The sequence below is a fragment of the Carcharhinus amblyrhynchos genome, chromosome 3 (genome assembly GCF_965287045.1).
Source record: "Carcharhinus amblyrhynchos chromosome 3, sCarAmb.v2.hapA, whole genome shotgun sequence".
NCBI lineage: Eukaryota > Metazoa > Chordata > Chondrichthyes > Carcharhiniformes > Carcharhinidae > Carcharhinus > Carcharhinus amblyrhynchos.
Genome location: NC_137326.1, coordinates 127,780,490 through 127,910,631, shown reverse-complemented (window position 1 = coordinate 127,910,631; position 130,142 = coordinate 127,780,490). Strand labels below are relative to the sequence as shown.

Genomic DNA, 130,142 nt, shown 5'->3' with positions numbered 1-130,142 from the left:
ATGGTAAAGGGTAAATAAATATATTGTTGCTAACTGATATAATAAAAATATAGGACAGATGCACTGCAGTTGAATACCTGCAGTTAATTTGTGTCTTGAGCTCTGTTAAGTGTTATGTTCCTGGATCTGAATTCCAAGGTACATTACGAAGCCAGACTAGACCCCCAACATTTTTTCTATTTTGGTATAGATGTGAGGTTAGGATACTTCACTCCAGGAGTAATAACCCTGACAATTTAGGGATCTTTTATCAAGACAAGCTTTATTCATAACACAGTTTAAATTTAAGTCTAACAAAATGCCACAACTTAACTTTTAACAGTGGATCAAAAGTTAAAAAAGAAAGCAAACTCTAATTTTTAAACTTATCACTATTTCGGTTCCAAATAAGCAATCGTCCTCCTAAAGTCAAATGTCACTTTAAGTACACTTAGCAAGTACGGGCATAATTACCATAAATTGGGTGAACACCCTTGACATTTTCAGAGAGGTTTTGATTTTCAGAGCAGCTTGCAGACTTCTGGCTTTAAACAACTCCAGCCGGAAACTGAAAAAAACTGCTTCCCTGCTTCAAACCTAGCCCCTCCTATTTACCACATTATCACATGACCCTGCATACCTAAACTCACCTTCCATTACTTTAATCAAAAAACTCCAGAGGACTTCTTCATCTATCAACAAAAATTGATTATCTCTCCCCAAATAAACACTCTGCTCTTCCAACAGCTGAGCTGTATTCCTTCCAATCATACCAATTGCCTATAGAAAAAACTGAACCTTAAAACATCTCTTGAAGCATAAAATATATCAATAGCACTGTATCAGCACATAGGAAACTCAAACTTTGCTATGAGGTCAGGAACTCCAATCCTCAATGAACCTCGAATCTCCTGAACATGCACTGGCTGGGAACTGGTTGCACATACATGGTTTGGATATTTCACACTTTTCACACTGAAGACTGGTCCTGCATGCCTGTTGATAGGAAATGAAAGGCATGCAACCCAGGTCAGGAGACCAGGTGTGGAGCATCATATTCAGTTAACTGTCCCAGGAAGAGGGACAAGGGAGGGGGAGAGGTCCCAAGAAGTGTCCCAGAAGCAGGAACAGGATGCTGGGACAGGTCCCAGTTGAATTAAAAAATGAGAAACAGCCTTCAATTAACAAAATAGCTGCAGGGAGCAGACTTTAAGTGATGTGGGCTCAGGAGAAGCTCTGATTGTTGAAAAGGGCTGAAAAGAAGCCATGAAATCTGAGAAGGTAGCTGAAGATTGGTGATCCTGTGGTGCAGACTGTTGGGGCAAAGGTACCTCTGTTGGAGCAGCAGTGTTCAGTTTGCTGCAACCGAAGAGCTGAAACATTCCTTGTAAAATGATGCTTGAGTGTACTCGGGAATCCAGGGGAATATCACCTTGGAAGTTGAGGTTGAAACCCTGTGCACTTGGTCATTGTTGAAGCTGTCCTGGGTTGCATCAACCTGTAAAGAAGATTCTGAGGCAGGATCTTTGAATGTAGAGCATGGAACCCAAAGTTTCGGTGTGAGTAGTTGGCTCACAATTTAATAGACATATGGGTGGGTTATTTAAAAATCCATGGAATTGGGTTTGGTCACATCTGTCATTTATTGTGTAGTGTGGTGTGTTTGACTACAGTTGACTTCTTTATTCACAGGTACCTTATACTTGCCCTGAATGTTTTAATATAAGATAAATATTGTAAGTTGTTTTATCTTTCTAACCTTGTAATAAAGTTGACTTTTGCTTTTTCAAAACCTGTTTGAAGCTTATACCTTTCTTCACTAAATGTTTTTGTCTACTTTTAAAAAAAACATTGGTCCTTAACCAGATCGCAGCAATGACTTGAGAGATAGGCCAAGGATTATCATAACTCTTAAAAACATCCTTCATCTGCAATAAGCAGCATTAATTAATTAAATTTAATTGTATTTACTTCAGTGACTTTCCTTTAAACAGTTCTGTTTTATTGCAGCTGCTTTATTTTTCTTCCAGAAATGGGTATTTCTGACCAAATTTTGTTTCCTGTCTCATAATGGACAGATCAACTACCATATCCGGTATGCCAAGGTAAGGATTAAATGTAGAATAGCCACAGAATTTCTGGTAGTTGGGAAAAAAAGACAGAATATTCTTAGGTATACCAATGAAAAGGCTGAGAAGTTAATAGCCCTATTACTGGACATTGTACAGACATTACTAAAGCTAATCAAGACAATTTTGCATTAACTAATCGCTGAAAATTTACTCAATATTATAAATTTTGTTTTTGAACTTGATTCCATATCTGTTGAGTAATGTGATGGGCAGGCCTGTGACTGAATGTTGGAAGTTATATAGGAGCGGCCCTGATAAATTGCCCTCTTATTTGCCCCTCTCTCACTATATGGGTGGCACAGTGCCAACTGCCTCTCAGAGCCAGAGACTCGGGTTCAATTCCAGTCTCAGGTCACAGTGTGGAGTTTGCACATTCTTCTCCTATGTCTACTTGGGTTTCCTCAAGATGCTTCACTTTCCTCCCACAGTCCAAAGATGTGCAGGTTGGGTTGATTTCAATGCTAAATTGGCCATTAGTGTCAGAAGGGTTAGCAGCGTAAATGTGTGAGATTACAGGGATAAGGTCTGGGTGGGATTGTTGTTCGTGTGGGCTCAATGGGCCAAATGGCTTCCTTCTGCACAGTAGGGATTCTATGTTATATCCCGATAGAAATTCTTGTGGGATGTAAAATAAAACACAAAGCAATATTGACTATATTGCAGAGAAGTGTTTGCTTTTTGAGTTCTTTATCCGATTTGTAAGAACATAAGAAGTAGGAGCAGGAGTAGGCCATCTAGCCCTTCGAGCCTGCCCCGCCATTCAATAAGATCATGGCTGATCTGAAGTGGCTCAGTTCCACTTTGCCGCTTTCTCCGCATAACCCTTAATTCCCTTGCCTACCAAAAACCTATCTACCCGTGACTTAAATATATTTAGCGAGGTAGCCTCCACCACTTCAACGGGCAGAGAATTCCAGAGATTCACCACCCTTCGAGTGAAGAAGTTCCTCCTCAACTCCGTTCTAAACTGCCCCCACCCCTTATCTTGGGGCTGTGCCCTCTAGTCCTGCTATCCTTTCTGAGCGGGAAGAATCTCTCTACCTCTACCCTATCCATCCCCTTCATTACCTTATACGTCTCTATAAGATCCCCCCTCATCCTTCTAAACTCCAATGAATACAGACCCAGTCTATTTAGTCTCTCTTCATAGTCCAACCCCCTCATCTCCGGTATCAGCCTAGTGAACCTCCTCTGCACTCCCTCCAAGGCCAAAATATCCTTGCGCAAGTGCGGCGACCAAAACTGCACACAGTACTCCAGCTGCGGCCTCACCAGTGCCCTGTACAGTTGCAGCAAGACCTCCCTGCTTTTATATTCTATCCCCCTCGCTATAAAGGCCACATCCCATTTGCCTTCTTGATCACCTGCTGCAGCTGCAGACTGGGTTTTTGCGACTCATGCACAAGGACCCCCAGGTCCCTCTGCACCGTAGCATGCTGCAGCTTTTCGCCCTTTAAATAGTAATCCCTCCTACTACTATTCCTGCCAAAGTGGATAACGTCACACTTGCTAACATTGTACTCCATCTGCCAGGTCCTTGCCCATTCGCTCAGCCTATCTAGATCCTTCTGCAGACTTTCCACACCCTCCGCACAATTTGCTTTTCCACTCATCTTTGTGTCATCAGCAAATTTCGACACCCTACACTCAGCCCCCTCCTCCAGATCATCTATATAAATGGTAAATAGCTGAGGCCCCAGCACCGATCCCTGCGGCACTCCGCTAGTCACCAACCACCAATCAGAATAGCGCCCATTGATACCAACTCTCTGCCTCCTATTAGACAGCCAATCCTCTATCCACGCTAACACCTTACCCCCAACTCCATGCCCCCTAACCTTCTGAAGCAACCTTTTGTGCGGCACCTTATCAACGCCTTCTGAAAAATCGAGAAACACCACATCCACCGGTTCCTCTCTGTTACCGTACTGCATTACAAAAAATATCTAAAAATACTTTGTAATTGTGTGTGTTTCATGTTCTGATTATTTTTTCCATTCAGATTGGTGGTGCATTGAAGCAAAATAAAATTATTTTCTTCTTTTCCTATGAGGTAGTAAGACATCATCAGTCATTGTCACAGTTCATATCCCACTGTGTTATTGTGCAGTGCATTTGTAAACTATGATAGCCCCCACAAAGTCCATGGGGAATCACTGACTGTCCTCTCTATGAGGCTCGTTGAATATGAGTTCCCCTGATGTCAAGCAAATGGCCTTCCCAGCTAAAACTCATTAACTGAGCCTTTTATAAGGTAGGCCTAGGACTGGGCCTGCTGAACTGCAGTCCCAGACAGGAACAACCGTGTGTTATACCATAGTGGTGGTTTTACTTTGTATTGTGTTCTTTTCCATTCGGGATTCCTTTACATATACCAAATTTTTCTCTTAAAATACTTGATTCAAATACGGAGAACTCAAGAAATAGTAAATCTATTTTAATATAAAATATTTTCATAATACTGTATTAAAATATCTTCATATATCTTTGATAGGAAAAACATAATGTGAATTTGTTGTTCTATTATGATGAGATGACTCAATGGTCCTCAGTGTATAAGAATAAGTCAAAGGTAGGCCTGCCAACAAATCATAGTTGAATAAGCATCGTACATTCGTCCAAATTAAGATGAAATAGTTAATAGAGTGTTTCAACAACTGATAGTCTTAATAGAGTCCCCAATTTTTCATGGAAACCACCTCACAATCAAATCACAATCCAAGCTACACCTGCTCCAACTCCACGGTCAGAATGTATGTTACCTGTCCCTGGCCATGATGTGTCCTGTTGGAGCTGCTTTTTATTGGTTGGGTGTAGTTGCTTCTGCTAACCTGATGTAGTTTTTCCAATTTGGTCAATGTGCCCACAATGATCTCTCAACTCCTCTATGGTATTTCTAGTGTTTCCATCACCATGAAGTTTCCACTTATATTAGAAAGCATTTCTCCAGGAATCAAAGATATGAAAGCATGAGTAGATTACTTTTAGCTTATCATTTTACAATCAAAGACACAAAGAAAGCTTAAGTGCATGTACATTGCCTTGAGAATGAGTATTATGGCTACATGCCCAACATTATTCACTTTATATCTTCTAATGAAATATATAATGCAGGTGTTAATGCATTGGACAACACTATCCTAAAATCTAATATTTGAACCATATGTGTGCACAGTTTTAAAAAATAATTATTTGCTAGTTATTTCCACAGAAGGGAGAGTTATTACATCATTGTAGAATACCATTGGTGCAACTACACACATTTCCTCACTTGCCTGTGTATCTTTCCTCCAGTCAAGACCATTGCTTGGAATTCTGTGGAGGTGTGTTTGCTGGGATATGTGAATAGTAATAGGTGTGTCTCCATTATGCACCTCAATGGCCCTTCTTCATGTCTGAGCCAGTACTGTTAGGGATACAATCAACCTTGATTAAGCAGGAGTTGTTAGGTAGCAATCAATAATTGACTTCCTCTCCCGAATTCGAGGTGCAGAGGCCAAATCTAACAACTGAACTACTGCTGCAGTAAAATCAGTGGACTCAATAGAGACTGATCCTAGAATTTACCTATCTCTGTGTCTCTGTTTCCATACAAGGTACCACATTTAATAATTAAACCATTGGAAGAGCCCTAATAGATATATTTACTATGTCTCTGTTGATGGAACTATTCAGTATCTTTGGAACTGATTTTGAATGCCTAAACATTTCTATACATTGTCAATTAATTCTGAAAATGTTTAATCAGGACTGCTGGAGTAAAGAAGCAGTGGCTGCCAGTGGAAATAATCACCTGTTGAATCTCACTCAAAGTTTTCTATTATCTGGTTGCCAGGTATGTACTCCATATTTGTATGTGTGTATTTGCACTCACTAAGTTGACAGTAAAGGAAAGCAACATTTTCATCTAATTTTTCTGGAAGATGCAAAAGGTCAAATATATATTTGGAAAGATAGAGAGGGAACAAAAGGGATGTGGAGCGGCTGTACTTATTATTGATAACAGTAGAAAGAAAGCAACACAGCCATCAGTAAAACAGAAATAATATCCGTGCGGATAGAAATGATACTCATTTACCAAAAAAAAGCTTAAAGTACTTGGCTAACAATTTTAGTTATGGAATTTACAACTTCCTTTATCTTTCCCAATGCACAGGTGGTGGAAACAAATGGAATAAATTACACAGATTGTCAAAACAAAATCAACATTCATTCAGCAAGGGAAAGATGGTTGTTCCTCGCAATCAGTAATTGTAGGGTATGGATAGTTTTCTATATTGTTTGCTCATCACAAACAAGGCCATATTTATACAAGTAGAGTACCTCAAATTGGCCTATCTGACTCTGGACATTTTTATAATCTTCTATGCATCAATTTGAAATGGGGCCCTCCCATCTTAGCCCCGACCCCAAGCTGCACTTGTGTCCCCCTAGCATTTTCCCTGGTGCTCCTCGTATGTTGAACCCCCTGTAATATAATGACCACTTGAGCACTCACCTCCTATATCTCCCTCAGAGGTCACGGTGCCATGTTCACACTTATATAGGACTATCGTAAATGGCGCTGACATGGTGTCATGCCAACGCCAGCTGAATTTCAACACAAGTCCAATATCCGGAGTGAATGTGCACTAATGATATGCGCCTATCCCTGGCGAGGTTAGCTCAAAGGAACATCAAAGGTTTTAATATCTGGAATCTTGAGCTTTCAGAGGGATATTTTAAGACAATGACGAGTAGGGTGGGTTGTAGGGGGGAGAAGAAGGAGAATCCTATTGAAAGCCACCTCCTGTATTTTGGAATGTGCTGAAAAGCTGTGAAAGCTTTTTGATTGAAGGAAATAACTCTGTTTTAGGACAGGAGAATATTTATTCTGAGAAACAGCTTGTTTAGGATCTCCCTTTGGAAAAAGCATATAAACGTGGATTAGTTCTGGGAAGTCATGGATTGTATTTCTGTTTAAAGTGAAAGCAATGTTTTGGTTTGGGTAACATTTTCTGGGTATGAATCTATAAGGGGTATTGCCAAAAAGACAGTTTTGTTGCGTACCTTTGATCATGTATTTAGGTTTTCTTGAATAAACATTTTGATTCTTCAAATTTTATAAGTTATCACTGGAATCCTGTGCTTTTATGTTCAGTAGCTTTTCCTCCTCATTTCCACAATACAAAAAAAATTATAATCAGACAGGATGGATTTCAATCTGAGATCTGGCATATTAACATCAGTGAGGCATAAAACATGTTTCTCATTGAACATGTATTCCATAACAAATATATTTGTACCAATTACATGACAGAGGTGTATCAGTGAGCATTAGCCTGAATACAGATAGCTTATTCAGTGTAATCTAGTGCACCAAATATTTTGTCAAATTCTGTAAGTCTCCTTTTTGAAAACCTCCCCAACTAAATATACTTCTAATTCAGCTAAAAAACTTTTCCTTCTTAAATTCCAAATCTGAGAACTGCCTTCAGAGGATAAAAAAACTAAGTTCCATTTTATAACCAACAAGTTTGTCTCCTGTGATGGTCCATCTCAACCTTTATTGTTGAAGAAACCTTATCAAATGGATTAGTTGTCACGGACACTTCCATCAGAATAATAACATAACTTATGGTACATTTACATTTCTAAATGTAAACTTCATTAGTGTTATGTTAAGGGAAATTTCATGTAATTTTGACAGGGCCCTCCAATACAGTGAGCATTGGTGTGATTGATGTTGCAAAACCTTTGATTGGATTTAATATTGTCGCATGTATTAGAATATAGTGAAAGGTATTGTTTCTTGCGCGCTATACAGACAAAGCATACTGCTTATTGAGAAGGAAAGGAGAGAGTACAGAATGTAGTGTTACTGTCATAGCTAGGGTTAGAAAGAGAAAGATCAACTTAATATGTGAGGTAGGTCCATTCAAAAACCTGATGGCAGCAGCAAAGAAGCTCTTCTTGAGTCAATTGGTACGTGTTCTTAGACTTTTGTATCTTTTTCACAACGGAAGAAGGTGGAAGAGACTATGTCTGGGGTGCATGGGGTCCTTTGTTATGCTGGCTGCTTCCGTGATAGCGAGAGGTATAGTCAGAGCCAATGAGTGGGAGGCTGGTTTGCATAGACTGGCCTTCATTCACAACCTTTTGGAGTTTCTTGTGGTCTTGGATAGGGCAGGAAGCATACCAAACTGTGATGAGTGTTTGTATATACAGAAAGGATGCTTTCTACGATGCATCTGTTAAAAACCTTTTATCTTCTCTTCATTGCAAGACAACGCAATCTCAACAATATGCCTGTAGAATACTTCACCACTTGACACACCTCGCTGCTATTCCTGCAGTGAGATTCAATTTACTGGCCTCTGATGAGTACACTGCCACTATTTTAGATGTAACCTTCCACTGTCTGCTTACACATTGCACAGCTGCTGATTATTGTAGGTTTTTTTCCTTCTCCACTGGCTTATCAGCCTGTTTGCGCCAAAATATTGTTTTCATGCTGCCTGATGTGCGCCATTTCAATCATGGGTCACATTCACATTATTTCACTGATCCTTCGGAAAGTTTCTAAGAAACCCAAAGGATCCACCAATCCCAGCTTGAGAACCACTGTTTTAACCAATTAAGGGGACAAAGGAATCAAGGTTTTTAATGTGAGCTGCATTGCAACATGGTGAACAAAAGAGGCATTATATTCTAAATAGTGGTTAAACTGTAAGTGTAAGGTCAAAATAGAACTTAAATACAAGTTCTGACATGGAGATTTACTTTCCCAGCAATGATTTTTCTATAAAGAGTGTGTTTCTCTGTACTGAACATATACATTTAATTACTATTTAGTGATCTTCAAAACCAATATTAATAGTGTGGATTTTTTTTTGTTAAGTGCCAGTTTGGTATAGCTAATAACACTTTTGCCTCTGAGTCAGCAGGTAACAGGTTCAAGCTGCATTCCAGGTTCAGCATATTATTTCTGCTAGCATTCTAATGTACCATTTAATTGGGTTATGGGGAATACTATTCTTTGTAGTAGACATAAAACTATGAACACCCCCCCTCTCCCCCCCAGCCCACTAGTTCAGGAGTATGTTAAAATTTCATGGTACTAATTCCAAATTCTCGCCAACATTCCTTTTGATCAACCCAGAAACATGCATTTTGGAGATGTAAAATTACACCTGAATCTGCCTTCATGATGGTGTCCTACACATTGAAATAAATAATGATATATGAAACAGTTTGAATGTTGTAAGGCTCTATTTAAGTCAATGTTTTTTTTTGCATTTGTGCCTGTCAGTAAATTGGTAGAATCCCTATAGCTTTCCCAAAGATACCTGAAAAGTTGCAGATATGTTATTATTTCTAAAATATTTATGTCAATGCTAAACAGGTATGTTTTCATGGCCATGAGTGGCCATGAACATTTGAGTACATTTGAGTGTTACGAATACTGTCCAAGTACAACCTTGAGCCAACCTGCTATTTTTGTTGTTTGATGTATTTGTATAACTCTCACTATTTTAATTAGGGTGGAGGAATAGCTTTGGAATACAAAATTACAATGTCTAATGGGAAAAATTTATGGAGAAGACATTTTTCTGCAAACCAAATTGGTAAGGATGTTCAGCCTTCCTTTCAGTTTTCTTAATGGAAATGATCAGGCTAAACTAAATTGTTACCTTTTCTTTTACAGGTATACTTGAAGTGCACATATTATCAGTGTGGTTATTCATAATTACACTTGGAGTTTGCATTTGTTTTGCTCGTAAGTATTATGTTGTTATAGGTTGAGGTACATTATGTAACTTTATGGTCAGAACATTTTAAACAAAGCATTTTAAGCCTTCATCTTAATTTAATATACAGGTCATTTGAAGAAACGACGTTTGCTGCATTCCAGTTATCAGATGTTAATGGTCTCTGTAGGAGCAGAAGGTGAGATAGGTACAGTATATCAGTAGACATTAATGAATCTAAATATGTGATTGTGGACAACACAATCAATATCATAACTGTTAATATATTTATTTACTGCTCCTACATTTACTGTAGACATTTAATCATTATTAAGAGGAGCCCAACATTTTTCTATCTTCACAATTTTAGTAAAAAATTTACATGACTAGAAGGTGATATGATATTAGTGCTAACAGACAATTCAACTAAATCTAATACTATCCTGTGACACCAACTCCTCCAAAGAGGAATTTTAGTGGAAGCTAAGTGTATATTTTAAGGGAAAAAATGTACAATTTGTTCTTCATATCTTTCCTATCTTTCCAGTTCTAGGCCATTTCTTTCTATGCATTCATTTTGGCATTTATGCACTGAATGGTGTTGGTTGTGAATCAGTGAACGTAATTGGTAAGCACATAGCATTGGTTCAAAAATGTGAATATTTCAAATAAAGATATGATAACAATTTTGTAATATTTACTGAATAGTTCTTTGTTCATTGGCAATGATATTCCATTACTATTAATCCACACAGTAGTCCAATTCTACCAAGATAGCTTGCCTTAAAATTGTATTGTGAAATATTCAGTTTACGGATACATGACACATTTGTATAAGATTCCTTTGTCTGCTAATTTGTAAGGTAATTCACTGTTTAAAATCGATTTGTTAAAATTACTACCACCTCAGTTAAGATAACTGGGGAGCATCATACAGATATACTAAGCCTTCCTTCACTAATCATGTACAGTGCAACTTCTATGCCTGCATTTTCTGCCAATTCTGTAGATTATGTGCTAGTTTCTAATGCACGCATTTTTGCTTTTTGCAATTTATTTCTTTTTTTAGGAAGGTTGTTGCTTGTGATTAGCTACTTACTACTTGTTCCAATGTTGCTTCTGATGAGCCATGGATTCACCATTACAAGGTGGAAATCATTCAGATATAATTTAGCAGAAAGGATGTGGCAAACTCCTATAAATGTTTTAGAGATACTAAGAATGTAGAACTGTCAAACTCCATGTGATGTGTCTACGTTATCAGCTTAAAGATTATCTCTTGACACAGGTGGGTAGTTTCATTTTATGCTAAGGCCTTCCATGCCATCATCCCCACACACGGATTCCAGTAGAGGTAGTATCATGATACACATTGGATTGAATAAACCACAAACATGGTGAAAAGAAAGATTAACCAAAAATGTGTAGCTCTTCAAAAGAAAAATAGATATCAGTGTGATATTATGCAGTTCGTTAGGAACTCAAGTTTGTTCTTTTTCAATCTAAGTGTGAACTTCCACCCACATTCTGGTGCAATGAACCATGGACACCTTTGGCATTTTGCTGCTCTTTCTCTCTCTTCCGGACCTGGGCAGGCCAACCTTGCTGTGATATTTTATTACGTTTTAGGAATGTCTGTAACACGATATTAAAATTCCTTTCTCTTGAACCCTCCCATCTCAAAGCCCAATACCATGACAAGTTGAATCTCCCGGGTCTTCTATCTAGGTAGGCATGCTGATTAGCTATTCTTGAGAGCCCAAATTTCTTTCTGAGACAGTTCAAAACACAAATGTTTACAACTTAACATTACCCACACTTTTCTGGGGTTGCGATACGCTCTGTCCACTGTAAACATGTAGGCTGCTGCCATTGTCGCCAAGTACAAAAGCCTTGCACCTTCTTCCCAGTAAAACAATTTAGGCCTTCATTTACTCACTAATGATTAAACAATCCAGGTTGCTGTAAGGCAGACTTCAGACCAGGCCATATGACTCCCTTAATGATTGCCCTAAGTTAAATACATAGACCCAAAGCTAAATAATCCTCTAAATTTCAACATTATAACATAGAGTAGACATAAAGAGTGTATCCACTCCACAAGGGCAAAACTAGCAGGTAGGTCGTGCCTTACTAACCTTATTGAGTTCTTTGAGAAAGTGACCAAAGAGGTGGATAGGGGTAAGGCAGTTGACGTGGTATATATGGATTTTAGTAAGGCGTTTGATAAGGTTCACCATGATGGGCTTCTGCAGAAAATGCAGATGTATGGGATTGGGGGTAATCTAGGTACTTGGATCAGGAATTGGCTGGCAGATAGGAGACAGAGGGTGGTGGTTGATGGTGAATATTCGTCATGGAGTTCGGTTACGAGCGGTGTGCCTCAGGGATCTGTTTTGGGGCCACTGCTGTTTGTAATTTTTATTAATGATCTGGATGAGGGTATAGTTGGGTGGATTAGTAAGTTTGCTGATGACACCAAAGTCGGTGGTGTGGTAGATTGTGAGGAAGGGTGTCATAGTTTGCAGGGTGACTTAGACAGGTTGCAGAGCTGGGCCGCGAGGTGGCGGATGGAGTTTAATGTGGAGAAGTGTGAGGTAATTCATTTCGGTAGGAGTAACAGATGTGTTCAGTATAGGGCTAACGGGAGGACTTTGAATAGTGTGGAGGAGCAGAGGGATCTAGGTGTATGTGTACATAGATCCCTGAAGGTTGGGAATCAAGTAGATAAGGTAGTTAAGAAGGCATACAGTGTCTTGGCGTTTATTGGTAGGGGGATTGAATTTAGGAGTCGCAGCGTCATGTTGCAACTGTACACAACTCTGGTGCGGCCGCACTTGGAGTACTGTGTGCAGTTCTGGTCCCCACATTACAGGAAGGACGTTGAGGCTTTGGAGAGGGTGCAGAGGAGGTTTACCAGGATGTTGCCTGGTATGGAGGGGAGGTCATATGAGGAGAGACTGAGGGATTTGGGGTTGTTTTCGCTGGAAAGAAGGAGGCTAAGAGGGGATCTTATTGAAACATATAAGATGATTAGAGGTTTAGATAGGGTGGATAGTGATAGCCTTTTTCCTCGGATGGAGAAATGCTAGCACGAGGGGGCATGGCTTTAAATTAAGGGGTGGTAGTTATAGGACGGATGTCAGGGGTAGGTTCTTTACCCAGAGGGTGGTGAGGGATTGGAATGCCCTGCCTGCTGCGGTTGTAAATGCGCCTAGTTTGGGGGCGTTTAAGAGATCTATGGATAGGTTTATGGACGAAAAGGGATTGGTTTAGATTAGTGGGTCAGTGTTTTTTTTTTAAAAGAACTGGTCGGCGCAACATCGTGGGCCGAAGGGCCTGTTCTGCGCTGTAATGTTCTATCAATATAAGATAGTCACCAAGAAATCAAATAAGGAGAGAATGGTGAGAAAGTGAAGGGAGTACATAGAACAGTACGGCACAGTACAGGCCTTTCAGCCCTCGATGTTGTGTCCGAACCCAAGATCAAGCTATCCCACTCCCTATCATTCTGGTGTGCTCCATGTGCCTATCCAGTGACTGCTTGAAAGTTTCTAAAGTGTCCCATTCCACTATCACAGCAGGCAGTGCATTCCGCACCCAACCACTCTCTGAGTAAAGGACCTACCTCGGACATCCCTCCTATATCTCCCACCATGAACCTTATAGTTAAGCCCCCTAGTAACAGCTTGAGACGAAGGATGGAATTTTCCTGTCCCACCGGCCACGGTAATCGTAATGGGCAGTGGGCGGACCATGAAGTCCTTTGACTTCAGATGGAATTTTCCGGTCTTGGAGCAAGCACGACTGGAAAATCCCACCCGAATAGCATTGATGCATTTAAGGGGAAACTAAGTAAGAACATAAAGAGAAGGGAAGAGTTTTATATCTATGTTGTTAGATACAACAGAATGGAAGGAGGCTCAAGTGGAGCATAAAAGTCAGCATGGATTGATTATGACAAATGCCATATTTCTGTGTTATATATGCTTTGTCAAACCACCCACTGAAATTGTTTAGCATGCTCTCTCACCTTTAAAAGCAAATTTATCCTTGTTGGGGTTGTTCTACGTCTCTTGATTCCATCATCTGTATTAAACACTCTGAAGGAACATTTATAGTGTCTGTGAAAGGTTAGATTATCTTGGCACATTGGGTCAACCACATCCCTAATCTCACAAAAATATTATACATTGCCCCTTTATTACATCTCCATTTCCTAAATGCCCTCTAATATGTAATGATCAATTAGACAACATTATAAGCAATTTTTCCTGTGGAGTTGTTCATCCTAAATAATAGATTAATGCTCTGAATTAATTTCCTTAGGCCCCTTATCCCTGCTGTAGACCACTACCCAATTAGTTCAGTTAAATCTAAACTGAGAACCCAATGTTGTAACTCACTATGTCATACAGTCTGTTAGAAAACTGGTTCTAGGAGTAGGCACTGCAGATAAATGTCAACAAAAGCAATAAAAGATTACCACAGTACTAAGAACTGCATAGAATCAAATACTGTGGACTTTGCTTAAAGCCAACTGTTTTTTCTGAGATTAGGACAAAAATTCATCATTCTAGTGCTGTCATTGTCTGTCTGTTGGTGGTCACCTTTGCGCTTATGTACTCCTGGTTCTTCATTAATGAGAAACATGTAAGTTGTTAAAGAATGTGAGTTTGAAATCTCCATAAATTTATTATGAATGTATTAAGCATCCTTATGTTTCATTTCCTTTGTCCATTCTTCTGGTGAAATTGTTAATCCAATTCTGTTAAAATATGCATTTTTAAAATATTCATTCTTGGGATGTGAGCATCGCTGCTTAGGCCAGAATTTATTGCCAATTCCTATTTGCATTTGAGAAGGTGATAGTGTGTCACTTTCTTGAACCATTACAATCATAGAACACCCATAGTGCTGCTAGGGAAGGAGTTCCAGGATTTTTGACCAGCAACAGTGAAGGGGCAGTGATATATTTTGGGGGGGCACTGTGGTTAGCACTGCTGCTTCACAGCACCAGAAACCCAGGTTCGCTTCCTGGCGTAGGTCATAGGACCATAAGACATAGCAGAATTCGGCCACTTGGCCGATCGAATCTGCTAAGCCATTCAATCGTGGCTGACTTTTTTTTCTCATCCCCATTCTCCTGCCTTTTCCCCATAACCCCTGATCCCCTTATTGATCAAGAACCTATCTTGAACCTAATTGAGTCTTAAAGACACTCAATGACCTGGCCTCCACAGTCTTCTGCTGCAAAGAGTCCTCTTTCTCTGAAGCTGTCTCCATAGGGCTGGAAATAAAATCAGCTCTGAGTTTCTAACTTATTGCAGTTCAAGAACAAAATGGAAATAAGTAAAACCTCAGCAGTAATGAATTAACAACTAAAGACAGATTTCTGTTTGAACATTTTTAATTGCAGCTTATAGACCCAGGGAAGGTCCAGACAGTGTTGGATTCCTCTGTTGGCTATGCTGTAACTTCCTTGCAGTTTCTGACGGCATTTTGGTTTTCACAGTCGACATATAACATCATGCAAAACCACCCCGAGAAACGGCCATTTTATCTTCTCTTCTTTCCCGCGTTTACCTTATGGTGAGTCTGCCCATTAGTTAATTGGTTTCTTTGTGAACAATAAAGGAGGATGGATTGCTATTTTTCACACAGAGACACGGCCTAGAACAGCCAGCATCATTGTATTCCAGAGGAGAGAAGTTTAAAATGAATGACTAAAGTAGATACGATGACAAGAGGAAAGACCAATTGGTTTGGATCCGGAATGCATGGCCTGAGAGCATGGCAGAGATGACTCAACTGAGGCCTTCAAAAGAGAAATGGATATTTATTAGAAAACTTTAAAAAATGCAGATCTAAGAGGAAAAGGCAGAGGAATGGTGCTCGGTTAGTTGCTCTTGCAGAGAGCTGGTATGAACATAATGGACTAAATGGCCTCTTTCTGGGTTTTACATGATATGATTCTGTGATAAATGCAAGTAGCTTCTGTCTTTGTCAAGGTGGACGAAAACCCTTGATTTTCATTATTAGTCCTGAACCTGTCTCTCTCTTTCGATCCTGTCTTTCCTCATGGCTTCTCCAGATTCATCTTGTCCATTAACCCTACCTACTCTTACCTTAATCCCATTCTCTCAACCAACACTGTCAAAAGCAGATAATGGTCATTAATCACATTGCTGTTTGGCGACTTTGCTGTTTACGAATTGGCTGCAGCACTTGCCTGGACTATGAGGTTATAGGGGAGCATGGTAGCACAATGGTTAGCATTGGGTTTGATTCCCGGCTTGAGTCACTGTCTGTGCGAAGTTTGCATGTTCTCCCCATGTCTGTGTGGGTTTCCTCCTGGTGCTCCGGTTTCCTCCCACAGTCTGAAAGATGTGCTGGTTAGGTGCATTAGCTGTGTTAAATTCTCCCTCAGTGTACCTGACCAGGTGCCAGAGTGTGGCAATTAGGGGATTTTCGTCATAACTTCATTGCAGTGATAATGTAAGCTACTTGTGACACTAATAAATAAATTTTAAACGAGCATTTTGATGGCTGGGTAATACTTTGGAGTCTCCTATGGTCAGGGAAGGCAATATATTAACAGAAGCTTTTTCTTTTCCTTTTCCCTCTCTTTCAAACTGCAATCACCCCTTCAAAAAGTCTAATAGTAATGACTCAGGAAGTCCGACTGGAAAGGAACATAGTTTATTAAAGGATGCAAAGTGAAACCCCTACTGTGGCGTACAGACATGAGTCCCTACCTTGGACTACAGTTCTGCAGGCCCAGTCTTGGGCCTGCCTTATAAAAAGTTCAGGTAATCACATGCAGCTTCGGCAGGCCACTACCTGTTACCAGGGGATCTCATTCTCAACGGGCTTCATGGGGAGATCAATCAGTCATTCCCCATGGACCTCGTGAGGGTTATCCCGCTAACCTTGATCCCCTCCTTCCTTGCAAACCTCTGGTCATCTCCCACCTCATTTTCTTTTATAATGCGTTGCCTCCCAGATTTGTGCCCAGATCTCTTATAACTCTACTGAATTCCTTCAGTCAGTTTTCCTCCTCTACCTTAGCAATTAACTTGTCTACAAATGGCAGTTTTTATCCTTGTGGCCTTGGCTGATTAATCCATGCTCCTCCAACACTTTTCTATTGTCCAGCTTTCTTCTTGCTTGCTTCCACCCTTATATATCCAGTTGTAGCTGGAACATGTCTTTCCCATTTCCACAGCTCTGGAATTCTCATCAATCTTTTCTGCTGCCCAGAATCCAGTTGAGGCTGAACCTATGTTTTATAAAGGTTCATCATAAACTTCCTTGCTTTGGTACATCATGCCTCTGTTTTTAAAGCCACTTATTCATTATAATTAATTAGACTTCCATGAACACATTATCTGATTTTCTTTTCCCATCCATAGGTTTTTTGCAGTGCCTATTAGCAGCCTTTTTGGACAATTTATAATCGTAAACTGGAAACGTGAACGTATCATGAACACAACCTTGCTATTTTTGAAATTCTATGTGTATGCTGTTATGTTGGTAGGTGAAAGAGTTTTAAGTATTTGTGATGCTAAGTGGAAATAAATTGATGTTGCTCTAATATGCATTTTCTTTCACTATTGGGTACTTCAATAGAAAGTCCCATCCATTAAAGTTTACTTTTTTTCAAAAAGTGCATTGGGAACAGCCAAAAAATCTTTGTTAGAACACTTGCCAGTAAAAGATTTTTAAATAAATATATAAACTCTTAATCTACTTGTGTCATGGATTCCATCCCATTGCTTTATCTCAGTGAGGAAGCAAGAGTATGGAACAATGCTGAAATCCAATATAAAGCAACTTCCACAGCCGAGCAAGCCATAAACAGAGGACAGAGTAACACAGATGCCCAGCTCAGTCAAGGTCTATTGACGAAGGGAAAGGGAGCACAGGTAGATGTGAGATTGTATTCGGCACTCACCTTATGAAGGAGTGGCGCTCTGAAAGCTCGTGCTACCAAATAAACCTGTTGGACTTTAACCTGGTGTTGTGAGAGTATTTACTGTGCCCACCCCAGTCCAATGCCGGCAACTCCACATCACTGTATTAGGAGCACCACTGTTGGAATATAATTTGCTACATCCTGAAACACATTTGACTTTTGTGCTATATAAATGATGATCAAAGGAAAGAGGCATTTTGTATACTTAATCCACAAAAATGAAATCATTCCAGCCGTTGCCAACTCGCCTTTTGTCTCCCCAAAGTCTGTCCATTATCTACAAGGTGCAGGTCAGGGGTGTGATGGAGTACTGTCCACTTCCCTGGATGAGTGTGGCTCCAAACACAGATGCATGGGAAATATTTGTTTGAGCCTGGGCTCCATTGAGCGTAGGCCTCAGTGTTTTGCAACTTGAGAACCCCTATTTCCCAGGCCCTACATGCAAATACCCTTTCAAGACACACACCGTCCTGACTTGGACCTATGTCACCATTCCTTCATTGTTACTATTATCAAAACCTTAGAACCCTTCCTACCAGCACTGTGGGTGTACATGCACCAAATCGACTGCAGTGGTTCAAAGAAGCAGTTCATCACCACCTTTTCAAGTGCAATTAAGGATGGCTTAAAATGCTGGCCTTGTCAGCAACCTCCATGTCCCATGAAAGAATAAGAAAGTAATTTTTTTGCGTTTGATAATTTTAACATAAACTCTTGTTTTTCAGTTTCTAACCAGACCATTCCAAACAAACGTAAGATTTCCCTATCACATTGACACCTCACGGATTGCACTTATGAGATATGCATCAGAATCCCAGGAAAACTTAGAAAAATTAGGACAGCATATATACAGAAACATCAGTGTGACAAGTTTCATTAATGACAATTCCCCAGCTCCCAATGCTAATGGATCCAATATAATGGGATTGCAAGAGGTAAGTTAAAAGCTATCCATGAAGTTTTAAAATAGCTTGTGTGAAATTTAGTGTTGGTTTTCTGATGGAGTCCAGCTTTGAGATGCTTTAGGCTATGACTCAGATGGAATGTGGTAGGGTAGTATTGAGCCAGCTCTCCAAAGCACACAATTGATTATAATTTACCACAAATTTACAATTAGTTCCTAATCTGATGTAGCAGTTGTACAAGTAAGGTTGTTGAAGAAAGTGGGCTGCTTCTATTTTATCACACAATGCATCTTAAATAACTGGCAGGTGTTTTAGTTGTTATGTATAACCAATCAAACTGGGTAACAAAACATTATCTCCTGGCTTTAGATTATGTTTTGGCTACTAAAGTCTCACATGTTCTCATCACAGTTTTAAAACTAAAAAAGATGATGCGCTCAATTAAGTCAACATTGAGGCAGAAAGAGAAGAACATATGTTTCAAATTCAGTGTCACTATACTAATTGTTGGAGAGAATGAATGAACTGAGTCTCCGAAACAATATAGAACTTCAACAAAAATGTTTTATTCAACATGCAAAAAGGAGCCCTACTGCAATTGTTCAGGGGGTATGGTGGAATGATTCACTGTAAATTAATAAAACGCCAGGCAATATAATCTGACAGGCTGTGAAAAGAGCAGCAGAACTCACTCAGGAGTATGTCAGGCACTCCAATGTACAGAAAAGCAAGGGGAGGATCCAGGTGAACCTAGCAATCCAGACCACCTCCAGGGTGGAACTCTCAGGGGTACATCATTGGTGGGACATAATTACAGTAAGAAGTCCCACAGCACCAGGTTAAAGAACAACAAAGAACAACCCAGCACGGGAAACAGGCCCTTTGACCCAACGAGCCCGCGCCGCCATTTCAACAAAGCATTTTCCTACACCTACCCTGCCCCATGTCTATGTGAATGTGAGAGTGAACTCCCACTCACCTAACGAAGGGGCAGCCAGCACTCCAAAAGCTAGTGGCTTTTGCTACCAAATAAACCTGTTGGACTTTAACTTGGTGTTGTGAGACTTCTTACTATGTTTACCTCAGTCCAATGCCAGCATCTCCACATCGGGCCATAGTTATTCCAGGGACAGTAGGCGATTAACAGGAGGGTGAGATATGACTAGAATAGGGATGACCATGGGTACTGGCATAATGCTGGAAGGGGTAACATCTATTTGCTGTCAGCAACAAAAAATGGTTAAGGTCCTGACCGTTCCTCGCTACACCCCAGTGGCACCCCTTCCAGTATGGGACAGGGAGAAGACAGCAACCGATAATTACAGCAGAGTGGTTTAGGACACTTCCTGTGATCTGGAGAATTGGCCACCCGAAGGATCTGGTACAATGCCCTCAACAGTAGCCAACAGGCAGGGAAGCATCAGAATAGGGCAAGCAAAGACATCCACAAGTTATAGTCCTAATTAGACAGATGAGGACCAATAGTAGGAACATAGAGCTCCTAGTATAAAACAAAAGAGCAGAGACACAAACCGGTGCCTTTTAGTGGCTACCTTGTGTTTGACCAAGGGTCCACAGGGGCAAATTGTAGTAGGGCTCCAAGGAAGCTTGGGCTGCAGCAAGACAGGAAAGGATGGAAAGGTTTAAATGGGCAGCCTGACTACTATCCAAATTCACTGCAGGTTACAAATAACTACCTCCGAGACAGCACTAGCCAGTCACACCCCACGTGATACCCCTCGGAGATTACAGCACCAATAAAGAATCAATATCACTCGTCAGGACCCCACAGTGTCTGGAGGGGATGTATAGGATCCATTGTGCCTCTAGTCATGTATCAGGGAAATGGTGGTAATTGACACACAGTCAAAATTTGCGAGAAAGTACCTGATTGCTTTGATATTACAAAAAGATAGGCAGGATATGTGCAAAAGAATGAAAAAAGCACACAGAACAATAGAGTAGCTCAATGTGTTAAAACCAGAACTTTTACAACTTTAAGGTAAACAAGATGATGACCTAATAGAAATCTCATATGTAACACATTGTAATGTGAAAAAGGGTAAGAATGTGCTTGGAAACAACCTGGAATTACAGCTTTGAGTGCTCTCCCTCATGCATGTTGAATGAAACCATCACTTCTCGGCCTTTTGGCTAAGATCAACTGTAGTATCGACATGCTGTACTTGGTTGAAGTCATTAGGTTACATTTCAGCTTCATTTGAAGCAATTTTTAAAGCGGCATCTCGGCCTTTTGGCCAAGATGCAAATGAGATCAAGCCTTGGAGGAGGAACTATGCCTACTCCAATCAGCTTGGATCATGTAGATCAAGCCCAAGACGGGAAGTGACAGCCCTGTCTTGCCAGCTTGAATCGGGAATGTCTCAACTTGTTGAGACCCTGAATTGGATTTGATTTGATTGAATTGGAATAAAACAAAAAAAAACATTTTTGTTGAAGCTGTATACGCTCTCCGAGACTCAGTTCGATCAATCCCACCAACACAAATGATTATGCCCAAGGCCTGTTGTGCAAGTTGTTGATTGAACCATCTCAGAGCAGACTTCTGTGGAGCTTCTCAGTAAAAATGATAACTGGAGGGAAGGAGCAGTAATCTCTTATGTATGATATATGATTATTCTAAATGGATTCTTAACTCCTAATTTTGGCTGCAAACATTTCCTTCAGCTTCCTAAATATTTTACAGGAACTTAATTGGCAGATTTGTCTAATTCCAATCCTCATTATTTTTGAAACATTACTTTCTATCTATTACAAAGTCATATTGTTGGGCACTGTGGAACTGCACATTGCTGTGCAGTTCGCCTGTTGTTGATGCTGACGCAAAGTCTGGACTTACTTGTAAAGCACATCAAAAAAGGCAAATAGTTCATGCTTTGCCTATTTCTAATGTCACAAAGTTCTGTCAATACTTCTGTTTATCTACGCAGCATCTGCACACACATCTTTGTGCACCAGTGAGTCAACTGAACATTAGGATTCTGAAACATTCTTTTCTTTCAATAGCATTGTCAATCCATAGCTCTGTAAATTACAGCTTATAGCTTTAAACTTTCCACTGCTAAAGGAAAAGTTTCAATTTGAAAATGATGCTATCTAAATGGAAACTTCCCCAAGTTCAAGATGTTGCTGTTAACACTTACTGATTCTTTTTAAACCAAGTTTTTAAGACAAAAGAAAACAGGAAAAAGAGTAAAGTACACGAACAAGGATGCAATAAGCAATGTTTTCTTTGGGTTGTACTTTCAATAATGGAAGTGAGCAGGATATTTCCACACAAATGCATCTTCTTAAAATGATTAACTACAATAAAGGGTCAAGATGCATAGTCCTGGACAACCACTAAGGTTGAAAAGTGTAATAGAAGTGATAGAATCAATTAAAAGGCAGTGATTAGGGCTACTCAGCAAGAACATAAAACATCTACAGACTGTAGAAATAAGAAAAAACACGGGGGGGGGGATGTAAGGAATTTCTCAGCTTTCATATTCTGATGAAAGGAGGATTTATTTTACTCATTCACGACATGTGGACCATGCTGCAACAGCATTTGTTACCCATCCCTAATTGCCCTTGAACTGAGAAACTTGCTAGATCATTTCAGAGGGCAGTTCAGAGTCAGCCATGGCTATGGTTCTGGAGTCACGTGTAGACCAGACCAGGTAGCATGGCAGATTCTCTTCCCTAAAAGGTTTTAGTGAACTAGATAGGTTTTTACGACACTCGGCAATAATCGCCGTTACTGAGACAAACTTTATATTCTAATTTTATTAATTGAATTCAATTAATTCCGCCAGCTGCAATGGATGATTTGAACCTCTGACCGTCTGGGTTACCAATTCAGTGACATCACCACTGTGCCACCAATTCCCCTTAAGTGGTACAGAAAGTCTTAATTGATGGTAAAAGAGGAAAGTTGGAAGAAGACTGTAGAGCTCAGTGGAGAAGTAATTATATTGTTGCATTGATAAAGATGAGGATAAGACCATTTTAACTTGACCTGGTGTATTCAAATGGAGATGCATTCTTTTCATGAAAGCAATATATTTTGTTTTTTGCCAGAGCTTTCTTTACAGCAGTTAGTTACTTCAGTATGGTGCCTGACATGCAGTTGTAGGCTGTGATGTGACTATCTAGTTCATGGTTCATGTGTTTTAGTAAATAATTTAAATATTTGAATAGCCAATGTTGTTCCTTTGTTTAAGAAGGGTAGCAAGAATACTCCAGGTAATTACAGGCCGGTAAACCTTACGTCAGTTGTAGGTAAATTATTGGAGAGGATTCTTCGAGACAGGAATTACTCCCACTTGGAAATAAGTGGACGTATTAGCGAGAGACAACATGGTTTTATGAAGGGGAGGTCATGCCTCACTAGCTTGATCAAATTTTTCGAGGAAGCGATGAAGATGATTGATGAGGGTAGGGCAGTGGATGTTGTCTACATGGACTTCAGTAAGGCCTTTGACAAGGTCACTCATGGCAGACTATGAAGTCGCGTGGGATCAGAGGTGAGCTGGCAAGGTGGATACAGAACAAAGAACAAAGAACATCCCAGCATGGGAAACAGGCCCTTCGGCCCAATGAGCCCGCGCCGCCGCATCTTCCCACACCTACCCCGCCCTGTGTGTATGTGAGTGGAACCCCTAATGTAGCCAGATTCAGGGGAGAATAGTGTCAATTTGGTACACCAATCAGCCTAAGAGCACATCTTTGGGGTGTGGGAGGAAACCGGAGTGCCCGGAGGAAACCCACGCAACCACAGGGAGAATGCGCAAACTCCCACAGACACAGGCCCAAATCCATGTATCTGCACAGCTAGCAGTGATAGTCACTGAGCTGTTGCGGTGCCCATCTGCTGGTCCAGGATTAAGCACACACAACGACACGCAGTACTAGGTCACTCCCGGAACCTCCAAGAGCAGCCCACGCATGACCCACCATATGCATGCCCCTCGTTTGACAACAAGGTGGACCGACCCTGTGGAATAAAAAGACAATACGTTAACATATAAAACTACATTTCCGGTGTCGTCCCGAGGCTCTGACCCTATTTAATACCCTCTACTATAACCCTCCATCCTTGCTTCGCTCATGTGTCTGTCTAAGTAAACCTTAAACAAGTCCAACGTGACTGCCTCCACCACCCTACTTGGTAGCGCGTTCCATAACCCCACAACCCTCTGCGTGAAAAACCTTCCTCTCGTATCCAAATTATACTTCTCCCCCCTCACCCTTAGATCGTGACCTCTCGTAATTGTCCCCAATCTAGGGAAAAGCCTCCCACTGTTTACTCTATCTATTCCCATCAGTATTTTATGTACCTCTATCATATCACCCCTTAATCTCCGTCTTCCTAAGGAGAAGAGCCCCAGTTTCTCCAACCTTTCCTCGTAACTCAGTCCTTCCATGCCAGGCAACATCCTGGTAAACCTCCTCTGCACCCTCTCCAGGGTCTCTACGTCCTTCCGGTAGTAAGGTGACCAGAACTGGACGCAGTACTCCAAATGCGGTCTAACCAACGTTCTGTACAACTGAAGCATTAGACGGCAGCTCTTATACTCTATACCCCTTCCTATAGAGGCTAGCATTCCATAAGCTTTCTTCACAACCTTCTCTACCTGTGTCGACACCTTCAGAGAGTTGTGCACCTGCACTCCCAGGTCCCTCTGTATCTCTATACTCTTAATCGATCTACCTTTTATCACATAACTCCTCCCTGCATTATTCCTTCCAAAATGCATCACCTCACATTTGTCAGGATTAAATTCCATCTGCCATCTATCTGCCCAATATACCAACCTATCTATATCCTGCTGTGTCACCTGACAGTCCTCCTCAGTATCTGCCAATCCTACCATCTTGGTGTCATCCGCAAACTGGCTCATTCATAGAAGACAGAGGGTAGTAGTGGAAGGATGTGTTCCTGAATGGAGGGCTGTGACAAGTGACTTTCCTCAGGGATCAGTACTGAGACCTTTGCAGTTCGTAATCTATATAAATGATTTGGAGGAAAAGGTAGCTGATGTGTAAGTTTGTGGATGACATAAAGGTGGGTAGATTTGTGGATAGCAATGAGGACTATCAGAGGATACAGCAGGATATAGATCAGTTGGAGTCTTGGGCGGAGACCTGGCAGATGGAGTTTAATCCGGACAAATGTGAGATAATGCATTTTGGAAGATCTAATAAAGATAGGAAATACAGTAAATGGCAGAAGCCTTAAGAGTATTGATAGGCAGAGGGATCTGCATGTATAGGTAGACAGGTCACTGAAAGTGGCAACGCAGGTGGAGAAGGTAGTCAAGAAGGCATATGGCATGCCTGCCTTCATCGGCCAAGGCACTGAGTTTAAAAATTGGCAAGTCATGTTGCAGCTTTATAGAACCTTAGTTAGGCCACTCTTGGAATATAGTGTTCAGTTCTTGTCACCACATTACCAGAAGGATGTGGAGGCTTTGGAGAAAGTATAGAATTGATTTATCAGGATGTTGCCTGGCATGGAGGGCATAAGATATGAGGAGAGTTGGAGAAAATTAGTTTGTTCTCACTGGAATGATGGAGGTTGAGGGGCGACTTGATAGAAGTCTACAAGATCATGAACAGAGTGGATAGTCAGGGTGGAAGAGCCAGTTACTAGGGGGCATATGTTTATGGTGCGAGGGGCAAGGTTTAAAAGAGATATACAAGGCAGGTTTTTTACACAGAAGATGTTGGGTGCCTGGAACTCGCTGCCAGAGGAGGTAGTGGAAGCGGATATGACAGTGAGTTCCAGGGAGTGTCTGGAGAAATACATGAATAGGATGAGACTAGAGGGATATGGTCCCCAGAAGGGTAGGGGGTTTTAGTTCAGTTGGGCAGCATGGTTGGTGCGAGCTTGGAGGGCCGAAGGGCCTGTTCCTGTGCTGTTATCTTCTTTGTTCTTTCAGTCTTAATGGTAGAAAATGGGAAAAATGCAATTAAAGCAAGCTTGGCATCTGTTGCACTCAAATATAAGATTAACAGCCATAAAGACAGAGAGATATAAAAGAGCAGGTTGGCTTACTTAACTGAAGAGCTGAAGTCCAGCCCTGTCGCTGCGGGCTTCCCCTTGGCAGATGCAGCAGGCCAGCAAAGGTCTTCTGACTTCAGCGGGACTGGAATATCCCCTGGCAGTTGGGTCTGGAAAGTTCTGGCCATGATCTCTGCAATGCTCGCAAAGAAAGATAGTGCAGAATGATGTTTTTGTTTTGGAAATTAGAGCTAAATTAATTCAAAAGCATTAATAAATCCTGAAATGTTGCAAAATCCATTTACATAATCAGATCAAAAAATAAATTGTTAGTGATGGATAATTCATCGAAAGGTCTGTTTGAGGACATCCCAGAGTTATGTTATTCTGGAGATTCTCTGGTTTCAATTTATCTGGGTGTTTGCTGAATTAACTACTTGCAGTTTGGGCCTCCTGTGGTTTTGAGTTTGTGTAGAGAAGATAGCCAAAGTAATGACAATTAACAGAACTGCATTAAAAACAGAGTTTTAAAAAAAACGTCATCACTGGCTGCATGGAATACAAGTGAAGCTTAATCTTAGTTTGAATTTTTTTGGAAGAGAAACTGGAGGTTTGCCTAGTTTAAAACTAGTGGAAGAATCTACAGTGGTTCTCCACAGAGTCTTGTGCCAAAGAAAGCAACAAGCAGCTCAAATTGTAAGTGCTGAAAAGTAAGCAGAACAAGAGATTGAGGCATCCACAGCCAAGGTGGTGAATGAAAGGTTCACTTCTAAGAATGGAGCTGAGGTGAAGTCTGCAGTGGACTATGACATTCTTATGGATAGTCCCCTCAAAAATAAATAACATCAATTGATGTGTCTTATAAGAGAGTTTTGGGGGGAAGTAAAAAGTAAATCTGAGTTATTAAACCATATTATTAACAGAACTTCTTTTGTTTAATTCTTGTACGTTTTGTTTTAAGAAAGGTGAAATCTTATTCTGTTGGTTAAAGCAAGATAGTTGGATTTCTCTTTAAATGTTAACAGTTCCTAACAGGGTCGTAAAAAATGATTGACCCTACTTGTTTTACTTGATAGGACATAGATTTGACGAGAGGACTCTTGGAAAGAACCAAAAGCCCGATTGATTCCAGATTTGGATTCATTAAGAAACAAGAGGTATAATACAATAAGTTTTACAACTAAAAAATTATGTTTAGAAATAAAATGATTATGCTTTAGAAATATTTCTACACAATGAATTCTTTGGACTATCTCCGATCTCCCTTACTATTGCTCAGCTTGGAATCTAGAGTTTGGTGGTTGTGATGTTTACCTGTTAAAATGAAGCAGTGTGTTTATCTGACTAGGGGGTAACTATTGAGTCTTTGTAGGTTGCCAGTTGCTTGTGTATTTTTTGTTCTTGTCCTTAGTTGAACGTCAAATTATCAAGGTCAGAAAAACAAGCAGGAAAAGATTGGCTTTCTTATTATAGCTTTTGGCATTTCTTTGGAGACTTGTAAGACTTGACATAGAGTAATTTTTTTTCGCTTGTGTTTCCTTTTAATTACTGTAGAATAATGTTGTGGATTATGCTAACTGATTTTTATAAACAGGCAAATTTATTATGTCTGTGGGTGTAAATCCTTGCTTTAATTCATGAAAAGCATTTTTAATTTAATATGAAAATGACTTTTGATTTAGAAGAGGTTGTTTAAATATTTTATAACCTGGAGAAAAACCACCAGTTTACTCACATGTTGCATCATTAGTTCCTGTGTATACATCAATCCCTGGAGGGCACATTACAAGCTAGGTAATTTATACTGCCATTATGGGGAAAAGTAATAGTATTTTATGCTCAAGATAGGTTGTAGATGATGGAAGTTTTCAAATAAATTCTAGGAGTGTGTAGCAGCAATTTACATGATGTATAATTTTTGTACACACAAGAGGTCAATCTTAAAAACCCACTGCTAGTGCGAAACATTATGTATAAAGCTAACCAATACATTGCATACAGGTTCCTTGTGATTTGTACATGGAATAATTTATAGGTGAGGTTAGTTTCAAGAAGCAGAGATTGTTGAGGGAGATTTATTGAGGTGTTCAGAATTCTAAAGAGCTATGATAGCGAAAATAGGAACAAACTGTTTCGTGGGCACGAAAGCCAAGTTGATAGTCAAGTTCCGCACACATGAGGACGGCCTCAACCGGGATCTTGGTTCATGTCACAATATGCGTAACCCCCACCATTTGGCCTGGGCTTGCAAAATCCTACAGACTGTCCTGACTTGAGACAATTCACACCTCTTTAACCTGTGATTATCCCTCTCTCCACTCACATTATCTATCTGTAAAGACTTGATTACCTATTAAGACTCGCATTCAAACCATTATCTTGGAATTGAGTTTTTGACTATATACACCCTGTTTGTGAACCCAACTCTCCATTTGCCTGATGAAGGATCAGTGCTCTGAAAGCTCATGATACCAAATAAACCTGTTGGACTTTAACCTGGTGTTGTGAGACTTCTTATGGACATGAAAGTTAGTAAGATTTCAGTTAAAATGATGGGTGAGATTTTCCGGTCCTGCCAGAAATCAACTGCCCTTTACACCCTGATTTCTCTTGATCCTATAAATATATTTTTTTAACTGGTTCATCAAATTTTCTGTCCTGCCCACAATGATTCCTGCCATGGGCAGGACTGGAATATTCCAACTGATGACTTCAAAATGCAGACAAAAAGGGTTGGTTGTTCACTGTATAAAATATGAATACATACTGTCTGATAAAGGCTTTAAATTGATACAGTTTTATTTTCATTTTTGTCAAGACAAACCTCTGGATTTAATGAAGAACTCCCAAGTTTGTGACCTGTGAAAGAGCCAGTTTCAAATGGATGCACCTCTGATTGACACTGGAAGTGAACATGTAAAGTCCACTATTAACAATATAATTCTTGGCATCCTAACTGTGCAGGCATCATCAATGAATACTTACTATGTATGATAGGTAATCTACTTTGAGTCTCATTTTTAAAACATGTTTGGTGACAGGAAATAAATATTGCAGTTACCTCAGTGAATTGTATCTTTTGTGTTGATAACTGAAAACCTCGATTTGTAAAATAAATACAAATGCAGGTCTTTCTGGATCTGGACAATGTTTGACACAAAGAAGTACCTCAATTCTTAGAGGTTTTGTGTTACGTACAAGCTAATCGATTTTATTCATATGTGTGATTTTGTTACATTGGCAAGTCTAGCATTTATTGTTCTTCCCTAAGTGCCCTTAAGAAGGGTGAATTACCCTAAATTGAGTCTGAATAGAAAATTTGGGAAAACCAAGAAGATCACTACACTGATTAAAAAAAGCAGACCTGTGCTTTTATATTGGTCTTCTGGTTCCCTCTCCAGTCATATATCTTTCTTGTCAAAAATGAAAAATGATGCATTTTTGTAGAACTAATGTAGGGGGGAGCTGTACAATAAATGGCAGAACCATCAGGAGTATAGACACACAGATCCTTAAAAGTGGAGGACAGGCGGAGAAGATGGTGAAGAAGGCATATGGCATGCTTGCCTTTATAGGACGGGGCATAGAGTACAAAAGTTGGCATATGATGTTGCAGCTATATAAAACGCTGGTTAGGCCACATTTGGAATACTGCCTCCAGTTCTGGTCGCCACACTACCAGAAGGACATGGAGGCTTTGGAGAGAGTACAGAAAAGGTTTACCAGGATGTTGTCTTAGCTATGAGGAGAGATTGGGTAAACTCCCTGGAAAGACAGAGGATGAGGGGTGACCTAATAGAGGTGTATAAAATTATGAAGGGCGTAGATAGGATGAACAGTGGGAAACTTTTTCCCAGGTCGGAGGTGACGAACACAACGGGTCACAGGTTCAAGGTGAGGGGGGCAAGGTTTAACATAGACGTCTGAGGGACGTATTTTACACAGAGGGTAGGGGGGGCCTGGAATGCACTGCCAAGCAAGGTGGTAGAGGCAGACACGCTGGGATCGTTTAAGACTTATCTGGATAACCACATGAAAAGACTGGGAATGGAGGGATACAAAGGATTGGTCTAGTTGGACGCATGAGCAGTGCAGGCTTGGAGGGCCGAAGGGTCTGTTTCCTGTGCTGTATTGTTCTTTGTTCTTTGTTGTCCTTTAAAATGTTAGAAATTGAAATAAAAGCAGAAAATGCCACAAATGTGTCACAAACCAACACCAGTCCAGTAAAGAGAAAAGGATTGGACATTTCAGATGTGTATCAATTATCAAAACTGAAGACTAAAAGATAGATGGAAGAGGGGAGCAAAGAGAACCCTTATATGCAATATTCACATAGAAGTTTGGGTGAATAGTGACTTTAAATAATATACGAACATAAGTAAGTACTGGTCTAGAGAATACTATGGAGAGGGGGATACAGTGGGGGATTCTCTGGCTTCCCCTGCAAAGTTTCCCATTGATTGCACCCCATGCTGTCAGGATTAGGGAGGCAGTGGCATAGCGGTATCTTTGCTGGACTAGTAACTCAGAGACCCAGGGTAATGCTTCTGGGACTGGGGTTCCAATCCCACTATTGGCAGATGGTGAAATTTGAACTCAATAAAAATCTAATGGTGACCATGAAACCATTATCAATTGCTGTAAAAACCCATTGATACTAATTAATCCTTTAAGGAAGAAAATCTGTCATCCTTACCTGGTCTGGCCTGTAACTTCGGACATGCATGGCATTGTGGCACAGTGGTTAGCACTGCTGCTTCATAGCACCGGGGACCCGGGTTCGACTCCCAGCTTGGGTCACTGTCTGTGTGGAGTTTGCACATTCTCCCCGTGTCTGCTTGGGTTTCCTCTAGGTGCTCCGGTTTCCTCCCACATTCTGAAAGGCGTGCTCGTTAGGTGCATTGAGCTGAACAGGCACCAGACTGTGGCGACCAGGGGAATTTCACAGTAACTTCATTGCAGTGTTAATGTAAACTCTTACTTGTGATTAGTAAATTATCTTTAAAAGCAATGTGTTTGACTCTTAAATACTCCCAGAGATGGGAAATAAATGCTGGCTTAATCAGAGATGCCCACACCCTTTGAATGAATTTTTTAAAATTCCAAATGTTTCCTTAGACAATTAATTTCAGATTTTCACTGTTCTCAGCATTAGGTCATTGAATCTAAAATCTCTATACAATTTTTTTTCCCTAAGTTTATATCCATGTTCACTCATCCTAGGACTTGTAGCTATTAAAAACACATTATCAGGGTTAAGTTATCTATTCTCTGAGGAATTCTGAATAATGCTTGCCATCAGCCTCCTTTTATCCAGAGTAAATGAGAGACCCTTTAGCCTTCCCTCAATAATCAGATGTATTAAGGAATAAAAGAAAGCAAATCTACAGACTCTTTCCTAACCTCAGAACAGAGTTGAGGAGGAGCTTCTTCACTCAAAGGGTGGTGAATCTCTGGAATTCTCTGCCCATTGAAGTGTGGAGGCTACCTTGCTAAATATATTTAAGTTACAGGTAGATAGGTTTCTGGTAGACAAGGGAATTAAGGGTTATGGGGAGAAAGCGGGAAAGTGGAACTGATCCACTTCAGATCAGCCATGATCTTATTGAATGGCGGGGCAGGCTCGAAGGGCTAGATGGCCTACTCCTGCTCCTATTTCTTATGTTCTTCTGCTTATGTTCTCAGGACATACCAAAGCACATTACAGCTTACAGTTTTATAAAATTGCACTTGCAAACCCAAAACAAAAGTCTGTTGTTGGATGTGATTCTGTGATTGGGCAGCATTTGCTGAATAACCCTGAGTGCGTGAATAGCTACACTAACAACCAATTTAAGATAATCAGTCAAGCTCATAATGTGGCTCATTTACTCTTGCTGGAAGCAACAAACATTCATAGGTAGGGACACATTCTCCATAAGCAAAAGAAAGATATTCGAGCCTTGTGCCTTTTATGACTTACCTGAGAGCTTGGGGAGGCTTTAGTTCCTGGTTGCTTTCTCTCGGGCAACACCTTAGCCAATCAGAGTTGACTTGGCAATCAATAAACACCCTTTCTCTTGTGGTTTAAATTGCTGTGAGCGTTTGAAATTTGGCATTCTTATGTTTGTCCCGATGAGTGCGAAACAAAGAGCTCCCATAACGTGTCTCTCTTTTCAGTAATATTCAGGTGCAAACATTTTGGAGAATTGTAGGGTTGGAGGCTGCAGAGAAAAGGAAGAGTGAAGCCATGGAAAGGAAGATGGGAATTTTAAAATTGAGTATCGCTATTGCCTAGAATCATTTAGTTTATGGTAGCTAACTTGTCTTCCTGGTATCGTTACCTTGTATTTATCCAGATTAAATGCATGTTGCCACTCATCAGCCCATGTTCCCCATCTATCCAGATCCTTACGTATTTATCTATTTTCTGGAAGCCTACCTGGGAAGATTTGTTTTGTTTTACATTGCATAGCAGTATGAAGGGACTAGAAGAGAAGATTTGATGGAATGAAAGGCTGATGCCGGAGTTGAGGGGGTTGAGCTATGAGGAGAGGCTGAATAAATTAGGCTTGTACTCGTTAGAGTTTAGAAGAATGAGGGGAGATCTCATTGAGACGTATAAGATGATGAATGGGATGGATAGGATAGAGGTGGAGAGACTCTTCCCGCTCAGAAAGGATAGTAGGACTAGGGGGCACAGCCTCAAGATAAAGGGGGGGCAGTTTAGAACGGAGTTGAGGAGGAACTTCTTCACTCAAAGGGTGGTGAATCTCTGGAATTCTCTGCCCGTTGAAGTGGTGGAGGCTGCCTCGCTAAATATTTTTAAGATGCGGGTTGATGGGTTTTTGATAAGAGAGGGGATTAAGGGTTATGGGGAGAGGGCGGGAATGTGGAACTGAGCCACGACAGATCGGCCATGATCTTATTGAATGGCGGGGCAGGCTCGAAGGGCTAGTTGGCCTATTCCTGCTCCTATTTCTTATGTTCTTATGTTCTTATGAACAGCCTTCCATTGTCTGCTGTTTTGTCTGTTTTAACCTACTTGCTGGAGTGCTTTTGGCCTTTGATGGAATGTATTCCATGCCGCTTAACTTTCAAATATGCAAGTTATGGCAACTTCCTGAATATGTTATTGAGGAGGTATAATTTTTACATTGAATATATGTAGATGTGTGTCTTAAGAAAGGTCAAATGGTTTGTGTTTCATTTAGGTTGTTTTTGATTTTTGCTGCCCGGTAGTCTGGATAGGCTGCTGACTAAACGTCATGGCCAGGATTCTTCCAATGGGCGAGAAAACGGGAGAATTCCCCACCAATTTTTGAGCGTACTTAGCTGAAAGAATCTCGACACTCTGTGTCAGAGAGAGCCTCAGGGAGATTCATGCTGGTAAGTTGGGGGTGGGGCCTAATCCTGCCCCAGAGGCCAGAATCAGGGCACTGGGCCGGCCACTGTCAATCGCTGGCTTCCCGATTGCTGGCCTCCTGAATCCTTTTGCAGATACCCCCTTCCCCACATCGATCACCAGCCTATCTGCGCACCCCTCCGCCCCCCGATCACTGGCCTACCCGACCCCCCTCCTGCCCAGGCCAGCCCCAATCACTAGCCCCCCCATGGCCAGCTCTGATCTCCTCCCACCTCCATGGCCAATCCTGACACTCCCCGAATGGCCAGTCCTGATACCGCTCCCTCCCTCCCTCTCCCACTGATCCCATTGCAGAATGTGTACTGGGTGCCACCTCCCCCCACCACCCCCCCCCCCCCCCCCCCCGCCATTACCGATTAACTCCCCAATAGACCCCATCCCCTCTGGCACCACTCTGGGCAGTGCCAGGGTACCCAGTGGGCAACACCAGGGTTTGAGACTGGCACTGCCAGGAACCCTGGTGTTACCCACCTGGTACCCTGGCACTGCCCAGAGCGGTGCCAGAAGGAGTAGTTGTAAATCCCATTGCTGGAAACTACTCCCGACGGCGGGTGAGACAATAGCGGGCCCCGAGACGTCCATCCCAAGCTTGCTAATCATATGGGAATAAGGATTTCCATACAGTAATCATAATTACATGGAAAAAATGTGCTTAGGACATTCCTGATTGGCCAGACGCCAGATGTGAGTTCCATTACAGGCCCCTGCTGATGTCTCCTGGCCCGCTCCACTACTCGAGCAGCACAGCGGGCTGGGAAAATCCCAGCCCATATCTCTTGGTTGCTTGTACATATAAATTTTTAGTCATGTTTTACAAATCCTGCAGTAGGAGAGATGGGTTCAAAAGTGTTAAAAGTTGAATGATTCTGAGGAAAAAACATAAAGTTGAAAAAATCTGTAGTGTTGTCTAGACACAGGAAATGAAGTTCAGTGTGTTAACAAGGACAGGAAGCTCTCTGATAAGAAATATTGCAAGGCTTTTGGGGGCAACGGTTTACTGAATAGTCTGTAAAGTGATCAGTTTAGAGGAAGTGCAACTGGAAGACTGATTTTGGGGAACTCATTTTGTTTGCTCTGCCGTTGAAGAGTGAGTGAGTTGAGAATGTGAATTTTGGGTGTTTCTGGGACGGATCTGAGTTAGGTGAAAAGTATTACGTGAAGGCTTAGGAACCCACCAGAAGAAAACCAGTCAGTTCCAAGCGAGAAGCCTTAGTGTCAGGCTAGTGGCAATGCTTCACTGATTAATGTTTCTGTAAAGATATTGCTGGAGTAAATGAATTATGTGAATTTGAAGTATCTTCTTCCATTTGTATTGAGATCTATCCAATTTTTCTTGTCTGGTGTAATAAAATTCATTTTTCTTGTTTAATAAATATGTTATTATTTGTGTTAAAACTTCATCAGCAGACTCTTGTGAATTTGTTCAGTAATTTTCCTCCACAGTTTCAAAAAGAATATGATAAATCAAGCCACGTTTCATTCTGGGATCTGACTTGTTGAGTATTAACAGCAGCTGGGATTGTAAGAAACAATAAATACAACCCAAAATTAATTAATTTTTAACATACATTAGTGCATCAAAAACTTCAGGCAGCACTATGCTGGAAAACCTCAAACTTGCCAGGAAACTAAAAAAGTCGATTGTAGTTTTGTTTTGAGGTTCAGTAAGAAGTCTCATAACACCAGGTTAAAGTCCCACCTGATGAAGGAGCTGCACTCCAAAAGCTCGTGATTCCAAATAAACCTGTTGAACTTTAACTTGAGATTTCTTACTGTGCCTACCCCCGTCCAATGCTGAGATTTCCACACCTTATTTTGAAGTAGTAATGGGACTCTTTCGCTATTGATAGTCTTCATTGAACTCGATTGTAATTGAGTTACCCTGGGTTGAGTGGAGTAACTCAAACCTCGATGACTTAATTGGGTCTCACTGTTAAGAATTCAATTACCTTATGGCATTTGTTGTCTCAACTTGTACATCTGAGGGACAAGTGCAGAGATGCATTGGAACATTTGCAAGCTCCAGTGCAAGACAAACACCACCCTCACTTGGATCCCTATTGCTGTTGGTTTACTGTTGCTGGGTCAAACTCCTGGAGCACTGTAGGTGTATCTACACCACATACCTTGCAGCAGTTCAAGAAAGAGTCTCACCCCAATGGGCAATTAGAATCATAGAATTCCTACAGTACAGAAGGAGGCCATTCGGCTTATCGGGGGTGTGGGAAAGGGGGACAGTGATGTGTGTGGGTAGTGGGGGGTGGGTGAATAATAGGGACAGTATGCGTGTGTGCACCATTGTTCCTGCTTTTTACTCCTAGGCCGCTTTCTCTGCTTTCTGCGGCTCAGGAGCGATCTAACATGGGTGCGCTTTTATAAATTTTTTTTCTAACTGCAGTTCAGAGCTCCGATCGTTTTGGCCGCACTAAGCCCCAACGACAGTGCAAATGGGACCCACGATTTTTTTTTCAGGCTGAGTGCTATGTGGGCGCATGAAAGCAGATTTCCAAGTCGGATCTGAATTACGCACAGATTCAGCACTTAGAATGAAAATGGTAAAATTAGGCCCATCAAATCTGCACCGACCACAATTCCACCCAGCCTCTATTCCTGTAACCCCACGTATTTACCCTGCTGATCCCCCTGCCACTTTACCATGGTCAATCAACCTAAACCGCGTACCTTTGGACTGTGGGAGGAAACCGGAGCACCTGGAGGAAAGCCATGCAGACACAGGGAGAATGTACAAACTCCACACAGGCAGTGACCCAAGCCGGGAATCGAATCCAAGTCCCTGGCACTGTGCGGCATCAGTGCTGACCACTATGCCACAGTGCCACCCATAAAAATGGGCAATAAATGCTGGCTTAGCCAGTGATGCCACCATCTTGAGAAAGAAAAAAAAAATGAACGGAATTAGAAAAATCCAGGGGCACCCTGCAGCATAGAAAAAAAGAGCCAGGAAATCAGGCAGATTAACAAAAATGGACAGATTTTAAAAATTAAGAAAGTGAAACGCTGCAGATGCTGGAAACCTGAAATAAAAATGTTAAGTGCTGCAGATGGTCAGCAGGCCTGGCAATGTCTGTGGATAGAAAAACAAGGGTTAATGTTTAAAAACAATGACAAATCAGTTCTGAATAGTGCTGTTTCTCTCTTTCATTTAGGAAGCAACATATGAATTAGGAACAGGAGTAGGCCACTCAGCCCTTCGAACCTGCTCCACCATTTATTAAGATTAAGGCTAATCTGACTGCTGGTGGGCGGGTGGGGGAGTTGGGAGGTCTTTTACACAGAGGGTGGTGGGGGCCTGGAACACACTGGCAAGTGAGGTGCTTGAGGCAGATACGTTAGCGACATTTACTATTTATCTGGACAGGCGTATGAACGGGCAGGGAATAGATGGATACAAGCAGTTGGTCTAGATAGGACAACATGATCAGCACAGGCTTGGAGGGCTGAAGGGCCTGTTCCTGTGCTGTACTGTTCTTTGCTCTTTGACTGTATTACCAACTCCACAGGGAGTCTGGCCATTCACACCAGCGGGATTTTCTGGTCCCGCTGCAGTGAACAGAGATTTGACTGAGCGCCAAATTCTCCATCGCTCACAACGGCAATTTGGGTGGAATTTCCAGCCCAAATTTCCGCCTATTCCTGAAAACACTGCCTTGCTTATCAAGAAGCTCTCTACCTCTGCTTTAAATATATTCAAAGACTCTGCTTTCATTATCTTTTGAGGAACAGAGTTCCAAAAACTCAAAACTCTGAGGCAAATTTCTCCTTATCTCTGTCCTAAATGGACCACCCCTTATTTTTAAGCATGGCCCCTAATACTAGATTCTCCCATAACAGGCACATGTTCACTACATCAAACCTGTAAAAACCCTTTAGGATCTTAAATGATTTAATCAAATCACCTCTTACTCTTTTAAACTCCATCGGATACAAGACAATCCGTCCAATCCAGGTATTAGTTTAGTGACCAAAAACAGAAAATGTTGGAAAATCTCAGCAGCTCTGATAGAACCTGTGGAGAGAGAATAGAGCCAAAGTTTTGAGACTAAATAATCCTTCGTCAGAACTGAAGACAGAAAATAGGACAAAATTTATACTATAAGGATAAGGGGAGGGTTGTACTTGATAATGACATCATAGAAAGACAAAGGAAATGTAAATGACAATGATTATGGTTGAGAATGGTGCTAATAGCAGCACATTAAGAGATTTTTATATGTAAATGGAAGAAGAGTGTCAAAGGACAATCTGAGGCATGTGGCAAAAGCCTGAATGATGTGAGGGAAGGGGGGAAAGTTGAAAAGCGAGATTTTTAAGAAGTGAGTAAATTAAATGATGGGCGCAATGGAAATTGAAAATAATGATAAGAATATGAAGGAATGAAGTTGATTAATAAAATTAGAAATATTCAAATAAATGGAAATGGACTGGAGTCAGAGGAAAGAGTTCATGCTCTGAAATTGTTGAACTCAATGTTAACTCCAGAAGGCTGTAAAGTGCCAACAGAGAAGATGAGGTGGATTTCCTCCAGTTTGCCCTGGGCTTCAGTGGAATATTGCAACAGGTTGCAAGGACGGGCATGTGGATAAGAGAGCAGGATGATGTGTTGAAATGACAAGCGACAGAAAGACCGGGGTCCTGCTTGCGGAACACTCTCTGAATTGCTTCCATTGCATATACATCCTTAGAAAAGGAGACCAATGCTGTACACTGTACTCTGGGTGTGGTTTGATCAATGGCCTCTATAACTGAGTAATAAGTCTCACAACACCAAGTTAAAGTCCAACTAGTTTATTTGGTAGCAAAAGCCACTAGCTTTCGGGGCGTTGCTCCTTTGTCACTGAAGCATAACCTCCCTACTTTTGTGTTCAATTCCCCTTGCAGTAAGTGATAACATTCTATTAACTTTTCTCCCACCAAGTTAATCTTTTTCTACACCCTGACTGTAACACTACATTCTGCACCCTCTTTCTTTCTTTATGAATGGTATGTTTTGCCTGTATAGCACACAAGAAACAATACTTTTTCCTGTATGTTAATACATGTGACAATAATAAATCAAATCAAAGGAGACTTGTGGGATATTTACAGCACTAGCATTAAAATAAATATTCAGCATGTTTCACAATATTTAGATGGCACAGTGGCACAGAGGTTAGCACTGCTGCCTCACAGCATCAGAGACCCGAGTTCGATTCCTGGTTTGGGTCACTCTTTGTGCAGAGTCTACATTCTCGCCATGTCTGCATGGGTTTTCTCTGAGTGCTCCAGTTTCCTCCCACAGTCCAAAAGTCATAGAATTATAGAACCCCTACAGAGCAGAAGGAAACCATTCAGCCCATCAAGTCTGCGCTGCCCACAATCCCATCTGGGCCCTATTCCCATAACCCCACATATTTATCCTGCTAATCCCCCTGACACTAGGGTCAATTTAGCATGGCTAATAAACCTAACCCGCACATCTCAAGAGTGTAGGAGGAAACAGGGGGAGAACGTGCAAACTCCACACAGTGGCCCAAGGCCAGAATTGAACCCAGGTCTCTAACTGCTCTGATGCAGCAGTGCTAACCACTGTGCCACCGTGTCATGCTGGTTAGGTGCATTGGCCAAGCTAAATTCTCCTTCAGTGTACCTGAACAGGCACCAGAGTGTGGCAACTCAGGAATTTTCACAGTAACTTCATTGTGGTGCTAATGTAAGCCTAATGTAAGCCTATTTGTGACAACAATAAATAAGCTTAAACAAATCAAAGAGCTGTGGGATTTAAGAGTTGTGGAGCAGCACAGTAGCACAGTGGTTAGCACTGCTACTTTACAGCACCAGGGACCCAGGGTTTGATTGGGTTACTGTCTGTGTGGAGTTTGCACATTCTTCCCGTGTCTGCGTGGGTTCCCTCCGGGTGCTCCGGTTTCCTCCCACATTCTGAAAGACGTGCTGGTTGGGTGAATTTGTTCAGCCGCCGAATCCATAAAGAGTGCGGCCCTGGCATTTCAGAGCGTACACCACACCCATGGCGGTGACCATCTCACGCTTGGCGTGCTCGGGGTGTAGGTGACGGCATCCCTGATCACATTCTCCAGGGGAAACCTTCAGCAACTCGCGGGTCTCCTCGTAGATCAAGCCCGAGATCCGCCTGACCCCGCCACGGCCAGCGAAGTGGGCGGACGGCTGGCTTGATGGTGTCCTGGATGCCCACGAAGCACTTTGTGGCGCCTCTTTTCTCCGCCTTTCCCCAGTCCTTTTGCCTCCGTTCCCTCTGCCAGACATGATTCTCCTTCAGGCTGTGAACAGGCACCGGAACTGTGTGGCGACTGAGGCAATTTCACAGTAACTTCATTGCAGTGTTAATGTAAGCCTTACTAGTGATGAATAAATAAGCGACTTTTATTTACAGCCTTAGAAAGAAACGTTCAGCAGGCTTCACAATATTTACAAGCAGACAGCAACATCCTGCCTTTATGAATTGGAGTGACAAGTGATACCTGATTGGCTGCTACACTGTATCCATTTGATTGTATCATTGACGCCCGTGCGTGGCGGCGGTCCCGCCTCCCCGCTGCTCTGATAGGCTGGAAGGGGCCGAGGGGCCGCTGTGAATGGCTGAGACCCGCTGTCAATCAGTGGAGGGCTTTGCCGGGGACTGGGAAATGTTCAGGAGGCGGTGTTGGGGAGCTGCCTGAATGTTGTCTCAGTCCCCAGGCCCTTGTTGTTGTTGTTTGTAAATTACTGACAGGAGGGAAGATTTGATTTTTGTCCTGAAGATTGCCCATTGTTTGCAGAGGTAGAATAAAGCTTTGTGTGTGTATGTGTGCGCGGAGCTGGGGGGGGTCTATATTAGAAAGTGTGTGTGTGTGTTTTTGTGAGAAGGATTGGCCTTTGGCTGAGCTCTGCATAAACACAGGAGCTGTGGCTAAATGTTGTGCTTTTAACCTGCCTTCACATCCATGCTGGTGTCTGCTTTCCTGTAAAGATCAGTAATCCAGGGGAAATGTCAGATATAGGGGGTGGGGAGGGAGAAGGGAGGGGGTGGAGGGTGAGAATGACTCACCAGCCTTGTTTTGGGGCCTGATCTGTCAGGAAGGGGGTCAACGGGAGATTCTGTTTCCCCCCCTCTCCCCATTTCTTGGACGCGATTGATCTGAAATGGCAAAAAAAGCCCAGCAAAGCTTTCAACCTTGCCGCGACATGCAGTCGCTTTTTAATCACGAGTGAAACAGGAGGTGGACCGACATTGCACTCCACTCTGTAATCTGCACCGAAACCAGAGTCAAATCCCTGGGGTCAAAAGATGCAAATCTTTCAGATGTATCATTGACAGAGGCCCTCATTGGCCCTCCTTTTTGTTTTAAAAAGGTGTATTCAAACAATCTCAACGTATTCCATCTAAAGCCACTTTCAGTTACAAATCTAGTGTGTTCATGCTGATTTCGAGAGTGGACTCTTTCACAGACTCCAGGGACTTTTCTCTGTAGCTATTTGACACACGTCATGTTGGAAGGGTCAATACCTGTAGGATGCTCCCTCCACTGCTATGTCAAAATTCTTGCCTGAATATAGGCTTTGCAGTCTGTGCAACCAATCTGCTTGCTAACTATGTTTGAACTCTTTTACCGAATATATTTTGTAAATATGTAGAGCGGTATGCTGGCACAGTGGTTAGCACTGCTGCCTCACAGAGCCTGGGTCCCGGGTTTGATTCAAGCCTTGGGTGACTGGAGTTTTCACATTCTCCCTGTTTCCTCCAGGTGCCCCAGTTTCCTCCAACACTCCAAAGATGTGCAGGTTAGGTTGACTGGCCATGTTAAATTGCCCATTAGTGTCAGGGGGATTAGCAGAATAAATGTGAGTTTGTGGGGATAGGGCCTGGGTGGGATTGTTGTCGGTGCAGACTTGATGGGCTGAATGGTCTCCTACTGTACTTAATGCACTTAAGAGATTCAATGATATAAAATGTTAGTTTTGAACTCTTATTTAATTTCAGAGGCATGGCGAAGCTAATTTTGTTAATTTTTTTTCTCTGGGGCATTGGAAAGTGAAAAAGGTGCTCGCTGCTGTACTCCCAGGAGAAGACATGAGGCCATCTACCACAGTAGGACACATATGTCCTAGTTTACTCATAACAACCATTTGGCTAAGCCAGTGTACGCCGAGGGGCTGGTGATGGTGTAAAATCACTAGGACAACAAGCTTAATCCTGACAGTATAAAAGAAATGTAACATGACCTAAGTGTGTGATCTTAAACAGCGTTGTAATTTGTGTATTGAAAATATCGGAATGCCTGTAGTGTTCTCCTTACTGTGTTGAAGCGGCTCAGAGTGCATTTTGATCTCTGCAGACAATGTGAATATCATTGCACTTTCCTGTTTAGTCGATTTGAAATGCTTTGCACTGTTCCTTTGATATTTTATGAATAAAATATATTCTTGCAAAACAAAACTTTTTGGCTAAGCTCAAGCCTGAGATCAAGTGTAATGCGTGTTTTTGCCAGCTTGGATTTAATCTGTCTGTAGTGGGGGACGTGAATTGGATTCAATTTGAGCTGTTTTTTTGGAGCAAGCACAGTGACGGATTACCCCGTCCACTTCCCACATTGGCTCTGTAACTCTGAGCAATAAAAATTATTTAACTGTAAAGCATCACTCTTAGATTACGGTTCGGTTAAAGAGAAAAGTTGAGAGTTTTACAGCACAGCAAGAGTTGGGGCTTGTTTCTGAATTAATACAGATGCTCTTATTAAAATGAAGAGTTTGTGATGTGCACAGCAACAAGCATTTGCTGTGTCTCATGGTGCATACGGTGAGACAGCTTGAAGTGCCGTCAGTTTAACTAGCTTGTCATTCTCCTAAACACAATAACAGTTGGTTTTCCTTTTGCTCCTGCAGCATGTTGTTTTGGCGGAATTGGTACAGTTCCCAATATCTGGGGGGACGATCTGCATCCCAGTTTTCCGATGGCAGTTTCCTTTTTGCTCCGGACCCGGAGGAGTCGCTATCCCAGATGATAAACCGCACGTTAACAGATGATGCTGCAGCACCAGATGAGGATCTGGATTCTGTTTTATTTGGAAACCTACGTGGGAATGTGGTTGGGATGCGTTATTACACTGGAGTGGTAAGTCTGCTCTCTCTCCCATTGCAGTGTTACGTTAACTTTGTGCATTCACGTTAAACTTTCAGTTTGTCTTGCATGAAGAATGCAATAATCAATTCAAGAGATTTGTGTAGAGATTCATGGAATCACTACAGTGGAGAAGGAGGCCATTTGGTCCATTAAGCCTGCATTGACAACAATCCCATCCAGGCCTTATCCCTGTAATCCCATGTATTTACCCTGCTCAACCCCTGACACAGTAAGAAATCTCTCAACGCCAGGTTAAAGTCCAACAGGTTTATTTGGAATCGCGAGCTTTCAGAGCTTTGCTCCTTCATCAGGTGATTGAGCAACCCCCTAATTGCCCTATCTGAGGGGCAATTTAATCTGGCCAATCCTTCTGGCCTTCTTTGGAGTGTGGGAAGAAACTGGAACACCTGGAGGAAACCCATGCAGGCATGGGGAGAATGTACAAATGCCACACAGATCATGACCTAGAATTGACCCTGGTCCTTTGTGCTGTGAGGCAGCAGTGCTAACCACTGTGCCAATGTGCTGCCCATGCTGGCACATTGGTTAAATGCCAAATATTAATAAAATTCCCATGCCATAATTAAATGTCCCAAGATGGATGATAAACTTTTTAAACCTTGAGAGACTGACCCACATAAAGCAATATCAGAGTAGATAACTAAAAGTTTGGTCAATGTGGAAGGCTTTAAGGACTTTCTCAAAGGATGGAAAAGTAGGAATGTGGTGGAGAGGGAGAAAATACGAGATTTGGAGCCCAGGCAAATGAAGGCACAGGTAGTAGTGGTGAAACAATTAACATTGGATTGCTTGAGAGGTCAGAATTAGATGAGTGCAGATGTCTCGGAGGTTGTGGGGCTGCAGGGGAAGGTTCAGACCATGGATGGATTTGAAAACAAGGAACACAGTTTTTTTTATTAAATGGTTGCTTGACTGGGAGCCAGTTTAGATCAGCGAGCACAGAGGTGATGGGTTAGGGACTTGGTGAAGATGCAGAAATGTGAGTGGCAGCTCATCTCAGGGCGATGTATGCCCACCAAGATTGCGAACAGTCTGTTTTAGTCTCCAAAATCTGGTAGGGAGAAGGATGGAATCATTGGCAACGGTGCATGTGGGGAGCGAAGACAATGGCTTCAATCTTCCCAACATTTAACTGAAGAATGTGAAAGTTTAGAATCTTTGTGGCACTGAGAGGCTGCCAGACAGACAAATTGAAAGTATTGTATGTTTGGAAAAATAAATGGGCTTGATAGTGCAATGTCAAGTCTGCAGTTTATTGCTTTAGAACCACTGCATGGATTCCATTGCAACTTTCCATTATCTTCTGGGCAAAGGTCTCCATTGTTGTTATAGTTTCCTTTTTATTAAGGGTTTCTCTGGTCTGTACATCAGTTGCATTTATTTGCCTTTGACCCCTGTCTGAATACGGTAATTGAAAAATATATATTCTCAGTCTTAACATGCTACCCATATTCCTTTAATTTCTACTACTGTTTGCATTGTGGGCCAGGAGTGGTGGGGAGGGGGGAGGAGGAGGGTGGGGGGTGGGTGGATGGATGTATTGAAATGCTTCCTGATTTCACTCCTAAATGGCTTATCTGTAAGCTTTACTGTGCTCCCTTGTCCCTCTCGGAATGGTTTCTTGGTATCTACTCTTATCGAATTGCTTTAGGCACCTCAATTAGCTTCCACACAACTTTCAAAACTCCTGGAAATGCACCCCCCCAATTTAACTTGTTGCTGGCACTGTTCTGGTTAATCTGTACAACACAGAAACATTTGAGCGTGATCCACCATTCATTTTGATCATGGCTGATTATCAAATTCAATATCCTGATCCCCCTTTTCTCCCATATCCCTTAATTCCTTTAATCCCAAGAGCTATATCTAATTTCTTTTTGAAATAAGGTAATGTTTTGGCCTCAACTACTTTCTTTGGTAGTAAATTCCACACGCACTCTGGGTGAAGAAATTTCTCCTCGCTTCTGTTCTAGGAAGTTTACCCTTATCCTCAAACTATTCTAGTTCAGGAGTCCCCCACCACTGGGAACATTCTTTCTAAACCTACTTTGTCTAACCCTCTTATAACCCTTTATAAGTTTCTATGAGAACCCCTCTCACTCTTCTAAATTCCAACGAATACAATCCTAACTGACTTGGTCTCTCCTCATATGACTGATCTGCCTTCCCAGGAATCAGCCTGGTAAACCTTCACTGTATTCCCTCTATAACAAGGACATCCTTATTCAGATAAAGACACCAAAACTGCGCACAATACTCCAGGTATGGTTTCACCAATGCCCTACACAAGTGCAGCAAAACATCCTTATCCCTATCACCTCCTGGGCCAGTGTATTGTTCCTGAGGTGAAGAACCCAAAATAGATTGCAGCACGGCAGATAGAATCCGAGAAAAAATCTCTGTACAGCTGAAGCACCATTCCCTTTGCACTTTTGAATTCTCACCATGTTCTGGTGAAGACCAACATTTCACTTTTTAATGACTTTTTGTATTTGAGTTTCACTGAGTGAGTCAATTAAAATAATTGATCAGGAGTTTGCTGTCTTTGGTACAAAGATCACCTTAGACCCTGGTGCATTTGATAACCCTTCATTCATCTAAATCGTATGAAATGGCCTACATTTTATAACCAGCCCCTCTTAAATGCGGTAACCCACGGTTACTTGTTAAAATAGGTTGATTGGAAAAATCTAGGTGTATAAATTCTATTTAAAAACATTTAAGGAAAATGTATCCTGTACGTTGTGTTTGGAACCTGGAATTAAATGAATGATTTAGCTGCACTGGGGAGTTGTGAGGTGCGGATTAGCCTAATAGCAGGGTGAAACAGGTACTGTGGAGAATAGCAGCCTAGGGAGCTAGGCCACAGCTATGCCCAGTTGCGAAGCAAGTTCTCTCAAAGTCACACTGTGGGGAAAAGAAAGCAGAAGAAGGCTGTTTCTTTTAGACCTCATAGTTTAAACTACTCTAAACTAGAAAAAAGATTTTCCAAAAGACAGTCCAGTTCCGTGTAGTATTTATTTAGACATAGGAGCAGAATTAGGACACTCAGTCCATTGAATCTGCCCACCATTCAGTCATGGCTGATTTTTTTTTTCTCATCCCCATTCTCTTGCCTTTTCCCCATAACCACTGATCTCCTTATTAAATCAAGAATCTATCTATCTCTGTCTTAAAGACTCTCGATGACCCGGCCTCCACAGCCTTCTGCGGCAAGGAGTTCCACAGATTCACCACTATCTGGCTGTAGAAATTCCTCCTCATCTCTGTTTTAAAGGAGTGTCCCTTTAGCCTGAGGTTGTGCCCTCTGGTTCTAAATTTTCCTACTATTGGAAACATCTTTTTCACATCTGCTGTATCCAGGCCTTCGCTAGATTTAGCTCATAGTCATTGAAACCTATGAGATGTTGTTTTGGGGAAGATGTATTCTCAGAGTTTAGGAAAGTAGATTTAGATTGGGGGGTAATGTAAGCAACCGTCTGGGTAACCATTATTGTAGTTAATTATAAATGTTATCCTTTATATTGTCTTTCTTGTTGTGTGTTTTAGAGTTTAATTTTTTTTATTATTTGAATAATTTACAGTAAGGCCACTTTCCTCACTGGGTTTCATCTCTTTTCACATTATCACAAAAATAAATAGTTAAGAACCGATGTTTCAAGTTTCCCTTCTGGGATTTGGAGTGCCTTCGCATTGAACATCAGAGGGGTTCAAGACAAAGTTTATTTATGTTTCACCATACTTTTTGGGCCTCACGGATCACATTATCAAACGTTCTCTCTTTTTGTTCATGTTCCTCTGGAATGTCAAGATATTGGCAGAACTACTTAGTCCTGCGTCAGTGAAAGTTGGCGGCACGGTGGCAAAATGGTTTGCACAGCTGCATCACAGCGCCAGGGCGGGCTCAATTGTGGCCTCGCGTGACTGTCTGTGTGGAGTTTGCACATTCTCCCCGTGTCTGCATGGGTTTCCTCCGGGTGCTCCAGTTTCCTCCCACAGTCCAGAGGTGTGCAGGTTCGGTCGATTGGTCATGCTAAATTGCCCCTTAGTGTCAGGGAAATTAGCTAGGGTAAATATATGGGGCTAGGGGGGTAGGGCTTGGGTGGGATTGTTGTTGATACAGGCTTGAAGGGCCGAAATGCCTTCTTTCTGCACTGCAGGGATTCTATGATCCGATGAATCCAGGAATGTAGTGTTAAGTGAAGTGGTGTGCTTTTAAGTTTTACTATCTACTTATTCTTTTTGCTGTTGTAGTCTTCCCATCATCTCCTTGAATTCATCAGTTAAAATGACAGTTTCCGTTCCCTCCTTTCTCCTCTTTCCAAATAAAGCGTTGTGTGTTTTTAGCCATTGGAGTGAAACTGCTGTGTGTGATGTGGCCAGTGAACATGTTCTAAAATTTCATTTCACCCCACTCCTATTCCCTTTTCCTATAACCCTGTAACAGAAAGAAAATTATCTCCAATTCTCTTTTGGGAATTATGAATGAATCTACGCCATCACCAGTCTCTGCTCAGCGACTCTGACTCTGTCGTGTGTTGTGAAGGCTGCCTTGGAGAACGCTTACCCGAAGATCAGAGGCCGAATGCCCCGTGACCCCTGAATGAACATCGCTCCCCAATCACCAGGCAAGACTGTTCCCTTCCTGTTGGTGAACACTCCAGCGGCCACGGGCATTCGGCTTCTGATCTTCGGGTAGGCGTTCTCCAAGGCAGCCTTCACAACACACGACAGCGCAGAGCCGCTGAGCAGAGACTGATGGCCAAGTTCTGCACACATGAGGATGGCCTCAACCGGGGTCTTGGGTTCATGTCGCACTATCTGTAACCCCCATGACTTACCTGGACTTATAAAATCTCACTTACTGTCCCGTCTGGAGACAATACACACCTCTTTAACCTAATGCTGTCTCCATTCACATTGTCTGCATTTTTAAGACTTGAATAGCAGGTTAGCTGTAAAGACTCGCATTCTAATCAGTAATCTGTAAACTGTGTGTGCTGTTGTATGCTCTGTCAGAGACCAGAACTCTCCACTCACCTGACGAAGGGGCAAACCCTGAAAGCTTGTGGATTTACCATCAAATAAACCTGTTGGACTTTAACCTGGTCTTGTGAGACTTATTATTGTGTTTACCCTAGTCCAACACCGGCATCTCCACATCATTAAAATTCATTTGTCATGGGTCTGTCCATTCACCAATCTGTCTGAGTCCCTCAGAAGTCTGTTACTATCTGTCTCATTGTTTAAACTCTTCAAAATATGAAATATCAGAAATTACGTCGATATTCGAAAACCTGATAACATCCTTGGTTCAAACATGGTCAAAAGAGCAGATCAAGGATGAAGGACCTGATCATGGATCTTTTGAAGTCTTTGAAAAATACTCATTTATCTGCTCAAACTTGAAAACTGGGACAAATGTCAGAGCGGCTTCAAAGAAAAGACAGGGGAAGATTGAAACAGTCAGGCCAGTATTTGAATATTCTTCAAAGCAGAAGAACATTTTCTCCACTGGATAATGTATTCTAATGCATCGGAACATTTTTCTCACATTCACGATGTTGGTCAATTTAATGGTTATTTATCTTTTCTAAGCAAAGCCTTAATGTTAATTATTGTATGAAAAAAGTTATTAATTTGAAACAGTTTTACATTGTGTTTAAGTGTTGATAATTGTCCAGCGCTTACAACAAGAGCTGCTCTTGAAAACTTGCTTGTTGGCTGGTGGAAATCTCATCTTGGGGGCATCGATGCATGCATGCGCAGAACATCGTCTTGTGAATTATTGTGCTGGAGTTGTAGTAACATAAAATTCCTGATGAATATAGAAATGCCATTTCAGTAACACTTTTTTTTAAAAAACTTGTGTTAGGTGAGCAATAATGAAATGGTTGCACTTCAACGAGAACCAAACAATCCCTATGACAGTAATGCAGTCCAAGTAAATAATGTGAACGGTATTCAGGTGGGACATATTAAGCGGGAGTTGGCAGCACCTCTGGCTTTCATCCTGGACAACAGACTCGCCAGGGTTGAAGGGTAAGTAAATCTGTTCAGTTCTGAGCTACAGGGCACTACGAGACTCTGTTCAGAGTGGACATTTTATAAATTCCACCAGTATGTTGGAAAAGGTGGGCTGTGTTTAACTTTGTATTAAGATGTGAAATTTGAATATAAATTCCATGGCTGTATCAAATCTGTGACAGAAAGCATTTTACCTTGTGTTGTCTGCTCGGAGATTCAGAGCTGTTAAGTGCAGACAGTTGCCAAGTTTGTATCATTGTGGTGCCCAGTACAGTGCACCATGGGCGATTAGACATTGGCATGCCTGGCACTTGACGTCATGGGCTGGATGTAAAAAAAAAAGTGCCCTTTTTTTACACGTTGTCAGTTTGACTCAATTGGCATCACCATTGTCTTTGAGTCAGAAGGATGTGGGTTTAGGACTTGAACATCTGGTCTAACCTGAGCCTCAGGTTCAGAACTGAGAAAGTACTGCATTGTGGGTTTCCTCTGGGTGCTCCTGTTTCCTCCCACAGTCCAAACATATGCAGGTTTGGTGGATTGGCCATGATAAATTGGCCCTTAGAGTTAGGGGTTAGCAGGGTAAATATGTGTGGTTCTGAGGATTGGGTAGGATTGTGGTCGCTCCAGGGGCTCGATGGGCTGAATACCTCCTTCTGCTCTGTAGAGATTCGATATGGGAAACACAGAGTCATAGAGGTTTACAGCATGGAAACAGGCCCTTCAGCCCAACTTGTCCCCTAAACTAAGCCCAACTGCCCGCATTTGGCCCATATCCCTCTATACCCATCATACCCGTGTAACTATCTAAATGCTTTCTAAAAGACAAAATTGTTCCCGCCTCTACTACTACCTCTGGCAGCTTGTTCCAGACACTCACCACCCTCTGTGCGGAAACAGTTGCCCCTCTGGACACTTTTGTACCTCTCCCCTCTCACCTTAATCCTATGCCCTCTAGTTTTAGACGTCCCTACCTTTGGAAAAAGGTATTGACTATCTAGCTTATCTATGCCCCTCATTATTTTATAGACCTCTATAGATCACCCCTCAGCCTCCTACGCTCCAGCGAGAAAAGTCCCAGTCTATCCAGCCTCTCCTTATAACTCAACCATCAAGGGTCCACCCTTTGTCAAAGCCCCAAAGGGTACGAAGTCCCAAAGGGGTTTGACAAAGGGTCATCTGGACTCAAAACATCAGTTCTTTTCTCTTCTTACAGATACTACCAGACCTGATGAAATTTTCCAGCATTTTCTCTTTTGGTTTGAGCTCTTTTCTTACTCCACACCGAGGGTTTGCCAGATTTTCCTGTGTAATGAAATCAGAAACATGATTTAAAGGTTGCAAATTCATTCCAATTAGCGCACCAGAGGAAATCATCTGACAGCACGTCTCTCTGCAGCAACAACAGTAAAGTAGACGCCTAACTCCAAGGTGCCACCTTTTGCACTTTGCTCAGTAACCATTTGCACTGGCTGAGTGGGCAAAGGTTCCAGTTCTGCGCTGTGTTATTCATAATGCCTCGGGCGTGTAATTATGGGCAGATTTTACTTTGGTGAAATAATGGTGGCTTGTAAGGTCAGGAAGTAAACCAGCATCAAGGTTGCACGGGGAAAATCAGACAAAATTGAATTGTAAATGCAGTGGTTGGGGTTATGGTGAGAATGATCTTCAGTGACAGTGTAAAACAAGTAATAACTTGTTGACAGTCTGTTTAACTGCCTGCCTGAATTCAGGCACACAGCGGGAATCTGGAGCCGAGTTTACAATCGGCTTAGCCTTTTAAGTTTATTTATTTATTAGTGTGACAAATAGGCTTATATTAACATTACAATGAAATTACAGTGAAAATCCCCTAGTCGCCACAGTCCAGCGTCTGTTTGGATACACTGAGGGAGAATTTAGCATGGCCAATACAGCTAAGCAGCATGTCTTTCGGACTGTGAGAGGAAACAGGAGCACCGGAGAAAACCCACGCAGACACGGGGAGAACGTGCAAACTCCACACAAACAGTGAATTGAACCTTGGTTCCTGGCACTGTGAGGTAGCAGTGCCTCACTGTGCCGCTCAGCAATTATGATCTTATTGAATGGTGGGGCAGGCTCAAGGGGTCAGATGGCCTATTGTTGCTCCTAAATCGTATGTTGTATGAAATGAACCTAAAAGAAAATTGGCTGGTGTGTGAAGTTTCGTAGAACCCCTGCAGTGCAGAAGGAGGCCATTTGGCCCATTGAGTCTGCACCCACTCTCCGAAAGAGCATCTTACCCTGGCTCAGACCCCCCCCACCCCGCCCCGGCCAACCCTATCCCTGTAACTCCACTCATTGACCATGGCCAGTCAACCTACCCTGCCCGCCTTTGGAGTGCCTGGAGGAAACCCATGCAGACATATCACTGTTATGCTTTTTGCCATTTTTCTCATCTCGTCTGGAGCGAACTTTGTCTGTTTAATTTGACCCTCCCTTGACCAACAGACAGAACCCTGAGGGCACGTGAAAGTGGAAGCAGAATTAACATGTATGTTAGGGTGGCACAGTGGTTATCACTGCTGCCTCACAGCGCCAGGGACCCGGGTTCAGTTCCTGGCTTGGGTCACTGCGTGTGTGGAGTTTGCACATTCTCCCCATGTTTGTGTGGGTTTCCTCCGGGTGCTCTGGTTTCCTCCCACATTTTGAAAGACGTGCTGGTGCGTTGACCTGAATAGGTGCCGGAGTGTGACGACGAGGGGAATTTCACAGTAACTTAATTGCAGTGTTAATGTAAGCTTTATTTGTGACTAATAAATAAACTTACTTACTTACTTAAAGCTGGTTCGTTAAGGGGAGGGTGAATACAGATTCTTTTCAAGTGTTCCATTTTGTCTAGTTTATACACTTTTGTTGTGACAGTTTTATAAATAACCGATCGTATATGCAATGACTATTGCTAATTAATGCTCTTAGTCAGCGCACACTTGAGCCTATATGCTGTGTTGCTAGTGTTAGGTGAGGGAATGATACCTGCCTGCTGTGGATGCTTCTTGTGCTGCTGATGGTCCTGTCATGTGCCTCGCCAGAGGTTTCTCCGACAGTGATGGAGCACAATGTGCCAGCGGTTTTTGTATTCCTCATTGACAAGAAAACGACCAGGTTGCTGTCAGCTACTGTAGTTATACTAAGCAGGAAAGGATCTGTACAACTTCAGTGCTAACGGGTTGGGGTGGTGGGCAGAGAGAGAGAAATGTCGGTGAATTATTACAGTCGCAGAAAACTCCCTGGCTTTCCTTTCCTAATAGGGTCGTTCCTTATGGAGCTAACAACGTGTTCACCATGCCTGTGCAGCTTTCCTTCTGGGGGAAAGAGGAAAACCGGGACACCGTTCTGGAAAGGCTGAGGAGGCATGGGTTTAAACTGGCACCTCCCACAAAAGGTATATCTTTATTGACTGATTTAGATAATGGTTGTACCGGTTTTTAAAGTAGCCGAGTTATTTTGGAACTCTACAAAACCTTCCACGTTCCTGTTACCTTAAGAATAGAGGGAATCAGAGGTTTACAGCGTGGAAACAGGCCCTTTGACCCAACTTGTCCATGCTGCCCGTTTTTTTTAAACCCCTAATTCCCCCTCATTTGGCCCATATCCCTTTATACCCATCTTACCCACGTAATTGTCTAAATGCTTTTTAAAAGATAAAATTGTACCCGCCTCTACTACTACCTCTGGCAGCTTGTTCCAGACATTCACCCCCCTCTGTGTAAAAAAAAAAAAATTGCTCCTCTGGACCCTTTTGTATCTCTCCCCTCTCACCTTAAACCTATGCCCTCTAGTTTTAGATTCCTCTACCTTTGGGGAAAGATGTTGATTATCTAGCTGATCTAAGCCTCACCTAAGCAGCACATCTTTGGAGTGTGGGAGGAAACCAGAGCACCCGGAGGAAACCCACGCAGATACGGGGAGAATGTGCACACTCCACACAGACAGTCACTAAGACTGTAATTGAACCTGGGTCTGTGGTACTGTGAGGCAGCAGTGCTAACCGCTGTGCCATCACCAGGGGCCTAACTTTATTATCTTATCCAAAAGACTGCACCTCTGACAATGTATTGCTGCCTCAGTACTTTACTGATGAACAAGGCTGGATTATTGGACTTGAGACCCAGGATTGGGCTTGATCTCACCAATCTTCTGACACTCCTGAACCCAGGCTGGGATACGATCTGCCTTACCATTGGTTAGGAAGATATCAGCTATGAGGCTCACACTTGCAAACTGCCTCTCTATCATAGAAAATTACAGCTCAAAAACAGGCCTTTTGGCCCTTCTTGTCTGTGCTGAACCATTTTTTGCCTCGTTCCACTGACCTGCATTTGGACCATATCCCTCCACACCCCTCTCATCCATGTGCCCGTCCAAGTTTTTCTTAAATGTTAAAAGTGACCCCGCATTTACCACTTTATCCGGCAGCTCATTCCACACTCCCACCACTCTCTGCGTGAAGAATCCCCCCCTAATATTCCCTTTAAACTTTTCTCCTTTCACCCTTAACCCATGCCCTCTGGTTTTTTTCTCCTCTAGCCTCAGTGGAAAAAGCCTGCTTGCATTCACTCTATCTATACCCATCAAAATCTTATACACCTCTATCAAATCTCCCCTCATTCTTCTACGCTCCAGGGAATAAAGTCCTAATCTATTCAATATCTCTCTGTAATCATTTCCACTTCAAATCCCTTCTGCCTACAAAACCTTCCACGTCCACCACCTTTTGGCTTTGATCATATCCCTTGGGTGTCCGAGACTAGTACGGCATTCAGTTATGAAGCACTATGTAAACTTATATATTGTCATGCAAATATAAATTGCCAATAAGTTGATGAAGCATGGATAACATTGTATTTGGTTGATATCAACTATCATTAGACAGTATAGCAGTTTGACTGGAAATTCTTTTCAGGTGGCGAGATTGCTGAAATGTGGTCTGGAATGGGATCTGCAAGACCTGGTCCCAGTTACAAAGCTCCTGTACACACTGCAGTGCAGATGACAGTTGAACAGGTAAGATGTTTTGTTCAATTGCAACTCCTCAGCTATCAGCAGGAATCTCCCACACCACTTTTCAAAAATCCCCTGACTCTATCTAATTGGCTTGAAAATACAACTTAAAATTGAAATTGTAAGTGTCAAATGCAAGTGGATCAATGCTGCCAAGTGGATCCGTCCAACTGTCGTGGTTCCTCGGGCACCGAGTACTACGACTGAATGGTAATTACCGTGCAACCTGCAGCTTTATAGAATTTTAGGCTGCACTTTGAATATAGTGCTCAATTCTGGGGCAGCACGGTGGCACAGTGGTCAGCATCGCTGCCTCACAGCGCCAGGGACCCGGGTTCGATTCCCGGCTTGGGTTGCAGTATGTGTGGAGTTTGCACGTTCTCCCTGTGTCTGCGTGCGTTACCTCCGGGTGCTCCCGTTTCTTCCCACAGTCCAAAAGACGTGCTGGTTAGGTGCATTGGCCATGCTAAATTCTCCCTCAGCGTACCCGAGCTGGAGTGTGGCGACTAGGGGATTTTCACAGTAACTTCGTTGCAGTATGAACGTAAGCCCGCTTGTGCCTAATATATAAACTTTGCTTTGCTTGCTTAAATTCTGGTCGCCACACCATCAGAATGAAGGCTTTGAGGAGGGTACAGAAAAGATTTACTAGGATGTTGCCTGGTTTGGAGGGCATTAGTTTTGAGGCGAGGTTGGAGAAACTTGGTTTGTTCTCACTTGACCAAAGGAGGTTGAGGGGTGACCTGATAGAAGTCTACAAGATTATGAGGGGCATGGACAGAGTGGATAGTCCGAAGCTTTTTCCCAGGTTAGAAGAGTCAATTACTAAGGGGCACAGTTTTAAGGTGCAAGGGGTAAGGTTTAAAGGAGATGTACGAGGCAGAGTTTTTTTACACAGAGGGTGGTGGGTACCTGGAACTCGTTGCTGGGGAAGGTAGTGGATACGGTAATGACTTCTAAGGGGTGTCTTGACAAATACATGCATAGGATGGGAATAGAGGGATATAGTCCCGGAAGGATAGGAGGTTTTAGTTCAGGCGGCAGCGTGGTTGGTGCAGGCTTGGAGGGCCGAAGGGCCTGTTTCTGTGCTATAATTTTCTTTGTTCTTTGTTCAAGTGACCCAAATTTTGGTCAAAGTGCTAGAATCATGACTTAGATGGGACTTATTGCACATTGTCCCTTCCGGAAAACTCTGCTCCAGGCTGTACTTCCCACCAACTGCCACGACAGAGTGGCTTCTTCCATCAAATCCCATTTGCTGTCCTTCTGTACTCCTGGTGACTTCTCTTTCTGAATACTTGTTCCACACCATCCTCATTTCTTAACGATCTTTGTTTGCATTTGCCTCTGAAACCCTGTTCAGAACCTCTCAGCTTGATGGTGAATGAGGGTAAGTTTGTGGTGTTTGTATCACAGGTCAACCCAAGTCTGACCCTGCCTTTCCTCAACATTACAGGAATTCTATCAGCAAGAGATGTTGAACAGCGATCTGCAGCAGGAGGCTTTCCTTTTAATGAACTCCTCCAATGTCCTGTCCCTTTGAGTTCACATAACTGAGGACAATGTAGTGATTGAACCAGGGACCTTTCTAATCTCTGGCTCAATGGCATTTGGCAGTGACTTATTCACCCCAAGAGCCTGGGGATAAAATGGAAAGATGTTAAATAAAGGATGAGCAAATTTGACCGTTAGATTTCACCTGTTCTCAGTTGGTAGTATGCTACATTCTGTCATTTCTGCTGTACTGGTATAAATGTCAAACTAGAAACTTCAGTCTGAATCTATTCCTGCTGATGCTTACTTGCTGCTCAGTCCAAATTTGCAATAACAGGTTTTGTTCTTTTAGCTGAAGAATGAATTTGACAAGATCTTCGAAGATCTGAAAGAACACGACAAGACTCGGGAAATGGAACCAGCTAAGGTCAGATTCGACCATTTTTTAAAAACAAATTTTGTTCATGGCACGTGGGCATCACTAGGTCAGCATTTATTGCCCATCTCTAATTGCCCTAGACAAAGTGATGGTGCGGTACTACCTTGAATCACTGCAAGTTCATAGTACGAATTTTACATTCCCTCCCAGTTGGTTGGAGGGGGGTTGTGGGGTAGTGCCCATCGACAAAACTTGGGTTACTAAGGTTCAATTTATCAAGGCCAATGCATCCAACCTGCACATCATTGGACTGTGGGAGGAAACTGGAGCACCTGGTGGAAACCCACGCAGACATGGGGAGGATGTGCAAACTCCACACAGATAGTCACCCAAGGTCGGAACTGAACACGGGTCCTTGGCGCTGTGAAGCAGTAGTGCTAATCACTGTGCCACATACTGTTTTCCAGTGCTTTCCTCCAGATATTTGGTCGTGTTCTCATCACCTCTGCCACTTTGGTCAATGTCACCTACAGACGTCATTGATCCTGACACTTGCTGCTTCAGCCACAACATCCAGGAGGAAGAAGGGGCTCCTTGCTGCTTCTTGGTGTCACCCAATTGTGGCTTTGAGATGCTCACTCTTCCCCCTGCCACTGTGCCTCTTACTATTATCTGGCACACCTTGCACATGAGCTTTCTATGTAAAATCACTTCTTTGCAGAAGGTGATCAATAAATGGGATGAACTCTTTGATAAAGTGGTGGAAGTGAAAACCTTGAACCCATTTAAGAAGCAGCTGTATGCTGATGGTGACACTATGAACTGTAATCACCAAATAGCCTTCCATATTTCATCCTTAATGACCTTGTGATTGAAAATGCGTGCTAGTTTACAGTGTAGTAGTTGACTGTAAACTTGCAGTGTGTTGCTCCAAGTGACAGACTGCCCTAGATCTGTGTTCTGAAAGCCCTTTTGTGTTCCTAGTAATGAGCTCCCGTTGTAAAGACACATCTGTGATACCAGAAATGATGCAAGGGGAATAATAGCAATGGGTGGTGTTGGGTAGTGGAAAGAAGGGGGTGAAGATTTTGGATAGTGGGCATGATATTTCCATGCCCAGTGAAGGAGATCAGTGATCAGTATTGTAAATAGGTACAAGCATTAAGCAAGTTTGACAGGCGTGACAGCAAAGTATTTGAGTGTTAAGATATATGCAGAATGAATGCATTGACAGACTTTAAATGTGTTAATATAGAAAGAAAGTAGAGCACAAATGACGATAGTTGAACTTGCATTTATATATTGCTCTATGTAGCGTGGGGGGCATGCTGTCGTGAGATTAGCACTGCTTTCTCACAGCGCCGGGGACCTGGGTTCAATTCCCGGCTTGGGTCACTATCTGCGCAGAGTCTGCATGCTCTCCCCGTGTCTGCGTGGGTTTCCTCCGAGTGAATCATAGAACCCTACAGTGCAGAAAGAGGCCTTTTGGCCCATCGAATCTGCACCAACCACAATCCCACCCAGACCCTACTCCCTTATCCCTCCATATTTTACCTGCTAATCCCTCTAACCTAAGCATCTTAGGACACTAGGGACAATTTTAGCATAGTCAATCAACCTAACCTGCACATCTTTGGGCTGTGGGAGGAAACCGGAGCACCCGGAGGAAACCCACGCAGACACAAGGAGAATGTGCAGACTCCACACAGACTGTGACCCAATCCAGGAATCGAACCCAGGTCGCTGGAGCTGTGAAGGAGCTGTGCTACTATGCTGCCCCTCTGGTTGCTCTGGTTTCCTCCCACAGTCCAAAAGACGTGCTGGTGAAGTGTATCAGCCATGCTAAATTCTCCCTCAGTGTACCCAAACAGGCACCAGAGTGTGGCAACTAGGGGATTTTCAGAGTAACTTCATTGCAGTGTTAATATAAGCCTTACTTGTGACACTAACAAATAAACTAAACTAGCAATGACTTTTGTTTTTACAATGTTGGTTGAAGGATAAATGTTGCCTAGAAACTCTCCCGCCCTCTTTAAAAAGATCCCACGGTATAGTTTGAAGTCAATCTCAAAGGGTAGCTGACTCTCAGCTTAAAGCCTTGTCTGTAAAACAGCACCAATGACAATGCAGCACTCTCTCAGCAGCGCTATGCAATGTTCATGTGGCTCATAGAGCGGGGCATAAATGCACAACCTTCTTATTCAGAGACAGGAGCCAAATCTGCCAAATCTTTGACTTTTGTGTCTGTGTTTTAAGATTGAAGCTGGAATTCTGTAAGTAGGCAGTTGCAGACACTGGGCAGTAGACAGTTGGCAGGTTTTTGAATTTTCTCGCCTAAATGTATCAACACTGTGTATATTAAAACAAGCTGATCCCGGCTGTGCCGTTGGCAATTTGCTCAGTTTTAACAGAAGAAAAATATACAGGATAAATTTCTGGAGAGTGTTCGAATTGTATATAAAATATTCTGGATTGCTGCTTTATTACCACCAGGCAATGTTTGCTTTTCAGCTTGGACATATTAGGACTGATTTTAACAGGCAGCATGGGGAGCACTGGCCAGGAATTTGAAGGCCCATTGGACCTGATGTTTTTTTAAATCCATCCATCGAAGTCTGCTGGAAACCAGACACCGACAGTCCTGTGAAAAGTAAAACTGGAAAGATGGCCAAACCGTGGCTGGCAGGAGAAATTAGAGAGAGATCCAAGGCAGAGGCATCCAAATTGTCCAGGGAAAAAAAAAACAGTCCTGCGGATTGGGAGCAGTTTAGAATTCAGCAAAGGAGAACCAAGGGATTGATTAAGAAAGGGAGGATAGAGTACAAGAGTAAGCTTGAGGGTAACATAAAAACTGACTGAAGTTTCTATAGGTAGGTGAAGAGAGAAAGATTGATGAAGACAAATGTAGGTCCCTTATTGTGCGAAATGAGGGAATTTATAATGGGGAAGAAAGAAATGGCTGACCAACTGAATATATACTTTGATTCTGTCTTCACAAAGGAGGACACAAGAAAGATGCCAGAAATATTGGGGAGCACAGGGTTTAGTGAGGGAGGAACTGGAGGAAATCAGTATTAGTAGAGAAATTTTATGTGTATTATTTATTTCAGTTTACTTATTATTAATGTTACAAGTAGGTTTACATTAACACTTCAGTGAAGTTACTGTGAAAGTCTGATGCGATTGAAGACTAAGCAATCTTCAGAGTCAGATAATGCTTATCTGAGGAAGGATGTTTTTGCTAGAGAAGGAGTGAAGAGAAGGTTTGCCAGACTGATTCCTGGGTTGATAAGACTGACATATGAGGCAAGAGTGAGTCAGTTAGAATTATATTCTCTGCAGTTTAGAAGAATGAGGGGAGATCTCATAAAAATCTATAAAATTCTAACAGGACCAGACAGGGTAGATGCAGGAAGGATGTTCACAATGGTGGGGGTGTCCAGAATCAGGGGTCACAATCTGAAGGTATAGGGTAGACTGTTTAGGACAGAGATGGGAAATTTCTTCACCCAGAGAGTGGTCAGAAGTAGTTGAGGCCAAGAAGTTTGACTTCAAGATGAAATTAGATATAGTTCTTGGGCTAAAGGGATTAAAGGACATGTGGGGGGAGAAAGTGGTAACAGGCTATTGAGTTGGATGATCAGCCATGATCATAATGAATGGCCAACTCCTGCTCCTATTTTCTATGTTTCTACGAATCCCCAGACAGTGAACAACTGTGGAATTCACCTTTGAATAGATCCAGCATCTCAAATGAACCAGGCTTCGTGTGATTAGCACTGCAAATACTTTAAGAGTTGTAGAAATGACTTCTCTCTCCTAATGTACTGGGTGACGTATCAGATTGAAATGAGTTGCTTTTGTGTTAACAGGCTGTCCGTACGCCCTTGCTGCCCCATCAGAAGCAGGCATTGGCCTGGATGGTATTGAGAGAGAACAATGCAGATCTGCCTCCATTCTGGGAGCAGAGGAACAACATGTACTATAACTTGCTGACAAACTTTGCAGAGAAGGAAAGACCTGAAAATGTCCACGGAGGAATCCTTGCTGATGACATGGGCTTGGTAATTATCTATCTTTGTAAATATAACTTGGGCCTTCACCTTTTTTAACCGAGGTTTAGTTATTATTCTGTACTCAAAACAAGCTTCTCCAGCTAGACAGAGCATGTGTAAAATGTGACAAGACGTAGGATCAGAAGTAGGCCATTTGGCCCATCAAGTCTGCTTTGTCATTCAATGAGACCACGAATGATCTGACAGGCTAATCCTCAGCTCCAATTTCCCGTCTTATCCCCATAACCATTGATTTCCTTACTCATTAAATATCTGTCTGTCTCAGAATTGAACATACTTAATGAACCAGCCTCTACAGCCCTCTGCAGAAAAGAATTCTATTGATTCACTAACTTCTAAGAGAAGAAATTTCTCCTCATCTGTCTTAAGGGGGTGGCCTCTTACTTGCTATTATGCCCTCTGGCCCTAGACTTTCCCATAAGGGGAAACAATCGTTCAGCATCTACCCTGTTAAGCCCCCTGAGAACTTGATATGTCTCCATAAGGTTGCCTCTTATTCTTGTAAACTCCAATGAGTACAAGCCCAACCTATTCAACCTCTCTTCATCAGAAAATCCCTCCACACCTGGGATCAACCTTGTGAGCCTTCTCTGGACTGCCTCCAGTGCAGGATATCTTTTCTCAGATGAGGGCACCAAAACTGTTCACAATCTCCCAGATGTTTCTTGGATAATTTTAGCAAGACCTCTGTATTTTTATATCCCATTCTCTTTGAAATAAAGGCCAACATTCCATTTGCCTTCCCTATCACCTGCTGAACTTACCTGCTAACTTTTTGTGACTTATGCATGAGGAACCTCAGATCCCTCTACGCTGCAGTTTTCTGCAGTCTTTCTCCATTTAAATAATATTCAGCTCCTTTATTTTTCCTACCAAAGTGCATAACTTCACATTTTCCTCTATTGTATTTCACCTGCCAAGTTTTTTCCTACTCGCCTCACCTTACCTGCCTATATTCCGCTGTAGATTCCTTGTGCCATCCTCATGTCAGATCCAGCTCAGAAACTCCAAGGTGTTTTAGGAAGCCTGCCTAGATTATAAGTTTTGCACTTTGAATTTGGCTAGGGTAAGCATGAAATGTTTCACTTTAGGTATGATTCAAGTGACCCACTAGGGAGCTTTTATCAAACAAAGTTTATTTAAGAATATGGTTAACACATAATAAGACAATGAGCAATAACTTTTACCAATCACAAACAAGGAAAAACAACCATTATATTGTATATACCTTAATAGTGAAATATACTGTTCCGACACAGACACCCCTACAAACATACACCCCCATTCTGGCTTAGCACAGAAAGTAAGTATGCTCGTGTGATGCTGGATCTTGCAGCTTTGCAACACTTGTTATGAATTAATCCTTTGGATGGAGAATTGAAAGTCTGACTTCCCCGTCTTGGAGCTCCCAGCACATCTCAAGGCTGAGATAGAGCCACTGCTGGCCTCTAGTTTGTAGCTAGCAAACCACCAACAGCAAAATTTTCACTATAGAAAGACTGCTTCTATTCTGTAGTTCTAACTAGCCAGTAGCCAGCAGAACTTCCTATACCAGGGAGAGATACAAAAGTACTGCATCCAGCCTACAGTCCAGACAGCCTCTTCCAAACTGAAAGTAATTCTTGGATTTTCCCTGTGGGGGAATAAAAAACTGTCCCACCTTACCTGTCAATCATTCTTCACCAACAATTCAAAAAGCGTCATAAAATTCCAGCACACTGCATTAGGCCCAGATTAAGAATAATCAAAAGGCCCAGTATATGGCTTTAACAACAATGAAATAACATAGGCTTTGACAGCTTGAGCCAATTACAACAAAAAAAAGCCTGCTTACAAACTGCAGAGAACATAATTAACAATACATTTCTTAAAGGCACAGTGGTGTCACACTCAAACCTTGCCTCCCCATCAATTTTTGCATCATCCACAATCTTGGCAATAGTACATTTACTAAGCAAGGTGAGGTGGCGTAGTGGCAGTGTCAGATATTGGGACCCAGGTTTAAATCCTGCCACTGTAGGTGATAAAACTTGAATTCAATAAATCTCTGGAATTAAAAATTTAATTGTGACCATGAAACCATTGCTGATAGTTGCAAAAACCCATCTGGTGCACTAATGTCCTTTAGGGAAGGAAATCTGCTGTCCATATTTGGACTGGCCTAAACGTGACTCCAGATCCACAGAAGTGCCTCTCAGATTTCTTCATGAGAGGAAGTACTATCTGACATCACTTCTTGCCCCACTTTTGAGGTTAAGTCTTAATTTGGATGTCCTACTTGGGCCAATAGTTTCTTTTTAAAAGGTATAGATAGTATAAATAATCATTGGAAATAACTCAATTAAATTACCTGTTAATCACCATTACTCAGGGGAATTTGAACCTGGTCTGTGCAATCTGTGAAAGCTTTTGGTCCAGGTTCATTATGGTGAACCTGCGGTGGAATCCCCCCCCAGGGCCAATTGATTTGTGTTTTCAGGACAGATGCTTCCTAACGTGCCGAGTGTTTTAGTTTTTGCATCTGGATTTAGAAGTAGTATTTTCACTATTGGCCACTTCTGAGGGCAATTAATCTCATTCGCAACCAACATCTGTTGACTGAAATACTAACTAAATTTGTCGGTTATTTTTAGCACCACCAAATCCTTCCAGCTTTCTGTTTGACAAGAATTGCCCAGTAATTTTTCAGTCTACTCGTGATCAGAGTTAAACAGGGATTTAATTGACTTCTTTGGAATAGCCTTCTTTGCAGAGTTTTCAGTTGTGGAATTCCATGTACGATGCCACAGAGATTGGCAAGAATGCTGAAAGGACAGAATAAAAGTTAATCTGAGCCCTATTTTATGTTAACAGCACACTGAAGCTAGGATTGCTAGATGAGGAAAGGTCCATCTAATTTGTCTTTTACTATCTCTGGAGTTGTCTGGTGCAATGATAATCGTAACATAGGAATTAGGAGCAGAGGTAGGTAAATTCAGCCCTCCAAGCCTACTCCGCCATTCAATCAAATCATGGCTGATCTCGTCCTGGTCTCAAATCCACTTCCCCACCCATTTCCCATGTTCCCTTATCCCTTTTTTAAATTGGAAATATTTCTAACTCTTCTTGAAGCCATTCAAATACTCAGACTCTACCGTCCAATGGGGCAGCGATTTCCACAAATCCACCACCCTCTGTGAGAAGTAACCCCTCCTCATCTCAGTTTTAAATCTACCGCCTCTCTGTCTATACCCATGACCTCTTGTTCTAGATTGCCCCATAAGAGGAAATGTTTGGTCTACGTTTACTCTAGCAATCCCTTTAAGAATTTTTTTGTTTCTTTTATAGAGCCCTACAGTGCAGAAAGAGGCCCTTTGGCCCATCGAGTCTGTACCGAATACAATCCCACCCAGGCCCTACCCTCATATCACTACATATTATAACCACTAATCCCTCTTACCTACACATCCCTGGACACTAAGGGGCAATTTCTTAGCATGGCCAATCAACCTAACCTGCATATCTTTGGACTATGGGAGGAAACTGGAGCACCCGGAGGAAACCAACGCAGACATGAGGAGAATGTGCAAACTCCTTATGTACTCCTTATGTAGAATCTTATGTACTGCAATCAGATACCCCGTCATCCTTCTAAACTCCAGCAAGTACAAGTCCGACCTGTTCAATCTCTCCTCATACATCAACCCTTTCATCCTGGAATCAACCTGACAGTGGAGTTATTCAGCTCTCATGAACTGAGGACCAAATGGTCTTGGCAAATAAGGCATTGTTCAAAATAGTGAGTGTTTAAAGTTTATTTATCAATGTCACAAGTAACACTGCAATGAAATTACTATGAAAATCCCCCTGGCCCCTGTTTGGGTACGCTGAGGGAGAATTTAACATGGCCAATGCACCTAACCCGCATGTCTTTCGGGCTGTGGGAGGAAACCGGAGAACCCGGAGGAAACCCACATTGACATGGGGAGAATGTGTAGATTCTGCACAGACAGTGACGCAAGCTGGGAATCAAATCTGGGTCCCTGGTGCTGGGAGGCAGCAGTGCTAACCACTGTGTCACCTTACAATCATGGAATCATACAGTGCAGAAGGAGAACATTTGATCCATTGACATTTGGAACCAACGGCAGTCCCACCCTGGCCCTATCCCCATAACCCCATGCATTTATCCTAGCTAGTCCCCCTGACACTGAGGGGCAATTTAGCATGGCCTAACCTGCACATCTTTGGACTGTGGGAGGAAACCAGAGCACCCGGAGGAAACCCACGCCGACACGAGGAAAATTGCAAACTCTACACAGACAGTGACCCAAGTCGGGAATTGAACCCGAGTCCCTGGCACTGGGAGGCAGCAGTGCTAACCACTGTGCCACCATACAGTCGAGTGGAAAAAAATAATGTGATTGGGCAAACAACCAGTATTCCTCTTAAGCCATTACTCAGCCACTCAACAACCCAAAATGTACTCCGCAGACAGCAAACAGGCTCTGCACAACCAGGTAAATACCTTGTCCAACACTGAGAGAAATGGAAAGCAGTGAAGGTGGATGGGTGGGGAGAGACATACAGAAATCCTGTCGGAAAGAAGAGCAGTGCTTCTTCAGGGTCAGTATCCCTGGGAGAGAAGTGGCAGTGTGTTAAACAGTGGATTAAAGCAATTACTGCAGATGCTGGAATCTGAAACCAAAAGAGAAAACGCTGGAAAATCTCAGCAGGTCTGTAAGGAGAGAAAATAGCTGAAGTTTCTTTGACAAAGGTTCGTATGGACTCGAAACGTCAGCTCTTTTCTCTCCTTGTAGATGCTGCCAGACCTGCTGAGATTTTCCAGCGTTTTCCCTTTCGGTTTCAGGTTCCAGCATCCGCAGTAATTTGCTTTTATCTGCACAACCAGATTCCTTTAATTATGCACGGCTTATAGGAACTGCACGATGCAACAAACAGGCCACATAGAACAAAGAGACCTGACAAAATAATGCAACCAATGCAAGCATCCTGTGAGACTTAACAGCGCATGAGCCATGGCATTGATTGAGTTCCAAAATGTAGCCTTCCTCCTGTGTAACCCTCTCACTGTTTCTCCCTCTTCCACCATGCTGGTGTGAGGCCAGTCTCCTGAAACACCTTTTGAATTGGGGGAAGGGAGACATTATTGACGTGATTGCCACTTATCGATTCACATGTTCCTCATTGGGAAAAAGGTCTAATGCCTCATTATGAATGTTTTGCATTTCTCTAGGGAAAGACACTGTCAACGATCGCAGTAATCCTTACGAATTTCCACCAGGGAAAGCCACTTCCCACTGGAAAATTTGCAGACGAAGTGGTGTTGGGAGAGGTATGAGTTCCAGCAGATGCTATATCATTTGAGTTTTTTTTTGTATTGATTGCTGTAATGAGCGGTAGTAAAAATGAGTGTTAATTTTTAGGTGAACCCTTCACTAAATTGTGGTTTGGGCTATTAACCACGGGTTGATTAAACAGTAAATAAAAGTTCATTTACTAGTCACTGGTAGGCTTACATTAACACTGCAATTAAGTTACTGTGAAAATCCCCCAGTCGTCACACTCTGGTGCCTGTTTGGGTGAGAGTTTAGCACCTAACCAGCACATCTTTTGGACTGTGGGAGGAAACCAGCGGAAACTCACGCAGACACGGGGAGAACATGCAGACTCTGCATGGAGAGTGACCCAAGGCCGGAATTGACCCCCTGGGTCCCTGGCACTGTGAGGCTGTAGCCCTAACCACTGTGCCACAGTGCCGCCCAATGCACAGTAGCAGTGGAGCTCTGACAATTTTGCAGTTGCTATCAGCACAACTGCCTCCAAATTGATTGAAAATAGCAACAGTGGAGCCTATTGTACTGACAGTATAAACAGTAACCAGTGGTATTTTACTGGTCTGCTGCCCATTTATTTTTCTTTGGCTTCAAGGAAACGACCCAGTTTTTCTTAAATGTTTAAAAATACTTCTCATAATATCATCAGGACAAAGCAAACTTACAGTTGTTAGCACTGCTGCCTCACAGCGCCAGCGATCCGGGTTCGATTCCTGGCTTGGGTCACTGTCTGTGTGTAGTCTGCACATTCTCCCTGTGTCTGCGTGGGTTTCCTCCGGGTACTCTGGTTTCCTCCCACACACCGAAAGATGTGCTGGTGAGGTGCATTGGCCATGCTGGAGTGTAGCAACTAGGGGATTTTCACAGTAACTTCGTTGCAGTGTTAATAGGGGGAAGTGATAGCCTAGTAATATTATCACTAGACTATTAATCCAGAAACTCAGCTAATGTTCTGGGGACCCGATTTTGAATCCCTTCATGGCACCTGGTGGAATTTGAATGCAATAAAAATCTGGAATTAAAAATTTAATAATGACCATGAAATTAAGAATCTACTGATGAGTATGAAACCATTGTCGATTGTTGGAAAAACCCATCTGGTTCATTAATGTCCTTTAGGGAAGGAAATCTGCTGTACTTACAGGTCTGGCCTACCTGTGACTCCAGCGCCACAGCAATATGGTTAACTCTCAACTGCTGTCTGAAATGGTCCAGCAAGACACTCAGTTCAAGGGCGGCTATGGATGGGCACTAAATGCTGGGTCAGCCAGCGACACCCATGTCCCACAAATGAATAAAAAAAAAGTAAGCCCACTTGTGACACTAATAAATAAATAATAATGATGTGTCTCTGTGAACTAACTGATACCAACCACATCCGCAAACCAAAGCCATCCCACAAGATTGACCAAACTATTCATTGTAGATGCACTAAACTGTAAATGCAGCAACTGGTTACGCAGTGAACTAAGCTGGACCTGTTTCCGTGGGGTGGAAGCTAGTTTTTCATGTCGTGACTGAAATAAGGAAATAAGTACCATAAAACAAAGTACTTAATTTGCACCACATTTTCTCTGTAAATAGGATTATCTTGAAATAATTTTGTTTTCAACAAAATGTTCTTTAAAACCAGTTCATGCATTTTTATTCAGTATGTTTTGGTAAATGTTTGTCCTTGTGAAAGTGAGGACTACTTGCACAGAAAATGACAGCAAGTATAAAGTTGCAGATCGGGTCAGATATCCCATTGACCTTAGCCTTTGTCTGTGAAGATCTCTCCCTGTTTGTATCAGTGAAGAGTGTGGCATGGATAATCCTTGTGATCTCTTAGGGTGAACTGGGATGAGTTACTTTTTAGTTAACCCTGAATGGGAGAGAGTACTTGCCTCAAGGATGTGGACTGGACTCATTCTGGCCCCCAAGCTCCAGTGACGGTGCCAGAGGCCAGGTCCAGCCCTGGTCTCCATCTCAAACAGCCAGGCAATCATAGAATCCCCACTGTGTAGAAGAGGCCATTCGGCCCGTCAGGTTTGCACTGACTCTCTGACAGAGTATTTTAACCAGTCCCCTCCCCCACTCCCCCACTGCAACCCTGCACATTTACCATGCCTAATCCATCTTTGGAAACTAAGGGGCAATTTCCAATGGCCAATTTTTGGACAGTGGGAGTAAACCAAAGGAAACCCACGCAGACACAGGGAGAACTCCACATAGTTACCTCAGCCGGGAATCGAACCCGGGTCGCTGGGGCTCTGAAGCAGCAGTGCTAACCCCTGTGCTGCTCTTTGTTGGAAAAAATCCACTGGGAGGTGAAGCTGAACTCATTTGCTTATTCTTTCACGGGATATTTTTTGCCCATCACTAATTCCTCTTGAAGTGTGTGACTTGCTCGGCCGTTGTGGAGAGCAGTTAAGAGACGATCACATTGCTGTGGATCTGGGGTCACGTGCGAGCCAGACCGTTAGGGCTGGGGTTAGATAAAGATGGCAGATTTCCTTCCCTAAAGAAGGTTGGTGAACCAGATGGGGTTTTTACGATAATCGAGGATAGTTGTCATGCTCACCATTACTGAGCCTAACTTTCAATTCCAGGTTTTATAAATTGAACCCAACCCACCCCTGCTGCTGTGGTCGCATGTGAACCCACGAGCCCAGAACATTAGCCTGAGCCTCTGGATTGTTAGCCCAGTGATGTTACTCCTGGACCATCAACCTGGAGGGAGAGAGCTGCGGTTATTGTAAGACAGATCTTGTAGTTGGCTGTCCCAGCCGGGTCATGTTGAAGGGTAGGCGATTTCTGATTCCAGCGTCACTGACCATTCCTCACCACCTCCTCTCGTCCCCCTCTGCCCCCACCCAGTTTTGCATCCTGACTTGGGAGTGGGAGTCAGTGCACTGGTTCCCCTTGTGACAGAGCCAAAGGTTTCAAACAGATCAGCTGTTCACCACAGTTGGTGGTTTTCAGTTATAGCGTGCAGCTCCTTCTGAGCTGAGAGAACATTCCTGCCAGGACCTGTTTAGCCCATCCCTCAGCAAACAGCCCTTAGCGCAGGTTCCCACAGGTCTGCTGGGGCTGAGTGTCATCAGCACTTCTAAGTACCTAAAATTGGAAGACCAGTGAACAGGAGAGAGTTGGCCTTCATGCACTCGCTTACTAATATTAGAATCGTATAGAGCCCTACAAGACAGAAAGAGGCCGTTCGGCCCACCGAGCCTGCACCAACGCAATCCCCGCAGGCCTCATCCCCATAACCCCACGCATTTACCCTAGTTATTCCCCCAGACGCTAAGGGTCAATTTAGCATGGCCAATCCACCTAACCTGCACATCTTTGGACTGTGGGAGGAAACCGGAGGTAACCCACACAGACACGGGGAGAATGTGCAAACTCCACACAGACAGTGATCCAAACCAGGAATCGAACTCATGTATCTGGCACTGTGAGGCAGCAGTGTTAACCACTGTGCCACCGTGCTGCCCAGTGTTGCCGGATCTAACTCTCATAGAATCCCTATGAGGAGGCCATTCAGTCCATTAATTCTGCACCGACTCTGACTGATAAACTGACAGAATATCTCTGCCCTATCTCCATAATCTCACACATTTAATTAATCAACTAATCCATCTAACCTGCACACCTTTGTATATTAACGGGCAATTTAGTATGGCCAATCAACCTAACCTAAAGTTTAAACTTTTAAAGTTTATTTATTGTTGTCACAAGTAGGCTTATGTTAATACTGTGATGAAGTTACTGTGAAAATCCCGCAGTTGCCACAGTCCGATACCTGTTTGGGTACACTGAGGGAGAATTTAGCATGACCAGTACACCTAACCAGCGTGTCTTCCAGATTGTGGGAGGAAACCGGAACACCAGGAGGAAACCCACACAGACACAGGGAGAACATGCAAACTCCACACAGACAGTCACCCAAGGCCGGAATCGAACCCGGGTCCCTGGAGCTGTGAGGCAGCAGTGCTAACCACTGTGCCACCATGCGACCTCTCAGCTGTGCTGTGACCTGGGCCTAACCCACCTGAGCGCTACTGCTATCCCTTCCTGCTCATAGGAGATGGATATTGGAAAGAGGCACACACGCAGGGGTGAAAGTGAGGCCGATTCTGGGAGGGGACAGGGAGAAATGCGCAGAGGGGGAAAACTGCGGACCCGGCACGGTTTAATGACATCCAAAATGTGCACCATGTGGGGAATTGGATAATGATGATGATGTTTCCATCACCAGTGCCGTTATCACTATCTTCTGTCAGCGCAGAGTAACGGAACACTATCCCCATACTCCGATGTAGTAAAAATGGGATTTAAGCGATTTGTACACAGCGCACTTGTTGTCTGCAATACACTGATGTGACCCTCTGTTCCGAATGTTTAGACACCCTGGCCAGAATTTCCCAGCTTCCCCGCGGTGGATTTACCCTTAGCAGAGGTGGCCTACTGTTGGCCGACGGCGGAATCTGACGGTCCCACCACAGCCAATGGCAATTTGCACGGTTTTCCCATCCTATTGCCGGGGAATCCGTGGCAGGGAACAACCTCGGCGCGATCGGAAGATCTCACCATCAGGAGGAACTGGAAAATCCTGTTATAATCCGTAGAGCTGTTCGGCTCCCTTGTCCTTCACCCAATGGGTGGTGAATATGTGGAATTCACTAGCACAGAAAGTAGTTGAGGCCAAAGCATTGTCTGCTTGTCCAGAAGGAATTAGATAAAACCCTTGGGGCTAAAGGGATATGAGGGGAAGAGGGGGATTTGGATATTGAATTTGATGACCACCCATGATAATGAATGGCGGAGCAGGGCCGAATGGCCTAATCCTGCTTCTACTTTAATTTGGGGTCATGTTCGGCACAACATTGTGGGCCAAACATACCGGTTCCTGTGCTGTACTGTTCTGTGTCCTGTTTTGTCATCTCTGACTTGGCCAATATTTTCACACAAGCAGATGTGTGAAGCATTCATGCCCGCGAATTATTAAAATGTTCACCCATTCACCTCCGCCTGTCTCAAACCGGTGCCCTGATCTAAACAGAAAGTGTTTTCCATTAGTTGCTCCAGTGGTTTAGCTGAGTCCTCTGTACAGCTGCAGTGGTCTCCATTGGAGAGGTTGGACCTGTTTCTGGGCCCCTCACAGAGCCTGAGGGCAGGAATCCATGTGATAATATTTCTGCCCAGTCGCTGCTTGCTCACCGAACAGAGGTGGCTGAGCTCAGCAACTCAGCCTCCCTGCAGGGGTTAGTTTCCTGTCTGGAATTAGGACCTCCATGTCATGGGAATTAAAGTTTTGTTGACATTTTTTTCTCAGATAATACTTTTTCTGTTCAGTAGTTGATTTATTATTTTCACTTATGAGTATACAGTGAAAAGTATTTTTTCTTGCGTGGTGTACAGACAAAGCATACTGTTATGAAGAAGGAAGGAAGAGAGTGCAGAATGTAGGGTGTAGAGTAAGATCAACTTAATGCAAGGTGGGCCCATTCAAAAGTCTGACAGCAGCAGGAAAGAAGCTGTTCTTGAGTCGGTTGGTTAGTGACCGCAGACTTTTGTATCTTTTTCCCAACGGAAGAGAGAATGTCCGGGGTGTGTGGGGTCCTTAATTATGCTGGTTGCTTTGACGAGGCAGCGGGAAGTGTAGACAGAGTCAATGGATGGGAGGCTGGTTTGCGTGATGGATTAGGCTACATTCTTGAGCTTTTGTAGTTCCTTGCAGTTTTAGGCAGAGTAGGAGCCATACCAAGCTGTGATACAACCAGAAAGAATGCTTTCTATGGTGTATCTGTCAGGATGCGTTGATCCTGGTATCAGTGTAATCATGCGTGTGTGAAGCAGGGTTTAAGTGTAAATTTGTACAACAACAACATTGTCAGCATAAACATTTGCAGTTTGCACTGATGCCGCACTTACACGCTATAAATAGATCCCAGTCTGAGGATGATCTGACATTGGACACAGTGGGCAGGATTTTCTGGCTGCGCTTGCCCCAAAACCGGAAAATCCTGCTGGAGTTCCATCCCCCCGCCTGCTCCGATCCCCATGACTGGAGGGACGATAAAATTCACCCCTATCGATGGGAGTCAGTTTGGGTTTTAATCACCCTACACAAGTTCAGCATTGCTGTGGGGCTGAAATGCTTAAAGCTTAAAGTTTATTTATTAGTCACAAGCAGACTGGCATTAACGCTGCAATGAAGTTACTGTGAAAATCCCCCACGTTCCGGCGCCTGTTCGGATACATTAGGGGCAATTTAACGTGGCCAATCTACCTAACCAGCTTAGGTTAGGGGGATTAGCAAGGTAAATGGGTGAGGTTACGGGGATAGGAGGGAGGTGGGCCTGGGTAAAATGCTTTTTTGGAAAGTGAGTGCAGACTTGATGGGCTGAATGGCCCCATTCTGCACAGTCAGGATTCTATGGTTCTAATACAAACCTGCTTTCTATCCTCTCGATGTAGGATGCAGTGGGGAAAGCCTCTGAACAGAGAACCAGCAAGGAGCATTCCGGAACTTTTAAAATACAAACAGGTAAATGCAGTGTCTTTATTGTTACAGTGAAGGTCAGTTTTCTTTATAACTTATCAAATAGTCATTTATTTTGGCACACGGGACATGTTTCCAACTCCCAGAAACTTTAGTTCTTGTTGTAACACTTATCTTGGCTATGCTTTTTTCTGCGAATATTTAGCGATGTGAGTTGATACGTCACAGTTCCGCCTTGTCAGGTGTCTCTGTAATTCTAGACTCTGCCTACCGGGTTCTTCCCTTGCAGAATGGCTTTTGGAAGTGTCTTCCACTGTTGTTTCAATCCAGTACTTTTCTAAACACAAAACAACTTTTAATTGCCATGGGTAATGGCTACTTTTCAAACATCATTTTCTCCTGAAGGTGCTGCTTCATGCTTGGGGGAGGGGGGGGATGTGATTTTAAGCGCACCAACAACTGCGTCTCATCCCTCACCTTCTGCAAGTGAACATTCTTAATGTGTGGTCATCAAAAATAAGGGCCTCAGTGGGCATTTTCTTCCCTTTGGGGAGACCGACAAGTGAGATTGGGGTGAGTGGGGGCTTCTTTATTTTGGTCCTTGTAGAGGCTTGGCACTCCTATTCTCCCCCTGACAGAGTGTGCCTCCCCCACCTGGCTCTAACTACTCCTGGTCACTGGGGCTTGCCATCCCAGTCCTTGTATCCTCCAACTCCCTTTCCTCTACACTGAAGGTGCCCCCATCTCTATGCGCTTGCAGACCTGGCAGTGGCCACTGCCAGCGGTGGCGCTGCTGAGCTGTCGGTGCTTGCGTCGGATAGGCAGCTCTTGGAGGAAGCCTCGTTGGCAGCCACCACCACCAGGAGCATGAGCATGTTCGTCTGAGCGGTTTGTGAACATGAGGGTTGGGATGGATATACTGCAGTTTACGTTCCCTCTCTTAATGTGTTGGAATTGTTCGTGTGCAAGCCCACGTCTGTTAAGCCAGTGTATTAAAACATGGCTGAATGGCATGACTGTGCTATCGCTGTGGTGTGGTACAGTTTGCCAATGCAGTCCCATTTTATCCAGGATTGTTAATTACACCTTTATCATCCCAGATAATATAGGCGCTGGCAACCGGCAAAAGGCCTCTGTGATCGATACTACAGGAAGTATTACTTCCTCAGGATCTAATGCTCTTGCTTCCTCATATCCCAAAAGGTAACGGGCTGCTTTCTTTGTGTTACTTACTTCTGCATTTTGAGTTACAATTCTTAATTTGCATAATTTTACTTTTTTTTAAAATATCTGCTTATCCATACTAGTGTTCAGCGTATGAGCTGTTCACTGCTGGCTGATGTACAATTCTCCATTTGAGCTTTTGATTGCTGAATGTGCTGTGGAAGTCCTCAAGAGACTTGTGTTTTCAGGGACACACGTCAGTATGCAGCACGGTCGCACCGCAGATAGCATTGCTGCCTCACAGTGCCAGGGACCTGGGTTCGATTCCCGGCTTGGGTCACTGTCTATGCGGCATCTGCACAATTTCCCCATGTCTGCGTGGCTTTCCTCTCGGTGCTCCGGTTTCCTCCCACAGTCTGAAAGATGTGCTGGTTAGGGTGCATTGGCCATGCTAAATTCTCCCTCAGAGTACCCGAACAGGCATTGGAGTCCAGCGACTAGGGGATTTTCACAGTAACTTCATTGCAGTGTTAATGTAAGCCTACTGTGACGCTAATAAATAAACTTAAACTTGAACTTTAATGTGCCATATGTGTTTGAAGAAGTGGCCCCATTAATTTTGAATAGTTTCAACAGCAAAGATCAAGGCTTGTGAAATTCAATCAGTGAACCTGAAGTAAGGAATACAAGTGTTTATAAACACTGGAGTTGCTTGGGCTTTCCTGATCACTGCCTCAAATCTGTTCATTGCCGACCACTCTACAATTAGTCACACTTTGCAAGTGGGACCTGTTTTATTTTCATGCTGGAAAACCACTGGCTCTCTTGGTCTAGCACTCTTGCTCCAATTAAGAACATAAGAAATAGGAGCAGGAATAGGCCTTCGAGCCTGCCCCGCCATTCAATAAGATCATGGCTGATCTGAAGTGGATCAGTTCCACTTTCCCGCTTTCTCCCCATAACCCTTAATTCCCTTGTTTATCAGAAGCCTATCTACCCGTGAATTCAGACGATTGTGTGTTCCCAATCCAGAGACTTGAGCACTCAATCTAGACTGATATTTCCAGTGTGGGACTGAGGGAGTGCTGCGCTGTCCGAGGTACCGTCTGCCAGATGAGATGTTGCACCGAGGCCTTGTATGCCTGCACAGGTGTGTGACAAAGATCCCACGGCACTATTTCGAAACAGTGCAGGGGAAATCTCCCGCTGTCCTGGCCAGTATTTATCGTGATGTGGAGATGCTGGCATTGGACTTGGGTGGGCACGTAAGCCTTACAAAACCGGGTTAAAGTCCAACAGGTTTACTTGTAATCCAGATAAACCTGTTGGACTTTGACCTGGTGTTGTGAGACTTCTTGCAGTATTTATCACAGAAATGTTACAGTGCAGAAGGAGGCTATTGAGTCCATTCTGTCAGCACCAGCTCTCTGACTGAGCGCTTCACCCAGTGCCATTCTCCTGTCTTCTCCCCATAGCCCTTGTTTCTTTTCAAATAATCATCCAGTTCCCTCTTGAATGCCTCGATCGAATGTGTCTCCACCACACTGAATGCATGGGCTGGATGGCCTACTCCTGTAACTGTGTTTATTCCAAACTCAAACCACTCATAGAATCATACAGTGCTGAAGGAGGCCATTAGACCGAGCCTGCACAATCCCACCCAGACCCTATCTCCATAACCCTATGTATTAACACTTAGGTAGTCCTGACACTAAGGGCCAACTTAACATTGCGAATCAACCTATACCGCACATCTTTGGAGAGTGGGAAGAAACCGGAGCACTCGGAGGAAACCCATGCAGGCATGGGGAGAACGTGTAAATTCCACAGTGACAAATTCCAGAGGCTGGAATTGAACACGGGTCCCTGGTGCTGCGAGGCAGTGGTGCTAACCACTGCGCCACCGTGCCACCCAACCGCTATGTGGAGAAGTATTTTTGTTCATTGCTGTTGCTTCTTTTACCTTAAACTTGTCTTTTCTGATACTTAATCCTTCCACCAATGGGAACAGTTTTCCCCCCTTACATACTCTGTCCAGACCACTCATGAGTTTGAACGTGTCTGTCAAACCCCCTCTCAACCCTCGTTTCACTCGATGTCTCAACTCAACAACAAATGCTCTCGTTACTTATTTTGTTGCTGTTTTTGGGCGCGTGCTGTGTCCAGAATGGCTGACACATTTCCACATCAGTTCCTCCCCTTTGAAAGCTCTGTATTGGCTGTGAAGAGATTTGGGATGTCCCGAAGTCGCTATATAAATGCAAACCTTCACTTTCCTTTTGACTGTGATAGTTTCTGAAATTTCCTTTCTCCTTTCTCTTTCTGCTTTTACTTTTTAATCTTGATGAACTGTCCCGCTGTTTTGTACAGGACAAAGACAGAGAGAGTCAAATACACGTACAGCAGTGACTCTGAAAAGGATGAGGAATGGGTGTCCGCAAAAAAGAAAGGCAAGTTCTATGGCAAGGACCCAATTTATCCACTGTGTTTATTGATGTGGATTTTCAGGGCCCAACCTAGACTGGTCATATAACCAACATGAATAAAACAGATTATCTGGCTGTTTGATTTTACTGTACTGCTTGTAGTTTGGCATTTCTTAGATTTCAGAAGCGCTTAAGGGTTGTGAATCTGTGGAATTCCTTGTCCAGTGAAGCAGTGGAGGCTGCCTCACTGAATGTTTTTAAGGCAAGGATAGATAGATAGATTTTTGAACAGTAAAGGAATTAAGGGTTATGGTGAGCAGGCAGGTAAGTGGAGCTGAGTCCACAAAATGATCAGCCATGATCTTATTGAATGGCGGAGCAGGCTCGAGGGGCCAGATGGCCTACTCCTGCTCCTAGTTCTTATACTTTTGGGAAAAAAAATGCTTAATTGACTATGAAGTAATTTGCAATATTCTGAGGTTGTGAAAAATACTGGGCAAACTTTTCCCATCCCTCCCACTACAGGAATCATAACAGGCAGGACATGGACCGTGCAAAGGTCCGTTGACCTCAGGCGGGATTTTCCGGCCTTGGGGCGAGCGAGGCTGGAAAATCCCACCCTCTAAGTGTGACTATCTTTCTTTCTTTGTAAGTTGTGACATGGTTATCGTTCTTTGTTGCAGTGAAAACGCAGACGAAAAGTGCGATGGGTAAAAAAACAGAATGGAAACCCACAAATAGCGGGAGAAAAGGTGAACTATTTAAAAAAAAAATCTGTCTTTAAGGAAGCTGGCAGGAGTTCTCCGGCCATTCACGCTGGTGGGATTCTCCAGTCCCGCTGCAATCAACAGAGATTGGGCTGAGCGCCAAATTCTCCATCTTCGCTTGCAGCAGCGACGAGGCGTGAATAGCTGGAAAATTTCAGCCGACATTTTTCATGTAGGTGCTTGTGTCAAATCATAGAAACCCTACAGTGCACCGACTCTCCGACAGAGTATCTCACCCAGGGACACCCCCCGTCCCCGCCTATCCCTGTAACCCCCACGCATTAACCCGCTAATCCCCCCTCCCCACCCCCCCCCCCCCCAACCTACAGATCCTGGGACACTAACGGGCAATTTAGTACAGCCAGTCCACCAACTTGCACGTCTTTGGACTGTGGGAGGGAACTGGAGCACCCGGAGGAAACGCACACAGACACAGGGAGAACGTGCAAACTCCATGCTGACAGTGACCCAAGGTTGGAATTGAACCCGGGTCTCCGGAGTTTGGAGGCAGCAGTGCTAACCACATCCATAATCTGAAAGGTCTCAATGTAAATCCTAAGGGGGGGTTGGGGGGTGGTTTTCTGTGGTTTGGGAAGTTGTGAGGAGTATAAATCTGTTTTTGCTCTGAGGTTGGGGGCAGTTCTGTCCTCACCCTGAGAAGGCTGTGGTGGGCCACATTCTTGAACTAATGCACTAATATATGAAGGGTTCTTTAGGCAAACCAGAAACTGAATGCTGGAAGTGCACAGAATCTCATTGATTTTTTATTTTCTCTCAATTCTATTAGTGTCATTTATAAATTTGCTTTCATGGCTGTTTTGGGTGCTTTTGACTTTGTTCGAATAGATGATTTCGTTGTGAATTCAAACCCTGTTTTGTTGGAAGAATATCTGTGACGGGGGGGGGGTGAAATAAACTTGATCACCTTGTAATAGGCGTTGTTCGCATTCTTTTAAAAAATGAAATTTTTCTCTGATAGGCACTGCAGACAGCAAATCGCAGCCTAAATATGGTCTAATGGAGGATATTGATTTCGCAGCTGCCCTCGGCGGGTCAAGTTCCACATTGAAGACGATGAAGAAAGGTAATGCTACATCTGCACGGGTAACTGGAGTTTTTTATTTTCCTCCTTTTGTTGGCGATTCCTTAGAACCATAGAACGCTACAGTGCAGAAAGAGGCCCTTCGGCCCATCAAGTCTGCACCGAACACAATCCCATCCAGGCCCTACCCCCATATCCCTACATATCCCCACTAATCCCTCTAACCTACGCATCCCTGGACACTAAGGGGCAATTTCTTAGCATGGCCAATCAACCTAACCCGCACATCTTTGGACTGTGGGAGGAAACCCATGCAGACACGAGGAGAATGTGCAAACTCCACACAGACAGACATCTTTCTCACTGTCCCCCAGCTGACAGGGCTGAATGCCCTGTGGACCCTCTCGCCCGAGGGCACTGAATATCGTTGAGCTACAGTCCCGGACTCTCAACCAAGTGCCCACTGTGCAGGCAGTGAGGGATAATGGTTTTCCAACTCTGTCCAATCACTATATAGAACAGTGACTGCTTTTGTAATGTTCCTCTGCAATAAGTTTATAAATAATAAACATACCAGTGAGTGGACACCTGCTTTCTCCCCTCCTTCCCTTTAAGTTCCAAATTCATTGCACTGTGCCCTTTCCATGTTCAAATAGGAATACTGCAGTGAGTATGTGAATACTTTGCCGGGTGTTAAAGATGGAAAGGTGGTAGGACTGGAGGGTCTCAATGACATTATTGTTACTAGAGAGGCGGTGCTCGACAGACTGGAGGGACTGATTGTGGACAAGTCCCCAGGACCGGATGGAATGCATCCGACGGTTCTGAAGGAAATGGCGGAGGTGATAGTGGATGCCTTGGTGGTTATTTTCCAAACGTCGCTGGATTCCGGGGAAGTGCCGGAAGATCGGAAAACGGCTAATGTTACGCCGTTGTTTAAGAAGGGTGCCAGGCAAAAGGCAGGGAATTATAGGCCGGTTAGTTTAACATCTGTTGTAGGTAAAATGTTAGAATCCGTCATCAAGGAGGAAATAGCGAGGCATCTTGAGGGGAATTGCTTGATAGTGCAGGCGCAGCACGGTTTCGTTAAGGGGAAGTTGTGTCTGACAAATTTACTGGAGTTCTATGAGGATGTGTCTAGGGCGGTGGATAGAGGAGAGCCGGTGGATGTGGTCTTTCTTGATTTTCAGAAGGCGTTCGACAAGGTACCTCACAAGAGGTTATTGCAGAAGGTCAGGGGACATGGAGTTGGGGGTAGGGTGTTAGTGTGGACAGAGGATTGGTTGTCAAATAGGAGGCAGAGAGTGGGGGTCAATGGGTGTTATTCGGATTGGCGGATGGTGACTAGTGGAGTGCCCCGGGGTCAGTGCTGGGGCCTCAGCTATTTACCATTTATATAGATGATCTGGAGGAGGGAACCGAGTGTGTGGTGTCGAAATTTGCTGATGACACCAAGATTGGTGGAACGGCAAATTGCGTGGAGGGTGTGGAGAGTCTACAGAAGGATCTAGATAGGCTGGGCGAATGGGCCAGGAACTGGCAAATGGAATTTAATGTTGGCAAGTGCGAGGTGGTCCACTTTGGTAGGAATAATGGTAGGAAGGATTATTACTTAACGTGGCGAAAAACTGCAGCAGGTGACGGTGCAGAGGGACCTCGGGGTCCTTGTGCATGAGTCGCAAAAACCCAGCCAGCAGGTGGTCAGGAAGGCGAATGGGATGCTGGCCTTCATAGCAAGGGGGATTGAATATAAAAGTAGGGAGGTCTTGCTGCGGCTGTATAGGGCATTGGTGAGGCCGCAGCTGGAGTACTGTGTGCAGTTTTGGGCGCCGTACTTACGCAAGGATATTTTGGCCTTGGAGGGAGTGCAGAGGAGGTTTACTAGGCTGATGCCGGAGTTGAAGGGGTTGAGCTATGAGGAGAGGCTGAATAAATTAGGCTTGTACTCGTTAGAGTTTAGAAGAATGAGGGGAGGTCTCATTGAGACATATAAGATGATGAATGGGATGGATAGGATAGAGGTGGAGAGACTCTTCCCGCTCAGAAAGGACAGTAGGACTAGGGGGCACAGCCTCAAGATAAAAGGGGGGAGCGGTTTAGAACGGAGTTGAGGAGGAACTTCTTCACTCAGAGGGTGGTGAATCTCTGGAATTCTCCGCCCGTTGAAGTGGTGGAGGCTACCTCGCTAAATATTTTTAAGACGCGGGTTGATGGGTTTTTGATAAGAGAGGGGATTAAGGGTTATGGGGAGAGGGCGGGAATGTGGAACTGAGCCACGACAGATCAGCCATGATCTTATTGAATGGCGGGGCAGGCTCGAAGGGCCAGATGGCCTACTCCTGCTCCTATTTCTTATGTTCTTATGAGTAACTCGCCTCCTGACTCTTCAAAGCCTCTCCACCATCTACAAGGCACAAGTCAGGTGTGTGATGGAATACTCCTCAATTGCCTGGTTGGGTGCAGCTCTAACAATACTCAAGAAGCTTGAAACCATCCAGGATAAAGCAGCCCACTTAATTGGCACCACATCTACAAACATTCAATCCCTCTACCACTGACGCTCAGTAGCAGCGGTGTGTACTATCTACAGGATGCACTGCAGCAATTACCAAAGATCCTTCCAAGCTCACAATCACTCCCATCTAGAAGGACAAAGGCAGCAGATACATGGGAATACCACCACCTGCAAATTACCTTCCAAGCCACTCACCATCCTGACTTGGAAATATATCGCTGTTCCGTCATTGGCACTGGGTCAAAGTCCTAGAAATCGCTCCCTAACGGCATTGTGGGTCAACCCACAGCATGTGGACTGTGGCATTTCAAGAAAGCAGCTCACCACCACCACCTTCTCAAGGGTAACAAGGGATGGGCACTAAATGCTGGCCAGCCAGCGACACCCATGTCCCACGAATGAATTTTTAAAAAAATCAGAACGTGCTTTTAATTTCTTGGAACACCTGGAATATTGTGTGCAGTTTTGGTCTCCTTAACTGTAGAAGGATGTTCTGGCTGGACAGGGAGTGCACAGAGAAGGTTCACCAGGCTGATTCCTGAGATGGGGGATTAAATAGCTCAGGATTGTATTCGCTGGAGTTTAGAAGAATGAGGGGGGTCTCATAGACACCTATAAAATTCAAACAGAACTAGGTGGACAGAAGAAGGCTGTTCCCGATGGTGAGGTGTTTAGAACGAGAGGATATTAGGTAAACATTTTAAGACTGTGATGAGGACAAATTTCTTTACCCAGGTATTAGTGAGCCAATGGAATTCTCTAACGCAGAAACACAGTTGAAGCCAAAATATTGTATGTTTTCAAGAAGGAATTGGGGGTGAAGGGATCAAAGGATATGGGGAGAAGGCGGAATAGACTATTGGGTTGGATGATCAGCCATGATCATAATGAATGTTGGAGCAGGCTCAAAGGGCCAAATGGTCCCCTCTTGCCTCTTGTTTCTATGTTTCTTCTTTCCCAGGCCTCCCAGATTGTAGAACTGCATAAGCACCCAAGTTTGCCCTTTTTACTACATTTTACAAGCTTGTCACCAGTTCTTGTGGTGCAGTTCCTGCCTCTAAGTCAAAGGTTGCAGTTTGAATCCCATCCCAGGATTTGATAACCAAGGAAGGTATGTTTATAACGCAGCTTGAGTATCAACCTGGAAATCCTTCCAACATACCAGTGGCCGGCGGTAAGAGCAGGAGAGATTCCTGGTCAATCGTGTAACAGATCATTGCAGCCTCTCCCATCAATATCTGTAGCTCTAGACTACAACTTGCTGTGAAAGTGCATGTTGCCACAGCAACTCGGATTCCCTGAGTAAGCTGTACCACCACCACAAGGTTGTTATCATCTCTTGTAAAGTGGAACCATACAGCGCAGGAAAAGGCCATTCAGCCCCACGTGCCTGTGCCAGCTATTCAGTTAGTCACAATGCATTCATACTTGTTGAAAGTTACTAATTGTATCTACGTCTGTGCACTGCAGGTGGGGTGTGCACCTCCACACTCCTGTTCTTTTGCTACCTAATTGGTTTCCTTGTTTTTGTTTGTCGATTTTTCAACCCAGTGGCATCTTGGTGCTAATGTTCTGGATAATGATAAGATTCTTTTCACAGAATAACAGAAGAAAAAAAAATAACAATTGCAATACCTTTAGTGCCTCTTAGATGGTGCTAGTGGAACATGTACTAATGCCATATTCCAGTATTTCACAAACGCTTGCAGAGTTCTCCTCCAGGGGGAGGCAGCGGCCTATCATCTGTTAATGCAGAAACTCAGCTAATGTTCCAGGGACCAGGGTTCGAATCCCACCACACCAGATGGTAGAATTTGAATTCAATAAAAAATATCTGGAATTGAGAATTTGCTGATGACCATGAAACCATTGTTAGAAAAACCCATCTGATTCACTAATGTCCTTCAGGGAAGGAAATCTTCCATCCTTATCTGGTCTGGCCAACGTGTGACTCCAAAGCCACAGCAATGTGGTTGACTTGCAGTTGCCCTCCGGCAAGTAGGGATGGGCAATAAATGCTGGCCTGCTCATGACCCACTAGTGAATTTTTTTTTACAGGAAGACATCTCCAAGTCCTTCAATTAAGGAGGATGAAACTGGATGTTGGGAGACAGGGTAGGATAGAATGGGACATTGAGGGTTGGGAGTTTGGGATCAATGGAATGAACGATGAGCGTTTTTTGGAAAGCGGAGACGGAGATGATAAAGTGGAAGGAACTGGGTGAGGGTGTAAGTGCTGTACTTTTACAATGAATACTTGCATCATCTGGGAATGGGAAGTGGTTGTTGCACAGAAATGTTGCTGGCTTTTTACTTATTTGGTTTAATTTACGTAGTGCCTTTATTAATGACATGTCCCAAGCTGCTTCCTAGCAGTTATTGGGCAAAGATTGACACTAAACTGCGTATGGAGGGGTTGGGAAATCTTGGTCAAAGAGGTAGGTTTTAAATATATTAAGAGCAGATAGGCTGGAGGAGAGAATTCCAGAGCTGTGGTGTAGGTCACTGAACTGGTAAACCACAAAACCTAGAGCAATGCTTTATGGTCCCAGGCGCAAATCCCACTGCAGTAGATGATAAATTGTTCGAGTTGGTTTTGCCCAGTTGGCTGGCTGGCTGGTTCATGATGCAGAGTGACACCAACAGCACAGGTTCAATTCCCATACCGGCTGAGATTACCTGTGAAGGCTCTGCCTTCGCAACCTTGCCGCTTGCCTGAGGTATGGTGACCCTCAGGGCCTGTGGTCAGGGTCTGCAACAATGCCAACTTTACCTTTGGGTTCCTTCTGTGGCCTAGTGGTGTAGGTCACTCAACTGGTAAGCCACAAACTTAGAGCAGTGCTCTGTGGTCCCACCACGGTAAGTGGTTAAAAAAATCGTCCTGTGGCAGGCTTGGGTGAGCTGAAAACTAATCCCCGCAAAGCGTCAATTATCTTGCAGTGTTAAGAACATAAGAACATAAGAAATAGGAGCAGGAGTAGGCCATCTGGCCCTTCGAGCCTGCCCCGCCATTCAATAAGATCATGGCTGATCTGTCGTGGCTCAGTTCCACTTTCCCGCCCTCTCCCCATAACCCTTAATCCCCTCTCTTATCAAAAACCCATCAACCCGCTTCTTAAAAATATTTAGCGAGGCAGCCTCCACCACTTCAACGGGCAGAGAATTCCAGAGATTCACCACCCTTTGAGTGAAGAAGTTCCTCCTCAACTCCGTTCTGAACCGCCCCCCCTTTATCTTGAGGCTGTGCCCCCTAGTCCTACTGTCTTTTTTGAGCGGGAAGAGTCTTTCCACCTCTATCCTATCCATCCCATTCATCATCTTATACGTCTCAATGAGATCTCCCCTCATTCTTCTAAACGTGTTTTTCCCTCGGTTAACTCAGAGGCTTAGACTATGGTGCTAAAAATGAAGAAGTCACAGGTTCGATCCCCGCACTAGCCGACAATGCTTGCACTTTTTTTCCAGACCCGCGCTGCTGGGTAGAAATGGCGATCAGTTACCCGATGGCAGTTGACTTGTGCCAAGGTCACCCCATAACGAAACCAGCCCAAGGCAGTGCCGTAGGGGAGGGCATCTAACCAAGCACATCCCCAAAATCGGTAACGGAATTTTCCTGTCCCGCCCACCCCGGTGGGACACGGACCACGCAAAGGTCCGTTGAACCTCAGGCGTGAATTTCCAGCCTTGGGGCGAGCGTGGCTGGAAAATCCCACCCCTAATCTGTGAAGTCTGCGGTCTTGCTTCCTGTCAAAGACGTGTAATGGAATTGTTGGAAGTCTCTAACGTAGAAACATAGATAGGAGCAGGAGGAGGCCATTTGGCCCTTCAAACCTGCTCCGCCATTCATCACGATCATGGCTGATCGTCCCAACTCAATAGCCTGATCCTGCTTTCTCCATAACCTTTGATCCCATTTGCTCCAATTTGATCCCATTTGCCCCTTAGAACAAACATGTGCCCAAATTCATCATAAAAAGAGTTGGCACAAATATTCCTGGAAAGATGAAGAGAGAATTCAGCAGTGTGCTGGCAGCAATGAGAAAGACAACTGCGGAGAATGATTAATCTGTACAAACCATTAATGTTATTTCAAAGATTAATGAGAAGCTCCAGAGCGTGCAATCGAGACACGAGGGTCAACAATTACACAGACCCAACAACTGAATTTATCTACATTATTAGACTTAAAATCTAGTTGGGTTGGTGTACGGAGTGGAGAAGGAGAGGGGATTCTCCCATCCCGCTGCGCTGCTTTTCTAGCGCAGAGGATCAGGAGACTCGAGCGATGGCAGATTTGTGCTACGCGTCCGGGCCCCTACATGTCTCCCAGCGCCTATTTCCAGCACCGTTAGCTCTGCGCCAGAAATTGGACATGTTTGTGGGTGGCTGCAGAGGGGGGAAGGTGTCGGTAGAGCAGGGTCGCGGGGCTGGTCAGCGATCGGGCTGGTCAGCAGTCAGGAAGCTGACGCACAGGCCGATCTCGGTGCTGACAGAACGACTCATGCGCAGTGGCCCACTCAGAGCTATGCTGCCGGCTTCTCCTGCAGGAATAGGCCCCGGCCGTAGATTTTTCGCATGATTTACGTTGAGGCACTCTGCAGTGCGCAGAGTGTGGGAGATTCTTTTTGAAACAACCGCTGACAAAACCAGCAAATTTACTCCTGTTTTTACGTGAGTTTGACACTTAGAATTTTTTTGGGAGAGTCCCATCTTGAAGTGGGTTTGTCAAAAGGCAAACTTAACTTGTTTCTCAATAAAATGAGCAATAGAAATTCAGCATTCAGGCAGCAGAGAGCGAGAGGGCTGACATTTCAGAACAATGGCTTTTCATCAGATGAGTTTGTATTTATTGCTAACTCTCCCTCTTATCTTCAGTCAGGCAAAACCTGTTTTCACGGCTGCATCTCTTTTCTCTGCTCCAACGGGAAGGTCATCGACTTCTAATCCGAGCCTTACTTACCATAGAATCGTAGAAAGCACAAAAGGAGGCCATTCGGCCCATCTTGTCCATGCCAGCCTGCGGACCTGGCATGGTGAATGGCAGAGTGGTTAGCACTGCTGCCAGGGACCCGGGTTCGATTCCCAATTTGGTTCAGTGTCTGTGTGGCGTTTGCACATTCTCCCCGTGTCTGCGTGGGTTTCCTTCGGATGCTCCGGTTTCCTCCCACAGTCCAAAGGTATGCACGTTAGGTGGATTGCCCATGCTAAATTGCCCCTTAGTGTCAGGGAGACTAGCTAGGGTAAACGCATGGGGTCATGGGGATAGGGTCTGGGTGGGATTGTGATCGGTGCAGACCTGATGGGCTGAATGGCCTCCTTCTGTTCTGTCGGATTCTTTGATCCTAGAATCTCAGGTGACCTTTCTAAACCCAACTTCCTGCACCCAACCCTTTCTCCACAGATGCTGCCTTACCTGCAAAATGTTTCTGGCATTTTCTGTTCATATTTCAGCACTCTGAGTATTTCGGTTTTTGTTTTGTTTCAGGTTGTACAAGTACACAGACCGGTGCTAATGCAGCATCTAACCCGAAGGCAAGATCCACCCTGATTGTGTGTCCTCTGTCAGTGCTCAGTAACTGGATTGTAAGTGCATTACGGTAGATTTGAGACTTCCCCCACCAAACTGAGCTGTATTCTTCATCAATATCCTCCTTTATCATAATGAGTCCTAAAGGTATGAGTCCAAAGCAGTTGAAATAACTTGAGATGTGACTCTGTCTTCCAGGATCAGTTTGAGCGGCACTTGTATCCTGATGTGAAATTGAATATGTATCTTTATTACGGATCAGAGAGAAATAAGGGAGCAGCTTTTCTTGCTCAACAGGATGTCGTGTTGACTACCTACAATACGTTAACAGTTGATTATGGGGTAGGTGGTGAATGTTAAATTGGTGTAATATTGAAATCCATTACTGTCTTTCGAGACATACACGCGCTCTCTCTCTCTCTTTGTATCTACCTCTCTCTCTCTCTCTCTCTCTGTATCTGTATCTCTTTCTCTCTGTATCTGTATCTCTCTCTCTCTGTATCTGTATCTCTCTCTCTCTGTATCTGTATCTCTCTCTCTCTGTATCTGTATCTCTCTCTCTCTGTGTCTGTATCTCTCTCTCTCTGTGTCTGTATCTCTCTCTCTCTGTATCTGTATCTCTCTCTCTGTATCTGTATCTCTCTCTCTCTGTATCTGTATCTCTCTCTCTCTGTATCTGTATCTCTCTCTCTCTGTATCTGTATCTCTCTCTCTCTGTATCTGTATCTCTCTCTCTCTCTGTCTGTATCTCTCTCTCTCTGTGTCTGTATCTCTCTCTCTCTGTGTCTGTATCTCTCTCTCTCTGTATCTGTATCTCTCTCTCTCTGTATCTGTATCTCTCTGTATCTGTATCTCTCTCTCTCTGTATCTGTATCTCTCTCTCTGTATCTGTATCTCTCTCTCTGTATCTGTATCTCTCTCTCTCTGTATCTGTATCTCTCTCTCTCTGTATCTGTATCTCTCTCTCTCTGTATCTGTATCTCTCTCTCTCTGTATCTGTATCTCTCTCTCTCTGTATCTGTATCTCTCTCTCTCTGTATCTGTATCTCTCTCTCTCTCTGTATCTGTATCTCTCTCTCTCTCTGTATCTGTATCTCTCTCTCTCTGTATCTGTATCTCTCTCTCTCTGTATCTGTATCTCTCTCTCTCTGTATCTGTATCTCTCTCTCTCTCTGTATCTGTATCTCTCTCTCTCTGTATCTGTATCTCTCTCTCTCTGTATCTGTATCTCTCTCTCTGTATCTGTATCTGTATCTCTCTCTCTTTGTATCTCTCTCTCTCTGTATCTGTATCTGTATCTCTCTCTCTCTCTCTCTGTATCTGTAACTCTCTCTCCCTCTCTGTATCTGTCTCTCTCTCTCTGTATCTATCTCTCTCTCTCTGCATCTGTATCTCTCGCTCTCTGCATCTGAATCTCTCGCTCTCTGCACCTGTATCGCTCTCTGCACCTCTCTCTCTTACTGTGTCGGTCTATCTGTATCTCTCTCTCTCTCTATCTGATTTTCTCTCTCTCTCTGTCTCTCCTCCCTCTCTCTGTCTCTCCTCCCTCCAAGTTTGTTGTCAAAATATTTAACTGACAGTCACATGCACTTTTGCAATTGAGTTTCTTTTACTTTTCTGAAGGGTTTTTAAAAGTTGTACTGAAGTCTGAAGTACAGCCCAGGAACAGGCCGTCTGGCCCTCCAACCCCATGCCGATCATGATGCCCTAACTAAACCAAAATAAAATCCTTTCTGCCCTTACTCATCTCGTATCCCTCTATTCTCTCCCTATTCATGCACCTATCCAGCTGCCTCTTAAGTGTTGCCAATATGCCTGCTTCCACCATTTCCTTTAAAAATGGCAATCCTCGGCTGTCCATGTTGCTGGTGGGGTGGACCATTGGAGGTGTCTCGCCAGCGAAACGTCTTGGGAGCCGATCTTTGAAGGGTTTTTGTTTTTCAAAGTCTCGGACAATACAGGCAGAGAAAACCGCTGTTGGTATTGGCAGCATCAGCGCTGCTTTGCCCGCCCACCTTCGGCCTTTGGTGATTTTCAGGTAAAGACCCCCCTCGGTCAAAGAGGAAAATGGATTCCAAGCCGAAGGAGGAATGTTTGGGCCTGTAATCACTCTCCAAGCAATGGGCTCAACTTGGAGAGGCAGGAGGATTGAGGGATGAAGCCCTGGAGGGTAGGAGCCAGGCAGCAGAATGCACGCGTACTAAGTGCAGAGTGAAAGGGTCAGATCACTGGAGGCTGGAGTCAGTGAATTTGGTTCAGAGATTGACGGAAGGCTGTGGAAAAGTGGCACAGAGGGATAAGGCAGTAGCCAAATTGGAAGAGCATGCAAGTTTTATTTTGAAGTTTGAGACATTGAAGCAAAGGGCTTGGACTCAATACCCGTCAGTTATGATGGAGTGAGTGTGATTGGGATTGTAGGATACGATGCAGGCAGTTTTGGATGTGGATAAGCCAGCAGAGCAATGGAATAGTCATGTGCAGGTGAAATTAAAGTAAAAGTTTATTTACTAGTGTCGCAAGTAAGCTTATATCAAAACTGCAACGAGGTTACTGTGAAAATCCCCTATTCGCCACACTCCGGCGCCTGTTCGGGTACACTGAGGGAGAATTCAGCATGGCTAATGCACCTAACCCAGAATTCTTGGACTTTGGGAGAAAACCGGAGCACCCCCAGAAGAAACCCACGCAGACACGGGGAGAATCCAGGTACCTGGGTTCGATGGCCAACTTGGGTCACTCCCTGTGTGGAGTTTGCACATTCTCCCCATGTCTACGGTTTCCTCCGGATGCTCCAGTTTCCTCCCACAGTCCAAAATTATAAACTGCACTAAGTCAGGAACATTAAAGCATTATTTTACATTAATACACAGCCCAGTCATCTAGCTTAGCATTTCCTAATGCTATAGTTTCCTCGTACAGTCCACAGATGTGTGGGTTACGTTGATTGGCCATGCTAAATTGCCCCTTAGTGTCCTGGGATGCATAGGTTAGGGGGATTAGCGGGGTAAATATATGGGTTATGGGGATGGGGCCTGGGTGGGATTGTTGTTGGTGCAGACTCGACGGGCCGAATGGCCGTCTTCTGCACTGAAGAGATTCTTCTTCTATGAACGTGCAAACTCCACACAGACAGTGACCCAAGCTGAGAATTGAACTTGGGTCCCTGGTGCTGTGAGGTAGCCGTGCTAACCACTTCGGCTCTGCATATGACAGGTTAGGTGGGTTAATTGTCATGCAAGATCTTGGAGGAGGAAATTGGCAGATTTATTGTATAGAAAATGTGGAGTTATAAACTTGGCTTAGGGTCAAAGGGGCCACTTGCTGACAGTACTTTGGCTGACAGCTTAAACCTGTAGTTAATGATGAGCAGGAACTACTGCTGTTTTCCCTGCTTGCCCTCCACAGTTAACGGCACACCGGTTAAACGCGACACCGATCTCCCATCTCCCAGTTATCGAAAGGAATTTCCTGATATAATGGCAGGAAGCTGCAGAATCCGCAGTGCTGTTTCTGTGGAAGTTAGCACGGTAAAAGCAATGGGAAGTGAGCTAACTTAACTGAAGGTCAGGAACATGTTGATGATTCCCACAAGGGTTATGATGAGGAATAGGGCTGGATGCAGTATATCTATTGAATTAATAATGCAGGAGATTTGTAATCGAAGCAGCTCCCATTATGTTGTGCCCCTCTGCAGTCAGGTGAATCGGAATTACATGTTTGACCTGCTATACAATACGTTGCTTAAAGCCTTAAAGCAGCATTGCATGAGATAGCTAAATAAATAATTTGTGCATTTTTTGTGTGTGTCCATATCATGAGTTACGTTGCAACATTGATCACACTTTGAAGATTTTTTAAAGTTTTTATTTATTAGTGTCACAAGTAGGCTTACCTTAATGCTGCAATGGAGTTACTGTGAAAATTTCCTAGTTGCCGCACTCTGGCGCCTGTTCGGATACAAAGAGCAAAAAACAGTACAGCACAGGAACAGACCCTTCAGCCCACCAAGCTGCACTGATTATGCTGTCGGATCTAGACCAACTGTCTGTGTCCCTCCATTCCCCAGCGGCACAGTGGTTAGCACTACTGCCTCACAGTGCCAGGGTCCCGGGTTCAATACCCTGTCCGGGTGACTCAAGCTAGGAATCGATCCCGGGTTCCTGGTGCTGTGAGGCAGTGTTGCTAACCACTGTGCTGGCTGTGGGACATTCTGAAGTAATGAACCACAATGTATAAATGCAAGTCTTTCCTTAAGAAGAGCGACAATCTATTCCAAGTGTGAAGGACTGGTCACTTGATAGATTAATGATTTAGATGAGGGAACTAAATGTAATATCTCCACATTTGCAGATGATACAAAGCTAAGTGGGAGGGTGAGCTGTGGGGAGGATTCAGGGATGTTTCTGTGTGATTTGGACAAGTTGAGTGAATGAGCAAATGCGTGTCAGATGCAATATAATGTGGATAATTGAGAGGTTATCCACTTCTGTAGCAAAAACAGAAAGGCAGGTTATAACCTGAGTGGCTATGGATTGAGAGAGGGGAATGTGCAGTGAGACCTGGGTGTCCTCGTACACCAGTCACTGAAAGTAAGCGTGCGGCTGCTGCAAGCGAAAAAGAAGGCAAATAGTACACTGGCCTTCGTAGCAAGAGAATTCAAATACAGGAGCAGGGATGTCTTGCTGCAGTTATAAAGAGACTTGGTGAGATCACATTTGGAACTTTGTGTGCCGTTTTGGTCTACTTATCTGAGGAAGGATGTTCTTGCTTTGGAGGGAGGGCAGTGAAGGGTTACCAGACTGATTTCTGCGATGGCAGAACTGACGTATGAGGAGAAATAGGATTATATTCAGTGGAGTTCAGAAAAATCAGGGGGAATCTCATAGAAACCGATTGAATTCTAACAGGACTAGAAAGGTACATGCAGGAAAGATGTTCCTGATGGTTCTGGATTCTCCCACCAATGGTTTATCTGAGGATAAACATTTAGGACTGAGATGAGAAATTTCTTCACCCAGAAAATGGTAAGCCGGTGGAATTCACTACCACAAAAAGCAGTTGAAGCCAAAGCACTGTGAGGGGAATCCCCAAAAAGAATATTAAATCTGCCATGGCAGTGAAAACAGGAGATTTTCTCACCAGTTTTTTGGGCAAGTCCAAATCCAGTATCTTGTCCACTTCAATGCAAGAAGAATTGGGGTAAACCATTCTGTAGGGGAAGGGGCGGGGCTTAAATTGCCAGCAAGCCTGCTATAGTGGCAGAGGGTGCCATTGTGCATGTGCAAAGCTCATGCGTAGTGGCAACCAACAGAAACCTGACAGGTTTGAGAGAGAGAGAGAGACCTATCTGAGCCATGCAGCCAAATTCGACCCAGCTCCTCCCCTCCTTTGTTATCACGGGAGCCTGCAGCCGATCGCAAGTCACCTCACGCCCAGAGGTATTACTTAACCCCCCCCGACTGATGGCCTGCAGAGTAGCAGCTGGCCTCTCCTCCCTCACTAATCATCTGCATTGTGTGCAGCAGCCTGCCCTCCCCAATAAGACACACCCCTTCAGGCCCTACCCCCTTGGCACTGTCCATTGGGCAATGCCAAGGTGCCAGGCTGGCAGTGCCAGAGTGCCAGGCTGGCAGTACCATGCTGGCACTACCCAAGGGCCACTCCTGTTGTCCCCAGCCTCCCCAAGGGGCCTAAATGGCCTCCGGTTCTACTAGTAAAAAAGGTATTCTAAACAGTTTGCTTTGTTTGTATAGCACACAAGAGATAATAGTTTTCACTGTACACTAATACATGTGACAATAATGAAGCAAATCAAATCAAAAAATTAAAGAATATGGGGGAGTGGGGGCAGGAATAGGTTACTGAGTTGAACGGTCAGCCATGATCAGAATGAGTAGGCAGTTTCAGGGCCGAATGGCCTAATCCTGCTCCTATTCTCTGTGTTTCTATAACAGTGGGTACATTAAAAAGCACCAACACAAAATATTACATCAGGTCACATGATGCTAGGGGATGCAACTTAAAATTAGTTAAAAGTAAGTTTGAAATGGATACTTGAGGGAGTGATGAATGTTTGCAATAGTGTGTCACAGAAGATGCAGCCAGCATAATTAAGGACCCGACACACCCCGGGCATTCTCTCTTCTACCTTCTTCTGTCAGGGAAAAAGATACAAAAGTCTGAGGTCACGTACTAACCAAGTCAAGAACAGCTTCTTCCCTGCTACTGTCAGACTTTTGAGTGGACCTACCTCGCATTAAGTTGATCTTTCCCTGCACCCTAGCTATGACTGTAACACTACATTTTGCACTCTCTCGTTTCTTTCTCTATGAACGGTATAGCGCGCAAGCAACAATACTTAATACATATGACAATAATAAATTAAATCAAACCCAAATGTTGTCTAATGCAGGAAGTTATGGTACAGTTTGCAAGTGGGAGGCACTGGACTGGATTATTGTCATTGGTCGTCTTACATTAATTGTTACTAATTTGCCCTGACAGAGTGGCAGTGCCAGCCCGCTGCATAAAGTGCACTGGCTCCGTGTGGTATTGGATGAGGGACACACCATCCGGAACCCGAATGCCCAGCAGACGAAAGCAGCGCTCTCACTAACTGCTGACCGAAGATGGGTGTTAACAGGTAGGTGTGTGTTGTGTTGACCAGCTGATTGGTGTGACATCCACCCGGAAGAAAGATACTGGGTCGGATGATGTGGGAGAGATGGTGGTGAGGCTGAGGCTACCTGTGCTCGCTATGAGTCAAGTGTAAATCCAGCAGCAAGTTTTGCCCACTGCACGTGTACAATGCAGAGGTGAAGTTGCCATCTGAGATGCCGTGTGGCACTGCTAACTTGGTAAAAGAAAGAGGTTGAACTGCATAATTCTCTCTACTTTCCTAGTATCCGAACCCTAAGCTTGCCCATTGCAGTGTTAGTAAAATTTTAACAGTGTGGTCAATCTCCATTACTGCTAAACAACCCCTCTGACGCTGAAAATGGACTCAGATCATCAGATGTAGGAGCAGAATTAGACCATTCGGCCCATTGAGTCCAGTCCGCCATTCAATCCTGGCCGATATGTTTCTTAATCCCATTCTTTTGCCCTTTTCCCCATCACCTTTGAACTCTTACCAATCAGGAACCTATCAATGACCTGACCTCCACAGCCTTCTGTAGCAAGGAATTCCACAGATTCACCAGCCTCTGGCTGAAGAAATTCCTCCTCATCTTAGTTCTAAAAGGCTGTCCCTTTGCTCTGAGGCTGTGCCATTGGATCTGAGTCTCTCCTATTAATAGGAACATCCTCTCCATGTCCACTGTATCCAGGCCTTCCAGTATTCTGTAAGTTTCAATAAGACCCCCCCCATCCTTCTAAATCCCATCGAGTACAGACCCAGAATCCTCAAACGCTCTGCATACATCAAGATTTTCATTGCCGGGATCGTTCTTGTGAACGTCCTCTCCAAGGCTAGCACGTCCTTCCTTAGATACGGGGCCCAAAATTGCTCACAATATTCCAAATGTGGCCTTATAAAGCCTCAGCAATACATCCCTGCTTTGACTAGTGTGGCATCTCATTCCTTCAGATTCTAGTTATTTTAAAATGTTGATTTCTGGTGCGTTTTATCTACCAATTGAATCTTTCTTGCCCACTCTTCTTAAACCTGATTTGGCATTGAGTTAACTATTCTGAGCTGGCATTTCCTGGTTCAGCTTCTGCATGCCTCGTTATCAGCCTGGTTGGTTATTGGCAACGTAGATTGCTTGCCCTGTTTATCCCGGTGCCTGAACTCCCATTGAGGGCTCTGTGCTTTTTGCATAGACGACTGAAAGGAAGTTTTGTTTTTATTCGTTTGTGGAACGTTGGCTGTGCTGGCTGACCAGCATTCATTGCTCATCCCCAGCTGCCCTTAAACTGAGTGGTTTGCTCGACCATTTTAAGATATCAATTAGGTGTCAACCACATTGCTGTGGCTCTGGAGTCACATGTAGGCCAGGCTGCGTGAGTATGGTAGATTTCCTCCCCTAAAGGACATTAGTGAACCAGATGGGTTTTTACAACAATGGTTTCATGGTTATCAGTAGATTCTTAATTGCAGATATTTTTTAATTGAATTCACTTTCCACCGTGGTGGGATTCGAACCCGGGTCCCCCAGAACATTAGCTGGTTTTCTGGATTAATAGTCTAGTGATAATACCACTAGCCATTGCCTGTCCACTCGTTCTAAAGCAAAGGTTCATTTTAAAAAGTCAGGGCAGATTGCTGGCTGCAGAATTGGACCAAAATTTCTACACTGAGGTGAAAGTTGTCAATACTTGAAGTATCCAACAGGTTCACTCATGTCCTTTAGGGAAGGAAGTTGACCATTCTTAACCAGCCTGGCCTACGCAATGTGGTTGATTCATAACTGGCCTAGGGCACCTAGGGATGGGCAATAAATGCTGGCCAGCTAGTGACACCCATGTCCCACAAATAAATAAAAAGCTTGGCTAGCATGTATATAGAAGTGCAGCGATCATGAGCTGAGGTTCCCAGCTGAGATACCTTACCCCCCCCCCCCCCCCACTAATGTGTATTGATATGAAGTATTTTTTATTATCACTGCAAGGTATGAAAGTCTGTGTGCATTGAATTTGCTTTGATAATAAGTATGCAGATTAATATGTTCTTGTGAATCTGTTAATATAAAAACCTGATTATGAAGCATCAGGAATACTCAAAAGTCATGCTATGGTGATCGCTACGGTATATAAATGAGGCCTGATTAATTTGACTCACACTGGGTACATAAGTTAATGACAATGTTTAATTAATAAAAAGGTTTCATTATTGAGGGTCTGATTTTTTGATTAATCAGCAGATCCCCAGAGTAGTTTGTAATTAAACAGTGCAGGTGATCTTCCTGAGCTGTTACTTACCCTAGATGTTACAGAGGGAAAGGCTTGGGTGTTCAGGGCAGCCTGGGAGCTATGGTTTTACTTAGAAAACTTGTTCTGTGCATAAGTGCTGAAGCCATGATTCACCAGCTGGGTCAAAATGTAGAAGCCCTTTGCGTCATCTCCAGAATGTCAGTCCCAGCAGTCTGGGATGCCATCTCTGTCAGTGTGGCTAGGCTGATATCTCTCAGTCACAAAGCTCCAAGTTTCAGTCCCAATCTGGGGTTTGAGCACAAATAATCAAGGCTGATGCTCTGGGGCAGATCGGACGGAGCGCTGCACTGCCAGAATGCTGCCTTTTGCATGAAATTTTAAACCAGGGCACTGTCAGCTTGCTCGGGTGGATGGAAAAGATCCCATGACAATATTTCAAAGAAAAGGCAAGTTACTTTATCAGTTTCACATGTGGGCTTACCTTAACACTGCAGTGAAGTTACTGTGAAAATCCCCTTGTCGCCACGCTCCAGCGCCTGTATGGGTACACTGAAGGAGAATTTAGTATGACCAGTGCACCGAGCCAGCACATCTTTGGACTGTGGGAGGAAACCGGAGCATCCGGAGGAAACCCACCCAGACACGGGGAAAATGTGCAAACTCCACACAGACAGTGACCCAAGCCGGGAATCGAACCCGGGTCCCTGGCACTGTGAGGCAGCAGCGCTAACCACTGTGCCACCGTGTATGGTGGTATGCTGGCCAATATTTATTCCTCAGTCAACATCACAAAAAACACAGATCATCGAGTCATTATTAAGTTGCTGTTTGTGGGAATTTGCTGAATGTAAATTGGCTGCTGTAGTCCCTAAATGGCAGCACTTCACAAGTACTTAATTGGCTATAAAGATTGAGACGTCCATTGGGCATAGAAAACATGATTGAAATGCAAATCTTTTCTTTCTCTGACAGTGCAGCTCTAAGTACTGTTGTGGTGGGGGATACGCACTGCCTCATCCCTGGAAGAAAAGTGTGTCTGGAACAATAGGCTTTTAGCAAAACGCCACAGTGCTGTGATATCAACCGGGGAGGTCAGACTTCTGCCCCTCAGTCAGAGGAAGTCCAGACAGATTAGTCAGAAGCTCTTGCAATCCAAACGGCGCCAGAATATTTATGCTTTCACGGGGGTGTGGGCTAAGCATTTGTTGCCCATCCCTAATTGCCTTTAAACTCACTGTCTTGCTCGGCAATTTCAGAAGGACAGTTCAGAGTCAAACAAGTTACTGTAGGTCGGGAGTCACATGAATGCCGGACAGGGCATAACGACAGATTTCCTTCCCTAAAGGACATTAACGGTAGCACAGTGGCACAGTGGTTAGCACTGCTATTTCACAGTGCCAGGGACCCAGGTTCGAATCCCGGCTTGGTCACTATCTATGCAGAGTCTATACATTGTCCACGTGGATTACCTCTGGGTGCTCCTCCCACAGTCCAAAAGATGTGCTGGTTAGGTGCATTGGCCGTACTAAATTCTCCCTCAGCTATACCCCAACAGGCACCAGAATGTGGCAACTAGGGGATTTTCACAGTAACTTCATTGCAGTGTTAATGTAAGCCTTACTTATGATACTAATAAACTTTGATTATAGTTTCATGGTTACAATTATTAGACTAGCTTTCAATTCCCCATTTAATTTATTGAGTTTAAATTTCACTAGTTGCCATGGTGGGATTTGAACCCATGTCCTCAGAGGGTTCGCCTGGGCCTCTGGATTCCAAGTCTAGTGACAGTGCCATTGCACCACCGTCCCAAACCTTTGAGTGCATCAGGATCCAGGTTATGGTTCTAAGCCGTGACTTTCATGTGTATGACTTTCAAAGTGACTTTCAGTGTGGGATTAGGGGAGATTTGGTGAGACGTGTAACTATTCATTTGATATGATTCTGCCATAGGCACTCCCATTCAAAACTCGTTAAAGGATCTTTGGTCCATTCTCTCGTTCCTGAAGCTGAAACCATTCACAGACAGACAGTGGTGGCACCGGACTATCCAACGCCCTGTGACCATGGGGGATCAGCATGGCCTCAAGTAGGTGTTTTTGAACTGAAATTGGGTGCGTGCGGATGGAGGAAGTTTCTGAGGGTGGGGTCGGAGTGAACAAAAAGAGGGGCTGGTGGGGGGTGTTGAAGAGGCAAAAAAAAGTTTGGAGGCTGAAAGATGGCTGAGAGCAAGTTTACATCGGGTTAGAGAAAATTGCAGAGAGTGGAGAGATACAAGAGTGTCCAGTGAGGGGAAACTTTTTTCACACAGAGGGTGGTGAGTGTCTGGAACAAGCTGCCAGAGGTAGTAGTAGAAGCGGGTACAATTTTGTCTTTTAAAAAGCATTTAGACAGTTAAATGGGTAAGATGGATATAGCAGGATATGGGCCAAATATAGGCAGTTGGGAGTAGCTTAGGTGTTTAAAACATGAACAAGTTGGACCAAAGGGCCTGTTCTCATGCTGTAAACCTCTACGACTCTGAGTTAGGGACCTTTAAAAACTAGGATAGCGCTATTGCAGTATAAATGGTGGATACAACTTTAATTGCAGATAGGCCTGATGGACAAGTGGATTAGTATTGAATAGGAAACATGTAGAAGGGTTTTGGACAAGAAGGAAGTTGGATAAAGAAGGGTTCTGGGAAGTAGATGAGACGAAAGATGTCACGGTGACACAGTGGTTAGCACTGCTGCCTCACAGCTCAGGGAACCCGGGTTCAATTCCAGACTCGGATCACTGTCTGTGTGGCGTTTGCACATTCTCCCCGTGTCTGCTTGGGTATCCTCTGGATGCTCTGGCATCCTTCTAAAGTCCAAAGATGTGCAGATTAGGTTGATTGGCCATGCTAAATTGAATTTAGTGTCAGGGGATTAGCAGGGTAATTATGACGGGGTTATGGGAGTAGAGTGGTCATTTCAGACTCGAATGGTCACCTCGTGCACTGTCGGGATTCTGTGATTCACTTGTTAAAACACGTGCTTTTGTTGAAATGTGTTGTTAACTCTATTTTTCTCTAAGTCCAACAATGCAACATATTACTTCTGAGTATCACTGGCTGATAATGTGCGATGAAGCTGTTTGAACTTCAGAATGTTTCTTCAGTGGTAAAGGATTTATCCAGCTCGTTTGTGGGCAGTCATTTTCTGTACCGCTATAGCCACTGCACTTGTATACACAACACACGCGATAGTGTTCAGTGTGGCGCTGAGGAGGTTACGTTACTCGCTAGAGCTCCCTAATACTTTCATTTGTGTTCTTTCTTCAGACGGCTGCAAGCGTTAATAAACAACATTACCTTGCGACGAACCAAAACCAGCAAGGTGAACGGTAAGCCTGTAATCGAGCTCCCGGAACGCACGGTCTTTGTTCAGCATATAACGCTTTCTGACGAAGAGAAGCAAATATACGAATCTGTGAAGAACGAGGGGCGAGCCATCATTGGCAGGTGGGTGAGACTCGGAAGGAATTTCCTGTTCAGCAAGTGTAAAGCTGCCTCATTGCCGCAGTTTATTCCATGCACATCCTTAATTTTTTTATGTAACGCTCATATTTGTGCGATGACATTCAGTAGTAACTATTTAGGAAGGTCATTACTTGTTACTGGTGGCACAGTGCTTAGCAACGCTGCCTCACAGCGTCTGGGACCAGGGTTCAATTCGAGCCTCGGGTCACTGTCTGTGAACCGGGTGCTCTGGTTTCCTCCCGCAGGCCAGATTAGCCATGCTAAATTGCTCCTTAGTATCACACAGTGTGTAGGTTAGATGGGTTAGCAGTGGTAAATATGTGGGGTAATGGGTATTGGGCCTGGATAAGATACTCTGCACTGCAGGGATTCTTCTGTTATTGAATACCTACCTCTAGTAGGTATCTTTTGATAACATTTTGTTCCCTTATTATTATGTGTGGAGTTGGCACATTCTCGCCGTGTCTGCATGGGTTTCCTCTGGGTGCTCCAGTGTCATAGAAATCATAGAAAGCCCAGCAGTGCAGAAAGAGGCCATTGGCCCATCGAGTCTGCACCGACCACAATCCCACCCAGGCCCTACCCCCATATCCCTTCATATTTACCTGGTAATCCCTCTAACCTACGCATCTTGAGACACTAAGGGGCAATTTTTAGCATGGCCAATCAACCTAACCCGCACATCTTTGGTCTGTGGGAGGAAACCCACACAGACACGAGGAGAATGTGCAGACTCCACACACACAGTGACCTGAGCTGGGAATCAAACCCAGGTCCTTGGAGCTGTGAAGCAGCGGTGCTAACTACTGTGCTCCCATGCTGCCCAAAACATGCAAACTCCGCATAGATCTGAGGCTGGAATTGAACCCAGGTCCCTGCGCTGTGAGACAGCAGTGCTAACCATTGTGCTACTGTGCTGCCTATAGTCCTTCCAAAGTCCGAAAGACGTGCTGGGTAGGTGCATTTGCCATGCTAAATTCTCCCTCAGTGTACCCGAACAGGGGCCAGAGTGTGGCGACTAGGGAATTTTCTTTGCAGTGTTACTTCATTGCACTAATAAATAAACTTCATAAATGAAAGGATGACACAGATGTGGAGAATAGTTTTCTTTCCCTGAGGGCTCTCGAACTCTCTTCCTGAAAAGAAAGTGGAAATGGGATCTTTGAATATTTTTAAAGCAGAGCTAGATAGATTCTTGATGAACAAAGTGGGGGGAGGGGGTCAAAGGTTAGCGGGGACAGGCAGGAATGTGGGGTTGAGGTTACAATCAGACCAGCCATGACTTTGTTGAATGGCGGAGCAAGCTCGAGGGGCCGAATGGCCTTCTGCTCCTAATTCTCCAAACTTCTTTCCCCCTCTGATTCTGTTCTGTTACTGTCACCTTTTTCTTACTTTCTCTCTCTCTCTCTCTTCCTCTTGTTATTGCTGTTAGGAAGGCCACGGTTTAGCAGCTGTGTATGTCCGCCTACCGGGAATGTTGCCTGACGATTAGTGAGGATGGAGCACTGGCTGAGCCTTTTGTTCGGGAGCTGGGATGGTATGCTGCTGGCGGGCACACCTGTTCGCAGCTTAACGCTAATCCTTGTTCCAACATTTTTCAGATATTTCAGCGAAGGATCCATTTTCACCCACTATGCTGACGTCCTCGCGATCCTGGTCTGGCTGAGGCAGCTGTGTTGCCATCCCCGCCTGTTTGCAAATTCTTCAGCGGTGATGGGTTCCTCAGGTAGGAGCGGCCTTCACGGATTTCCACACTGTTTTATAGCGAGAGTGCTTCAGCCACCTTTTACCAAATGGATGTCCAAAAGGATTGAAGGGCCAGAGGCAGCATGAAGACAAGATTGGCCAACTGTTCTTCAGACCCAAAGGAAGTATAGGGCGCACCTCCAAGTGTCTGTTTTAGGACGACAACTCTTTGATATACGTTAATGATCTGGATTTTGGACTTTAGGGCATCATTTTGAAGTTTTCAAATGAGATAGAACTCCATGAGTGCATGGTGGCACAGTGGTTAGCACTGCTGCCTCGCAGCGCCAGGGACCCGGGTTCGATTCCCAGCTGGGGTCACTGCCTGTGCAGAGTCTGCACGTTCTCCCTGTGTGGGTTTCCTCCCACAGTCCAGAGATGTGCAGGTCAGATTGATTGGCTATGCTGAAATGCCCTTTTAGTGTCAGAGGGATTAAGGAGGGTGAATACATTGGGGTTACAGGGATAGGAGCTGGATGGGAGTGCAGACTCGATGGGCCAAATGGTCTCCTTCTGCACTGTAGGGATGCTATGATTTAGTAGTGAAGAATGAGAAGAGTGGGGGACTTCAGAACGACGTAGACTGGTAAAATGGGCAGAGAGGTGGCAGATGAAGTTTAACACTGAGAAATGTAAAGCGATGTATTTTGGAAGGAAGAATGAGGAGAGGCAGTATAAATGGTCAAATTTTAAAAGAACGAGCTGGGACATTGAGACCTGGGGCTTTGGATACAGAAATCTTTTGAAGGTGGTTGAGAGACAGATCCGCCATGTTGATAAATGCAGGACTGCCTCAATGGGCTGAATGGTCTCCTCCTATTCCTAAGGTGATGTGTCAAACTGATGAGGCTTTAAAAACAAACACAGCTTTCTTGGCTTTGTAAATAGAGGTGTAGAATCCAAAAGCAACTCAGTTGTATTAAAGCTTTATAAACTAGTTAGGCCTGTGTTGAAGTACAGTAAAGTCCCATCTTTCGCAGCTTCGATTTTCACTTATCAGTGCTATGCGTTTTGCATGCTGCATCGCCCATCACATGAGTGATGTTCACTTATTTGCGTTTTCTTCATTTTGGGGGCGGCATGGGGGCACAGTGGTTAGCACTGCTGCCTCACAGCGCCTGTGACCCAGGTTCGATTCCCAGCTTGGGTCACTGTCTGTGTGGAGTTTGCACGTTCCTCCCATGTCTGCATGGGTTTCCTCCTGATGCTCCGGTTTCCTCCCACAGTCCAAAAGACGTGCCGGTTAGATGAATTGGCCGTGCTAAATTCTCTCTGTGTACCTGAACAGGCTCTGGAGTGTGGCAACTGAGGGATTTTCACAGTAACTTCATTGCAATGTTAATGTAAGCCTACTTGTGTTACTAATAAATAAACTTTAAAAAAACTTGAAAACTATAAACTTTTCACTGGGGAGACCACAGCCATAACAGAGCAGAGACTGGAATCGTTACAGCTGAAGCGCAGCCCAAAAAGAGGGGATTAGCCCAGAAATACAATCATAGAAGCCCTACAGCACAGTAGGAGGCCATTTGGCCCATCGAGCTGCAGCAACCACCATCCCTCCTAGATCCTATCCCTATAACCCCACAGATTTACCCTGTTAATCCCCCTGAAAATTGAGCATGGCCAATCAACCTAACCTGCACATCTTTGGAGTGTGGGTTGAAACTGGAGCACCCGGAGGAAATCCATGTGGTCACAGTCTGAATCTCTGCACGGATTCTTTGATGAGTATACTTTTGATCCCACTCTCGAGCTGTGCTCAGTTAATTCAACCAAGGATGTCAATTTTGTTGTTAATTAATTTTGCGGGAGATCTTTGAATGCCGCGGCAGATATACTCTGGCAAATTTAACACCGTTAAGAAGAGGGTAGTCAGGGCGTGGAATGCCCTGCCTGCAGCAGTTGTGGACTCGCCAACTTTAAGGGCGTTCAAATGGTCATTGGATAGGCATATGTATAACGTTGGAATAGTTTAGGTTAGAGGGTCATTGGATTGGTTCCACTGGTCAGTGCAACATCGAGGGCCGAAGGGCCTGTACTGCGCTGTAATGTTCTATGTTCTGTGAGATCTCTTGAATCATTGAGACATCGGGAAGGAAGTCTGATGCTGTGTTGTAATGGAGGATGCAGCAAATAATTGTTGGCGTCACTTACTCACAGAGTACACTTACCTTTGTGGGTTTATTCAGTGAGTAACTGCACTGTGCGGTAGAGGATGGTCTATGGATCTATATTACGAGAGCTGACCTCAACTCAGGCAATGATTATTTGGCACAAATGGCCTTAGAAATTAGCTTTCCTGCTCCGTGCCATTATCTAGTAACCCTGATCGATGTGCATGCAAGTAGTTAGAGTGAGAACGATTTGCTGTAGAGTAACTGCCCAAACTAATGCCGCCCTCCATGGCTGGAACCTATCTAATTAACTCTCATTCTTCAGTTGCAATTTGGCCGATTGCCAAGGTCCATGGCAACGTCCAAATTTTACCCTATTGGGTCCTATCCTGGGTGCCATGCTTTAGGAAGAACATCAAAGCCTTGGAGGGGGTTGGAGGAGGTCTACCAGAATGATAACTGGGATGAAGAACTTCAATTACAACTAGGTCTGTTCTCCTTGAAGAAAAGATGTTTAAGGGGAGATTTAATGGAGGCATTCAAGAATTGGTAACCGGGGTTCAAAGATTGAAAGAACCTGAGGTAAGATGAGGCGAAGTGGGTCAACCCAATGAGTTTATTTTGTCTGAAAGAATGGCGGAAGCAGGTTTTACTGGGACTTTCTAACGAGAATTTGCTGAAATGGAGGCATTTTCAGGGAAAAAAGCAGGAACGGTGCAACTATTGAGCAACTCTTTCTGGAGCTGGCAAAGGTATAATGGGCCAAAAGGCTTGTGTGTGTACCGTACTGTGAACATCAGGTACAAGGCTTCAGACAAAATTCATGGCGCGATTCTCCCAAAAGGAAGATGTTGAATTTGTGTAAAAACTGGAGTAAGTCCCACTGGTCTTTCCAACAGGACTTTCAAAATGAATCTTCCACATTCTGAGCACTGCAGAGTCCCTCAGTGTGAATGTCATTAAAAATTAGTGAGTGGGATGCATTCCTGCTGGAGAGGCCGGCAATGCGGGGCTGCTGCAAATGTGCCGATCTCTGCTGTGACAGATAGGCGCGTGCGCAGTGGTCCACTCAGCATTATGCTGCCGGCTTCCCGATGGCTGGCCAGCTTGCTCATTGGTCGGCCCTGTGACTCTGCAACTCCAGCCATAGGATCATCCCCCACCACGGGCAGCCCTGGTTCCCCCCCGCCATTCCCCGGCAAGTCGATCCCATTTCTCCCCACCCCCCTGCAGTGCCAAGGGGCGCCAGGCTTAATAGAACTTAATGACTAAAAGCTTCCAATCTTCCAAATGAATGATTTATCAAGCAGGGCTATTTTCTAAACTGATGGGACATTATAATGTCCAACAGTGCCAGGGCCAGCAGGCAGGTTAGTGATCCTTTTGTGCAGATGGTTAAAATTGGGAAGGTTAGTTAGTTCTGTTCATTACATGGATGTCAATACTGCCTCTCTCACTCTCTTTCCTCCACTTGTTTTCTCCCTCTCTCCAGTAGACAATTCCACCCCTGATGAACTGCGGGAGAAGTTGGTGAAAAAGATTAAACTGGTTTTGAGTTGTGGCTCTGATGAAGAATGCGCCATCTGCCTGGAATCGCTGACCTTTCCTGTGATTACACACTGTGCCCACGTTTACTGCAGACCGTGTATCTGTCAGGTTATTCAGAGTGAGCAGGTCAGTGGATGGCGGGAGTGCAGCTTAACACAAGCACTTGTTTAGCCCTTGAGTTTAAGGAGATTTCTGCCAAACCTTGGATTGAAATTGGGGTGTCAGGAATTTACTCGGGGGCTTCTGATTGTCCGCTAATTCTCAGTGAAACATCTGTTCACATGTGTATATGGGGCTTTCTGCAAGTCATTTGCCAAAGTTATGGCATAGGCTCTGTTTCCATACCGTTGATTGGTTATTTAAGGTTTATTTATGGGTGGTACAGTGGTTAGCACTGCTGCCTTATAGCACCAGGGACCCGGGTTCGATTCCCGGCTTGGGTCACTGTGCGGAGTCTGCACCTTCTCCCCGTGTCTGCATGGGTTTCCTCCTGGTGCTCCGGTTTCCTCCCACACAGTCCAAAGATCTGTGGGTTAGGCCATGTGAAATTGCCGCTTAGTATCCCAAGGTATGTAGGTTAGGATTAACCATGGTAAATACGTGGAGTTACGGGGATAAGGTGGAGGGGAGGGCCTGACAAGATGCTCTTTTGGAGAGTCAGTGTAGACTCGATGAGCCGGATGGCCTCTCCCGGCACTGTAGGAATTCTGTGGTTCTAACTACAGCAGGGTTGACCCAATAATTTTAGTCATGACATTGAAGAATGGCTTTTTGAGCATCAAAGCATGCTCTGATATCCTGTATATTCTGCTGTGCAGTACAAATGGTGAATTTTAGGGGACTTGTACATAAGAACGTACAAATTAGTAGCAGGAGTCACCATTTGGCTCCTTGAGCCTGCTCCGCCACTCAGTAAGATCTTGGCTGATCTGATCATAGCCCCAAGTCCACATTCCTGCCTACCCCCCAATAACTTTTAACTTTCTTGTTAGTCAAGAATCTGTCTACCTCTGTCTTAAGAATATCCAATGACTCTGTTTCCAGTGCTATCTGGGGAAGAGCGAGTTCCAAATACTTGTGATTTTCTGAGAGAGAGAATTTCTCCTCATCTCTGTCATCAATGGGAGTCCTCTTATTTTTAAACTTTCTTCCCTAACTCAAAGGGAAGGAGCCTTTTGGTGTCCACCCCGTCAAATCCCACAGGTTATTATATATTTCAATAAGATTGCCTGTCATTCTTTGAAATTCCAATGGGTATAAGTCCAAGCTGTCATAGAATAACCTACTCTTCACTTGTATCAGTCGATGAGCCTTCTTCTGAACTGCTATTTTAAAATTGATTTATGGGATGTGGGTGTCACTGGTTGGACCAGCATTTAATTGCCCATCTCTAACCAACCAACCCCAGTGCTGTGGATCTGGAGTCAATATAGGCCAGACTGAGTAAGGATGTCACATTTCCTTCCCTGGTCATCAGTAGACTTTTACTTCCAGATTTTTATTGAATTCAAATTTCACCATTTGCCATGACGGAGATTTAAAACCTGATCCCCAGATCTTGCCCAGGGTCCCTAGATTACTAATCCAGTGACAATACCACTATGCCACCACCTCCCCAACAGATTGATATCTGTTTTTAAATAAGGAGACCAAAATTATATCCAGTACACCAGGCGTGGTTTCACCAATGTCCTGAATAACTGCAGCAAAACATCTCAGATCGCTCATAAGAGTTCTGCAATCTCTCCCCATTTAAATAATAAGTTGCTTTTCTATCCTTCCACCCAAAGTGGACGCTTTCACATTTTCCCACAGTACGGCACAGTGTTTAGCACTTCTGTCTCACAGTGCAGGAACCCGGATTCAATTCCAGTCTTGGATGACCGAACGGAGTTTGCACGTTCCCCCCGTGTCTGCGTGGGTTTTCTGTGTGGTGCTCTTGTTTCCTCCCATAGCCTGAAAGATGTTCGGGTCAGGTGAATTGGCCATGCGAAATTGCCCCTTAGTGTCCCAAGATATGTAGGTTAAATGGATTAGTCATGGTAAATGTGTGGGGTTACAGGAATAGGGTGGAGAAGGGGACCTGGGTAAGTACTCTGTCAGACAGCCAGTGCAGACTCGAAGGGCAGAATGGCCGCTTCTGCACTGTAAGGATTCTGGGGTTTTTTTTATTCATTCATGGGACATAAGCGTTGCTGGCTGGCCAGCATTTATTGGCCATCGTTAGTTGCCCGAGGACAGTTGTTAGTCGATCACATTGCTGTGGCTCTGAAGTCACATGTAGGCTAGACCAGGTAAGGATGGCATATTTTCCTTCCCTAAAGATGGGTTTTGCCAACAATCGACAATGGTTTCATGGTCATTGGATTCTTAATTCCAGATTTTTTTTTAAATTAAATTCAAATTCCATCATCTGCCATGGTGGGATTCGAACCTGGGTCCCCAGAACATTAGCTGAGTTTCTATTTGTCCATCGCCTCCCCAAACTTTTACCGCCGGAATTTTATCATCCTGCCTGCGGTGGGAATCGGAGCAGGTGAAGTGTGGGCCATCGGATAGGTCAGTTGACTTTGGGTGAGATTTTATGGTTTTGGGACAAGCGAGGCCATAAAGTCCTGCTGAACATTTCTCAGTGGGCACAATGCCTTGTGAAACACTTTATCAGTCGTCAAGACAAGAGCGTCAGCCCCCTGAGCGAGTTGTGCGTGTCTGATCGTCGGAGCTGTCTCATTATGTCTGCCTCCTTTTCTTGTTCTACAGCCCACGGCCCGGTGTCCTCTGTGCAGGGCCGAGATCCGAGTGGAACAGCTGGTGGAGTGCCCCCCTGAAGAGACAGACGCCACGGCACCTGACAAATCTCAGCAGGTCTGGGTCTCCAGCTCAAAGGTCAGTCAGAGGGGCCTGTGCATTTTTTTAGAAACAGCCTTGTCCGTTGTGTGGGGGTGGGCAGAAGCAGCACTGCTATCAGGAAGGGGAGATATTGACAGATAGTATGGCTATCATCTGTGGAATGTCAGCCTGCATTCCTCGGAGAGCTGCAATATTTGTGGACTGTCTGCACGAGAGCTTATTTGTATTGTTATAAATTTGACAATAAAATAGGGATTAAATTGCTCACATTTAACTTCCAAATAACAAGACTGGAAGGGAGCTTTCTCTTTTGTGTCACTATTCTAAGCGGGGAGGGGATTGTATTTGAGTGAAGTTGATGTGACGTTCCAGGGCACTATTTGAATTTTATTTTAAAGTTTGAAAGCAGGGAATTCCTGGAACGTGATTGACCACCTGTCATTATAAGGCGGGATTTTCCAGCCCACACCACCGGTGAGATCTTCCCGTTGCACCGGGAGCGCCTCCTATGTAGCGGGGGTTTTTTAATTCATTCGTGGGACATGGGCGTCGCTGGCTGGCCAGCATTTATTGCCCATTCCCTGTTGCCTGAGGGCAGCTGACAGTCAACCAGATTGCTATGACTGACTGGAAACCCCACGGGCAGAGCGGGGTTGCACTGCCGGCAGGACTGGAGAATCCACCGATGTGAATGATGTGGGCAACGTGGTGGCACAGTGTTTAGCACTGCTGCCTCGCAGCGCCAGGAACCTGGGTTTGATTCCCGACTTGGGTCATGTCTGTATGGAGTTTGTACATTCGGCCTGTGTGTGTGTGCGTTTTCTCCGCATGCTCCGGTTTCTTCCTACAGTCCAAAAGACGTGCTGGTTGGGTGCATTGTCCATGTTAAATTGCCCCTCAGTGTACCTGAACAAGCGCCAGAGTGTGGCGACGAGGGGATTTTTGCAGTAACTTCATTGCAGTGTTAATGTAAGCCCACTAATAATAATCTTGGTGATGAAGAAGCAGGGCTCTGAAAGCTCATGATTCCAAATAAGCTTGTTGGACTTTAACCTGGTGTTGTGCGCCTTCTTTCTGTGTCCATTCCAGTCCAACGCCGGCATCTCCATAAAATAAATAAAAGCGTGGGATGCAGGGTTCAGCAGGCAAGGGCAGAGTTGGTTAATGTTACGGATGTGGCAATAGATGGTCTTGGTGATGACTTGGTTATGTGTCAGAAGATCATGCTAGCGTCAAATGCGATACCAAGATTCCAAACATTGGGGTTAAGCCTCGGACTATTAGAATAGAGAGTATGGAGTTTAATACCTTGGGAATACGGTATTTGGCTTATCCAAAACCAACAGGTCTAGTCTTCCTGGTGTTTATTTGGAGGAAATTTCTGCTCCTTCAGCACTGGATGTCAGACACGCAGTCTGAGGATTCAGCAACTGAGGAGGACTTGAGAAGAGTGATGGTGAGCTGGAACTGGGTTTCACCAGCGTACATGTGAAAACTGACGTTGTGATATTGGATCGTGTTGTTGAGGAGCAGCAGCGTAATCGCGTGGAAAATTGCAGCCAAGAGATGGGACAGTTAAAAGGAAGCATTACAATAATGGGCCATAATCTGCACTTTTCAGGAAGACATCTATTGGTGCTGACCTGTTGAACTTTGCTGTATGTATCCACAGGTAGATGCCCTGATGCATTCCTTGATTGAACTTCGGAAACAAGACCCCACCGTCAAGAGTTTAGTTGTTTCTCAGTTCACAGCCTTTCTTACTCTTATAGAAACTCCTCTCAGGTAGGTCCACGCCCAGCCGTGTTTACAGTTTACTTTCTGTCTTTCCCTTGGACCAGCAGCAGCCAGTATTGTTAAGAGTGTGAAGCTGAAAGATCGGGCTCCTGAAGAACAGACTACTTAGCTATTAATGAACAGTGGGTTGCAAGAGCTTCCAAAAGTGTGGTAAGAAATTGTGGAGAGGCAAACTAAAACCGATGGCGGGTTGGTTATGGGTGGGGAAGATCACTAGCCCACTGCAGCTCATTGTTAATACAGAAAACGCCCAAAGAGTAAACATCATGGTGCCCAGAATAAAAGGGAGGAGAGTTTATCCTATTTGGCCACAATACCTTCATGTTAATCACTTTTGTGAACAGCTTCCTGACCTCTGGGTTCACCAAACACACTGAAGAAGAATGGTAAGTTATCACTGTGCCTGTGCCTTCTAAGACATTATGTTTGCTGCCTTTGGTTCAACAGATTGTGGGTAGTATAGTTGAGCGCTCAGTCTGCCGTGGGTGGCACGGTGGCTAGCACTGTTGCCTCACAGTGCTAGGGAGCCAGGTCAATTCACAGCTTGGGGACTCTCTGCAAGACTCCCTCACTGTCTGTGCAGAGTCTGCACGTTCTCCCACTGTCTGTGTGGTGTTTCTCCGGGTGCTCTGGTTTCCTCCCACAGTCCTAAAGACGCGCTGGTTAGATACGCTGGCCGTGCTAAATTTTCCCTCAGTATACCTGAGGATTTTCACAGTAACTTCATTGCAGTGTTAATGTAAGCCTACTTGTGACACTAATAAATAAACTTTAAAAACTTTAACTTTAAATTTTCAAAAAACAAACATGAGGTTTTACTGCTGTTTTCAACAGTAAACCTCTAGATTACTCAGAGGGTGGTGGGTGAGTGGAATCGGCTGCCGTCGGTGGTGGTGGAGGCAAATTCATTATGGTCTTTTAAGAGACTTCTGGATGAGTACATGGGACTTAATAGGATTGAGGGTTATAGGTAAGCCTAGTGGGTAGAGGTAAGATCAGTGCAACTGGTGGGCCAAAGGGCCTGTTTGTGCTTTAGTTTTTCTATGATTCTCTATGATTCTATGATTAAATGTGTGTACACCTTCACAGCTGCTTTAGAATTAGAACATTGCTTCCTAAGGCACCGTTCCAAAAGCACATTACCGCCATGCCTGGCCAAACTAATCCTGAATGAGAGTGTTGGATGTTCTGACGTTTCTGTACCCAGAGCTAAGGGTTACATAGTGACACGGTAGTTAGCACTGCTGCCTCACAGCAATGAGCACCTAGGTTTGATTCCAGCCTCAGGTGATTATGTGGAGTTTGCACATTCTCCTCGTGTCTGCATGCGTTTCCTCTGGGTTCTCCGGTTTCCTCCCACTGTCCAGTGATGTGCAGGTTGGGTAGATAAATTGGCCGTGCTAATTGTCTCTTGGCGTCCAAAGGTGTATAGGTTAGAGGGATTACCCATGGCAGATGCACAGGGTTACGATTTGGGGTGGGCCTGGGTACAATGCTCTTTTGGAGTGACAGTGCAGACTCATTGGGTCAAATGGCCTCCTTTTGCACTATAGGGATTCCATGGTTCTAAGGTAACATTTGCAACCTGGCAAACTAGTATCAGACTTTTAAGAATCCTTGCAGTGGAATTAGTTCCACAACATAGAAACTAGAAGCACGAGTAGGCCCTGTGGGCCTGCCCAGCCATTCATTCTGATCACGGCTGATTATCAGATTCAATATCCTGATTCCCCCCATATCCCTTGATCCCTTTAGCCCCAAGAGCTATATCTAATTTCTTCTTGAAATCAGTCAACGTTTTGGCCCCAGTCTCAACATAATACAAGAATATCTGGATTATAACCACTCAGTAACTGAGGTGGACTTTACTGTGGGGAATCTGACCCGTTCATCCTATATGACAGTTTCAGCAAGAATCAGAACTGCAGAGGGGGAGAGTCATCTGTGGACAGTTTCTCCTTGGCTAGCGAATGTGATGTTAGTCCCCAAATCTTGCCCATATACAGTTCACGCCAAGTTTGTGATTATCACTTGGTTCGTGCTTCATTCTCAATGCCATGAGGAGAAGGTTTAATTGGGGAGCATTGCTTGTAACATATTAGAATCATAGAATCCTACAAATAAGGATGAGGCCATTCAGCCCATCGAGTCTGCACTGACCACGATCCCAACCAGGCCCTATCCCCATAACCCCATACATTTATCCTAATTAGTCCCCCTGAAACTAAGGGCCAATTTAACATGGCCAGTGCAGCTAACCCACACATCTCTGGACTGTGGGAGGAAACCGGAGCACCCATGCAAACACGGGGAGAATGTGTGAACTCCACACAGGCAGTGACCTGAGGCCGTGAATCGAACCCTGGTCCCTGGCACGGTGCCGCTATTGTTGGGCTATATGATAAAGCTAATAGCTGGGCCCATTGCAGTCAAACTCAGAAATGCTATCATCAAGGTGCCAGTGACAGTTGGGTATTGAGTAAGAACTCTCTTGTTGAGAGTTGGGTAAATTTTATATTGCTGTTACTAAGAGATGATCATATACAATCATAGAATCCCTACAGTGCAGAAGGGGGCCATTTGGCCCATCGAGTCTGCACTGACCACAATCCCACCTAGGTCCTAAGCCCACAACATTTACCCTAGCTAGCCCCCTGAAACTAAGGGTCAATTTAGCATGGCCAATCAACCAAACCCACACATTTTTTGGACTGTGGGAAGAAACCGGAGCACCCCAAGGAAACCCCCACAGACACGGGGAGAATGTGCAACTCCACACAGATAGTGACCTGAGATTGGAATCGAACCCAGCTCCCTGGCGCTGTGAGGCAGCAGCGCTAACCACTGTGCCACCCTGACATAGCACGAAGAGGACATAAATAGTTCTAATTTCTTTATTTTTTAAATCTAGTAGAATTGTTGAGTCATTTTATTTGCAAATGGAACTGTATTTAATTTGTTACTTGAGTCCTGTGTGACTTGAGCCCCGGCCTGAGGTAGTGCACACCTCAAAAACTGGGAATCCATAAATGAATTGGTGAATAAAGTCCTTTGTCTTCTTGATCCATGGCACAGTTGAAAAGAATTTGGTTTATGTGTGTGTTTTGTTCCCCTTCTGTAGACAAGAAGGCTTTGCGTTTACCCGCCTGGATGGCTCAATGCCCCAGAAGAGGCGGATCAATGCCATTGAGTCCTTCCAGAGCAGTGAGCCAGGCTCGCCCACCATCATGCTGCTCTCACTGAAAGCTGGTGGGGTTGGTTTGAATCTGACTGCAGCCTCTCGTGTGTTCCTCATGGACCCTGTGAGTAATGATGCAGCCACTTTTTGATATATTTAAAATCAAGAGTTTGTGTAGACGCCTTTGTGGTTTTGATGAGCTTGAACATAATGCGTATTTCGTTCTGCTTTTATAAGTAAATAAAATCAGTATTGTGTGATGTTCTGCATCCATCAGTCTCACCTTAAACCTGGAACTCAAATTTTTCAACCAGCTGGAGCCATATATAGTGCAATATATCACTAATGAAAAAATCTGATTGGCGGAAATAAGGGTTGACATCTTTTCTTAAGGTGGCTTTTGTTTTGTAACTCTCCCTACCTCTGAGCTTGGTTGGTGTGTAACTCCCCCTACCACTGTGCTTGGATGGTGGGTGGCGCCCTCTGCCTCTGAGCCAGAAGCTCTGTGTTCAAGATGCACTTCAAGACTTGATGGCCATGGGAGGTGCACTTGCAAAGCAACCAAACAGGTTGATGATCATCGTGTAAATCCTCCCAATATGCCTGGTGACGGGTGGCAAAGAACTAAAATGTTCCCTGAGCAACCAAACAGCAGAAGGCAACCGCAGAGCACTGCAGGATTTGCCAAGGATAATCACAGGCTGATGAATGGAAGTCCATGGTCGCCAGCTCCCTCTTAGTGCAGGGAACCTGAAGATAGAGGTGAAGCTCTGGATGAAGAAAACCCTTTGGCCCAATTACATCCGCTGCTTCCAGAATATCAACATTGCCATCTTTCCATCGCTGTATATAGCTGCCACCCCAAGTCAAAACTGATGGCTGTATTGTGGTTGAGATTTAGATTGCTGACTTGCGTTCTGAGATGGATATTTTCTTTTGGCCTGTCTGAACATTATCTCAAAGTCAGGTACTAGCTGTTCTTAATCCACTAAAATGACCAGAGGGAAAATGGAACCAATTGGTCCCTGATTTTGTAATAATGGCCCTGCCATGCAATGTTTCTGCACCTTGGTGCCAAAGGGGAAAATCAGTGCTTCTGACTGCAGGGAGAATTCCTTGTGGTCCTCAACAAGCTTAATGCCATCATATGGGTGGCACTGCTGCCTCATAGTACGAGGGACTCGGGTTCAATTCCAGCCTCAGGTCACTGTCTGAATGAAGTCTCCAAGTTCTCCCAGTGTCTGCGTGGGTTTCCTCCAGGTGCTCCAGTTTCCTCCCACAGTCCAAAGATGTGCGGGTTAGGTTGATTGGCCATGCTAAATTGTCCCTTAGCGTCAGGAGATTAGAAGGATAAATGCGTGGGGTTAAGGGCAGAGGGCCTGGGTAGGATTGTGGTCGGTGCAGGCTTGATGGGCCATATAGCCTCCTTCTGCATTGTAGGGATTCTATGATTCTAAGATGTTAGGTGGATTAACCATGGGAAATGTGGTAGAATACAAGGATAGGACTGGGGGTGAGCCTGGGTGGGATGCTCTTTGGAGAGTCGATACAGACTCGATGGACTGAATGGCCTCCTTCTGCACTGTTGAGGTTCTATGCTATCAGAAGACACAGAAGCATGTGGAAATGTGGACTTTTGTAATAGATGTAAAGCTTTTGTGTGTAATTAGTATTCTAGAGACTTCTCAAAAATGGTGTGATTACAGATCATAAGATTGCTGTGTCTAAAATGTGCAAAATAGTTACCTTTACCATAGTTCAATCCCAGACCAGAACTGAGTAACCTGACATGGGACAATGGAGCAACTTGGAAATAAAGATTTGTCCATATTAACCCAACAGCCTGGTCAAAAATTTCAATGGATTTGATTTTATTTCTAGTTTCTCTCGCATGCTGTTTCCATCCAAATAAGTCCTCTTGGCTGCCACAACACAGTGGCTGAGTGGTTAGCACTGCTGCTTCACAGCACCAAGGACTGGGGTTCGATTCCTGGCTTGGGTTACTGTCTGTGTGGAGTTTGCATGTTCTCTCCGTGTCTGCTTGGGTTTCCTCCGGGTGCTCCGGTTTCCTCCCACAGTCTGAAAGATGTGCTGGTTAGGCGGATTGTCCCGAACAGGCGTTTAGGGGAATTTCACAGTAACTTCATTGCAGCGTTAATATAATCCTTATTTGTGACAAATAAATAAATAATAAACTTTACCAGCTAGTCCCCTCCGCTGGCTGCTTGGGCAGTACATTCTGTACGCTCAGCAATACCCGTTGAGGTAATGGAGGCAAGAGACCGGGAAGACTGAGACTGGAGATACTCCAACGATTCACTTGCCTGTCAGTCTCAGCAACTTTCTTTTGGGCTTGCGATCAGACAGAGCGCTCCAGAACATGGGGTTAAAGAAAAGGTCTGCAAAGAAGATTCATTGAGGGGGGAAAAGAAAACACTGAGAACTTCAGGGAATGAAGAAAGAAGAAATTATTGTCAGCGAGGCAGCCAGTCACACCCGTGAAAGAAGAGGGGGAAGAAAGGACTATTCGGTCCAGTTGACCCTGTCTTGGGCAGAGTGCAAGTTACACACATGATCTCAGTCACGCAGTCTCCTCCAGAGTATTTTTGGAAGAAGATAAATCTGGCAAATTCCTTGCATAAGGTGATCAAGAAAACTCCGAGGTCGCAGTGACTTGTCACACATTCCTCTGGGTGAAGTTATTTCGACAAGTGGGCAAGAGCTTGTCTAGGCTCAATTGTAAATTCTTGCAGTGATCCTACATCCCATCCCAGCAACATATTCCAGAGGCCATTGCCTGTGAAAAGGAGTGTGTCTGCGCCAGTTCCAAAATCTACACTCATGACCCCAGCCCTCGATATCTCATCCACCCGGACTGAGCCCAATCTCTTCGTCCGTCCGCCCGGACTGAGCCCGACCTCTTCGTCCGTCCGCCCGGACTGAGCCCGACCTCTTCGTCCGTCCGCCCGGACTGAGCCCGACCTCTTCGTCCGTCCGCCCGGACTGAGCCCGATCTCTTCGTCCGTCCGCCCGGACTGAGCCCGATCTCTTCGTCCGTCCGCCCGGACTGAGCCCGATCTCTTCGTCCGTCCGCCCGGACTGAGCCCGATCTCTTCGTCCGTCCGCCCGGACTGAGCCCGACCTCTTCGTCCGTCCGCCCGGACTGAGCCCGATCTCTTCGTCCGTCCGCCCGGACTGAGCCCGACCTCTTCGTCCGTCCGCCCGGACTGAGCCCGACCTCTTCGTCCGTCCGCCCGGACTGAGCCCGACCTCTTCGTCCGTCCGCCCGGACTGAGCCCGACCTCTTCGTCCGTCCGCCCGGACTGAGCCCGACCTCTTCGTCCGTCCGCCCGGACTGAGCCCGACCTCTTCGTCCGTCCGCCCGGACTGAGCCCGACCTCTTCGTCCGTCCGCCCGGACTGAGCCCGACCTCTTCGTCCGTCCGCCCGGACTGAGCCCGACCTCTTCGTCCGTCCGCCCGGACTGAGCCCGACCTCTTCGTCCGTCCGCCCGGACTGAGCCCGACCTCTTCGTCCGTCCGCCCGGACTGAGCCCGACCTCTTCGTCCGTCCGCCCGGACTGAGCCCGACCTCTTCGTCCGTCCGCCCGGACTGAGCCCGACCTCTTCGTCCGTCCGCCCGGACTGAGCCCGACCTCTTCGTCCGTCCGCCCGGACTGAGCCCATTGACCTCGGGCGGGATTTTACGATTTTGGGCCAGATGAGGCTGTAATATTCCGCCCGTAATGTCTACGCTTCTTCCAAAGGAATTCCTAATGAGATACCTGTCTAATGGCCTTCATCTGAACCTTTTCTTCTCATTCTTGCATTGTACAGAGATCTGGCTGCACATTCTTTATGTCCTAACTTCCACACGTGTTGTTGCCATCGATAAAACGTGCATTTAAATTTTATTTATTGGTGTCACAAGTTGGCTTACATTAACACTGCAATGACGTTACTGTGAAAATCCTTGAGTCGGCACACTCCGGTGCATTGAGGAAGAAACTAGCGTGGCCTAAGCACCTAACCTGCACATTTTTCGGATCGTATGGGGGAAACCAGAGCACGTGGAGGAAACTCACACAGACACGGGAAGAATGTGCAAATCCCACCCAAACAGTGGCCCAAGCCGAGAATCGAACCCAGGTCCCTGGTGCTGTGAGGCGGCAGTGCCAACCACTGTGCCACCGTGGTGCCAAGATTCTCCAGATTTCATTCACCTAGATCATCATAAAAAGATGATGCTTAATGCTGTTCATCTTTATAGAACAGAGATTTGAGATATGCTAACCAATAATCAAAATCAACTAACTTTATTTTGAAAGGTCTGCATAACCAATGCAGGCCACATCTCTTTTACTCCTCCCCCAGTTAACAAAGTGATATTGGGGGTCGGTAATATAGGCGAGAGATTCTCTTCGGATAACCTGTGAATAAGATTTGCCGAGTAAAATAATCTGACTGAACACAACAACAACATTGTCACTAGTGCTTAGAGTAAATGGTGTGAGGGGAAAATATTTATGATATTTCCACCAGTCCAGTTTTGCACATTTGTACTCTGTAAATTGGATGGCAAAGGCCTCGCTTCTGAATCTCTTCATTACACTAATGTGCAAATAATTAAATCAAACTATTTTGTGGTAAAAGTTCTTGCATAACAATATGAATTTAATCCTGAAAAGTATGAGGTGTTACACTTTGGAAGGAGTAATTTGACAAGGAAATATTCAATGAATGGCACTTTGATTTGATTTGATTTATTGTTGTCACATGTATTAACATACAGTGAAAAGTATTGTTTCTTGCACACTGTACAGACAAAACATACCGTTCAAAGAGAAGGAGAGTGCAAAATGTAGTGTTACAATCATAGCTAGGGTGTAGAGAAAGATCAACTTAATCCAAGGTAGGTCCATTCAAAAGTCTGACAGCAGTAGGGAAGAAGCTGTTCTTGAGTCAGTTGTGACCGTAGGCTTTTGTATCTTATTCCCGATGGAAAAAGATGGAAAAGAGAATGTCCGAGGTCCGTGGGGTCCTTAATTATGCTGACTGCTTTGCCAAGGCAGCGGGAAGTGTAAACAGAGTCAGTGGATGGGAGGCTGGTTTGCGTGATGGATTGGGCTACGTTCATGACCTTTTGTAGTTCCTTGCAGTCTTGGGCAGAGCAGGAACCATACCAAGCTGTGATACAACCAGAAAGGATGCTTTCTATGATACATCTGTAAACGTTGATGAGCATGAAACTAGAAGTCCTGTGGAATAAAGGGACCTTGGCGTGTTTGCCCATTGATCTTTAAGGACAGCAGGGCATGTTGGTGGGATGCTGAAAAAAGCACATGGGATGTTTACCTTTATCAATTGAGGCACAGATTACAAAAGCAGGGAGGTCATGTTGGAGTGGTATAGAAATTTGGTTAGGCCATTGCTAGTGTGCAGTTCTGGTTGCCACGTTATAGAAAGAACATGATTGCACTAGAGTGGGTGCAGAGAAGATTCACCTGGATAGAACATTTATGTTATGAAGAGAGGTTGGATAGGCTTGGATTATTTTTGTTGGAGCAGAGAAAACTGAGGGGTGACCTAATCAAAGTGTACAAGATTATGAGAGACATGGACAGAGTGGATAAGGAGCAGCTGTTCCCTGTAGTTGAAGAGTCAGTCATGAGGGGACATAAGTTTAAAGTGAGGGGCAGGAGGTTTATGGGGTGATGTGAGGAAAAACTTTTTTACCCAGAGGGTGGTGACGGCCTGGAATGCGCTGCCTGGGAGGGTGGTGAAGGTAGGTTGCCTCACATCCTTTAAAAAGTGCCTGGGTGAGCCCTTGGCACATCATAACACTCAGGCCTATGGTCCAAGTACTGGCAGATGGGATGAAGTGGGAGTTCACGCGTTTCTTGTGTGTTGGCGTGGATTTGATGGGCCGAGGGATCTCTTCTGCGCTGTATGATTGTATGAATTGGCGCTGTTATCAGGGGTGGAGGGGACAGAGTCTGTGTTGCGTGGCTCTGGTTTGTCTCCAGTGGCTTGGGCCTGTGATGCAGACCTGTAGCTCGAGTATTTACTGATAAGTTCTGTAGCACGGGTTTATAATAATTCCTCTTTTGTGTTGCAGGCCTGGAACCCTGCTGCTGAGGACCAGTGTTTTGACAGATGTCACAGGCTGGGCCAGAACAGGGATGTTGTTATCACCAAGGTAAGTCATTAGCAGCCTTCAGAAAGCTGATAGGAAAAGATTCACCTATTTTATCCACATGGTGCCGAACTGCACTCGACCAAAACAGTCACTGAGACCTTCATTAGCTTCACACATGCTGCTATAGATCCTTAACTGATATCATCAATTTATGCGCCATCTGTAATGCGGCATTTGTAATATCCTGAAGCTGTGAAAGAAGTTATATATTAACTCAAACAAAAACACAAAATGGGAGCAGAACTCAGCAGCATCTCTGGAGAGAGAAAATAGAGCTAACTTTTCGAGTGCAAATGACTGCTTCAGACCTGGAATTTATAAAATTAATTCCAGCTCTTCTGTGCGTTCTGTCTGGCCTCTTTCAGTCTTTTTTCCCCAGCTATCTATTTTTGTGAGGAACAGCTGGTTGGATGGCTCAGCACCCCAAAGGAAAGAAGCTGCTCTTGAGTCAGTTCGTACGTGACCTCAGACTTTTGTATCTTTTTCCTGATGTTAGAAGGTGGAAGAGAGAATGTCCAGGGTGCATGGGGTCCTTGATTATACTGGCTGCTTTTCCAAGACAGTGGAAAGTGCAGATAGTGTCAGTGGAAGGGCAGCCGGTTTGTGTGATGGACTGGGCTATGTTCACAACCTTTTGTAGTTTCTTGTGGCCTTGGAGAGAGCAGGAGCCAAATCAAGGTTTCTGGTTGGGAAGCACACTGGGCGATATGGTGGCACAATGGTTAGCACTGCTGCCTGTCACCACCAGGGACCCAGGTTCGATTCCCGGCTTTTGTCACTGTCTGTGCGGAGTCTACATATTGTCCCCGTGTGTGGGTGGGTTTCCTCCGGGGGCTCCGGTTTCCACCCACAGTCCAAAAGACGTGCTGGTTAGGTGCATTGGCCAAGCTAAATTCTCCCTCAGTGTACCCGAACAGGCACTGGGGTGGTCCTGAATTGAAACATTTTTCTGGGGCTGAGTGGGCAAGAGAATGGAGAGTGCAGATTCTTCATTTGATTATCTTGTTTGACAATAAAATTAAAAAATATTCCTGAAGCTTGGGAGATTTAAATTCTGTTGAGACTAATGCTGCCCACTTTTGAGATTGACAGTAGCTCTGTCAGCGTCCAATAAACCTGTGTGTTTTTGTGCATCCGTTTGCAGTTCATTGTGAAGAACTCGGTGGAGGAAAACATGATCAAGATTCAGAATAAGAAACGAGAGCTTGCGGCTGGGGCCTTCGGAAGCAAAAGGCAGCGAGAGATAAAACAAAGCCGCATTGAAGAGATCAAGATCCTGATCGATGTGTAACGCTGCTTTTTGCTGTCGAATTGATTTGGTTTTGCTTTTACCCCCCTCCCCCTCTTCTTTTTTTTTTACCCTTCCCCAAATTCTGAGCTATTGAAATTTAAAACTTTTAGATTTATGCAAGTTCTCCATTGGGGTTGCAAAAGAAATGTAATTTGTAAGCGGAATACAGATTTGTAAGAGATGGTAATTTTAGTGCTAAATGTTGAATTCCGTGAATCGGAATCTCGGGAACGAGTCGCCTATGTATTATAGCATTGGGAATGCTGCAGTCAGAAGTCCCGTCCCTCGGATGAGATGTCGAAGTCTGCCTGTCTCCAGCAGTCAGGCGGACTTTAAAGATCCCTTGGAAATACTCAAAGAGAATTGGAGCATTCTGCCAGTATTCTGACTGATGTTTTCCCCCTCAACCAACATCAACAAAATCAGATTTGCTGGTTGTTCATCTCATTGTTATTTGTGGGGTGTTTCTTTGTGACTGCCGTGTTTGCCTCAATAGCATTTACTGTATTCCAGAATTCACTATGTGAAGGAGATTGAGATATTTTTCAGATGTGACCAGATCCTTTGTAAAGGCAAGTTTTTTTTTTAAATCACCCCTGTTCAGTTATATAACGTGATTCAGCTAAAGGACTTTTTAAATCTCAAACTTGATTATATTCATCCAGTTTCATTATTCTTCTTAAACGAGAAAGAAGTAAAAAGTCATTGTGTCTCTAGAAGTCATCGTGAAGAAGGTCAAGTCTTGTGTTCCTTCTGAGGACACCGTCCACAATGGTACCATCGCCGTGCTAAATGGTATAAATTAAGAACATATCCAACACATTGAAAGCAAGCATTGTATTCCACCACAATCTGTGTGACTACATGGTTCTGCATCGTCATTGTAAGAAGTCTCACAACACCAGATTAAAGTCTAACAGGTTTATTGGACTCACTTGATAGAGCAGAACTCCGAAAGCTCGTGATTCCAAATAAACCTGTTGGATTTTAACCTGGTTTTGTGAGACTTCTTACCATGCCCACCCCAGTCCAACACTGGCATCTCCACATCCTGGCTTCCATTGCCATTAAGTAATGTGACCAACCCTTTGGGCTCGCAAGGCTTAAGGTATTAAGAGTTAAGGTGCTGAGGTACTTGCAGCCATCCTTATTAAACGTGCCCATCAACTGCTCCTTCTTGGCTTTCTCCCGAAGGGCTCCACCATTACAGATGTCAGTCTTCAGCCAATTCCATTCCCTTCCCACCCTATCGAGATACAGTGCACTAGATGCAGCAAAGGCTCCAGGAACATGCCAATTGTCATGCTGAAGATCTGAGCTCCCAGATGCAGCAGTACAGAGACAGCAGTGACATTAACTTGAAAAGGTGGTACATTGCCAATATGGGCCCCATTCATAGGAAGCTGGACAACCCAGAAGTTCAAATAGACCAATCGTAGACAGGCCATAAACTAGCTATTCCGCAATGAGTGCCTCGCTTCCTGATTTCACCTCCTGCCGTCCCTATTAAAGTACCGTCAGCAGTATAATTGCATCCTCTCCATGTCCTGGGCTGGTGCTGCTGCAGTAACACTCCGACTCCAATCATCCAGCACAAAGCAATCCAATGATTGACACATATCAGTTTAAAAATACACTATTTTGATTTGATTTATTAATGTCACATATATTGGTGAAAAGTATTGTTTCCTGTGCCCTATACAGCCAATGCAGCAGAATACGTAGGGAAGAAGGAAAGCAGAAGCTGCAGAATGTAGTGTTACAATCGCTAGGGTTTAGAGAAAGATCAACTTAAGATAAGGCAGCTCCATGCAAAAGTCTGATGGCAGCAGGGAAGAAGCTATTCTTGAGTCGGTTGGTACGTGCTCAGACTTTTATATGTTTTCCCGATGGAAGAAGGTGGGAGAGGTGCTTAGGGATCTTTGATTTTGTTGGCTGCTTTTCCGAAGCAGTAGGGAAGTGTAGACAGAGTCCATGGATGTCTACAATGTTGACGACAGAGTCACTATAGATTTAAAGTGACTGCACGCTGCCAAGGACACACTCTCTAAAGGACATACCGAAGGAAATCACCACAGCCTGTGCTGTGGCATCTCTCAGATCTACACCCTTCACCCCTTGGAAGGACAAGAGCAGCAAATGCCATTCGTTTCCAAATTCTGCTCCAAGTGACACAAGCGTTCTTTTATTGCCGCTAAGTCTAAATCCTTCAACTCTGCTCAATACCATTCTGCAGATACTTCATCATATGGACCGCAGAGTTTCAGAAACCCAGCTTCTCCCCAGCTCTGAGGTAAGACTAAACTATAAACGTTGATCCTGTCAGCAATGCAGGTATCCCAAGAATGTAACAATTCACTTCTTAACATTTTCAATGAGTTTACTATGCAAATAGTACAAATAACAGAATGATGAAACAAGCAGGCACTGGATCAGTAACATTCCTGGCTAGAGCCTAGTTATTGGACTCAGTAATGGGAATGAAGACTGATGCTAAGTACATTACTGTGACATGAGTGTCTTCAACAATTTAACAATCACTAGGAGCCATATCAGAGGCTCTAAAGAAATGTATGAAGCTATAACATGCTGAAGGTTTGAACTGAGTGAAATGTTTACCGACACACTGAAATAACTCCTCAGAGGCTAGTGTTCCTTCATTTCTTTATTTACAATTTATCTCCACTCCTAAGAGTACTTCAGGTACAAAGTCAGAATCAGGAGTGTCAGTAGACCTAACACTCCCATATTTATGTACAGGTGAGACTCCCTGATTGGGCAGGCAATCATTACTTCAATCAGGGAGCTCATACTCCAAGAGGTTCACCTCATGGGCCTCATAGAGGCCATTAAACATACACACTGGTCAGTTATTGTTCAGGCTCCTTTCATCATGAAACAGTGCGCACACAGGCAAATCTGACTGACGTCTTACAGGAAAGTTTGGAAGATGCCTCCAAGGAAAAGCCTAATTGTGTTGAACCCAAATTGTTTTATGTTATAGTGTCACAAGTAGGTTTATATTAACATTGCAATAAAGTTACAGTGAAAATTCCCCAGTCGCCACACTCCATCGTCTGTTTGGGTAGACTGAGGGAGAATTTAGCATGGCCAATCCATCTAACCAGAATGTCTTTTAGACTGTGGGAGGAAACCGGAGTTCCTGGAGGAAACCCACGCAAGCACAGGGAGAACACTACACAGACATTGACCCAAGCTGGGAATTGAACATAAGTCCCCGGTGTTGTGAGGTAGCATTGCTTACCACTGTGCCACCGTAATCTGATCACGTTGGCTAGATTTGGGAATGATTTATTACATCCGCACTTGTGTGTTTGATCTGTGATTCTGTTCAGTTGTTCCAACTTTCTCCTTTCTTACACTGTCTGAGAGCAGCAAGAAGATCTCAGGTAGGATTTCTTGGCTGCACTCGCCTCAAGGCTGGAGGTCAATGGATCTTTGCTTGGTCCGCGTCCCGCCTGCTATGATTCCGGTGGTGGGGGGGATGGGAAACTTCTGCCCCTCGTGCTTCAGTTCACAAGAGTTTCCTTGCCTCACCCGTGGGAGACTAATCTCAATCTTAGTCTGTTTGAAAGCTAAATTTTTCACAAGCATCAAAAGTTGTGAGCAAAAGAAAATTGGCCCAACAATCCTGCCCCATGCAATCAGAGTGTCTGAATCATAATGATTAGACAGCCCACATTCACCATCTTAACTTAGGAGAAGAGCTTGGGTACGTCATCATGGGCTCAAGACCTACTCATGATGTTAGAACAGGGACTGCAGCAGTTCAAGAAGGCAGCTCACTACCACCTTCTGAAGGGCAACTCAGGATGGGCAAGAAATACTAACTGAGCCAGCAATGCCCATATCCCATAAATGAAAAGTAAAATACAGGACAGTCATAATGCCACACTGTCGGAGCTGTTGACTGTCATTGGAGATATCTGTTCTCCCTCTGGTTTGTTATTTCAGGCTTCTTATTTTGAAATGGCCACCAGATACCAGAATCTGGGGGGATATTCCCAAGTGGTTCTGATGGGTGAAATGTGCTGGTCCTTGTCCAGCTCGGATGATTACAACTAGAACCTTAGCCATTCACACACCAATAGATATTGGTTGGAAGTAAATTTCCTGATTGGCCATTGTTTTAAAAAAAAAACTCCTATTCATCTTGAATCTTCCTTTATCTTCAACCTGAGTCTTACTGAAAAGCTGCTGTCAGGACAAAGATTGATTGTCAGTTTTGATTGGATATCTGACTTCTACAAGGTTCAGAAACATAGTGAGTCTAATTGAAGCCCTGTGCCAACTACCCCGACATTATGGCTGGCAATGGTGGTACGAATAAAATACGCCAATGTTGGGAGTGGGCAGTGATCTCTGAGGTTACAGAGAAAGGGAGGAGTGAAGCTGTGGGGGCATTGGAACAAAGTTGAGGTAATGTCAGACCATGAACCAATATTAGGCACGGGGCTGAGGTGGGATGTGCCTCAGGGAGGGCAGCAAGGAGACTAGTTGAGTTTGGAAGTCAGAAAGGTGTGGGTGGAAGCTTCTACAGTTGATGGGCTGTGGCAGGAGAGGAGAGGTAGCATGTTCCAGAGGTGGATGTAGACAGTCTTGCCTGGCCTAAAGCCTTCCGCAGGTGTGCAGTTCATCTGCTGATAGACTTCTGCTACTAGACGAAATAGTAATTCTCTGTGGAGACGTAAGCAGTGCCCTCACATCACCTTCAGTCAGCGATCCTACACTACCAAGTGGGCGTGAGAGCCCCGGCTAGTATTTTTCTTTCCTCAGTCCAAAGGCATTGAGGCCAATGGTGGAATCCTGGCTGAATTTGGCTAACTCATTATGGACTGGTAATTGTGTCTGAGCCCTGCTGGCCAACATGGATCAGTCCTGGCTTCCTGGGGACAGGATGGCTTTGTTTACACCATAAGTACAGAGTGTACAGTACTCACTGCGATTACATTTCACATCTTCGCTCAGAACATTCAAGTAGAAACATTTTCTTCCAAACTACCATAATTAGAAAGTGTTTGTTTCTTTTCCTAACTTATGAGACGTATTTACATAGTGAGGATGAAGTTAGCTTTGACAGTAGATCTTATTAAATTCTTTTTAAAGTTACAATTCAGCAGATTTTGATAATCCCAACCATGGCACGGCATGTTGGCATGGCAGTTAGCACTGCTGCCTCACAGAGCCAGGGACCCCAGTTTGATTCCTGCTTGGGTCGCTGTGCAGAGTCTGCACTTTCTCCCTGTGTCTGAATGGGTTTCCTTCAAGTGTTTTGGGTTCCTCCCACAGTCCGAAAGACCTGCTAGGGTGGATTGGCCATGCTAAAGTTCTCCCTCAGTGTACCCAAACAGGCACCGGAATGTGGCAACTTGGGGATTTTCACAGTAACTTCATTGCAGTGCTAATTACAGAATCTGACAGGACAGAAGGAGGCCATCTGACCCATCAAGTCTGCACTGACCACAATCCCACCCAGACCCTATCCCCATAACCCCATTACTCCAGCTAATCCCCCTGACACTAAGGGACAATTTAGCATGGCCAATCCGTCTAACCTGCACATCTTTGGACTGTGGGAGAAAACCAGAGCACCCGGAAAAAAAAAACCCACGCAGACATGGCTAATGGGAAGGCTAATGTGATGCTGGCCTTCATAGCGAGGGGGATTGAATATAAAAGTAGGGAGGTCTTGCTGCAGCTGTATAGGGCATTGGTGAGGCCGCAGCTGGAGTACTGTGTGCAGTTTTGGTCGCCGCACTTACGCAAGGATATTTGGGCCTTGGAGGGAGTGCAGAGGAGGTTTACTAGGCTGATACTGGAGTTGAGGGGGTTGAGCTATGAGGAGAGGCGGAATAAACTAGGCTTGTACTCGTTAGAGTTTAGAAGAATGAGGGGAGATCTCATTGAGACGTATAAGATGATGAATGGGATGGATAGGATAGAAGTGGAGAGACTCTTCCCGCTCAAAAAAGACAGTAGGACTAGGGGGCACAGCCTCAAGATAAAGGGGGGGCGGTTTAGAACAGAGTTGAGGAGGAACTTCTTCACTCAAAGGGTGGTGAATCTCTGGAATTCTCTGCCCGTTGAAGTGGTGGAGGCTACCTCGCTAAATATTTTTAAGACGCGGGTTGATGGGTTTTTGATAAGAGAGGGGATTAAGGATTATGGGGAGAGGGCGGGAATGTGGAACTGAGACACGACAGATCAGCCATGATCTTATTGAATGGCGGGGCAGGCTCAAAGGGCTAGATGGCCTACTCCTGCTCCTATTTCTTATGTTATTATGCAGATTCCATACAAACAGAGAAGCCAGGAATCGAACCCGGGTCCCTGGCGCTGCGAGGCAACAGTACTAACCACTGTGCCACCGTGCCACCCCACTGCACTGTCGGGATTCTGTGAACAGCAGATGTCACTCCTTGTAACCTGCAGCAAATTCTGACTGACAGTCTAGCCACCAATCAACACTGCTGTGTGTTACGGGGGGGATTGTTGTGCAATGTTCCTGAGGTTAAAGCTTGGTTTATTATATCAACAACAGAGCCACTTGTCACCGCGGGGAGAGCTGATGTATCAGCCTGGAGGGAATGTCACGTGAAGAGGGATTCTGCTGCCACTACAAACAGCTGCCAGTAAATCTTCACGGTGGCCAACCCACTCATAGAGCAGGATCACCACCTGTCAAGTTAAATGAAACTTAACGCTCATGTGTTTTATTGCTTCAGAAGGGCCTCCTAGACTGGTTATATCTAAAATAAACACGTCAAGGCAGTTTCTGTTCATCAGCTTGTGCTGAGGAACTGAAATTTGGCGAGATTCGCGAAAGAGCAGAGTTGACTGAATTGGCTGTGAAAGCTTTAGGATACCCTAATGGCGCTATATAAATGCAAGTCTTTCACTACCTAGTGACACCATTGATTCCTAGGAACATCAGATGAAAACAAAATTTGGTAAGATCCCATTTCTCAGTGAGAGTAGTTTTTTTTTTAATTCACTTAGAGGACGTGGGCGTCACTGGTATGGCCAGCATTTATTGCCCATCCTTCACCCGCTCTGATCTCTGTGGCTAGCGGGGCAGAAAGACAGTGAGAAGTCCCACAACACCAGGTTTAGAGCCCAACCAGTTTGTTTGATAGTAAACACCACAATCTTTTGGAAATGGTGTCCCTTCGTCAGGTGTGTGGAAGGTTCTGAGCAGAGAAGGGCATATGGAGCAGGAAGACTCCAGCTTTAGTGCCGGGGGCACTAACAGGGTGGATACATGGGATAGAAACTACGTGGAATTAAATTTGGTACAGGCTTGATGGGCCAAATGGCCTCTTTTTGTGCTGTAAGGGTTTTATGATTGATCCGATTCCTGTGCCAATGTATTCTGAAAACTTTTCTTTCGTAAAGGGTGAGAACCTGTCAACGGTATGTTTTAAAAACACATCAGGAACATGATAAAATGATTGGCGAAGTATTAATGCTATATTTACTCCTAAGTTATGCGTGTTTTCCAATCAACATGCTCCTAAAAGCGATAGTGCCATCATGCCTGAAAGATTTGACGTTATGGATATAAAAGATCGGTGGATAACATTGTTCCCTTAAGATTTTCCACAATATTTTTAGCTGCTGAGTTGCCCTATCCAACCTATTACACAACGACAGCCTGCGAACATTGGAAATGGATTCCAGTTAGTATCACTTAACATGCTGGCAGCCTCCACTTAGTCAGCTGATTGGGAATGGCATCTCTCAGTTCCAAACTCTGGTTCCTTTTCACCGTTCCCCCCATGGATAACAGCTATCACATTTCTCCATCCAATCGAGAGAGAAAAAAAACAATGTAGAATGCCTTGCTTCCACCCGGCTCCTTTTCATTACGACATTACTGCAATCGATCCCCTCCTTCTGAGCGTTTCTAGGAACAGCGGGTTACATCAGGGGTGTTATTTTTGCTACGGTATCACTTGAAAAACTAGACGGGCGACTTGGGTCGAGGGGAGACGAAACAAAGTAAAAGATGGACAGAAATGGGATTGAGTGGGTAAAACGGTGTGGAGATGCCGGTATTGGACGAGGGGTAAACACAGTAAGAAGTGTCACAACACCAGGTTAAAGTCCAACAAGTTTGTTTGGTACCAGACGCCACTAGCTTTTGGAGCGCTCCGATTTCCTCCCACAGTCCGGAGATGTGCAGGTTAGGTGAATCGATCATGGTAAATTGCCTCTTTGTGTCAGGGGATTTGCAGGGTAACCATACAGCGTTACAGGGATAGGGTCTGGTTGAGATTGTTGTTGGTGCAGGCTCGACGGGCCGAATGGCCTCTTTCTACGCTGTAGGGATTCTGTAACGCTATGGATGGGACAGTCAAACAGAAAGTGAAAATGGGGCCAATGGTGTGATGTGTTTATGATTTAGCATTGAGGACTGTGGGCTGTATGTGCTCAGTGCCCCAGTGTAGCTGAGAACTGCAGAAACCTTTGCACAAACAGCACAACTCTCGTGAAGACCCCCAAAGATCATTCAAATGAGAGCTTTTCCATTGTAGGATTGGAGCATGTGAACAGCAATGAAGGGATGGTCCTTGGTGTTAAGCCTTTTCTTCTCCAATGGTTGACATGAAATTCACCCAACCTACCTTCGCTCATTGTTGGGTCTCCGTAAAATGATGATACTCAGGGACAGCACTGAAGAAAGTGGAGGAAACTGTCATAAAAAGAATGGCTAAGGTGATGTGTTGCTGTCACAAATGCCTGTTTAGGCTATTGTTTGCATTTTAAATAGCTATTTCATGCGTTGCCCCCCTACCCCCTGCCCTGGTTCTCTAAACTGAAGAAAACTACAAAGAACATAAAAAAATTTACAGCACAGGAACGGGCCCTTCAGCCCTCCAAGCCTGCACCAACCATGCTGCTTGTCTGAACTAAAACCCCCTAGCCTTCCGGGGACCATAGCCCTCTATTCGCATCTTATTCATGTATTTGTCAAGACACCCCTTAAAAGTCACTACCATATCCACTGCCACTACCTCCCCCAGCAACGAGTTCCAGGCACCCACCATCGTCTGTGTAAACAATCTGTCTCGTACATCTCCTTTAAACCTTGCCCCTCGCACCTTAAACTTGTGCCCCCTAATAATTGACTCTTCCACCCTAGGAAGAAGTTTCTGACTACCTTTACATAGATGTTCTCAGAAATTTCTTTAATGCCCTTTTGAATATGGCTGCTGGAAACTATGTACAATATTGGAAACTGTCACTTTGCCAGTAATCGACACAAGATAAAAGTAATTTTAATGCATTTACTAAAGATAGAACTTGCATTGGTACAGTGCCTTTCATGACCTTACAACTACTTTGCACTTAATGGGCAGTTAATTATGACGTTAGTGTACCTTCAAGAAAGGTTTTTTTTTAAATCATGATCTCCGCGACTCTCACAGCTTCAGAGTTTCTCAGCTCACAGCCTCAGTGAATATTATGTCACCAGCTTGTCTGGAGATATCTTTTTATTGCTATTTCAATAGCTTAAATGGGGTCTATTTATTTAAATTCTGGGTTGTTTATGCTCCTGCATTAATCAGAGGATGGTCTATGTGTTTTTGGACAGTTTCTTTTCCCTTTCCAGCAAGTTTAAGGTTTCATTTAGAGTTTAAGCTGCTGTTCAGTTGGGTTTTGGAAGGGACATTAAGTTGGAGCGAAGTGTCTCTCTCTCTCTCCCCTGGCTTTGGAATTTCTGCTGGTTATCTGAAAGCAAGATCTTGCCTTTCTGAAGGGGAGAACCTGCTGCTGGTGGCTTGCCTAGAATCTCTGGTGTTTTGGGAAGCTGTTCTGACTTCAAAATGTTCCAAGGCTATCCAGAGGACTGGAGAGTTCAACCAAAGGACTCAATTCAAGTATCACGTGAGCATTAGTTGATGCTGTATTAAACCTGTTTGAGGGGGTCTTGTTTATGGGATTGGTTTGATTGGGACAGCTCCTCTATTCGTTAAGATTTAAACATTATTGTTGTTGTTTTGCTGATGTTTGTAATTGATGTAGGTTATTGCTAATATTCTTACTACACATGTTAACTATATTCTTAAATAAACTTTGTTTGATAAAAGCTCCCTAGTGGGTCATTTGAATCATACCTGAAGAGAAACATATCCTGCTTATCCCAGATAAATTCAAGATGCAAAACTTATGATCCAGACGGACTCCATAAAACACTTTGGACTTTCTGACCTGAACAATGACATAATTAAAGTTTATTTATTAGTATCACAAATAGGTTTACATTAATACAGCAATGAAGTTACTGTGAAAATCCCCTCGTCGCCACACTCTGGCACATGTTCGGGTACACTGAGGGAGAATTTAGCATGACCCATGCATCTAACCAGCATGTCTTTCAGGCTGTGGGAAGAAACCAGAGCGCCCAGAGGAAACCCATGCAGACACAGTGAGAATGTGCAGACTTGGGTAGAAACCTTCACACAAACTGCACAACTCTCGTGACCCAAGGCCAGAATTGAACAGGGTCCCTGGCTCTGCGAGGCAGCAGCGCTAACCACTGTGTCACCTAATTCAGAGTGTAGTCACTATGACGATGCAGCTAACTCATGCACAGCAAGATCCCACAAACAGGAGTGTAGCAATCTTGAAATCACCTGTGTTATTTTTATGGCAATTAAGGATAAGTAGTGGCTTGCACACTGGAGACAGCTCAAGCATCTTTCAGGTCATACCTCATAATACATGCTGACCTGAACTATTTGCAGCCATGCCACCCAGTTGAGTTGCCCATTCGCTTCACACCTCAGTCAGTGTAACAAGGCTAGCTTCATAAATGCTGGCTATATGGGACTTTGCTGCCAGCCATACACATTTGGAAACTGCAGTGCGCAGTGTTCAGGATATTCTGGCTAAGATTATTAAGGGTTAACTGTGGGCATTGCAGCGCCTATTCCTGATGTGTACTACAGGAGGGGATAGGCCCCGAGAACATAAGAACGTAAGAAATAGGAGCAGGAGTAGGCCATCCAGCCCTTCGAGCCTGCCCCGCCATTCAATAAGATCATGGCTGATCTGTCGTGGCTCAGTTCCACTTTCCCGCGCTCTCCCCATAACCCTTAATCCCCTCTCTTATCAAGAACCCATCAACCCGCGTCTTAAAAATATTTAGCGAGGCAGCCTCCACCACTTCAACGGGCAGAGAATTCCAGAGATTCACCACCCTTTGAGTGAAGAAGTTCCTCCTCAACTCCGTTCTAAACCGCCCCCCCTTTATCTTGAGGCTGTGCCCCCTAGTCCTACTGTCCTTTCTGAGCGGGAAGAGTCTTTCCACCTCTATCCTATCCATCCCATTCAACATCATATACGTCTCAATGAGATTTCCCCTCATTCTTCTAAACTCTAACGAGTACAAGCCGAATAAGATTAAATCCACAGCTCCAATCCCTATATGCTTAATATGGTTTGCTGAGAAGGTACGAGGTTAGGGTCGGTTTGTGTAATTGATTTTATTAGATTTTTGGGAGATCTTGTTAATTCTGACACGTTAGCCATGAGTCAATGGCAAGGCTCTCGTCTCTCAAGTTTGAAGAGCAAAGCTGTGGGTTGAAGTTCCATGTCAAAAAAACATAAATTGTAAGTTGACACTCCAGTGCTGTACTGAGGGAGTGCTACACAGTCAGAGGTGCCCTCCTCTGATGGTGCCAGAGTGTGGTGACTTCTTGCGAAATGTACCCAGCATACCCTCTAGTTCTCTCATTCTGCGCTATTAAAACTCTACTCCAACTCTTATAAACTTTCTAACAATGCTCTACCTTATATTAAGTTACGGACACACTGCTATCTCACTGTGCCAGGGACCCGGGTTCGATTCCCAGCTCGGGTCACTGTCTGTGTGGAGTTTGCACATTCTCCCCATGTCTGCGTGGGTTTCCTCTGAGTGCTCCAGTTTCCTCCCACTGTCCAAAGATGTGCAGGTTAGGTGGATTGGCCACAGTAAATTGCCCCTTTAGTCTTCCTGGTGTCAGGGGGACTAGCTAGGGTAAATGCATGGGGATATGGGGATAGGGCCTGGGTGGGATTGTGATCTGTGCACACTTGATGGGCCAAATGGCCTCCTTCTGCACTACAGGATTCTATGAAGTTGGTCTATCTCTATGCCCTGGCTATCTCTGTAGCGATACATTCCGCACCCTCTCTTTTCCTTCTCCCCCATGCTTAGTATGTTTTATCTGTATGGTGCAAAAAACAATTCTTTGTTGTATCAAAATACATGTGACAATCAGAAATGAGATCAAATCAGGTGAGCCTCAAGAGCTTTTGGAAATATTCCGAAGAAAAAGCAGGAAAACAGTCGCCCTGACATCCTTGTTAACATAACTAAAGCAGATTATGTCATTACTGTGGAAGCCTGCTGTACACAAATTGGCTTCTTAATATATTAATACTTCTTTAATAAAGGCTTTGCATTG

The 130,142-nt window shown here is 44.3% G+C and overlaps 1 protein-coding gene, 1 non-coding gene and 2 pseudogenes across 3 annotated transcripts; 3 read left to right on the top strand and 1 right to left on the bottom strand.

The window, feature by feature from the left end:
* Positions 1-20,858: 20,858 nt before the first annotated feature.
* Positions 20,859-21,049, top strand: LOC145341690 (U2 spliceosomal RNA). Its single transcript, XR_013886443.1, has one exon. It is a non-coding gene; the product is annotated as a U2 spliceosomal RNA (small nuclear RNA).
* An 18,056-nt stretch (positions 21,050-39,105) lies between these two features.
* Positions 39,106-39,420, bottom strand: LOC145341535 (uncharacterized; annotated as a pseudogene).
* Positions 39,421-39,787: 367 nt separating this feature from the next.
* hltf (helicase-like transcription factor) lies at positions 39,788-118,322 on the top strand. 2 transcript variants are annotated; one of them, XM_080185977.1, is made up of 25 exons: positions 39,788-39,934; positions 42,037-42,265; positions 48,171-48,337; positions 51,595-51,728; positions 53,250-53,350; positions 55,194-55,268; positions 59,093-59,284; positions 64,533-64,631; positions 71,098-71,167; positions 72,223-72,325; positions 74,657-74,736; positions 75,396-75,464; positions 76,459-76,563; positions 84,522-84,619; positions 84,762-84,905; positions 91,068-91,206; positions 95,391-95,526; positions 96,745-96,924; positions 98,544-98,668; positions 102,301-102,479; positions 105,114-105,239; positions 106,876-106,988; positions 110,122-110,302; positions 116,295-116,375; positions 117,520-118,322. In XM_080185977.1, the coding sequence occupies exons 2-25, from the start codon at positions 42,038-42,040 to the stop codon at positions 117,664-117,666; spliced, it is 3,072 nt and encodes a 1,023-aa protein (XP_080042103.1). In that variant the 5' UTR covers positions 39,788-39,934; position 42,037; the 3' UTR covers positions 117,667-118,322. The 2 variants fall into 2 exon arrangements, with proteins under 2 accessions (XP_080042103.1, XP_080042102.1); XM_080185976.1 differs by having other exon boundaries at positions 102,298-102,479.
* Positions 82,522-83,101, top strand: LOC145341114 (large ribosomal subunit protein eL36-like; annotated as a pseudogene).
* Positions 118,323-130,142: the final 11,820 nt, after the last annotated feature.

Excerpts from the sequence above, each read along its gene's own strand:
- hltf (XM_080185976.1), top strand. The coding sequence starts at position 42,038 with ATGTTGTTTTGGCGGAATTGGTACAGTTCCCAATATCTGGGGGGACGA. Across the intron at positions 42,266-48,170 it reads TGCGTTATTACACTGGAGTG|GTGAGCAATAATGAAATGGT; the intron begins GTAAGTCTGCTC and ends AACTTGTGTTAG. Across the intron at positions 105,240-106,875 it reads TCTGGGTCTCCAGCTCAAAG|GTAGATGCCCTGATGCATTC; the intron begins GTCAGTCAGAGG and ends ATGTATCCACAG.